Source organism: Hibiscus syriacus, unplaced genomic scaffold (assembly GCF_006381635.1).
Source record: "Hibiscus syriacus cultivar Baekdansim isolate YM2019G1 unplaced genomic scaffold, ASM638163v2 tig00110174_pilon, whole genome shotgun sequence".
Classification (NCBI taxonomy): domain Eukaryota; kingdom Viridiplantae; phylum Streptophyta; class Magnoliopsida; order Malvales; family Malvaceae; genus Hibiscus; species Hibiscus syriacus.
This window is the reverse complement of record NW_024062612.1, coordinates 1,139,282-1,283,460: the sequence shown is the minus strand read 5'-3', so window position 1 is coordinate 1,283,460 and position 144,179 is coordinate 1,139,282. Positions and strand designations below refer to the sequence as shown.

Genomic DNA, 144,179 nt, shown 5'->3' with positions numbered 1-144,179 from the left:
TGCCTATGATGAATTGTATTTGGAATTTGAGACCATGAATTCCAAATATAAGAAATTAATTTCAAAATTTATAAGTTGAAATTGATTTTCTTCTGAAAGGAAAAAATAGATTTTTTGAAAAATTATTTTAAGATTACAAAATTCAAAATCAATGATTTAGAAAAAGAAAATCTTGATTTAAAAGTTAAGATTGAATACTTAACAAAAGAAAAAGAAATAATTTCTCAAACAATTCATCATGTTTGAAAATGGGAAAATGCTCACATTGTCATTTTCAAGGTCACATGGAACATACTTATCCTATAAAGAAAAGAAAACATTTTAAAATTAGACAAGTATGAGTTCCTAAGGGAACAAGGGGCATTGAAACTAACATTCAAGGACCCAAAGAAATTTGGGTACCAAAAACAAAGTAAATGTCTCTTGTAGGTGTGGGAGCAATAGTGTCACAAGTGAAGAAATTCAAACGCTCTAGCCACACAAAATGAGGAATGGGTAACCTCTAAGATTAATGCTTTTGTATATTGGTTGCCTATTTTGTTTTATGCATATATGAGTTTTGAGCATAAATGATTATATGTTGTTTTTCATCTCATGTATGTTAAAATGTGTCATGGTGATATTTTAAAGTTTCTACGGTTTTTATCAATTTTTAGTTCATCATAATGTTTTTGGTCAAATTTGCTTTTAATGTTTTTTTTTCTTACAAAATTTTATTTTTGACCTTAAATTTAAATGTTTATGCATGTGGTTTTATTGCAAATAATGTATCTCTAATAATTGATATCAATTTTTCAAATGCATAACATTTTTTGATAGCTTTATGCATATGAACTTTAAATGTCTAATATTAATATTGCATAAAGTAGTATAGAGTTGGATTTATTGAATTTCATGTGTTATTAACAAGTTTTTCTCATCTTCGTTGAAATTCAATATTTTTTTAAGTGTTAAGCTTTTAAAGTCAAATATATATTTTTTGGAATGCATTTGTTGAGGGGGAGCTTTTGATTTTTTTTAAATGGTCTTTATGTTAAAATATTTACTTACTCTCCATTTGTTTTTGGACTTAAATATTTGAATTGTTTTTTATATAACATAAGGGGAAGAAGTATATATTTGAAAAATTCAATTTCAAGAATGGAAAGGAGAAGCTTTAATATCTTTCCAATATATTACTCTTTTTCATTAAATGTTTTATTAAGGGAGAGTTTTGCCAAAACCATCTTTCAAATGTTTTGTTATATATAAAAAAAGGGAGATTGTTGAACCTATTTTGATATAACACAAAAATGTTTTTGGTCTAAATTGAATTTATTCAAAGTTTTCAAAAGTAACTCAAAGTTCATAAAACTTGAATTTGAACACAAAAATGATTTTCTAGAAAAGAAATATTAATATTGTTCTTACAGTATCGATACCACATAAACATTATCATATTGTTCTAGTAATATCGATACCCAAGGTAAGGGAAGTATCAATACTCTCATGGTAGTATCGATACTAACTATTTGTTAAAAATGTGTTCAAATTCCAATAGGCATTTTTGGTACTAATACTCAAAGGAGTATTGATACTACTTGTATAGTAGTATCGATAACATGACCTCAGTACCGATACTCCCAACCCAATGGTTGAAAAACGACTAGTTTTTATTAGTGTAGTATTGACACTCCCTGGTATGGGCATTTTATTTTGCAGCAATTAAATCCTAAACGACTAGAAACGGTCACAAACACATTCCAACATATAAAATGAAGTTCAATACACTTGAAGAAGGTGACACAACACCTATCCAAGCATTGATCATCAAGAGAAAAGTTTTCATTCGTTATTATTCATTTTCGCTTGTAAATAATGTATTTTTAGTGAGTTTAATTTGTAAACACATTATTGTTTACATTCTTTTTATTCTTTTGAAAAAGGGGTTGGTTTCTAGATTAGTGTGGAGTTAAGGTTGTAGGTGTAAACTTCATTGAGGAAGTTGAACCACTCTAAATACTTGTGCAAATTTTTTATCTTTTCTCTCCATACTCCCAAAAAAATTATTTAGCCAGTTTCCCTCATCTTGGCACTTTTTTGGTTGATCGATAGAACATTATAAATCTCAACAGCTTTTTCTAAGTTCAAAAGTTGAAATTAAGAACTAAATTATAAGAATTCTAAAATCTAAAGAACCTAAAAGTCAAGTTCTAAAAAGTGACTAAATATAAATGTCTAAAAAATTGAGGGCTTCATTAGCTAATTTTAATAGTAACTAATCTAAAAGAAATTTAAACTTAAAGGAACTATTTAAAGATTTAATCAGTGACTAAAAAATAAATAATCTAAAATTAACAACCATATATAATAATTAAACACATTTAATAAAATTAAAACAAATGGTATTCAAAACAGGATTGAATCGCATTAATTGAAAATTCAGAGAAATAATCAATATACATGAAGTGACCAAATTGAAAGAAAAAAAGATGAGGACCATATATGAAAATACATAACTCTTAGATGACCTGAGTGCTAATTAGACTAAAACCTTTCCAAAGGTACTAAAATCCTTAATTCTCGCGTTTTTCATCTTCCTCGCTTTTGTTTCTTCTTCAGGAGTGCTCTCACTTTCTTTCTCTTTTTTTTTATTAATCCAAAAAACTCTAAACCCATGAAATCCTTCTGCCATTCGAACTAAAATTGTTTTTTTCTAATATTCTTCATTTGCTTTTTCTTGAACTCCATTACTAGATCCAAAAACGTTCACATCTTAATCTTGTTTTTAAAACTTGTATTCGATAAAAAAACACACACAAACAAAGAGCTCCAAAAAAAACTAAACCTAAACATAGACTCACCTTCAATCCGAGATTTAAAAAAGACGACGGTATTCCTAATGGTGAACAACAATTTTCACGGCGGTCGATGAAAACTTTAATGGCGTAGGATGACGATTTTACTGAGAAGGATGTCGTTAATACCAAAATGGTAAAGACTTTCCCTTTATTTATATTTTTTTTCCGATCTTGATGCATGTAATGTATTTTCGAGTTTTTATCATTCTCCTCCCTTTTTTTGACTGAGGATACTCTTATCTATATCAAAAAGTATCTAGATTTGCTTTGTTTCCTGCTTACAAATCCGTTATAACTGATTCTGTTAAAACAAACCTTATCTGGAACCTTCATTTTTATAGGGTAAACTACACGGGAGACCGCCAAATTATAGTCAAAAGTCAATGTGACTACCGAACTATTTTTTGTCTCAATCCGACCACCAAATTATTTAATTGATTTAATCAAACCATCATCCGTTAATTTTTAACAGAGTTGGTGACATGTTCGTTGATAAAATTGGTATAATTATATATTTGGTCCTTAATATTTACATATTCTATCAATTTAGTCACTATTTTAATTCAATTAAATAAATTTAAATATTCAATTAGAACATGACACGTGTCAATATATGATTGAAAGATTTTATTTATTAATTTCAAATTATTTAATTAAATAATTTTCTATCCAGTCAGGTGGTGACACGTGTTACCACCTAATGGATGTGAAAATTAAAAGGAACAACATACTATCCAAGGGATTTGAACCAAGATCTAGGGGGAGGGATAGATAAGACATCAACCATTGGGATAAAGGTTTCCATTGGTTTAAAGTTACAACAATTTGTATTTGTATTTTAAAGGTTTGTTAAGGATAAAAAATGAAACACATTATTTGTTTAAATAAATTATTAAAAAAAATAATTGTAAAATGTTTTTAATTAAAAATATTTATTTTTTATATAAATTAGAATTTTTTAAAAAAAATTCTAATTTAAAAATTAATTGAAATTTTTTCGGTTTGCTTAATAATTTTCAAATAAATTTCGGTTCGATTAATGGTTAAAAAAATTTAGTTAATTCGATTCGGTTAATAATTTTCAAATTAATTCGGTTCAGTTAATAATTTTCAAATAAATTTTAGTTCGATTAACCAAACTGAATTAACCAAATTTTTGCTTCGATTAATTTGATTAATAATTTAAAAAATTAGTTAATTCGGTTCAGTTAATAATTTTTAAATTAATTTGGTTCGGTTAATATTTTCAAATACTTTTTTCTATTAACCGAACTGAATTAAACCGAATTTTGCTTCGATTAATTCAATTAAATTTTTTAAAAAAAAATCGGTTAATTCAGTTGGTTAATAATTTTCAATCGTATTAACCGAATTTTTTTTAAACCGTTAATTGAACCAAAATTTATTTGAAAATGATTAGTCGTGAATAATTTATTTAATTTTTTAATAATTTATTTAAACAAATAATGTGTTTCATTTTTTATCCTTAACAAATCTTTAAAATATAAATACAAATTGTTGTAACTTTAAACCATTGGAGATTTTTGTCCCAATGGTTTGGGCGCCTTATCTATCCCTCCCCCAAGACCTCGGTTCGAATCCCTTGGAGAGCATGTTAATTCCCTTTAATTTTCACATCCATTGGGTGTTGACATGTGTCACCACTTGACTGTATATAAAATTATTTAATTAAATAATTTGAAATTAATAAATAAAATCTTTCAATCATATATTGACACATGTCATGTTCTAATTGGATAGTTAAATTTATTTAATTGAATTAAAATAGTGACTAAATTGATATAATATGTAAATATTAAGAACCAAATATATAATTATACCAATTTTATTAACAGACATATCACCAACTCTGTTAAAAATTAACGGCCGGTGGTTTGATTGAATCAATTAAATAGTTTGGTGGTCAGATTGAGACAAAAAATAGTTCGGTGGTCACATTGACTTTTGACCATAGTTTGGTGGTCTCCCGTGTAGTTTATCCTTTTTTAAAACTGATTTTTTTATATTTTTTATATTTTTACATGCTAAAATGACAATCGACGAGAGAGGAAAACAATTGTGGAATAATCGGCTGTTGATTGTAAATGGCTTATGGACTCAAGCACTGTTGTCGCCGCCGACACACCAATCACGCGCCAGCAATACTCCGACGATGATGACTACCTCCGGTGATGACACGACACTCCCTTAGTCATTGGATGAAATCTTCATCAATGGTTCATATGCAAACTTTCTTCTTCACTTGGATTGATGAGTTGGTATCATTACTACCTTCGTCAAAGTCGTGCCTTATTAATGCATTGTCCCTTCAAAATTCAAAAGTCAAATCCCTTCCCTCTAGGAACCAAAAGTGGAATCGGTGTTTTTATCGAAATATCACTCGTATACTTAATAATTATTTGTCAGATATCATTTCTCCTAATATTATTGATTTAACATCTTTCTGACAAAGTACAGATTACCTTTACGGTGTTCTGTCCGAGCTGACGCCACGTCAAGAAAGCGTGGATCGTCATTCGTGCCGTCGCGAGATTTCTAACATGTACGTAAGGCATGGATACTGATCTGCGCCTTAATTATTGGTAGCACCAGAGCAACTCAGCTTTTAAACCCTCCTCCCCCTCATCCCCCTCCCCTATAAATAGGAAACCTCTCTATGCAAACATCACCACATCAAAATTCCTTGCTTATTTTTGTTTTATTAATTCCTTCTATTTTTATTGTAGGTAAAATTATTTATTATATATATTTATTTTATATGATATTTGAATAATTTTGTTGTAATAGTTTTTTGTATTCTTTTTTACGGTTGTAAAATTTGAAAGTGGGATCATACCTCAAGACATTTTTTTCGATACGATAACAATATAAAATTATGTTATTTAAATTATTATGAAATTTTTTTAAATTTTTTATTAGTTTATATTTTAATTCATATATTATTTATTTTAATCAGGGCATAATTCATTTATTTTTTTGCAGATATAAGACTCTCAATTTTTCAAACTCTCAAATGACTCATATTTCAGCTATTATTTACTGATGGAGAAATTTGGGAAGAAATCGATGTCATCAAATCATTTTGTCAGAATATCTTTCAAGAGATACATCACTCTTAAGGAGCTGATAACGAAAATTTCAAGGAATGTTCATGTTGGAACTACTAGAAGACTATCCTCACTTCAGTACAAATTTCCAACCGTAATATTTCCGTTAACTTATACAGCGTTCAAACTATCCAACGAGACGATGTTGCTATGATGGTGATTCCCAAAATATTCAGACGTCGATATATAGACGTATGCGAAATTTGTTGAAGTGTGTGTTTTTCGTGGTATACCATTATGCTCAAACTATGGGTTGGCTCAACAAGCTGATCAATTTGATAGCTCAACTCAAGAAATGTGTAATGATTTTAACGCTTTAATAGGAAACCCACATCATGGTGTCATCCCATCAAGTTCAATGGGGAGACATTCATCAGCAACTTCTTAAGATCTATATCGAGGTGGCTCATCAAACAATATGTATGGCAACATCACATCTAGTTCAAGGGGAAGGCATTCATCTACAAATTTCTTTGAACTAATATAGAGATGCCCTCGACGCAACAATCTGTGCATAACCCATTTAATATGATGCCTTCAAGTTCCAGGGGGAGACATTTAACTACGTGCTTCTTCGACCTCAATTTCGAGATACCTTCAAGTTCAAAGGGAAGATATGCAACTAACATCTTATTTGACCTAAATGTGGACATCGTGGAGGAACCCTCATCTCTACTAGAAGAACCTCTTCGTGAGCCAGCTACAGATGTTGCTGAGACTGGACTATTTGTTCAGCCAAAATCACCGCAGTTCAACATGGACTCCGATGATGATGATGTAGATGAAGTACCACAAATACGATACACACCGAAGCTCCAACACATATGTATGAAGTTGATTATGGTGTAATGTACGGGCCAAAATTTATAGACATGCCTAATGTCGGTGACTACGAATTTAATGCATCAGTCAATGATGGTGAGTTATATAAAGAAATGAAGTTTTCATGCAAAGAAGAAGTGATGATGGTAATTAAGAATTACAACATTCGTAATTTTGTTCAATCCAAAGTCGACCACTCTACCATTGAAAAGTATGTATGCCATTGTGTCCAACGTGATAATGGATGCAATTGGATTATTCGAGTATTGAAGAGGAAGAAGAAAAACAATAAATGGGAAGTAACGGTATACAACGGTCTTCACATATGTATTAGAGGGATTAACCAGGATCATCCTAACTTGGACTCCGACATTATCTGCCAAGTCATCATGCCCATAGTACCATATAGCTATTGCGATGCTGATTTTATCTATACAATCGCAGTATAGGTATACCATCTCCTACAAAAAAGCATGGAAGGCAAAACAGAATGCCATTAAAAACTTCATGGCAAATGAGATGCATCTTACAATGAACTACCAAATTGGTTTAGGGTAGTGCACAGATTGAATCTTGGACAATTGTCGACTTAAAAACATGTCATGCATACCACAATGATCGAGTGCTTCGCGATTGATTCCAATTCTACGAGCTTTTTTGGACTTACCCATAGTGCATTAATGTTGTGAAATACTGTAAGCCCATGGTCCAAATCAATTGGACATTCTTGTATGGAAAATACAGCAAGTTTTACTATTAGAATTTGTCCAAAATGATAATTGCAAACATTTTTTCTAATTGCTTTTGCCCTTGTTGAAGGAGAAAATACAGATTCTTAGGCTTTTTTTCTCAAAAACTTACATTTACATGTTGTCACGAGGGAAAAAATATGTGTCATTTCAAATCGCGAAGCTGGGATCAAAACAACAATGGGTTATTTGGGTCCAATGTGGCAACCACCCTATGTCCAACATCAGTAATGCATTCAATACATTGCTACGAACTATCATGGAAGATTTAAGAAAAATGATGAACGTCAATTATTTGGGCGCATGGGTAGGTCAAAATGCTATTTTTTATTTCTCAATCATTTTCATTTTTTATGGAAACTTAACATTAAGTTCTACATTTGATGCTCAGGTTACGAACTATTACATGAAACATTTGAGTCCATGCTTCAAGATTTGCAAGGAAAGAACGAGGAATGATACAATTACATCAGCCTCATCAAAAAGGAAATGTGAAAAAATGTATATGATGGTTGATACTGATATGGACACATGACGACCAACTTGGTTGAGGCTATCAATTCAACCTTAAAGGTGGAACGCCATTTACCAGTAACGACTTTGGTTAAAATAACATATTTTCGTTTGGGAGCACTTTTTTCCAAGCTCGGGGAAAAAGTTCAAACTTGGATGCAAAACAGTCATGTTTATAACCCAAGATAAGTTACAGATATACAAAAAAGAATTGATGCATCAAATGGAATATCTATAACTATCTTCTCTAGAACCCATGAATTATTTCATGTCATAGAGATGTTGTGACCTCTTCAAGGGATTCAATCTAACTCGTTTAGTGTTAATCTATGAGACATATGGTATAACTGTGGGTTTTTTCAAGCTCTGAAGTATACATGCTCTCATGTCGTAGCAGCTTGCTCTCGTACCCATCAAGACTTAAACCCTTTTGTAGATCTTGTATGCCGAGTTTCAAAAGTGTTTAAGGTATATGAATTTGAGTTCCCCCATAGGTAATGAGAAATACACTGATGAGGTTTAGAATTGGCTTCCGATTGTACAAGATCTGTTCTTATTAAGGGAGCCCGGTCGTCCAAAATCCACTCAAATTTATTTTGATATGGATATTCAAGATACATCTAGTGAAAACAAAAGATGTGAGCATTGTAAAAACCTAGAACACAATAGAAAAATATCCATATATTTTGTCATCAAGTAACCATTAATGTTGTAATTGATGTAGTTGTTGTTTATGAAATCTAAGTTTCTATTATTTAATTTCATTTACTTTCAGTTAATGTCATTTGAGCTTCACCAATTAATTAGCAACTTAAGAATTAAATAAAAACAATTCGAACAACTAAAAAAATAAAACGATACAACTAAAATAATAAAAACAACTAAATAATAAAAACAAGTCGAACAATTAAATAATAAAAAAATTAAGAAACAAGATAAATAAAAAGTCCATAATTAAATAAAAATTTTACAATTACCGATAAACAAACAAAATTAAATAAAAACTCTATCGATATCAGCGTCTTGAATGTGTTCCACAGGGTGGTGGTTGTCTGTGTCGATGAGGATTTCTTTATATAACTTGTTCTGCCTCCTCACTCTCATCATCATCATCATCACCAAGAGCATATACATTTTTTGATGAGGGACGAATGAAGATGTAGCACCTCAATAGAATAAGGACCTGGAGGTGTATGACTGACTATCCCACCGCTCACAGAAAACTGTGAAAACTACGAAAACACCGACATCGATGAGTACGAAAACTGCACCAGAGGTGTCTGTGCATGTGGTGAAGCTTCACCCACAAAATAACCAGCATATAAACCACAAGTTAGATCTACAAGCATAGATGTATAATACCCGCTATAGGGGTCATAAAACTCTATGGCAGTGGTGGCATTTGGTATGGAAGCGGTGGCGTCTGACCAGGTTACAGTAGCATATGAAATGGTTGTGGTGCTATCTGATACGACTGCGATGCCATCTAAAACGACTGCAAAATGTACAGCGGTGTAGACAGTGATTGTTGTGATGGTTACGATACTGTAGCTGAGGACAAGCCGAAAGTGTCTGTGTCGTAACTGTTTTTCGCACGGAGGGAAAAAACCGATACCGACTCAAGGTTTTTTCTTTGAATTTTTTTTCGAAATATGAGGAGTCGCCACCAATCATTTAAGGTGAGATTGGAACACCATAAAACTAGATGCTTTTAATAAAACATTTTTATTTTTATCAAAATATCGGGTTTTGAAGGTCTGCGAAAATCCAGAAATCAGGTTCGGGAGTCGTTACGCGTTGGGAAGGATTAGCACCCCCACAAGCGCCCAAAAATTGGTACCCAGTTGATTACCGTATTTAAATCAGAAATTTAGAGTTCGATATTTATTTAATTTAAAATCATTAGGATGAAAGTTAAAAGGGTATTCGTTTGAGACCGATAGCATTCACCCGAGCGTAAATGCGGGAGATCAACTATTGTGCCTAATAACCGAATATTGCCTCATTTTTAGAAAACATGATGTGGTTTTGAAAAGGATGTCGACTTATTCAAGGAATTACCAGTATTCACCCCCTAAGCACGATCACGGGAGATATACTATTAATTCCTTAATAAGTGAACAGTGCCTTAGATTTGTAAAAACAATGCAATCAAACAAATTTTTTTTGTCTTAATTAAACTAAAAGTAAATTAAGGCATTTCCTAACTTAAAGTGTCAAATTATGAAAATTAAGGATCCTAGGAGCTCAAATTTAAAATGTAAGTTCTAGTATTAATACTTAATGCTATATTTTAAAATGAATTAAATATTCATGTATTAAAAAGTTTCTTTCGATAATTTTAAAATGCTCGAATATCTAAATATGTGTTGGTCAAGTTATGCATATGAGATTAACATACAAATTAAAAGATATCTTTTACCTAATTTATATATCCAAATGAATGCAACTATATATGTAATTTATAAACATTGTCAAAAACTAATAATAACTAAATATGGTTAAAGAATACATACACATTTTAATAAGACATATAAAAAGAAACACTAAATATATATATGCATACGTAGAATATAATATATATATACACGTGAGGGAATATATAATAAATATAAGTAATGCGTATATATATATAGTATAACACATGCTAAATAAAATAACATATATAATCTAATCCTTAATAAAGTGCTCAAAATAGTTGCACTACATGTCAAAATAATTTAAAATTCAAAATGCAACACAATCCTCCTAAAACTAAGTTGAAAACAACGGGTCCATTAAATGGGCACTAATAGACGAAAACAATAAATAGTAAATTAATTTCCACACAATCAATCGAGATTTAAGAATAAATTAACCAAATATGAATCATAAAATGTATGAATATAAAAGGACACATACACAAAGTGGTAATTACCTAATAATCACTACAAGTAATTAATATACAAAAAAAAATTAAAGGAAGGGGGACTAGAATGAACTCTTGCAGACATGCAAAGGGCTGCAATAATGAATGTACCAAACCCTTGAAATCACGTGTGGATCTGTGGGCTATTTTAATGAAAGTATAAAACATGTTTGTTATATTTATTAGAGACAGAAGAATAACCACAGCAAAGAGGGGCCCATACCCAAGCTAAAAATGATGGAACTTAAAGGTGTTTTAATGAAACCGTGTTTCAGGTTTTAACCTAAAACTAAAACATTTAAATCGCTCCCCCTTTTTCACACAGCCGTTCTCTTCTCTAAAGCACCCCATCTCTTCTTTCACTTTCAAAGCCTCTCCTTCATTCACGGTCGCTCTCACCAACCTACAACCAAACATCGTCGGCCGCCACTCCTATGGTGACGCCCAACCACTCGGCCAGTACTAGAACGAATGGTGAGCACAACCCAAAGATTTAAAGAACCTATAGATGCCTCTATCCCCTTCGATGGAGAGCCCAAGACCGACTGAAACCACCGTGAATGACCCTCGACCCTTCGTCTTTCTCTATCTCCGGTGAGCTAACACGACAGGACTCATCTCTAAGGTAAACACTTGCTTATCTCTCTTAAACCCGTAAAACCAAATACTAATTGAGATAGTTTTTACCCATAAACAGACCTCAAACACTCGACCTACCAACTCCGACGAAGGCTACTACTTCCCGACGATAATAACCCCGGTGATGGCTTATCACAAATAAGGTGGACGACTACCCCTTTTCTCTGTTTAATTCGAATGGATGAAAGATGTTTTTTAAAATAAAAATAAAAATAAAAATAAATACCTATTGCTTTGTGTTGATTGTGTTACTGAAAATGAATGAGCCAAGAAAAAGAGAGCTTATTTATTTCTTTTGGAACTCGCTTACAAGAACGAATGGGAAACCCCCTTTTTTTCTCTCTCTATTCTTGATTTTTTTCCCCTCCACTCCGTTCGTTAACTGCCCCCAGTTGTTTTTTCTCCCTTCGAATGACTGAGCTCCCCCTCCATCATAATTGCATCTTCATTTTATCATTGAATGTCATTTTGTTTTTTTCCTTCTTTTTTTTTTCATTCGTTGCATCATTAGATAGGAATTGAGGGTAGGTAATGGATTATGTATTTTGCTTTTGACTTGGAAAATTGCTTAAACTTTCGGTGGATTTGTTACAGATTTCACGTGGGTAGCTCGGTTGTGGTGTTGTAGCCGGGCTTGGATCTGGATCTTGGGCTTGAACCAACATCATGTAATTGTAATTGGATTGATATTTGTAACTGGGTCTTGTGCATGTAAAATATAACATGTAACATTAATAATAATAATAATAATAAAAACAAGACGAAAAACGAGTGTAACAGTCTGCTCTTCGTCCACTAGTCGGTGGAGGATGATGTTGTGACAGTGAACATCTGTTTCGACGTCAATGAATACTCCCGCCTCGTGCTTCCTTGAAAAGTATGAACGATTTCTCGTTCATGTTGAACTAATTATAATAATCATCCGCAACTGAGTAATGATCTACATAAATAGGTTATGTACGGGGAATGCGTTTATGTCGATCCTCTCATATTATTACGTACTCAATGTGCTTCAGCAGCTAATTGACTTTTTTTTTGCCCTATCTATCGATGATATACAAATCGTCGAGATTCTTAGGTGCTTTCGAAATAGATTGTACAAAATCAAATTGGTAGAGCATGGGATCAGTAGGATGTCACTCGACAATAGCATAACATATTAGAGAGATCACTGTCATTTAGACATCTAATGTGCCTCTTAAGTGATGTGGGATGCAAATCCTTATTTCAGTCCATTAAAACTAAAATATATATATACAATTCTTATCAAATAATATTCTAATTATATAAAGATAATTAAAAGTAGATAATAATATTTAAATACGTACCTCTGTATCAGTCTTCTGATCAATGAGTAGCCTAATTTCTTCCAATTCATTAGATAAATCTCGATGATCTTTTCTTGCACTTGACCAACTATTCAATGAATAATTTTCATTATATACTCAACAAAATTATTTATATACAAAATCAGTATTGAAATTACCTCAATAATAGTGGGAAGACCAACGCGTTTTTTACCATCGAACATAAAAAAGGCATGTGATACCACGTCCAAGACTGGTTAAGAATGAGATATTCGCCAATAGCATTTTTTTTAAAGTTAGTAGCCTGATACATTTCTCTATATAGAAATGCCAAAACTGTGAAGCCCTAACTGAGTGTGCCAGTATGATGAAAATCTGCGAGGTGACACAACCATATACAATGAACTTGGTTACGCGATTTGTCGGGCGTCATGATCCCTCCTATGAGCTGTAATATGCAAGCCCGTGCATACATTTTAACCTTCTCCTCAGAGGTGTCACGACTCAAATGTTGGAAAATTGTATCCAACCAATTTAACGTTATTCGACCGCCGTTGAAATTAGGCGGGACACCTCCAAGATACTCCTCGCACAAGGAATGTCAGTCAAAATGTGCCACCCCAGAAATCACATCCCCATATACTGAAATCCTCGAATGCATGGAAACATCCTCCAGCGTTATTGTGCACTCTCCACACGAAAGATGGAATGTGTGTGTCTCTGGTATCTACTTCTCAACCAATGCTGAAATAAGGTTGGGTTCAAGGTTACAGTTCCCTTCATATTTTTCTACGTAATTGAATCCAGCCTCGACTAAATACGGCGATACACGAGTAGATATCTCTAACTTAAGGTTAAGAATTAATATATATCTAATATACAATCTATCTCCTGATTTAATAAATATTATAGAAATGAAAATATAAACTAATACTAAACAAATTAAATAAATAAAACATTAACAATAATTAAAATTACAAAATAATTTAAAATTGTTACCGTATTGACAAAATACATCGAGATATGATTTCCAACTAAATGTAACAAACCACCTTCTATTTTATAACTGTAAAAATTAATAAAAAGTTAGTATAATAAAATTTAATAAAATAATTTAAAATTGTTACCGTATTGACAAAATACATCGAGATATGATTTCCAACTAAAAGTTAGTATAACAAACCACCAACTCGAAAAAATGAGAGAATTTGAGATTTTAGTGTGATTTGGAAGTTGTGTTTGAGGGAAAAGGGGAAGGGTATTTATAGGAAAATAGGAGGGGGTAGACGGGTTTCATAAATGTGGGGGGTAGACGGATGGGGTATTAAAGGAAAGACACATATCATTATCTGCGCCTTACACACGCATCATAAATCCCGCGAAGGCGTATATAGCCATCCGTGCCTTTCTTGACGTGGCGTCAGCTCAGATAGAATCCAACGAAGGCGTGGATGGCGATCCACGTTTTGTTAGAAAGAGGGTTAGATCGATAATATTAAGAGAAATGGTATCTGACAGATAATTATTAAATGTACATGTGATATTACGATAAAAACACCGGCGGCACCAGTTTATATTGGAGCTATAATTTCCATTAAAAAAACAAATGGGTTTGTATTAATTTGGGCCTAATTTTATTTGTAAAATTGATGTATATTTTGTAATAAGGACTATTATTTATTAATGGATATGTACTCTATTTATTTTTAATATTTGATTTATTTTTATAAAATGAAATGAACATAAGAGATTTTATTATATTAACATACTATATTCTAATATGAAAATTATATTGTAATTTATATGAATACTACATGCACAACAAACCAATACGAAAATATATAACTAATAAAATATGCATCAATTCTAATATTGGTAATATACAACTAATAATATAGACATCAATTCTATGTAAAATGAAAACCTTATATCTAGGGATTTAAATAGCTTTTGCGGTCACTTTTTCGGTCGCATCGCGTTTATCACGGTCGCGGACATAACGGATGTCATTGTGGTCATTGCGAGTATCGCGGTCGTGAATTTTTTTAAATGTCGCACAACTTACCCTAAAATGATTAAATTAAATATAATTAAAATAAAATTGTAAAATTTAAATTGCATAAATTTAGATTATTGAAATTAAGACTAAATTAAATAAAAAATTAAAGTTTACATTTTAAACTAGGGATTAAATTATAAATTTTAAAAATGGGAGGGATGTCAAATTAATATATCCTTTAAAATTATATTTAAAAAAATAAAAGAAATAAACCAATTTTGTTCCCCCTTCCCCGACTTTTCATTGTCTGAAACAAAAAAAAAAATCTGCTTTCACTCTCAACTCTCCCCTCCCCTTTCCTCCTCCCCCACCCCCAATGAAGTTCGTCACCACCAAAATGCACTGATCCTCCGAAGGGGTTCGTGTTCAGTCCGATCGAGAAGGTATGAAATAAACCTCGACCAATGGGAGAGGAACGATGGTCTCGAGCAAAAGTGAGAGGATATGAAACGCCTAGGTCTTCAAGAGGTTCTTTGAAACCAGGGTCTGTTAGGAGGGGAGTGTAGGCTCAAGGATGTAGCTCGTGTGAACAAAAGGCATCGAAGATGTTTTATAACGCCAACGTCCGACGTTATGTAATATCTTGAGCGAAACCGAGAGGGGTTGGAATCAACAATTCGCGTTCAATAAACAATAGTAGTTATCCCTCCCCGTTCATCTGGAAGGAAGAGGAATCAACAATAGAAGGTGAATCTCAAGTCCCCTCCCCTTCCTCCTCCCCTGACCTTTCATTTTTTGAAACAAAGAAAAAATTGTGGTTGGAATAACGCTTATAGCGTCCCGTGATCGACGCAATCCACCGTTACCTGTTAAATTGCGAGCGCGACATACCGCTATTGGTGTGAATCCGTTGCCCACTGCAAAAATCATGAAAATCGGTTTTGGATAGCGGCGCTATAGCAATATCACGGGCGCTATCACTTTTTCGGTCCGCAATTTGAAACTCTGCTTATATCATATGTATTTAACATGTAACACTAATGAAACAAACTATACATTTAACAAAAGCTATATCACTATTTTTTTAAAAAAATTACATACTAATACTAATATTATATTTAAAAACTAAGAACTATATTTATTCCACAACTTATATTTACTATATTTAACCAAAAAAACAATATTTGAAATTATATAATGTATATTTATTTATAAAACCCTAAGGCCCATTTTAAAAATTGCCACCACCACTTGGATAAAATGGGTGATCTTTTGAGTTGAATACTAACAGTCCTTGGGTACTTGATGGTGACTTCAATACCATCGTTAGCTGTCACGAAGGTCATGGTGGCTCTCAAAGAAGATTAGAGATTTGTTCGAAGTTCTCAGAGTTCTTATTCCATATTGGTTATTGGATATGGGTTTCAATGGACCTCGGTTTACTTGGCAGCGAGGTAATCTTATGCAACGATTGATCGTTGCCTGTGTAATGGTTCTTGGTATAATTCCTTTGCTCTTTCAGAAATTCTTCATTTGCAGAAATTGGGATCTGACCATATACCTATCCTTCTTAGAACCGAAGAACCAAATTCAATGGGTAGTAACCGACCTTTTCGGTTTGTGAATGCCTGGTACGAGCACCCGGATTTTGAGGGATTCTTACTTAACTTGTGGAATAATGAGGGCTTTAGTGGAGAATCTCGTGGAATTCCAAGTTAAGGTGAACAAGTGGATAAGGAGATATTCGGTCACATGGGAGACACAAAACACTTCTGCTAGCTCGCATCCAGGTTATTGAGAAAGCTCTTGAGCATTCGTAGTCTCCGTTTCTTACGGACCTAGAAGTTGCCCTTAAAATTAATTAGATACGGTGCTTCAACAGGAGGAATCCTTATGGTACCAAAAGTCGAGAAGCCGATGGATCATGAAAGGAGATCAGAATACGCGTTATTTCCACACAGCTACTATAATCGAAGAAAAATGAAATACCATCCGTTACTTCGATTGGAGGATGACGCCAGGTTTGAGGAGCCGAAAAGACTACAAAAGCATGCGGTAGTTTTTTTCGCAAGTGTTTTTCTTTTGGAAACTCGTCTAAGCACGGAATTGGAATTTATGGGCGGCTTCAAACAAATTGAAGTCTTTCTATTAAGAATTTTAATCAGATCTGCGAGTATGGAGAAAGTGATACAAACTTTATTAATGATGAACCCTTCAAAGGCACCAGACATTTATGGTTACCAAGCAACTTTCTTTCAAGAAAAATGGAATAGCGGGGAAGACTGTTAGTAGTGCAGGACTTTTTTGAAAAGGGTTGCTGATGGAATGGATGAATAAAAATTCTGATGGTGCTGATTCCTAAAGTTGATCCCTGGAGGTAATCAATCAATTCCGACCGATTAGTCTTTGTACGGAGTCATACAAGATTATTACAAAGCTGCTAGTTAATCGACTTAAACCATTCTTGCCTGACTAAGTCGAGTTTTGTGTCAGGCCGGAATATAAAAGATAACATCATACTTGCCAAGAAGATATTCATTCTATGCACACTAAAACAGGTAAGAAAGTGTGATGGCGATTAAAAATTGATCTTGAAAAGCTTACGATCGTCTTGAATGGGATTTCATCAAAAGAAACTTTAAATGAGATGGGTCTCCCTCAAAGGTTTATTCAATGGATCAGGATGTGTTACTTTCGTTTCTACCCAAGTCTTGTGGAATGGGGATGTTTCTGATATCTTACTCCTTCTAGAGGTATTCGACAAGGGGATCCACTTTCCCTTTATTTATTCGTGCTATGTGTGTTCTCTCATGCAATCGAGCGACTAGTACTAAGGAACTTGGAAGCTCATTCACCTCTCAAGGAACGAACCCGATATCGCATTTATTCTTTGCTGATAATTTGGTTCTGTGTCGAAGCTTCTACAACAAGTCTCAGTTATTAAGGAGGTTATGAAGACTTTTTAGTTGCTCAACAACTTGGTTTTGAGGAAGTCAAGAACTTGGGCAATTATCTTGGAGTTACTTTACTTCATGGAAGGGTAACTAATGCTACATCTGTTGGAATTCCGGAAAAGGCTGTGCAATGTGCTCTTTCAGGCTGATTATGTGGATAAGGAGGATATAGTTGTACAGAGTCTAAGATTGAAGAATGAAGTTGTTGGAAGTATAAATAATAGTTTGCAGATGCTACCCTTAATTCTCGTACTACAATACGATGGAAGGGTCCGACTATGGGATGGGTCAAAGTTAATATAGATGGTGCTGTTGGCGGTCTGGATAATGAAGCAGCTGCAAGAGGAGTTCTTCGTAATAATATTGGCCAATGGCTTTTTGGTTTTGGTCGTAGTTTGGGAAACTGTTCGGTGTTGAACGCTGGATAATGGGCTATCCATGATATACTTCCCTATGCTTGGGGACTTGATTTTAGGAAGATCGGACTAGAAACTGATTGCTTGAAGGCGGTGAGAATTCTCAATGAGAAGGCTAATATCACCGATGATAGCGTGATTATCATCTTGATCCGTTAGTTGTTAAATAGAGATTGGGAAACGAAGATTAGCCAAGTTTATCGCGAGGTTAATATGATTACGGATAAGATGACTAAGCTGGCTCGAGGTTGTCCGATAGGGGTGAGACTTCACCACGTTCCTCCTCCTAGAGTGGCTGAGCTAGTGGAACAAGATCAAGCTTCTCTACACTGACCTTACGTACTTTCTGTATTACCAAAAAAAAAATGCCTATATTATTGCTTCCATGCAGCTTTTGCAGTTCCCCTTAATGCATGGTTGCATGCATGCAACGTATGAATTTTTTGCATGTTCACGGGTACACCGTCTGCTCCCTTGCTCAGTTTGGTTGGGATCATGGAGGTGGGAGACACACTGAGCTTTTGAACTCTCTCCATTTCGAAACAGAGAGACTCATTACCTTTATCGCCTGAACCCATTACGACACCAATTCAAACTATAATATTTACTCTATTGGAAAAAAATAATCCCCTGCATGCATTATAATAGCCAATTAAAATTTCCAACACATTATTTAAAAAATTTTGCCGTATTACATTTGTTACGGTAAAAAGTGAAATTGGAACAATTAAAAATTCACTTCGTTGTTCATTTTTTTTTAAATAAAAAAATCAAATAATGAAATTGGTCAAATTACATATCGACTTCAATTCACTTATATTCCATATAAACATGGTGTAACCGTAATTTGTAGACTGAGGCTGACCATAACCTATATTCTATAAGAATAAATAGAAGATTATTTATTTCTTGGGACCGTAACATATATGAACAGTGAACCCTATATGTAATTTGAGCGGTTTTACTGTTTTGATTTATAAATAATATGAAATCAGTTTGTAATCCGATCAACTTCATTTCTGCTATAGTAACTACAATAAATTGAAAACAAAATTAAATGTATAACATTTTAAAAATAAAAAAATCCAAATATAATAATAAATAATTTCACTGACGAATCGTTTAGTATAATTATCTAGGAAAAAATTTACTTGAATAATAATCAACTAGAATTATTTTTAAAATAGGATGATTGGTACATGACAACCCCCATGCGTTTCCACCGAAAATTTCGCCTAAACTTAATTTTTTCTGGAGAAAGATATTGAAAGCAAAGCAAAAGGGATGAATATTTACAGCTATGGATGTGGGTTATATTTAAAGGGTATTTACAGAATACATAAGCCATTTATTTCTACTTTTCTATCCCAATGATTCTTCACAAATTGTTTTCACTTTCACACAATCTTCTTATCCTAGTCAATCTCGCATCAAGTTTCGTATTCAAAATAAATCAGTTTTGGTTGCTACCATATTCAATTGAATGAATAACACAAACACTTCAAAACTGATATTCAAACCTAGGGGAGACGCATTGCAATCAGCGTGTTTCATCAAAAATTTGGTGGAAAACGCATGGTAATCCATGCGACTTAGGGGTTATACACATTATAGCGTCGTTGATCATTATTTGAGTAATTTTTTTTAATTGTTTTCTCCATATCATTATCTTAAAAATTTCGTCAAATTCACTTAGTATCACGATAGATCTAATCAAAATATATATAAAAAAATTAAACACTGGTTAATACGACGAAGTTATCTTTAAATGAATATAAAAAATACGATATAAGATAAAAAAATATTATTTTTGTAAAAAAATTATTATTAGCTTTAAAATAAAATTAAAAATTTTAAGATTAAATTATATAATTGGTCATCCAGCAGACATTAAAAATCAATTTCCTTTTAGTTTACCACGTTAAACTGAGTATCTTTTGTTTTCAATTTTTTCACTCATATTAGATCTTATATTTGTTTTAATGTAATTTTGTAGTCATTTTAGTCACTAGCATTTTTACATAAATCTTCAATTTGGATGAGATATACAGTTAAACATATTTGCATATTAAATTATAATCTCACTTTTTTTTATTATCAAACTATCTTTTTAAACTTGTGTTTAACATTAAGTTAAAAAAATAACTAAATAATCAAAATAAAAAATACAAAAAAAAATGGGATGAAATATAAGTTGGGGTATTACTTTGTAAGATATTCTCGTTTTTCTGGGTACCGAGTTGGCTGCAGCAGGTTTCCTGCTTTTCTAGGATGAATACACACAAGAAAACTTATCCAATAAATAAATGGGATGAACAAGAAAAACAAAACAACTTCATTTAATTCTTCGAATGGAAGAGATTGCATGGGGAAACGATTTTCATAATCGATGCATTGCACCTCCCCATTAACATTAATTAGTAGTTAATTAATCCAATCCAAATGCCTAGGCAACGCAAAACCCTCCACCTTCCTTTTGCATGAAATTATAAAATCTGGAAGAAAATGTCAATTATCAAGTGCTTTCTGTTCTCATCGTCTCTATCGAAGTGGGGGTAAAAATGGTGAAAATAGAAGAGTATTGGAATGGTGATATCATTCACTTTGTCGATGATCTCTATTTCTCAGCCCTTTATGACACTGAAGAAATATTTCCAATCTCTGATGAGAAGTATGCACTCGAGTTACACTTGCAAGAGGCTTTAATGTCATCCGCAATCTCCTCTAGAACTGGGTCTGGATCCATACATCATATGGAGACATATAGTCGTGTCAACTCAATGACAACTCGTAAAGGAAAAGAGAAACAAATCGGCGAGTCGTCCAACTCTCAAGCTGATAATGGCAGTTTATGCCTCATTTGCATGGATGTCAATCCAGTTGAGGAGATGTTTAGAAGAAACACTTGCTCCCATTTGTTCTGCAAAGATTGCGTTGGCAAATATTTAGCCGCCAAAATCCAGGAAAACATGGCAATGGTTAAATGCCCTGATATGGACTGCAATGCCGCTTTGGAGCCTCAGTTTTGTCGTTCGATTGTTCCCGGACAAGTGTTTGATCGATGGGAAAATGCTCTTTGTGAATCGATGGTTATGGCGTCCCAGAAATTTTATTGCCCTTTCAAGGATTGCTCTGCCATGTTGGTGGATGATGGAGGGTGCAATGTGGTGGAATCGGAGTGTCCGGTTTGTCATAGGCTGTTCTGTGCGCAGTGCAAGGTCCCGTGGCACGCCGGAATTTCGTGTGGTGAGTTTCGAAATCTGGGTAAAGACGAAAGATTGGGGGATGATATTAAGGTAATGGAGTTGGCTAAGAACAAGAAGTGGAGAAGATGTCCGAGTTGCAAGATTTATGTGGAAAAGGTTGATGGCTGTTTGCACATTTCATGCAGGTTTTATTATTTTTACCTCCCTTTCCGCTTTTAAAAACAGTGCTTTTTGGATCTTTGAATTGATCATTGTATGTAATATACTATAAATCTATATTACTTGTTTTTGCTTTGCAGATGCGGATATCACTTTTGCTATGGTTGTGGTTTGCGTTGGAATCAATCTCATACCTGCAATCCTTCTTGAGCTGTCCTTAATATCCCTTTACTCCTTGAACTAATGAAGCAAACTGGAAATTTCAACAAAATCTAATAATATTATCATTTTGTTTTGAATTTTTATCCTACATTCTGTATTGTGAATTAAATAGATTGGGTTATGAAGTTTATCTCTATAAATTGATCTTTTCCATTCTTGATATGAATTAATCGATTAATAAATTATATACTAATGATAAAGTACTATCAAGTAACTTTATCTAGGCTTGAGAGTGAGCTAAAAGGTGACATTATTAAAAATTCAAACAATTATCCTATATATTATTACTTATTAAAACTCTCAGATTTTTTTTAACCGGACCCTAAAGATCAAATAATATAAAATATAGCTGCAAAAAGACATGACCACAAATCATGTTAAGAACAAAGTATAAAATAAAATGAAGGTAGCTAAGATAAGTCGGCCTTTTAAATAGTCATACATCTATACTTTAGGCACAGCTCTCTAAAAAACAGAATTATATATATAAAACAAAATGAGAGTGAAACTTAATCTTTCAATTAAGCAATGCATTGTATTCATCTCCTACTTGTCTATCCATAGGTCTACCCTTTTGTCATAAAATTAGCAGCTACTTGGCAAACTTGGTTATGGAATATGGATGGGGAGATGCTCGCCGATTCCTGTTCCATAACCATCTAACTTTCACACTTTAAAAAACACACACACACACACACAATGGCCGATGCCATCTTTTCATTTTGTCTGTGCCCCCTAAAATAAAGTCACAGGCGCACTATGCATATATCTGCGGCCTTTTGCCAGAGCAATATGCGGGCTTTTGTACATACTTTACAGCATTTTCATTCCTCAATCATCAAAATTCAAAGCCAACACTGCTGTCCTTTTTCATGTTGTCTGCATTCCGCAGCTCTCTCTTGTCTCAATACTTTGTAGCTTTGAAATACGTATTATATATGCGTGTAGTTAAGTGGTAGTTGAGTTTCTTCTTACACACGAAGAAGGGTAGATAAAACAGTGAGCCACATACAATCTCCTCCATCTCCCTTTCTGATTATATATAGCCATTACTGGATCGAAAGAAATTCGAAGATATCGGACCCATAAAAATGGAAGAAAATGTACCGGCCCCTAAGAGATCAGAATTCAACAAGGGAGCTTGGACGGCTGAAGAAGATAGAAAGTTGGCCGAGGTTATTGCAGTTCATGGTGCTAGAAGGTGGAGGACAATTGCAAACATAGCAGGTAGCCCGTAGTCACCAAGTAAATTAATCATATAGGCATATGATATAAGTGTTTTGTATTTTAATCTTTTTTTTATTTTTTATTTTTACGTTTGTTGTAGGTTTAAATAGGTGTGGCAAAAGTTGCAGGCTGAGATGGATGAATTATCTTAGGCCTAACATCAAGAGAGGAAATATAACAGACCAAGAAGAGGACTTGATACTTAGGCTACATAAACTCCTTGGAAACAGGTCAATTGGTTTGGATGAGTCTTGCAAATTGCAATATCTTCCAAAGTTGAGATTATTAATGATGAGTTTTCCATTATGCAGGTGGTCTTTGATTGCAGGGAGATTACCGGGAAGAACAGATAATGAGATCAAGAACTATTGGAATTCTCATTTGAGCAAGAAAGTGAATCAGAACGAGAAACAAAGTGGAGGGTCGGCAAGACAAGGTTGCAAAACTCAAAAGAGATTAGCGGAGAATGCCAACGAAGAAGCGAGAGAAGAGAATACATGTGCCGGATGCGAGGACCCGAATATCGGCTTCGATGTGGATGAGTTCTTCGATTTCTCCAACGAGGACACCCGCAACTTGGAGTGGGTGAGCAGATTCCTCCAAGTTGATGAGGGCTTTAACTGAAACCTTTTATGGAACGGAAACAACTTTTGTTTTTATCCGCAATGATTATGATTCTTGAATTTGATGCAATCCTTGTTAATCAGTCATTGAATTTAGCAATGCCAGGACTCAGGTATTTTTGTCAGCTACATATCCTAGTTGCTGAAACTACAGCCCAAACTCTCGTGATTGTGTTAATCAACATTATCAAAAAGTAAAAGAAACTGACAAGTAGATTAGTATGGCATGCATATTGTAGTCTTTGGACACTAGTTCCTGGAGGCCTATATAAAAAACATAATCTTTCTTAAAAATCTGTGGGAAAGATAGGGAAAAAGTGAATATAAAAGTGAAAGGACCTGTCGATTAATCTGATGATACAAAAGGGTTACTGCAAGTCATATTCTCCCACTTTTATTGGGGGGAGATTTGGTGCAAGATCAGTACATATATAGCTTTAAAATGTCTGGAAAGAAGCAGTCCCCTGCGGAGACTTAATCCCTTCTGTAGGGGAAAATCATTGTCCTATCGATCAGTTCCATTCCAATATTCTGAAAGCTACTCAACCCCCTTTCTTCACCTTTTCCACCTTGTCGCTTCTCGATAGGATTTTAGGTTAGAAGATAAAATTTTAAGAGGAAATTAATATAAACCAAATGATAGTTAAGCCAGTTGGAACTAGAAAACAGCGGATTGTATTGTTGCAAATGTTCCTCACTTTCACGCATAAAAAGCCATGAAGACGGCATGCCCATATCTGTCGGTAGCTAGCTCGGTCGGTGTTCGCATTAGATGCTTCATGGGCTCTTTACAGACCCTTAGTTTTGATAGCTAAAAACCATATCTGTTACTACTGTAAAACTTCTTTTTTTTTCACCACTTTAAAAATAGGGTAAACTTCCAAAACGGTTACTCCACTTTTTTACTGCTAATGTTTTGGTCATCCGAAAAATTATTGTTATTATTATTTTTGATTGAAAAGAGAAAGATCTAGCTAAGTCTAATGTCTACCTCCATCGCCGTCTTGCTTCTCCTCTTGGATGATCTGCTTATTTTAATCATTCTATTTTGAGTACATTAATATTTACTCACCCAACTGCAAACCCCTAACGGCGGTTAATGATAATTGCCCAAATATTTTTCTAATATTTTAACCATTAAATTATTATTTCCTTAATATGTATCAGTAATACATGTCTTCGTAATAAAAAATATCTATTTTATTAATATAAAATTTATATTAAGAATTTTGTGTATTATTCTAGATAATTACAAATGGTAGTATATGTTAGAGACTTTCACCTATTTAACAAAGAACTTTCAAATACTCTACATTCGTTGGTGCTCAAACTTAAAATTTCTAAGAATAACACTAATTTCTTTAATCAGTAAAGTAAATTGTTTCATGCATTCATAAAAGAACTTGCATTATAGAAATAATTTAGTTTAAAATTAATAATATACAAATAAAAAAAATTTATTATTATAACTTTTTGAATTTATACTTTTTTTATATTTTGATTTCTATACTTTTTTTTCTAATTAAGTTAAATGGCACTAAATTAAGTTGGACATTATAAAGTATAAAATTTTGTCTCAATCAATCTGTGAGTGAAAATATTAACTAATAAAAATTATTAAAAATAGTTACATTACAGAAATAATTTTATTAAATTTTAGAATATAGTTATTTATTTGTAAAATAAATACTAAACTGAAACAGACATTTTAAAATATACATTATTATAAATTATACCAGAAAGATATATTCAATTTTAATTATTTATTTAATTTTAATTTATTATTAAAATATTATTTAATTTTTATTTAACTAGATTAATTTCTTTCTCACTCTATTCTAATAAAAATACTTGAATATTATCGTAAAAAAATTAACCCAAGAATTGATCAGAATCTTATGTAACAATGCAGTCTAGATACATGACTCATGATAGATCATAAAACCCAACACAGTGTCGTTGAATCTTTTTTTTTTCTTTGAACAAGGGATTGGTCGGCCCCGCCTGGGTGTTTTGGAGATTATGGTTCGTTAGCTTTCGTCCCTAAACTTGCTACTCGATTGATTGGATGTTCTCTTCTAGCTTGGTGAGATCGTTTTTTTTCTCTACCAGCTATGATTTTATTCTTGTTTCTAATTGATTGATGTTTTGTGCTTGAGATTTGGTTTATGTATAAATTAGTTTCATAGTTTTGAGTTACTGCGTGAGTTTCTAGTTAGCTTCTGGAGTCAGATTGCGATAGTTAAATATGCATGCAAGCTGTTTATGTAAAAGCCATAGTCAACCAATCTATTGCTCACTTGAAATAATATAGCACGTGGGAGAGTGTTTCAGGTCTTTCGTCAGAATCTGTTTCTTTGTTTGTGGATATTTTATCAAACACTCTTCATTGGTAAGGTTTATGGCAGATAGTGGGTCGCTATGGTGAGGTTATGAGTGTGTATATTAAATAGAAGAGGAGTCGAGTAGGCTCAAGGTTTGGGTCCATAAATGATGTTGGTTCTGAATGTGATGTTCTCAAGGATTTAGCGTCTCCAGAATTGTTTGAGTTTGGTGCGTGACTGTCAGGGGTTGTGGAGGTTTAAGGCTTTGGTCTTGAGGTTTTTGTCGTGGGTTTTAAGAGGAGCTGGAGTAGTTTTACAAATAGTATTTTAGTGTAAGAATTTTAGTATGTTGTTTTTATTGTTAGTCTGATTTGTTGTGGCTAAAATATTATTGGTTGACAAGCTGTTTTCTGGTGGATTACTTCATTTCACCATTTACTGTTTGGTGGGTGTGGTTGTCCAGTGGCCTGTTCTTTGGTGGGTGGTGTCGTTCTTGTGCTTTGGTGATCTGCCGCATTTGATTGTGTGTTGTTGCTGCAGTTGTCTTGTGTTTGCTTTGGCTAGTTATATGTTCTTTGGTGTTGCTTATAGATGTTGTCTATTGTCCGCTCCTGTGTTTGTGTAATGCATTGTGTGTTCATTGATGGCACTCCGGTCGGTGGTGGAGCTGCGAATACAACAGTAATCGGTGATGAGATATTTCCTAAGTTGCATGAGGGTTCTGCTGCATATGTTGGTTTTGAGGTAAACTTTATTGAAGAAAGTTTTAATGAAACACTAAAAAAGAAAAGTGAAGATGGTGCTCTGAAAAGATGGTATCCGCATGCAGTTCCTGTTGTGGGAAATGAGGTGGCTGTCGGTAATAGTTTATTCGATGTGTTCATAGTGTCGAATGATGGGCCGTTTAATCTGTTGGTGGATGATAGCATTGGTTTAGTTGATATTAATAGAGAGCCATCCCATATTGAAATGACCCAATCCATCTCAAATAATTCTAGATTTTTAGTAGTTCCAATAGTTGAAGTTTCAGTTATTCAAGGCAGAGTGGAAGGAAATCGGGTGTGAAACATCTACAGTTAACATAGTGAAAATTCCTTCCAATTTAGAAGGAATTATTAATTCTGTCGTGGGCATGTTAGAGACCGGTGGTGCAGTTTGGAGCTTCAAGGAAAAGGGTGCTCGAGAGATTGGAGTTCATTGTTCAATCGGTGTTTGATGTTAGTCGCTAATCTTGTCGAGTGATCCATCTAACCTCGGGAAGATTCAATATCTGCAAGTTATGTTTCTCTATGGGAATCAATTTTCTTCTAACCAGATAAGTTGGGCTAGCTGGTAAGCCTTGAGAAGTTTTCGATCCCTGGATGTTTGTTGTTGTCCTGGTATGAGATTACTGGCTATTTCTGCAATTTGGGAGTTGTTTCCTTTGGAAGTTCAGCAAGTGAGTTTCAATTTCTTAGTGCTCTAGTTTAGGGTGTTGTTGCTGTATCGTTTTGTTGTTAAGTTTCATTCCACTAGTTTTGCTATATGCGTTTGGTTCCCAATTAGGCTTCTATTCAATTTGTCTGTTAGTCTGTGTTGGTTTCATTTTGTGTTGGATTGGGGATTGTGGTAGGACGGGGGTATGGTTTGAATGTTGTTAAAGTTTTATGTGTATAAGTTTCTTACCACCTCATTGTATACTTTTTTTCCTCTATTTAGGGTTAAGAGGTTTTTTAATGAGGTCCTTGAAGTGGTGTACTTTGTTTATCATTAATACAAAGTACCCTCTTTAAAAAAATCAAATTTATAATATACCTTGTATAAACAAATTTTTACTATATTACTAAAGTAATTTTGCCCTATATTATATTTGAGGAATTTAAATTTAAAAAAACAAAAACAAAACTCGTCTATTTGACAAACTCAATCTAATGATGTGCTCTTCTGATTCAATTCGATGAAACATAACCGACCCCTACTTATTTCTTCATCAGTGTTTTAGACTTTTAGTAAATATTTTGTTGTATCTGGCAACCCAAACCAAATATATACTACTGAAGTACTGCAACAGCCGGCAGGCGAAGCAAACGAGGTGAGGATAATGAAAACCAGAAAGAAAAAAAAATCTCTGCCTGACTGCCTGCCTTAGGTTTTCCCGACTCTCTTCAAAAGTCTAGAGAAAGAGACAAAACATATATAGAGGAACCAACAAACAACGTTAATAGTCGTGTCTCATAGAGTATGCCAATCAAATTATCACACCTTTCATTCTCCGTATGCCCTCTCTCTCTCTTTCTTTCTTTTTTCTGGTTTCATGATTTCAGGGCCTCCGTGTTGACTTGATTCTAATCTCTCCCAACCATCCCCATAAGCTTTAGAATTTTCCCTTACATTATTTTCTTTATTTCCTGTCAGAAGAAGATATAAATCCGAATCCCATATTTTGCTGGAAAGAGATTCCAATTCTGCTGTTACCCCGTCTCTCGCTCGACCTGTCTTGTGGCTTCAAGGTAAGAAATGGAAAATGCATATCAACCCAGATTTTGTTTATACCATACTTGTATTGTATTAATGGCTTTTTTCTCTTTCCGTTTGTGTTGATATAATAACTATACATTTACCTGCTTTTTGAGCTTTTTCCCCCTTTCTATTGTTTTTGAGGGAGATGTGTATCTCTTTGCAAATCTATTTTTGGAACAACAAACTGAAGAAATTGTTTCCTTGTGCCTTACTATTCCCCTTTTTTACACCAAAATTTGCTTTTCTTTCGTGTCTCTATTTTTCTTTTTAATGATGTTTTTTTAGATTTGGATATATGATTTTGTGGGGGTCTCTCAAAATAAGAACTTTGGGTTTAAAAGTTGCTTTTTATGGGAAAAGCAGTGATTTTTCCTCTTTCAAACACAAAAACAAAACCAAATTTCTTTGTTTTTTTTTTTTTTTTGTGTGTGCTTAATACATTGTCTCTTATCATGCACACACACCCTTAATCTCTGCTTGGTTGCTAGGAAATGTGGAGAAAGGCAAAGGAAAACCTTTTAGCAGTAATTTTATCCAATTCCAGACTGTTAAAACTCTTTGACGTAGCGTCCTTTGGTGAATGTTGAGCCTCCTATATAATACAAATTAGAAATTTATGGTCTTAAAACTTAAGTTTATCTTTCTTTTGCATTCATTTTCTTCTCAACCAAATAGAGACTATATTGTTCCATTCCGTGTTGCATTTTTATTCTTTTCTTACAATAATGAGTAATGACTGTCACTTTTATCCTTTTATCTTCCTAATTGGATGTGTTGTTATGCAGGAATAACAGTGGTTTGATTGAAGTGAACTGTGGAATGGAAGGTAATATATATCCAGGGTTTGGTAATGGAGATCAAGTGGATGGCAAGGTTTTGCAGACTTTTCAGAAGAATTCTGTGCAAGTTCAAGACATCCTAGACCAAAACAGGCTGCTAATCAACGAGATTAACCAAAACCATGAGTCAAAGATCCCCCATAACTTGAGCAGGAATGTCAGGTTGATTAAAGAGTTGAACAACAACATTAGAAGAGTGGCCGATCTCTACGCCGATCTCTCGAGCTCTTTCACCAGGTCGATGGAGCCTTCATCGGAAGGCGATTCGGCCGGGACATACGAACCTGATGGAAACGCTAGTCAAAAGAGAATTAGATCTGGGTAAATTTGATCAAAGCTAAGCCTTTTTGTTATAAATTATAGTATTATCTTTCACTGTAGAATATTGAACTGACATCCTATGAAATCAACTATGTTATCTTGTTTGAAATCAAAGCATTACTTGTTTAACATCTGCAAATCGTGGCCTGGAATCGGTGGATTTTCTTCACTTTTTCTGTTTGTTTAATAAATGAGATAGGGTTATCTTATCTGTACTTGGTCTGCATTTTTAATTGTTTATTTATCGAGGCTAGTCGCTAATGTGATTGCTTAACTGTCACTAAATGCATTTTCTAGTTTTATTTTCATTTGTTAAGAGAGTTGATCTGCCTTTGATGGGAACTTCCAACAACCACACTTTATTCTTCTCCCATGTTTGTCAAAAAACAGATTCTTGATCGCTCCTTTAAGATTGCAAGTAAAGGGCTGGTATATACTGTTTTTATAACCCTTTTTTTTAAGCTTCTTTTGAGTCTAGAAGCTCCAGACATGTGAACATGGTACATACTATGATATTTGATGATGGGAAGAATAGAGTTATGGATATTAGGGTAGTTTTTGATAATTTATCTATTTTGATTTAGATGAAAAGTGCAAATAATTATTCGATGAAATGGAGAACAAATAAACGAAGAAAATGAGATATCGTCGAGAAAGAGAGGGTGTCATCCCTCTTTCCAACCTGGTGTCAAATCTAAATGATAATTGTTATTTTTAGGTTAGCAAATAAATTTGATTATTAAGTGATAAATTTAATTGGTAAATCGTGTGGTTTTGTTAGTGGTCATGTTAAGAAACTACAAAAGGATGAAATATATGAAATTTCAACGATAGAGAGATGATAACTTAGACATGATTTACATAAAAAATTCATAGGTGGTATATAACAATTTTCTAAATAAATTAAAGAAATTCGAGTAGAAGATCCTTTTTGGGTTGAAGTCTTGAAGATGCTGTAGGCAAATGTGAAAACTCCTGGCATCTCCAATGGCTCATAAGCTAAAAGCATAATTTTTTTATAGTTATGGACATTAAGAAGGTGGAGATCAATTATGGCCTTTGTGACAGCAAGGACAAAAGCAGACCGAAACTGTCTGAAACATGTGATGATAATTGAAAGAAAAGTTAGGCTGATTAGCACTGTCAGCCTGGTAATTCTTTGGGGTATTTATTCTCAACTTTTGTGGCTGCCGTTTCTGATTCAACTCAACAATTTTTCAATCATTGCCGCAAGCGTGAATCATGTTGTGAGGTCAACGATATTATCTAAAGTGTAAGTCTAAAGAATATTGCTTTTATGGTTCACGGAATATAAGATTATTAATGAGATTGTAAGATTATTTGTGAATAGGATTATTAGGAAGGTTGTATTTTGTGTTTGGTTGGTTTAGCAAGAATGTAATATTACTGTATTTGGTTAGAGGAATAAAAGATTATTGGAATGTATATTTGACAAAATTATCCTTATTATATATTTATTTTTTTAACAAGTTTGAAAATATTTATATATTTTCTTTAAAAAATTTAAATTCATAAAATTTATATAATTTTTTACAAGATTGAAAATATAAAAAGGTTTAATGAAACGGTAAAATTTTATTTTAACCTTTGAACTTCATATAAAATTTTACTTATAGACTTTTTTTTATAAATCTAAAATAGTTTAAGGATAAATTTGTAATTTAACCTTCGTAGAATTCTTATTATTCAATGACAGAATAAGGATATTTTTGGAAAAAAAAATTAAGGGCATTTTAGTCCAAAATACTGATAATCTAACAATACCTAAGGAAATGAAAGTAATGATATTCCCAGTAATATACAAAAAAAATCTACTATTGGTAATAAAACATTACTGTGAATGAGATTCATAATCAACCAAACATAAAAATGTGGATTCTATTTCTATGAAAATCTCATATTCCTTGATCCAAACACACATTTGATCCAAACACACCTTTAAGGTGGCATGAAATGAGGACATTAGTCTTTTGTGGACTTCAGACTTCAATCAATGGATCAAAGTGATGACTCAATAAATTATATTCCAAAGATAACATAGTTTTTTGCTTTGTGAAAGAGAACACGTGGAATCTAAAGGGCTTTTCGAAAAGGACAGGAAAAAAGTTTTAATTTATTTTATTTATATTAAGCACGGGGTTCAAGTTTTTAGTTTTGAAAGCGTTGGTCATGTTATGTGTGTAATATATTAATATAAATCGGTTTTCAGGATTAAGCTGGGTTTGTTATTCAAAGAAAAAAAAATAAAAGCTATATTTGTTTTAAATAAATGCAACTAAACTTTTTTATAATCAAATAACAATAAAAATGCATCGAGTACGGACAAAGTCAACCCTCCACATGAAACGGAGGAATCAGACAATTAAGTGTCCGTACTCCATTTTATCCTTTATTTGTATATGTTCTCTTTCATTTTTATTTATTGATATATTGCACTAAAAGAAGATGTCATATTTGTTAAATGTTTGGCATCACATTGTTGAAATTTTAATATTTTAAGCAGATATGATCATATATATATTTATTTAACTAACTATCAACTTTATAACACTCCCCCTCAAGTTGGTGAATGATATACATCTCTCATTCCTAACTTGGCCACTAAATAATCATGTTGACTTGCTGTCAAGCCTTTGTTAACAAATTTGCCTGCTGCTCATTGGTCGAAATGTGGAATGTTTGAACAATCCCCTTTTGAATCTTCTCCCGCACAAGATGGCAGTCGGTTCTATGTGTTTCGTCCTCTCGTGGAACATCGGATTGGCGATAATTTGTAACGATGCTTGACTGTCACAAAACAAAGCTGCAGGCATGTCATGTTTAATGCCTAGTTCTTCAATTAACCCTTTTAACCAAATTATCTATGTAATTGCATTTGCCATGCACCTATATTTCGCTTCAGCATACGAGCGTGATACAATGCTTTGTTTTTTTTTACTTCCAACATATCAACGAATCTCCGAAATGACCATTCAACTCAATTGGTAGAGCACAAGGCTCTTAACCTTGGGGTCGTAGGATCGAGTCCCACGGAGGGCATTTCATAATTCGGAGGTTTCCTACGGAAGCTGCTCTCAACCTGACGTTGGGGGCAGCCTACTATCCTACCTCCCCTTTACCCCATTACATATGGGAATAAGGGTCAGCTAATTTATATCAACGAATCTCCCAATTTCACACAATAACTCGTTATCGATCTTAGTGTCATAAGACGACTCGCCTACTCAAAATCACATTACGCTTTCAACTTAGGTTTATTATTGACTGCAAGCAAATATCCCTTGGCTTGGATGCTTGCAAACATACCTAACAATCTATAAAATAGCTTCATAATGACTCTTTTTTGGAGCATGCATGAACTGACTCAAATGCTGGATAACATACGTAATATCCATACGTGTGTGTGTCAAATAAAGCAATCTACCAACCAATCTTTAGTACACCGTTACATCCTCCAACATCTCTTCTGTTAGTTTGCTGCGGTGAGCTTCATGTTTTTGTCACGGACTAAACTTTTGGGTCCATGGACATTGGCGCAAAGGTTCACAGAAGGGGTTCTATTGCGCAAAATTTGGGCTTGTTGGGCATGGCGAGTTGGCATGGTTCTTGGAGAATGCTTACGAGTCCGTAAAGGCTCGAGTTCGTGAATGATGAAGTCTGAGGCGTCCAAGAGAAACGACGAGGGTGTTACATGTTCGATGGGGGTAATTTTGTTGAGGCTCATGGATTCGGACCGAGACATGTGTGCACATATTTCTGTAGAAGAATAATACAGAGTGTTGGGCTTGCCTAGAACCATCAGACCTGGCCCGTTCCTTGGAATATTCCAGAAAGAATAATATTATCCACTAATTAAGGAATTAATTATGGATAATGTTTTATTTGAATTCAAATACCTTAGAGATAGAGTTCTGGTTAAATTAGGATTCAATGTAAGCCGTCGATGTACTTTGATCTAGACCGTTGGATCTTGAGGGCCTCAACTATAAATAGAGAGCTCATCCCCTCATTTGTAATCATTCACTTCATTCATTCTCTTCAGAGTAATAAAACTCAGGCATTTACTCTTACTCTCTCTGAGTTCATTCTTTCTAGCTTGATAGCCTTGTCGGCTTGTTCTCCTTTGTGTTTAAGCCTTTGTGGCTTGTGTTGCTGATCGTGAGGGCTGAGATAACCTCGAGAGTATTTTTTTCCCGAGTTCTTTCAAAGTGCCAAAGTGATTCAAGTTTTGGTGACTTAGAAAGTTCTCACAGTGCTCATGCTTCAGAGATCCGCTTCAACCCAGGTGGCTTGGATTAGCCCCGATTAAGTGTTGTTTCTGCATTGTTGTTTAACCCTTGAGGGTTTGTTCATCGCTTAGTGAGCCAGAGACTCACAAGGACGTGGATAAGGCTGACTTAGGTACCATTTTTACCTGAAAATCATCTAAGTACCGCACGAAATTACTAGCAGAAGTCTAGCCCCGTGATAGGTGGTATCGGAGCGTGTTACATTACCGGATAATGTAGCCCCGCTACTAGAAGTGACCGAGTGAATCGTTGGAGGTAGACAACGATCATTGTGTATGTGGTTGGTGAAAGTGAGTCAAAGTAAGTCAGAGTGTAGGTGTTGTGGATTCAACGAGTGTTTCAGACAGGTTGTGGAAAGGAAATGAGATGGTATAACAAAAAGGAGTTGTTCCCACAGAGAATGGTGCTGAGAGCCGCGATGTTGGGATTGAGCTAGAGGAACAAAGTGTGTGAGTTACCCCAGGATCGTTGGAGGTGAGGATCAAGAACCTTGAGAGCTTCGCAAAAGAAGCCAATGAGGTCCAAGGAGTTATGGAGTCCCGTCTTGAACAGTTAGAATCCATAAGGGATGGGTTCAAGGATGTGGCGCAACAGAGTGTCCATATTTGGACGTTAATAGAGAAGAGTAATGGCTCAGGGTCAAGTTGATGGCCTTGAGGGAAGAGATGGATGGGATCAAGAGTGAGATACTCATGTGCAAAATAGCAATGAGTGATGGTGGTGCGTGCAATACCTTCGTCGAAGGACTTAGACCAGGGGTGATTCTTGCTAGTGAGCAAGGTGATACCCAAAGTTGTTCGTAAGCCGAAGCTGTAGCCGAGTTAAGGTGCGAGCTTGCAGGAGCCAAGCCAACCAAAGATGAGTCATCCAGACCCATGCCTGAAGATAGTGGTGAAAATGGGGGAGACCATGACAAGGGACAATGGATAGATGGCAGAGAAAACTCTTCGAGTAGCCAAGAAGTGACATCGATTGATCGTGGTCGGATAAAGCCATCGGGGAATCATGGCAAGGCCAAGTCTGTGTCAAAGAAGAATGTGAGTAGCAAGCCTCTTAAATGCTACTTTTGTGATGGTCCTCACATGATAAAAGGATGTCCCGAGAAGAATCGTCTTGCTGACATTGTCAGAGGAGAAGATAAGTCAGAAGGGGAAGTAGCCAAAGATGGTACGATTGCAGGAGTCAAAGCAGTCAAGCCAAGAGCAAGGCTCGGTGCAAATGCTAGTGGTGCAGGAAAGCCGAGGGTAAACAAGCGAGATCCACTAAAGTGTTTCCTATGTCAAGAGCACATAGGTCCAGGTATTACCCAAATGCAGAAAAGCTCAGTGCCAATGCAAGTGGCGAAGCTGGGAAGCTGAGGGTAAAGAAGCGAGAGCCATTGAAGTGTTTCCAGTGTGGAGGAAAACACAAGGTGGGAGATTGCACCAATGGAGTAAAGCTCGGTACTAGAGCCAAGGGTCAAGCAAGAAAGCCGAGGCTAAAGAAATAAGAGCAACTGGAGTTAGGGATGGCAACGGGCCGGGTTCGGGCCGGGTATTGGTCCCCCCGTTCTCGTCCCCTTTAAAAAACTCGTACCCGTCCCTACATAAAAAAACCACAAGGATTTAAACGGGTATCCCCATCGGGTAATCGGGGAAAATCGCAGGGAAACGGGTATCCCCGTTTAGCATAAACGGTTATTTAAACGGGTATCGGGCCGGGTATATATATATATATTTAAATTAAATATATAAATATTATATATATATATATATATTAATTTAAATTAAATTTATTAATATTTATATATATATATATAATAATTATTTTTAATATTTATCGAGACGGGTAATCGGGGCTGGGATAACCAAACCCGTCCCCGTCCCTTTTAACATAAACAATTTTCCCCGTCACTATCCCCGTTTAGCATAAACGATTTTTCCCCGTCCCCATTTAATTTGATTTTCGATTTTCCCCATCGGGTTCGGATTTTTTTACCATCCCTAACTGGAGTATTTCCGGTGCAAAGGTCCACACATAGTGCGGGAATGCCCAAATCGAATCAAGCAGTCCAAGGGAAAGGAAAAGGCCGAGAGTAGCGAGCCTGTCAAGCTTGGTTCAATGGTGTTTACTTCTGTCAAGGTTAGTCGGAACTAGAAGCAGAACGGGTTGCCCAAACCCAATGTTTCCAAGGAGCTTGCCAAGGATGCCGAGGAGGTAGCCGTTGTTATGGAAGCTGGAGTTGGCAAAGAACCAAAAGAGTCCAAGACATTGCAAGAGCAGTCGTGCTCAGTGTATACCGAGAGTGAGGCATGGTCTAAGTTGATGAATCTTAGACATGATGGGACGTTGAAGGAGTATGCAAGAGAGTTCGAGGAACTCATGCTCAAAGTCCCCGAGTTGGCTGAAGAAGATACATTCTTCACCTTCATAGATTGATTGTGTAACAACCCGAATATTTACAAAATAATATTTAATTGAAATTGGAGGTTAATTGTGAAAATTGGTAAATTATTGGTGACTAAATCAAAATTTATGAGAGTTTATAGGCCATTTTAGAAGTGAAGGAAATCCAAGGACCAAGCATTGAATTTACCCTAAAACTATCGGCAACTTTGATTATAAGCGTGCATTTGGTTCTGATTTTCAGAACCAAAATGCTCCCAATTTTCCTTTCCCATACGCAGTTTCCAACTCCGATTCCGACGCCGTCCAAATTCCGATCGTCTTTTTAAAACCACCGTTGTGTTCATCATTGAGCGTGGAACAAATCCTTCAATTTAATTGAAGCGAAACACTGCCAAACGTCGGGAATTTACAGTCAAAGTCCCGACGTTTTTGTTAGCTCTATCACCGGGAAAATCTTAAATTCACCGCCGATCGTTGCTCCGTTTACGATACCTCCTGCACCATCATGTTCCTTGTGTCGTTTCGAGTCCGCCAGTGTCAACCTTGTTCGCCGTCTACGGCGGCTCGTGAGGAGGTGGAGCAGTCAAAGATTTGGCCGAGTTGAAATCAAGCTCTCCGCCGTTCAAAAATTTGAACCGATCTTTGTAAGTATCTCGAAATCGCTTAAAATATTTTTTAGAAATTCTTCCGGAATTTTTAGACCCCCGGAGGAGGCCTCATGCGCCGCACGCGCCGCCGCAAGGAGAGTGGAGGGCTGGAAACCGGTTTGACCGGTGTTCAACCGGTTATGACCGGTTTGATTGGTTCGAACCGGTTTGACCGGTCTGACCCGATCCGACTGACCCGACCCGACCCGATCGTTGACCGTTAACCGTTGACCGTTGACTTCCTTTGACCAAAACTTAAAATGGCTTTGACCGACTCTTAAACGACCGTAAATCTTTTCCAAGTATACCTATTCTGATAGTTTTCGACGTCCCGAATCCGTTTCATCAAATTCGAACCCGAAGGCCTCCAAATTGACGGTCAAAGTGGTTGACTTTGACTTTGACCAAGAATTTGAATTTTTGAAAAGTCATACTTTATGTTTTTCGACGTCCTGATTCCGATTCCGCAATCCGTTTGGCTAAATTCAGACACGAAATACCCCAAAATGATAGTCAAACCCAAAAAATGCTTATATACTTTAGAATTTTAGCTTTGAACAATTAAGTAAGATTTGGGGTTGATTAATTATTATTGTTTGAAGGTACAAGAGACTCTCCGAATCGTTCGACAGCTCGACCCAGCTCTTCTAGATCAGTTAAACCACGTATACCAGTATTCACCCGTTCAAAAACTGTAACAGAGCGTGTTGAAACCAGCAATCAGTAGATCTACTATCTGAACCCATTATCGAGGTGTGTTCCTGTTTACTACATAATGGTTTTATATGTTTTGAAATATGGTACATTAAAATCTATGGATTATTATTGTTGGTACACCGATTTATTGTTGATGATTTATGGACTTTGATGACTGGTATATGGATATTGATTTTGGGATGGATTGAACTACAATTGTATAGCTCTGATCAAGCTAATAAATGGGCCTAATGTGACTCTTGAGGGCCCCAAGATGTTTCATTAGGTCGGCTTTCCTTTGTTGTGTGCTTAGGGTAAGCTATATGGACTTATTGACTTGGGATTAAGGATACAAGCATCATAGCCTATCCTTAAGTCGACTTTCTTTTTGCTATGTGCATAAAGTAAGCTATATGGAAAAAAAATTTGGGAACTACTGATGGTGTACTAGAAAAGGGTTTAAACTATGATTTTCAAAAGTTAAACTCTTTTACGAATTTGTGAGATTTACTGGACTATGATTTGTTTAATGTACCTATTGTGATTTTATGGTAATGTTGGGACACACTGAGCCTAGCTCACCTTTCGAAAATGTTTTTCCCCTTTCAGATACTGTTGGTTAGATACCTCGGTTCGAGCACTTGGAGGATCAACATATCTCTTGAAGTATATCTGATTGTAATATTTTAAACTTGCAAGTTGACTTTATTCTGGTGACATGGATCTATTTTAAAGTATTGGATTTTATAATGATGATACTTTTGCTATTACTATTCAGTTTATCGTGGTATTGATTTTTAAGATATGTTTAAAATTAATTTATTACTGATTGGTTTTATATTTAAGAGTTGAGTTTTAATAGTATAATTTAATATAATTTCATGTCATGAATAATGTGGTTTTATATTGATTGGATAACGGTTTCAGAAAATGTCTTTAAGAATCATGTATGTGATCCACTAGACTTAGTCGAAACGCATAGGCCGGGTCTAGGGGGTTACATTTATTGGTATCAGAGCTTTTGGTTTTTAACCTCGGACCGTGTATGAGTCCATATTGAAAATACGGTTTTGAAATATTTTACAAAACAAGTTACAAAGGCCATGTCACAAAATTATTAAGATTTTTAAATTGTTTTCGAGACTCCAAGTGCTTATCTAACCCTAAGTTTTACCTTCTGTAGTAAACTTGAGATCCATCAAAATGAGTGCTAGACGTGGTCGTCGAACTAGCCGTGGACGAGGTCGAGTGGCTAGATTTGCAGATCCGATTGATTAGATACGGGTAGATCCCCCACCTCCGATAGGTGATCCTGCTCCTACGACCCCAATGAATCTGCCTCCTGCCGCTGGTATTGGCATGACTACACCGATCATAGGAGCGACCGATATTGAGTCAGAGTCTACCGGAGTTGCTTTGGATGAGAATTTTGGTAGGCAATTTCTGCAGTTGATACAGGGAGCAGTCAGAGCTACTGGTGTTGTATCAGAGGTTCATATTTCGCAGACTTTGATTGCCAATGGAGTTAGAACTTTTGGGGGACAGATTGGTGGAGCTCCTATTGAAGCTGAGGATTGGCTCCAGGATACAGAGAGACGCATAGATCACTTGGGTTTAGACTCAACTAAGAGATATCAGGGTGCTGTGGCGATGTTAGATGGCAATGCCTACACTTGGTAGGAGTCAGTGACCAGTAGTGTTCCTACCGATCGTTTGACCTGGAATTTCTTTAAGAATCGCTTTCGGAGTCGTTTTCTGGGAGAGCGCTACTTAGCTCAGAGACGTCAGCAGTTTCAAGACTTAGTTCAGGGAGACATGACTGTTTCTGAGTATGAGATCGAGTTCTTGAAGTTGCTGAAGTATGGATTCAGTATGATACCTACTGAGAGAGATCGATGTCGTAAATTTGCCCTTGGACTCAGATACGAGCTGCGTAGGCAAGTTGTAACCCATCAGGATGAGATATTTGATGTGTTGGTGGGTAGAGCCAAAGATGCTGAAGAGGTGGAGGTTTTAGCTTCTGGTAGAGAGCGTGTTGAACAGGAACGATCTAAGAAATTTTCAGGCTCGATGGAGTCATCAGCACAGTCCGGGAAAAGGACTCGTACTTCAGTCCCTCAAAGAAGCAATACAAGTTTCAGGCCTGCAGCATCCTCACCGTTAGTTGGTAGTCGAGGTGGTTCCTCGTCGTATTATCATGGGTTCCTCTGTGAGTTTTGTGGTAAACAACACACATGAGAGTGTCGTAATAAGATGGGTCTTTGCTATCAGTGTGGATCTAGTGGTCATTTTCGGAGGGATTGTCCTCAGCTAGCTTCGTTTGAGCAGACCGCTACTCAGACTCCTGTGCGTTCTCAGACTACAGTACAGACTCCAATTAGAGATCGTAGCCAAGTAAAGGCTCGTGGTTGAGCATCCAGGACTGACAGTAGAGCCCGACCTCAGCAAAATAGAGGGCCAACAGTTTCTGAGGCTAGACAACCAGCTTTGGTTTATGCCACTAGACGTCGGGATGACAGAGATGAGCCTGAGGTTATTGCAGGTACATTTACTATTTATTCTATCCCATACTTTGCATTACTGGACAATGGCTCCACTCACTCCTATGTATCGAGCTCGGTATCTCGAAACCTTCAGATTCCGATCGAGAACACTGAAAATACGATTACAGTTACGAGTCCAGTAGGACAAGCGGTATTAGTGAATAAAGTATTTTGGCGTTGTCCTCTCGAGGTTCAGGGATAAATTTTTCTCGCTGATCTTATGGAACTTCCTTTAGAGGAGTTCGATCTAATTCTTGGGATGGATTGGTTGAATAAACACAAGGTAAATCTGGATTGCGAATACAAGCGGGCTACTCTAAAGACTTCAGATGGTCGGACCGTTGTGTTAATTGGTGAACGGCGTGGCTATCTCTCCAATATAGTTTCAGCGATGGAAATTGATCGTATGATACGGAAGGGGTATGAGACTTTCATTGCTTGTATTTTGAACACTAAAGGTTCATTGTCCACAATCGAAGAGATCCGTACAGTTAGTGAGTTTCCTGATGTATTTCCAGAGGAGTTGCCTGGTTTACCTCCTGATAGAGAGGTAGAGTTCGAGATAGAGACTTATCCGGGATCTGCACCTATTTCTATGGCACCTTATCGCATGGCTCCAAAAGAACTTAAGGAGTTGAAGGTCCAATTGCAAGAATTATTCAATCGAGGATTTATTCGGCATAGTACTTCACCATGGGGAGCTCCAGTTCTGTTTGTGAAAAAGAATGATGGGTCGCTAAGATTATGTATTGACTATAGGAAGTTGAATCAGATGACGGTCAAGAATAAATATCCACTACCCAGGATTGATGACTTATTTGATCAGTTGCGAGGAGCTACTGTATTCTCTAAGATTGATCTTCGTTCGGGTTATTATCAATTGAAAGTTAAAGGATCTGATGTTGCCAAGACGGCCATTCGCACTAGATATGGTCATTATGAATTCTTAGTGATGCCTTTTGGTTTGATGAATGCTCCTGCAGCTTTCATGGATTTGATGAATCGGGTGTTCCGACCATATTTGGATCAATTTGTGGTGGTCTTTATTGATGATATTCTGATCTATTCTCGTACTGAGGCAGAGCATGACGAGCATTTGAAAATCATTCTGCGGACTTTGAGAGAGCATCGTCTATATGCCAAACTAAGCAAGTGTGAATTTTGGCTTCAAGAAGTGTCGTTTCTGGGGCATATTATTTCTGCGCGAGGTATTCAGGTCGATCCAAGCAAGATTGAGGCTATTGTGAATTGGAAACGACCCAAGAATATCTCTGAAATCCGCAGTTTCTTGGGCTTGGCTGGTTATTATCGACGTTTTGTTGAAGGCTTCTCGATCATTGCTTCTCCTTTGACAAAGTTGTTAAGGAAGAATGTGCCGTTTGACTGGGGTGAGGCACAACAGGAGAGCTTTGAGAAATTAAAGGCAGTATTGACTCAAGCACCAGTGTTGATGCAACCAGAGTCCGGGAAGGATTTTACAGTGTATAGTGATGCGTCACACTCAGGACTCGGTTGTGTTCTAATGCAGGAAGGTAAGGTAGTGGCTTATGCATCCCGTCAGCTGCGACCACATGAGTGTAATTATCCTACTCATGATTTGGAGTTAGCAGCAGTGATTTTTGCCTTGAAGATTTGGAGACACTATCTTTATGGAGAGAAGTGTTACATTTTCACGGATCATAAGAGTTTAAAGTATCTTCTGACCCAGAAGGAGCTTAATTTGAGACAGCGACGCTGGCTAGAGCTTCTAAAGGATTATGATTGCGTGATTGGTTATCACCCTGGTAAAGCTAATATTGTAGCGGATGCTTTGAGTCGAAAGACGGTAACAGAGTTGAGATCTTTAAAGACCATGATGAATTTATATGATGATGGCACTCTGTTAGCAGAATTACAAGTAAAGCCAACCTTGGTTGATGAGATCAAAGCTAAGCAGCCCCTTGATAGCTCCTTGCTTTCCATCTTTGAGCAAGTAGAGCAAGGGACAAGCTCATATTACGCCCTTGATCAGGATGAAGTTTTATGCTTCAAAGGTCGGTATTGTGTGCCGGATGATGCTGAGTTGAGGCAGACTATCCTCACGGAGGCTCATAGTAGTCTATATGCTATGTACCCCGGTGGAGATAAGATGTATCGGAATTTGAGAGAGAGGTATCATTGGGTCGGCTTGAAGAAGGACATCTCAAATTTTGTGGCGAGGTGTTTGACTTGTCAGCAAGTTAAGGCGGAACATCAACATCCATCAGGTTTGTTACAACCTATCAAGATTCTTGAATGGAAATGGGAACGTATTACTATGGATTTTGTTACTGGTTTACCTATAACTCCTTCGAAAAAGGACTCAATTTGGGTGATTGTAGACAGACTTACAAAGTCAGCTCACTTCATTCCTGTACGGGTAAATTATACGTTGGACAAGTTGGCGAGGTTGTATATTTCTGAGATTGTTAGATTGCATGGTGTTCCGTTTCTATCATTTCAGATCGAGATCCGAGATTTACTTCGAGATTTTGGAAAGCGCTACATACGGCTTTGGGTACGAGATTGGATTATAGTACCTCCTTCCACCCACAAACTGATGATCAATCTGAGAGAGTAATTCAGATTCTGGAGGATATGTTACGGGGTTGTGTAATTGATTTTCATGGTAGCTGGGAGAACTTTTTGCCTTTGGCTAAATTCGCTTATAATAACAGTTACCAGACCAGCATTCGTATGGTACCCTATGAAGCACTCTATGAGCGTAGGTGTCGCACCCCAATTTGTTGGACTGAGTTGCGTGATAGGAAGACTTTGGGACCTGAGTTAGTGAGGGAGACAGAGGACACGGTCAGATTGATCCTTGACCGTCTGAAAGAGGCATTTGATAGGCAGAAATCTTATGTAGATCAAAGGAGGAAGGATATACAGTTTGACATTCAAGATCAGGTTTTTCTCAAGGTATCTCCATGGAAGAAAGTATTGAGATTTGGACGTAAGGGTAAACTGAGTCCGCGATTTATTGGGCCGTATCGTATTTTGAAGAAAGTTGGACCTGTTGCTTATCAGCTTGAGTTGCCTTCCCATCTTAGTTATATTCATGATGTTTTTCATGTGTATATGTTAAGGCGATACCGTCCAGATCCAGATCACATCATTCAAGTTGATGAGATATAGCTGAGACCTGATTTGTCATATGAGGAGGAGCCCATCCAGATCTTAGAAAGAGATGAGCGAGTTCTTCGGAATAGGTCTATTCCAATGGTCAAAGTTCAATGGAGTAACTGAGGCCTCTCAGAAGCTACTTGGGAGACATTGGAGTCAATGGATGCTCAGTTTCCTCAACTGTTCTCATAAGGTAAATTTCGAGGACGAAATTTCTTGTAGAGGGGGAGAATTGTAACAACCCGAATATTTACAAAATAATATTTAATTGAAATTGGAGGTTAATTGTGAAAATTGGTAAATTATTGGTGACTAAATCAAAATTTATGAGAGTTTATAGGCCATTTTAGAAGTGAAGGAAATCCAAGGACCAAGCCTTGAATTTACCCTAAAACTGTCGACAGCTTTGATTATAAGCGTGCATTTGGTTCTGATTTTCAGAACCAAAATGCTCCCAATTCTCCTTTCCCATATGCAGTTTCCAACTCCGATTCCGACGCCGTCCAAATTCTGATCGTCGTTTTAAAACCATCGTTGTCTTCATCATCGAGCGTGGAACAAATCCTTTAATTTAATTGAAGCGAAACGCTGCCAAACGTCGGGAATTTACAGTCAAAGTCTCGACGTTTTTGTTAGCTCTATCGCCGGGAAAATCTTAAATTTACCGCCGATCGTTGCTCCGTTTACGACACCTCCTGCACTATCATGTTCCTTGTGTCGTTTCGAGTCCGCCGGTGTCAACCTTGTTCGCCGTCGATGGCGGCGCGTGAGGAGGTGGAGCAGTCAAAGATTCGGCCGAGTTGAAATCGAGCTCTCCGCCGTTCAAAAATTTGAACCGATCTTTGTAAGTATCTCGAAATCGCTTAAAATAATTTTTAGAAATTTTTCCAGAATTTTTAGACCCTCGGAGGAGGCCTCACGCGCCGCACGCGCTGTCGTAGGGAGAGTGGAGGGCTGGAAACCGGTTTGACCGGTTTCGACTGGTTATGACCGGTTTCGACCGGTTCGAACTGGTTTGACCGGTCCGAACCGGTTTGAGCGGTCTAACCCGATCCGACTGACCCGACCCGATCGTTGACCGTTGACTTCTTTTGACCAAAACTTAAAATGGCTTTGACCGACCCTTAAACGACCGTAAATCTTTTCTGAGTATACCTATTCTGATAGTTTTCGATGTCCCAAATCCGTTTCCGAAGTCCGTTTCATCAAATTCGAATTCGAATGTCTCCAAATTGACGGTCAAAGTGGTTGACTTTGACTTTGACCAAGAATTTGAATTTTTGAAAAGTCATACTTAATGTTTTTCGACGTCCTGATTCCGATTCCGCAATCCGTTTGGGCAAATTCAGACTCGAAATACCCCAAAATGATAGTCAAACCTGAAAAATGCTTATATACTTTAGAATTTTAGCTTTGAACAATTAAGTAAGATTTGGGGTTGATTAATTATTATTGTTTGAAGGTACAAGAGACTCTCCGGATCGTTCGACAGCTCGACCCAGCTCTTCTAGATCAGTTAAACCACGTATACCAGTATTCACCCATTCAAAAACTGTAACAGAGCGTGGTGAAACCAGCAATCAGTAGATCTACTATCTGAACCCATTATCGAGGTGTGTTCCTATTTACTACATAATGGTTTTATATGTTTTGAAATATGGTACATTGAAATCTATGGATTATTATTGTTGGTACACCGATTTATTGTTGATGATTTATGGACTTTTGATGACTGGTATATGGATATTGATTTTGGGATGGATTGAACTACAATTGTATAGCTCTGATCAAGCTAATAAACGGGCCTAAAGTGACTCTTGAGGGCCCCAAGATGTTTCATTAGGTCGGCTTTCCTTTGCTGTGTGCTTAGGGTAAGCTATATGGACTTATTGACTTGGGCTTAAGGATACAAGCATCGTAGCCTATCCTTAAGTCGGCTTTCTTTTTGCTATGTGCATAAAGTAAGCTATATGGAAAAAAAAATTTGGGAACTACTGATGGTGTACCAGAAAAGGGTTTAAACTATGATTTTCAAAAGTTAAACTCTTTTACGAATTTGTGAGATTTACTGGACTATGATTTGTTTAATGTACCTATTGTGATTTTATGGTAATGTTGGGACACACTGAGCCTAGCTCACCTTTCGAAAATGTTTTTCCCCTTTCAGATACTGTTGGTTAGATACCTCGGTTCGAGCACTTGGAGGATCAACATATCTCTTGAAGTATATCTGATTGTAATATTTTAAACTTGCAAGTTGACTTTATTCTGGTGACATGGATCTATTTTAAAGTATTGGATTTTATAATGATGATACTTTTGCTATTACTATTCAGTTTATCGTGGTATTGATTTTTAAGATATGTTTTAAATTAATTTATTACTGATTGGTTTTATATTTAAGAGTTGAGTTTTAATAGTATAATTTAATATAATTTCATGTCATGAATAATGTGGTTTTACATTGATTGGATAATGGTTTCAGAAAATGTCTTTAAGAATCATGTATGTGATCCACTAGACTTAGTCGAAACGCATAGGCCGGGTCTAGGGGGTTACATATTGAAGCCATGGGCAAAGGTGACGATGGAGAGAATGGGAATCAAGGAGTTGTCTAAAGCCTTGATAGCCGTTGAGTCCATCATAGAACTTGGAGTCAAGAGGACGTCCAAGCCAAAGTTGAAAGCCGTGGATAGTGGCTAAAGTATCTGAGATGAGGGTCAATCCAACGACGAGGAGCGAGGCTCTTCGAGTAGTGCTTGTTCGAGTAGAGTTTGTTCGAATGATGAACATTTGAGCACTGATCGTTCAAGTGGTGAACACAAGTCTAGAGAAGACATGTGGGATATTGGCACAAGTAAAGCTGACAAGTGCCTTAAGCCGAGGGCAAGAAAGGAGCAGACGAAAGGTCACCAAAGTAAGGGGCCAAAAGAGTCGCAAGCTTGCCTGGATAAAGTCGAGTGGTCCGAGAAGATGGAGAAGCCCATGATCGAGTTACCCAAGGATATGGGTGAAGACAAGGTCAGTGAGGCTACGAGACTTGGCTCAATGAACTTGAGTTCTACCAAGGCAAGTAGAGGTCGAAAGCAGAATGGGTTGATCTGTGTGAACATCAACGTTGCCAAACCATCGGGAGTTGCCTTAGTAGATACGGGGGCAACTAATTTATTCATGTCAAAGAAGGATGCCGACAATCTTGGTTTGAAAGATGAACTATCGAAGGGGGTGAGCAAGACTGTCAATTCCGAAGAGGTTCCAAGTGAGAGGAATATTATTTTGGGGACTACCATCGAAGAGATAACCGAGAAGAGGTTGATGGAGTCCAAGCTTTCCAGAGACATGATGAGCGAGAGCTTGCCACCCATGTAAGAGGGTGGAAGTCGTACCGGACTTCAAGGGAGAAAGTGTCAATGCGAGTAGAAATACCAGACTTCCGGATATAAGTGTTGGTGTGTGGAGTGCCAGACTTCGTGGAGTAAGAAGGGCTGACACATAGAGTAAATGTGCTGAGGGAAATCGAGGGACATCTCAAACACATTCCAAGTATTAAGTTTGATTCACCATCATTGATGAGTATAGGTCGAGGACCTAACCATCTTTTTAAGGAGTTATCAAAGGTTGGAAGGGACATCTGAGACTTTCAGAGTTCTTAGGGACAAGCGAGTGCTGTCGATGAATCTGAGTTGTCGTATTGTATGTTGCCGGAGTATCCAATTCTTTGCCGTTGGATCAAAAGTATCCTTGTTTGGGGTGAATACAAACGGGTAGGATGGATTTCCTACGTTCGAGATGAATGCCACGGTGTGCTAGTTGGTGATAAGACATGACGGTGTTAACCAAGGCGAGGAAGCCAAGGTGTTTTGATAAAGCGTCCAAGGTGATGAAGACCAAGTGTTCTCACCTAGCGATGAGGGCGTCGCTAGATCAAGTGGGGGAGATTGTCACGGACTAAACTTTTGGGTCTATGGACATTGGCGCAAAGGTTCACATAAGGGGTTCTATTGCGCAGACTTTGGGCTTGTTGGGCATGGCGAGTTGGTCTGGTTCTTGGAGAATGCTTACGAGTCCGTAAAGGCTCGAGTTCGTGAAGGATAAAGTCCGAGGCATCCGAGAGAAGCGACGAGGGTGTTACATGTTCGATGGGGGTAATTTTTTTTAGGCTCGTGGATTCAGACCGAGACATGTGTGCGCAGATTTCTGTAGAAGAATAATACAAAGTGTTGGGCTTGCCCAGAACCATCAGACCTGGCCTGTTCCTTGGAAGATTCCAGAAAGAATAATATTATCCACTAATTAAGGAATTAATTATGGATAATGTTTTATTTGAATTCAAATACCTTAGAGATAGAGTTCTGGTTAAGGTAGGATTCAATGTAAGCCGCCGATGTACTTTGATATAGACCGTTGGATCTTGGGGGCCTCAACTATAAATAGAGAGCTCCTTCCCTCATTTGTAATCATTCACTTCATTCATTCTCTTCAGAGTAATAAAACTCAGGCATTTACTCTTACTCTCTCTGAGTTCATTCTTTCTAGCTTGATAGCTTGATAGCTTTCTAGCCTTGTCGGCTTGTTCTCCTTTGTGTTTAAGCCTTTGTGGCTTGTGTTACCGATCGTGAGGGCTGAGATAGCCTCGAGAGTGTTCTTTTCCGAGTTCTTTCAAAGTGCCAAAGTGATTCAAGTTTTGGTGACTTAGAAAGTTCCCACAGTGCTCGTGCTTCAGAGATCCGCTTCAACCCAGGTGGCTTGGATTAGCCCGATTAAGTGTTGTTTTTGCATTGTTGTTTAACCCTTGAGGGTTTGTTTGTCGCTTAGTGAGCCAGAGACTCACAAGGACGTGGATAAGGCTGACTTAGGCGCCATTTCGACCTGGAAACCGTCTAAGTCTCGCACGAAACGACTAGCAGAAGTCTAGCCCCGTGACATTTTGCTCAATTGGTGTAGAGGCACAACGAGTTCATCCCAAGCCTGAATCCACTATGAGTTCTAGAGCGTGCTTCCGCTGATGCAACACAATGCCTTCTTTTGATCGAACTACTTCAATGCCGAGAAAATACTTGAGATTTCCGAGATCCTTCATCTTAAAGTTTTTATGTAATATCCCCTTAAGCTCATCCACAAGCTCTTTATCATTTTCGGTAATCAAAAGATCGTCAACGTATATCAACATTATCACAATTCTTTCCCATTTTGTTTTAGTAAACAGAGAATAATCTTGTAAGCCTACAACATAACCACCATTAACAAGAGCTTCAATCAACTTTTGATTCCATTGTCGAAAAGCTTGCTTCAAGCCATATAATGACTTGAGTAGCCTGCAAACACGAGTTTGAGACTTCTCTGGTTGCGAAAACCATCAGGAAGCATCATATAGACCTCCTCATGCAAATCACCTTGATGAAATGCATTAAACACGTCCATTTGATACAACAACCATTTATTCATAGCTGTCAAAGAAATCATGATACAAAATGTAACTTGCTTCTCCACAAGAGAAAGAGTACCATAGAAGCCAATACCTTAACGCTGGTTAGCCCTTAACGACCAATCGCGCTTTAAACCTCTCAACCGATCCATCAGAAATATATTTAATTTTGTACACCCATTTGCATTCAATATGTGTCTTTCCAGGGGCAAATCAATAACTTCCCACATGTCATTTACTTCAGGAGCCCGAATCTCCTGTTGTATAGCTTCAACCCATTGTTCATCAACAATTTCCATTTGGTACGTCTCAGGTTCAATAATAGAAGATAATGAGGCAGCAAAAGCTTGAGAATAAATGGGTCAGTGGTCATATGAAATACAATCAGAAATGGGATACAAACCTATAAGAAATGAGGTAGATGAAGAAGGATTAGAGGAACAAATAAAATCTGACAGCCACAAAGATTGTTTAGAAATCCTAGACGATTTTCTCAAATGTGGGGGATCATGTGAAGGTTGTGACCCTGGTGACATGAGTTCAACAGCAGGTGATTCAGGTAAAAAAAATCATCGGATGATCTAGGTAATGAGACGTCAGGAGGTGACTCAGGTAAAGGAGAAACACCATTTTGTGGAGTAAAAGGTTCTTCAAGGTTTTCATGCACATGAATAACAAGTATATTAAAAAAATGTGATCTAAACTATGGGTTAAGGTTGTAATAGGAAACAAAGGAGAAGTTTTATCAAGGTTCTTGAAGGGAAAAATGTCTTCATGGAAGATAACATCCCGACTTACAAAAAAAAATTAAAATGAATATGTAACAACACATATCCTTTTTGTATAGTGGAGTATCTCATAAAAACGGAAGAAATGGATTTCGAGGATAGCTTATCATGATATGCAACATTGTGGCATAGCAAAGACACCCGAACACCTTGTGGTGAGATAAATTTGGAACCTTATTATAAAGAATTTCAAAATGAGACTTCCACCCTAGAATTGAAGTAGGAAACCATATTATTTTGTAACAAGCTATCAAGACACACTCTCCCAAAATTAGTTAGACACATAAGATTGAAACTTAAGGGCACGTATAGCTACCCCATTTTGTTGAGGGGTGCGAACGGATGAGTTTTGATGGACAATACTCTTGAAAGAAAAAAACTCACTTTCCTCATCATTAAAGAATTCTGTATCGTTATCACTCCTAATCGTTTTAACATGGACTGAAAAATGATTTTGAACATAAACAATAAATTATTTTAGTACCACCATGGCATCATTCTTAAGTCGAAGAAGGTAGACCCATGTCATCCTACTATGATAATCAACTATAGTTAAAAAATATTTGTGCCCACTATGCGTCAAAATACGATATGCCCCCCACAAGTCAATATGTATAAGTGAAAAAGGTTTATCTTCACATGAATTACTAACGGGAAATGACAAACGAGACTGTTTGGCAAGATGACAAACACCACAGTGCTTAACATGATCAAAATGAACAAGACTATAATCTAATTGAGCCATTTTATTCATGGTATTTAAAGAAGAATGACCAAGTCTAGCATGCCATAAGATACAAGAGTTTGCAAATTTATGAGTACATGAAACAGTAGAAGACAAACAAGAATCTGAATTGGCTAACAAAGGTAATGACATCTTTGATGAAGATACAACATTCGGTTGAAGAGTATATAAGCTGATTTGGACTAAATCAATCCCCTTCGTCTGCCCATTGTAAAGGTCCTGTAGGAGACAAAAATGTAGATAAAAAATGATACAACAGTAAAGTTCCTTGGTAAGCTGAGAACCCGATAACAAGTTATAGTGAAAATCAGGGACATGTAAAACTTTAGTCAAAGTTTGGGTAGGTGAAAAGGGATAGTTTCAACGTGAGCAATTTTGGTTGTTTTACCATTTGGCAATTGAATGAACGATGCAGAATCACATGCTATAGAAGAACTCAAAAACTCGAGATTAAATGTCATGTGGTTCATGGCTCCTGTGTCAAGAATCCAAATTTGATTCAAAGTGGAATTAACATCAATACCTGCCATATATGTTGCAGCTTGTACAGCAGATTCTTTTCCCAATAAATTCAGAATCTACTGATACTGTTCTAGTGTGAACAAGGGTGCTTGTAAATCATTCAAGTGTATATTATCATCAGAAGATGTTTTTTCACTCAGATCCACTGTCACTACACTATTTGCAGAATTTGCTCTTTTCTTGGTAAACTTAAAATCTGCTAGATAGCCAATTAGTTTGTAGCATGTCTCCTTCTTGTGTCCTTTGATATGGCATTGATCACACACACTGTTAAATTTTCTTCTTGACTGTGCGTTAAAAGAATTCAAATATAAAATAGTTGGTTCAAAAATCATCAACGCTTTTCCTGAATTTTGTCGTTGCTTTCTTCTTGAATAAGCATAGAATATGCTTGATTTACGGGTTGTAACGGATTCATCAAAAGAATTTGACTGCGAACCACTGAATAAGATTCACTTAATCCCATAAGAAACTGAAACTATATTTATTGCTTCACTAGTTTAGTGTTCTTTCTCGCTGCTTCACAGCCACACAACGCCAAAGGAGCAATGACGTCATATTCATCCAAAAAAGTTGAAGCTTGGTATGATAAGCTGAAATGGTCGTTGTACCCTGAACATACATAACGATGTCCCGATACAAGAAATATATCCTCGAGCCATCATCTTATCAAAACGCTCTTTAAGATCTATCCACACCAGAAAATCACTTTGTAACATCTCAAAGTTCGGGTCAGTAGTCAAGTGATTTTCCAGAGTTTTCAATAAAAATAATATTTTGGTTTTCAAAATTATAATTATTGATACAAAATTTTAAACGATTTTTGTAATATTAAATACGATTTATAGTAATAATAAAATAAATGTTTAATAAATGACAAAATTGAAAAATTGGATTTTAGTGACTAAAATGTAAAAGGATCATAAATCAAAATCTATCAAGCTAGTTTTACCAAGGCTTGTGTGGATGGTTCCCCCCCAAACTTAATCGTATCTTTCATCTCATTTTTTCCAATTTTCTATCTAGATTCATTTTCTTAATTCTTTCTCATTTTCATTCCTAATTTTCATTAACCGTTATTTTCATTCTCTCATCCAAACACTTTTGTAATTCTCTCTTAAATTCTACCAAAAGCTCTCATCACCAAAAATTCTTCTTCTTCTTCTTCATTTCCTATTCATTTTCTGATTGATTCTTATTCCTTTCATCTTGATTTTCTTTAGTTAGTCAAGGTTGATCTAATTTCATTTCTCTTGCTATTTTCTCCTTTGTTTCTTGGAGTTACCATTGTTGATCTCTTCATATTTACATATTCTTTTCCAACAAGGTATTTATCTTTTCCTTTTTGTGCTTCAACGATTAATGATTCAATGATTTGATGATTGCAATTAATCAATTTTTAAAAAAAAGATGTTTGTGAATTAAACTTGATTTTTTGAGGTATTTAATGTGCTATTTTTATTGATCAATTTCCAAGATTTTATTTTGTTGATTAAGGTGTTTATGATGATATTATTACCATATTAAAATAATTTTCAATTGCATTTGATTTGATTTGGATAAGAAATTCTTTAAAACAAGCTTGATTTTGATGTTTCTCGAAAATCTAGGAATTAGAGTTAATTGATGTCAATTGTAAGGTTTCTAGATGAGTTTTTTATATTAGTTGTTCTTGATGTGTTGATTGGATTGAAGGCTTGGAGAGTCGTTCCAGTAAGATTTCTGATAATTTCGGTCTTTTTCTCTATTTTGGAATTTGAAAATTCTGCTATGTTTTGGATAGGATTTTGATGTGTCATTTTGTTTTCTAAGGTGCCTAATATGCGCATGATTGAGGGAAAATGGTGCATTAATTTTTTGATAATCGTTTGGTTAGTGTTTGAGGTTGAATTGCTTGGTTGCGCCACCGAGGTGAGTTGTTGTCCTTTCACTTGTGATGAATGTGTTCAATGCTGAATGAAGGTTTAATTATATGCGAACTCTGAATCTTAGGTTCTAAAATAAGTATACTTGTTGTTGGTAATTGATCATATGGATTTGTGGTGTGTATATAAAAGCACGTGATCAAAGTGAGCATATAAGTTATGACATGATTTATGAAACATTGGAAGTAAATTATCATTAGGAGCATGTGTATAAAAGTATGTTGACTATGAGATAAAAACATATTGAAAGAATATGATTGAGATAATCATGTGAATTGTGATATGTTAATTATTATTTGTGATGCATTGGAAACGAATGGTGTTAGCAAGCATGAGTATTAAGGTATGTTGGATATGAGTTATGATGTAATGAAAGTATGTGATCAATGTTAGTGTATATATATGACATGACATGATGGTTATGAATTATGGTGCATTGGAAGAATATGATTTATGGAATGTGAATTGGAAATGTGCAATTGATGTGGAAAGTGATATAAAATGTAGATATGTTATGTGAATCGTGTTTGTGTTGCAATTGATGCATAGTGGTTTTAAAAGTGTTTTTGAAAGTGTATATATAAGTGAAATTGTACATGGATGAGTGAGCATTTCATTGTCCATTTAAGATTGATCATGAAAATCATTTCCGATAAATGTTTCAAAGTGTATTTTGAAAGTGATTATGTGTATAAGCTATGCATCATTTGATAACCACTCTTGATGAACTTAGATCAATTGACTATTTGTTCTTAATGGGACCTTTGGATATGAAACACATGCCTAGGAAAGAGTGCTATATGGTTTTCTATGTGTGTGAACAAAGGGTTATACGGGGTAAGGTTGGTGCGTTGAGCTTTGCTCCGAAATACATGGTTTTTGGACCTAAGCAAATCCAAAAATAAAGGGGAGTTGTATGGATTCAGTTTATCTAATGAGTTAGTTGTGTTATGAACAAAAGGCCATTGATCTTAAATGGAAACAATGCATGTATTGTATGTGACTTTACCGAAAAGGTAATTGTGCATGTGTGCATATGATTTGGTGTAAGGTATATGATGATATAAAACATGTTTATAATTTGGATTTTGTGTGGATTTATGATGCATTAAGTGAACATTGTTGATCATTGAGGTAAAAACAAGTAAGGTTTCATGGCATTTAGGTATGCTTTCATTTAGCCTTGGCATGTACATCATATTTGAATGTTAAGTCATTCACCAAGCTTTATAGCTAGCACTCACTGTTTAATATTTTTCAGATATCTACTTGTCGATTTGAGAGCTTGAGGGGTAAGACACTTGGTGTTAATCAAAGCAAGCAAGCTTTTGTAAAGTTATTTTGAACCTTGGTTTTATTTTGAGGCAATATGGGATTCTTAATTGAGCTTTAAGTTGATTTGTTCTTGTGACTCTTGCTAGTGCATAAGTGACCAATAATAACCTATGTTGTACTTCGATTCTTGAGTAAATAGTGAAATGATGATTATTGATGTTAAAATACATGTTCTGCGATATGTTCAAGTATTCCATAAGTTATCAAATGTTGTTATATGCCTTAAATAAGTGATTTGACCATTTAGACAAGTGACATTAAGTGAATATAACATGTTAGGCTCGCCCTTAGGATGCATGAAATGACCAATAATGCACAAAATGGTTAGATAATTTGTGTTTAAGATGACTTTCTATGCAAAATTTGACTTTGGATGCTAAATACTTTTATGTTATGTTAAATGATGTTATGAAGTAGGCTATATATGTATTATAACATGTTCTAAGTAGTTTAAGGGTGTTCAAGCATGTTTGTAGACCCTAGGATCGATTGCATGACCAATTGGACGCATGTTCATGCATAATAGTATGATTTTATGCATTTTATAGAAAAAGAATTGATCCATTGCTAAAAAGGATTGACCCTTTTATGCAAATGATTGATCCCTCCCCTAAAGGATTAATCCCAAACCCACTGTTTTGCAAAGGATCGATCCTTTCATTGTTTGCTCGATGAAAATTTGTAATATTGCTTTCATTAAAGATCTAAAGTGTTCCTAAGTCTTTGGATTGTCCCTGAACTTTAAAATGTATTCAATTTGATCAAGAAACATGATTTTGCAATTAAAATTTGGTTTTAACTCGTATTTTGTTGAAATTTGTTCTATGAATCTATAATGATAATAATTTTATAATGAAACATTCAATTTCATATTTTTGGTTTATTTTCATGTTTTGAAAAATTTTACGTTTTAGTCTGTAGAAAAACATGTTCAATTAGGTCCATGTTTGATGTTCGATTAATCTGGAATTTTGCATGTCACTAATTAAGGATTAATAATTAATATTGGTAACTTAATTCAATATTACTAGGTTGAATTACACGATGATGTGAAATTACCGATTTGCCGTACTTAGCTAATAATTGAGTTGTGAATACATTTAGTTAGTTTGTATAGTTGTTAAGAATCTTAGCTAGGTAAAACTCTAGTCTATAAAAGGCTAACTTTGTATGCTGCAATCAATGAGAAAAAAAATACTGAAAAAACAAATCTCTTTTCAGTTTTCACATGGTATCAGCTTAGGTTCCGGTTTCTAAAGACCTAGCGATGACCAATTCTTTTTTAAATAATGTCCACTCTATCATAAAACCAACTTTTGGTTCTGATGATGTTTCAGAATCCCTGAATTCGACAGTCATATACCACAAATTACTGGGCCATATTTATTTTCAATGGTCACAGTCAATAAAGTTATTCATTACTGGAAAAAGGGAAGATTAGATTTAATTCTTGTGAGATTCAACAACTCACCACTCTTGAACCAGACTTGACAAATAGGTGATCAATTCTACGGCACCTGCTGTTAGGGAGAATTTTCTCCTTTATGCTACTGGCCATGACATTTGGTGTGCAGTCCGTGAAACTTATTCTAGTTCAAATAACGTTTCTAAATTTTTTGGGATTGAAATTATGGATGCGATTCTCAAACAAGAACCGATGACTGTCGCAATTTATTACAATACTCTCACTCATCTTTGGCAGCAACTTGATCTCTATGCTACTAATAATAGGGAAACTCCGAATGATGTAGTCCTTTACAAAACGATCTCTACTCAACAAAGGATTTTTCAATTTCTGAGTGGATTAAGTAACGACTTGGATGCTGTTCGTGGCAGGATTCTTTCCACAAAGACTATTTCTTCTATTCGTGAAGTGTTCTCTAAGGTTTGACGAGAAGAAAGTAGGCGGACATTGATGCTTGATACTGTTGTTGCTGCTATTGATGGATTGGTATTGCTCACTCATTCATCCTCTCCAAATCAAAACCATAAAGGAAAACCATGGTGTGATTACTGCAAGCGCACAGGAAATGTTCGAGACCAATGCTGGAAGCTTCATGGAAAACCAATAGATTGGAAATCTTCTTCTAGAAGATTTTACAAAGAGACTCACTCTCATATGGCCAAGAGTGGCATGTCCAGTAGCTTTACCAAACAGTAAATTGATGATCTGCAGTGGCTGTTTGGGCAATTTCTTGTTCCTTTGAATACAAATCTAGCTACTTGAGATTCTCCAAATAATACCACCTCTTCTTCTGCTCTTCACTGCAAAGAATGCGCCAAATTGGAGAGTTGACTTTGGGGCTTCTGATCACATGACTGGAAATTGCAATCTTTTTTGTGAGTTTCGGGTTCCTCATAATCGATCAACTATTCGAATAATAGAAGGTTCCTTGTCTGAAATTGCAGGAAGTGGATTTATTTTTATAAATAAGGACATAATTTTGCAGAATGTTCTTTATGTTCCTAACTTATCATGCAATTTACTCTCTATCAGTAAATTATTTAAAGATTCAAATTGTATTGCTATGTTTACTGATCATATTTGTACTTTACAGACAATAGACTCGAGGAAGACGATTGGCAATGCTAGACTGTCAAATGGGCTCTATGTCATCCTCCTTCGGCAGCCTTCACCTACTTTAAGTGGTTTTTTTTCTTCCATTTGTTCTTTTTCCTTAGAAAAAAAAATGATGATGTGATGCTATGGCATTATCGATTAGGACATCCTAGCTTTCACTATTTGGCAAGATTGTTTCCCCACTTATTCATGAATAAAAAGCCTAATTCATTTTAATGTTCCATTCGTAAATTGGCTAAACACACTAAAAGCTCGTATCCACCAGTTTTGTATCAACCTTCGAAACCTTTTGCATTAATCCACAGTGATATTTGGGCCCCCTCTATGGTCAAAATTATTAATGGCTGCCGTTGGTTTTTCATTTTCATTAATGATCATAATAGGATTACCTGGACTTATTTAATGAAAAACAAATATGAAACTGTCCATCTTTTTAAGAATTTTTTTGCTATGGCTGAAACTCAATTTCAAACTCCTATAATCCGATAATGGGCGACAGTATTTTGCAAACACCTTAGGTGATTTTTTTTCGAGAGAAGGGCATAGTACAACTTACTTATTGTGTTGATACTCCTCATCAAAACGGGGTTCCCGAGAGAAAAACATGCATTTGTTAGAGGTAACTCATGCATTACTTTTTTCTACGAATGTTCATAAACAATTTTGGGGTGAAGCTCTTTTGACTGCCACATATCTAATTAATCGAATGCCTAGTAAGGTATTAAATTTTCAAACTCCTCGGGATGTTTTATTAGCTAATTATCCTTCTTTTAAACCTATGTCCTCTACTATTCCTTTATGAGTATTTAGTTGTACTGTCTTTGTTCAAAACACAAATCTTACTCGTTTTAAGCTGGATCCATGGTCACACAAATGTATTTTCTGGGGGTATTCTTCTCTTAAGAGGGGTTACAAATGTTATTCTCCAATTACTCACAAAACCTTTGTTTCTATAGATATTTTTTTTGGATAAGTAAATTATATTCCATCCAAAAACAACCGCAGCTTAGCTGCTACAAAATGAACTGTCACAAACTAAAACAGTTCCCAGTTTATGTACAAGAATCTATTACCATCATCTACTCTATGTAAACTAAGGCTATACAATTTTGCTTTCACTGCCTCCTTAATTCTTTTTACAATTACCTCACTTGAGCTTGAGATGCCTCTAAAATGCCTATAGTTACGCTCTTCCAAAATATAGTACAAAAACCAGTCCAAGCAAGTTTTAGAATCCGTACCCGAAAAGTTTTGCCCTTCAGGTTTCCAACCATCCAACTAAGGCGCTGATCCCAGGTAAGAGTAGCACAACGAGTACCACAAAGGCTTAGAATAGTGTTCCAAACATCCATAGCAAAAGGACAAGCAGCAAATAAGTGATCCCTTGATTTAGAGTCCGAACCACATACCAAACAAGAAGCATCAACAGCTAAACCAAAACAGGAAAGCCTGTCTTTAGTTGACAGCCGATCGAGGATGGCCATCCACGAGATTAAGGAGAATTTGGGAATATGGGACGGGAACCAGATAAGCTTATGCCAACTCACCTTCTCCCTTCTAACTCTAATACAGTCCTATACCCATTTGCCTTTAATAAGGCACAAATTAGTACCAGGAGGAAACAGATTACTCGCAAGATCTCGCAGCCTCAAAAGTTTAGCCAAAATCCAGCTGAAACCTGTGTCAACTTCTGTCTCAAACAATTTTTCAAGTCACATTTCTATCCCTACTCATATTGCTATGTCCCCCATTAGTCCTTCACATACTTCAGCTCCACCAAATACTCATATTGAGACCTTGCGAGTTTATACACAATGCCTGAAACCTATTCTAAAGGTTATTTTACAGTCTAGTGCTTGTCGAGAGTTGGCACTCAGCCCGGTTGCTTCACAAAGTAATGAAGGTAATGAAGTTCCTTTTAATGAATATAATTTTGATTTTAGCAGGGTGTTAGACAATGTGCTAAACATCCGATACAAAGATTTATTACCTATGAAAGATTAATGCCTTCTTTTAAAGCTTTTACAGCCAACTTAGATATGCTGCAAATACCAACATTTATAGAGGAGGCTTTACAGGATTCGAAATGGAAAAGGGAAGTTGAAGATGAACTTGGAGTTCTTGAGAAAAATGGCACATGGATCATGTTAATCTACCAAAAGGGAAGAAACTTGTTGGCTGTAAAAGGGTATTTGTTATGAAGTACCACTCGAAGAGAGGTATAAAGCTAGGCTTGTGGCCAAGTGTTTTACTCATACCCATGGAATTGACTATAAAAATATGTTTGCGCCAGTAGCTAAACTTAATACCGTGCGGGTTTTGCTTAGTCTAGCTGTTAATAAGGATTGGGAGCTTCATCAACTGGATATAAAAAATGCCTTTCTAAATGGGAGACTAGATGAAGATGTGTATATGAGGTTTCTTTCTGGTTTGAAAACAGACTCAAAGACTCAGAAGTTTGCAAACTTCAAAAGGCTCTCTATGGCCTTAAACAGTCCCCATGTGCTTGGTTTGAATGATTTAAAAAGGTAATTCTTAGTGATAGTTACAAGCAATGTCAGGCTAATCATACACTCTTTGTGTAGATAACACCTAGTAATAAATATGTTATATTGATTGTGTACGTAGATGATATTGTTATTATTGGTGATGATGTGTGTGAGATTGACAGGTTGAAAAGATTGTTGAATACTGAGTTTGAAATAAAGGACTTGGGTAAATTACGATATTTCGTAGGAATGGAAGTAGCTCGATCAAATTCAGGAATTGTCATTAATAAAAAAAAAGTATGTTCTTGATCTCTTGATTGAAACTGGGATGTTAGGTTGCAAGCCTGTGGCAACTCCAATGGATACAAGTTTGAAGATGAATAAGGGAGACATGGGAGATTCCATGGATAAGGAGCAATACCAAAGGTTGGTTGCAAAACTTATTTATTTTTCCTTAACTCGGCCTGATATAGCATTTCCTGTTAATATTATTAGCTAACATATGTATGATCCTAGAAAAGAGCATCTTACTGCTGCCCATAGAATACTACGGTACTTAAAGTCTACCCTGGTCATGGTTTAATCTTTCGATAATCTGAAGATAGAACAATAAAGAATTATGCGGATGCGAGCTGGGCTGGAGAGTTGACAGAGAGAAGATCAAATGCTGGTTATTGTACTTTTGTGTAGAGGAATTTAGTGACATGGTGAAGCAAGAAACAATCAGTTGTTTCACGGAGCATTGTTGAGGTAGAATATAGAGCTATAGCTTTTGGAATTTGTGAAGGGATGTGGTTGTTAAGGCTACTTAAGGAATTGCAGCTGAATCAAGATGACAAGTTCTGAATTTTTAGTGAAATCAATTTGCCATCATGATTGTTAGAAACCCTGTTCATCATGATCGTACTATGCATGTTCATGATTGATATGTACTTTATTTTTGAGAAGGTTAATGGTGGAGCAGCTAAGTTATCCTATATTTCTTCTAATCATAGTTAGCTAATGTGCTTACCAAAGCACTACCAAAATCAAGTTTTGATAATTTTGTGTGCAAGCTGGGATTATACAATGTATATTCGCCAACTTGAGGAGGAGTGTGAGTTGTGAATACATTTAGTTAGTTTGTTATTTTGTTATTTGTTAGTTTAGATTAGATTGACTTTATCTATACTTTAAATTTCAAATATTTGTGTAGTTGTTAAGCACCCTAGCTAGTAAAACTCTAGTCTATAAAAGGCTAACTTTGTATGCTGCAATCAATGAGAAAAAATACTGAAAAACAAATCTTTTTTCAGTTTCCACAATAACATATATCTTGCAATGCCTCGATTATTTAGGTGATATTAAAATGTTGTTTGTTTATCTGTTGTCATATGTTGCATGATATATGATTTAAATTTGTATGCTTTCACATAGTACGCATGATTAGGGTTTCTTTTCTATCCAACAAGGTTTGGGTTCTAATGTGTACTCAGGTACCCGGGTGGTTCTACGTGACCGGGTATAGGGTGTTACACACTTGACGTAAAAACAATGCATGCTGAAAGTTCTTGGCTCACTGTATTCAAGATCCAAGATAGCACAAGAGTATTACATCGATCCCACTATGGTTGCAGCTCGAGTATCGTATAATCATTAGAGCAAGAACCATCAACAAAACCAATTTTATTCTTGACAAGCAAAACTATTCTCATTGATCTGCTCCAAAGATTGTAGTTCTCTATTCCTGTAATTTGATGTGAAACTAACAACTTTTTTGGAGTATCTGAGGGATACAAATATAATTGATGAGAAGGATCAACTTGGATTTCTTGAAGATTTACCATGATCAAGAAAAGTGAAAAACACAACAGAAAAAATGTGAAACGAAGAAGAAGAGGGAACAAGTAACCAAACAGATCATGCTTAGCTTACAATCAGGCTCTTAGAAGATCGGAACAACCAGCTGGATAGAATCAAGTCGTCATTCCTAACTCTAATACCATGTCAAAGACAAAAATGCGATCATCGAAGGCATATGATGAAGCGATAGTTGCATAACTAATGTTAGGTCAATAAGGAATGAATAAGAAACTCAATGTGTTTGAGAAATTTTCTTTATGCAATATATTTTGAAGCTTTACAATCATGATATATATACAATCATAATTACCCTCTAATTAATTAGTTGCAACTATTTACTTATCTAACTAACTAACTAACTATTAACCTCACAACAGATTCCATGTCTTTTACAAGTATACGATGGTAAAATTATTTTAATCCGACCAGTTTTGATTCATATGATTAATTTTTTATTTTAAAATAAAATTTCATATTTACTTAAATTTATTTAGAAAAAGAATAAGATTTATTGGTGATCGAATTTAAAAATATCTCATCCTGTTACACTTTAAGATGTTTGTAAAATATCACTATATTATAATGTTTATGAGACATCATTCCTTTATTGTAAATATTGCTATAAGATGATATATTCATAAATATCATTCTTCACTTCAGTCTTCATTATATTTTTAGAATCATATCTTTTTTTTTGTTACTTCACTCTGTTTTTTTCAATATCCTCTTCGTTTCTTTATTTGTTTTGTGAATTAAAACATTACGAGTCAGAGTTTGACTTCGATTAAATCTCGGTTCAAGAAAATTTTTGAACTTAACCGGGTTGATTTTTTATTATTATTTAGCTCTTTAAATTGAATTGGGTTCGAGATAGGCAAAAATCCATCGCCCTCACCAACTCCTCACGTTAGTACTAGATCTACCATTGCAGCATCCCATGAGAATTCTATGAATAGTTTCTGAAGGATATAATAACAAAAATACAGCTGAAACTTGAGAGGATTCTAAATGAAAAATGTAATATAAAAATATTTTTAGAAAAAGAAGTATATTTCATTTAAAATCTTAAATTTCAAGCTTGAACTTGTAGGAGAAAATAAAAAATGAAAAGCATGATGTTGAACAAAATTCATCATAGCTGCTGTAGTTGAAATCTTATAGTTTGCTCTCAAAGTCGAGCATTTATATATATAGTAGCATGAAAACTATAAATATAAAATTACAGAAGACCAGACTTCACTAGAAACTATTGCAGTTCCATTACAGACATATATAGATGTGATAATGTGATGGTTGGAGGAGATGAGCATGGAGATGTAGTAGAAATTGGGGAAAATGGAAATCAAAGGTTAGGGATTATGGCAGGAAAGGGGATTGAAAATGGGGAATTAGGGATTGAAGATTGAGAAGGGGAAATGATGTACTTACCCTTGGAAGCAGATCAAATTGTATACCCTGTGCAAGTTGAAGTGGAGCAGTCGGAGTCTTCAGCCCAGAACAAGTAGAGCAGACCAAGTACCTGCAGAGAAATGAAGAGAAAATTAGTCAGTTATAATTTGTTACAAGGACAACTAGTTGGCACCCTTTATATTTACGTTTTTAGCCCTGTAACTAAATAAGACTGGATGGAATGTAATTGAATTCTCAGATTATGAATGAAGTATCTTTTCTATTCTCTAAAATTCTCTCTTTTCTATTACCTCATTCTTGCGTTCTTCTCTAAATCTCTCAAACTACAACAAATTGGTATCGAGAGCCTCGGTTTCTGGAAAAATCAACGAGCATGATAAAGAAGAATCAGAGTATGGAAGCTGAATTGTCTGGGTTGCAAAAGCAAATGGAGGAACTAACAACTTTGGAGAAACAAGGAAAAGATGAGTCTAATCTAACTAAATGGTGGGAGACTCAAGAAAATAGGATTAACACATTGGAGTCTAAAATGACTACAAATCATGAATATGTGGAGGAAATCTTGAGGATTTTGACTAGGAGGAAGGAAGACCAAAATCAATCTGCTGATGACCAGGTACAAGCTCCTAATGCTTCTAAATATGGAGAGCAAAGTCATGTTTTGGTGACTGTGGTAAAAGACAAATACAGATTTACTTATAAAACAGATGAGCCTAGGATATTACAAGTTAAACTTGATGATTATGCGGTCCTTAAAAATGGAAATCAGATAGGTGAAAATAGTGAATCTAGACCTGTCTTATTGGGGTCTGAAATAGAAAGAAGAGGTCCAGGAAGTTCTTTAATCAGTTCAAGGTCTATGTGGCATAGGCCTAAAATTAATTTGTCATTCTTTGAAGGGGTCAATCCTAGGGGTGGCTTCAAAAATGTCTTAAATACTTTTCTCTGTGTAATGTTCCTACAGAGCAGAGGGTAGAAATAGCCACTATGTACTTAACTGGGAAAGCAGAGGTTTGGTTTGATGGGTATATTATGTAGAAACACCATATTACATGGCACGAATTTGAAGCAGATCTTTGTCATAGATTTAGTGACAAGTCTTTTTCTGATATAGTAGAAGAATTTACTAAGCTGACTCAGAGGAGGACTGTTGAGGCTTACCAAGAAAATTTTGAGGAGTTACAACCTTATATGTTATTACAAAATCCTACACTAAATGAGGATTTCTTTGTGTCACTCTTTATCAGTGGACTCAAGAAGGATATTAAACACAGGTTGAAGGCTTTAAATCCTAAAAATTTGCCTGAAGCATGCAAAGAAGCTAAACTTTATGAATTAGTTGTTGACTTTGAAAACAAAAGATGGAGACCTTCTTTTAAAAACCCACCCTACCCAAACCCCAGTACTAATTCTAAACCAGCTTCACTGCCAGTAATTACCAAGAGCACAGCAGTTTCAAACCCTAAACAAAACTTATTGGATTACAAGAGACAAAACAATCTTTGTTTCAAATATGGATAGAGTTTCTTCCAGGGTATCAGTGTAAGACAAGGAATTTAAATATGATGATTGAAGATGATTCTATTGTTCTTACAGACACTGCTCCAATGGAATCAGATAATCAAATGATGCAGGAAGAGGAGAATCTGGAAATCTCTATGAATGCTATTACTGGCTGCATTAGCCATAATACATTAAGGATTCAAGGAACAATTCAAGGCAGACCACTCAGTATTTTGATTGACAGTGGGAGTACTCACAGTTTCCTTACTCCACAGTGGGCTGATGCTGGTATACATATACTTACATCTTATCCTTTGGCCATTACAATAGCCAATGGATAACTTTATAGTTCAGCAAGGTGTAATAAGGTGGAGTGGCAAATGCAAGGGCATTCTTTTGTACATGATTTCAGACTCCTGAAGCTAGGTGACAGTGATATGGTGTTGGGGGTGGACTGGATGAAATTATTCAGTCCTATTTTGATGTATTTTAATCAAATGACACTGAGTTTTCAACATCAAGGGGAAAATATTACTATACAGGGACAACAACCATCTATTTTTTACAGCAAATTTCAGGGGCTACTCTATTGAAAATGACAGCTTCAGACTCATCTATTTTGGGACAAATGGTTTTGTTGACTATGTCTGAAGAAGAAAACCTATTCCAGCAGCTCTTCAACTGCTTTTAGAGAGGTATCAATCTATTTTTGCTGAGCCTATTGGTTTACCACCTCCAAGGACTCATGACCATATTGTTAGTATGCTTTCAAACTCTATTATTTAGCCTAGCAGGAGTCCATTTGCTTCTCCATGCCTTCTTATCAAAAAGAATGATGGTACTTGGAGATTCTGTGTGGATTATAGGAAATTGAATAGTATGACTGTCAAGGATAAATTTCCTATACCTGTGGTTGAAGATCTATTAGATGAATTACATGGAGCAGTTTATTTCTCAAAGATTGATCTCAGATCTAGGTATTGGAAAATCAGAATTAAGTCTGAGGATATATACAAAACAACATTCAGAACTCATCAAGGCCATTATGAATTTAAGGTAATGCCTTTTGGGCTTACTAATGCCCCTGCTATATTTCAAGCCTTAATGAATGAATTATTTAGTTCATTCCTTATAAAATTTGTCTTGGTGTTTTTTGATGATATATTAGTCTATAGTACTTCTATGAATGATCATGTTACTAATTTACAACTGGTTTTAGCAGTACTGCAAAAGAATTAGCTATTTGCCAAGCTGTCCAAATGCTTCTTTGGACAGACTCAAGTTGAATACTTGGGTCATATTATTTCAGCTGTTGGAGTATCTACAGATCCTAAGAAGGTAGAAGCTATGAGGAATTGGCCAGTACCTAAATCATTAAAGTCCTTGCGTGGATTTCTGGGACTAACAGGCTATTACAGAAGATTTATAAAAGATTATGGGTCAATCAGCAAGCATCTGACTCAGATGCTCAAAAAAGACAGTTTTAAATGGACTAATGCAACTTTGAATACTTTTGAAGAATTGAAGAAGGCTATGTGTGTTGCTCCTGTTTTAGCCTTACCAGATTTTGGTAAGAGCTTTTATTTAGAAACAGATGCAATTCAGGGGGCATTGGTGCAGTTTTATCTCAAGAGGGTAGACCTATTGCCTATTTAAGTAAAGCTCTAAGTCCTAGACATGCAACACTCTCTATTTATGAAAGAGAGTATCTTGTTATACTTTTGGCAGTCTCTAAGTGGAGGCATTACTTGGAGAGTAAATCTTTTGTAATTAAAATAGATCATAAACCACTAAAGTAATTATTGGAACAGAAACTGACTACTGCCATTCAAAAGAAAGGATTGACTAAGTTAATGGGGCTGGACTACAGTATTCAGAACAAGAAGGGCAAGTCAAATGTTGTTGCTGATGCCTTATCTAGGCAGTGGGAAGATCAAGGTCAGTGTTTTGCTATGGGCACTACCATAATCATTCCTAGTTGGGTTCAGGATGTGGAAGGAAGTTATAAGGAAGATTCTGTAGCTATGCAATGGATTTCAGTCTTATCTGTTAATCCTAATGTTGATATTAAGTGGAAGTATTCGAGAGGTATCCTTAGATTTAAGGATAGAGTTTATATTAGGACTGATGGGTCTCTTGGACTACAAATACTTCAGACACTACATGATTCACCTTATGGTGGTCATTATGGAAGTCAGGATACCTATAAAAGGATTAGGTCTTACTTCTATTGGCCTAGGTTGAAGGCCATGGTAGTTACTTATGTAAGAACATGTACAGTTTGTCAACATACTAAGGTAGAGCATGTGGCTAAAACTGGACTATTACAGCCCTTACCTATTCCTCATCAGGCTTGGGAAGTAATTACTATGGACTTCATTGAGGGTTTGCCTACATCATTGAGAAAGAATTGAATTTTTGTAGTGGTTGACAAATTTACTAAATATATCCATTTTTTGGCACTAGCACACCCTTATACAACTGTTGATGTGGCTAAATTATACCTATATCAGATCTATAAGCTTCATGGCCAGCGTAAGATGGCCATTTCAGACAGGGATAAGACTTTCACTATCCTCTTTTGAAGAGAGCTAATGAAGCAGTTAGGGACTCAGACCTTATTTAGCACTGCTTACCATCCTGAAACTGATGGACAGACAGAAAGGGTAAACCAGTGCTTAGAACAAAATCTAAGGGGTCTGTGTTTTTTCCAACCTAAGCAGTGGGCTAAGTGGTTGCCTCATGCTGAATGGTGGTATAATACTACCTACCATACTGCTCTTAAACTGAAACCTTTTGAAGTTCTATATGGCTATAAGCCTCCTACAATGGTATGGCAGATAGACAGTCCAGTGCAAGCAATATCAGAATTAATGTAGAGCAAAGAAGATATCAGGCAATTAGTAAAGTTTCAGTTAGAACAGGCTCGCAATAGAATGAAGCAACATGCAGATAAAAACATAACAGAAAGAACTTTTCAAGTGGGAGATTCAGTTTACCTGAAATTACAGCCGTACAAACAAACTTCTATTACCCTGCGAAGGAATTTAAAGTTAGCAACACGATTTTATGGACCTTACAAAATTGTTGAAAGAATTGGAGATGTGGCTTACAAACTGGATTTACCTCAGAACTCCCATCTACACCCAGTTTTTCATATGAGTTTCCTGAAGAAACACATGGGTAACTCAGTCGTTTCTTCGACGGAGCCTCCTTCCATAGACGAAGAAGGTCAAATACGAATAGATCCTTATAAGATTATGGGCAAACGAATAATAAATCGACAAAACAAACTTGTCTCATAGTTGTTGGTGCGATGGAAAAACCTTGATGAAACCAATGATACGTGGGAGGATTACACTATTCTCATAAGTCAATTTCCAGGCTTTGATCCTTGGGGACAAGGATCGTTTCCAGCGGTGGGTACTATGATGGTTGGAGGAGATGAGCGTGGAGATGTAGTAGAAATTGGGGAAAATGGAAATCAAAGGTTAGGGATTACGGCATGAGAGGGGATTGAAAATGGGGAATTAGGGATTAAAGAAAATTGTTACAAGGACAACCAGCTGGCACCCTTTATATTTACGTTTTTAGCCCTGTAACTAAATAAGACTGGATGGAATGTAATTGAATTCTCAGATTATGAATGAAGCATCTTTTCTATTCTCTAAAATTCTCTCTTTTCTATTACCTCATTCTTGTGTTCTTCTCTAAATCTCTCAAACTACAACAGATAATGACCAACAAACTGAAGACATCATAGGAAAACAAACAAACAAATGGGTGCATTTTGTGTTTGTTTTTTTTGCTCGGATATGGTGCCACTGTCATGGCAGCTGCTTCTCTGTTTTCTCCATCAATCTGGTCAAACACTCTTTCTAATCTGAAACCTTCTCTCCTTTTGCATAAATAATCTACTTATTATTCCATTGCTTTTCTTGCATTGCCTTCTGAACTCACCTTGTACAGATATTCTTTGTTCCCATGTTAATTCGGAGGACACCATGCTGGCATTTGGAAGAGCGGCTTATAGATAAATGACAGCACTAATTGCTATAGTATACCAAGTAGTCTAGATAGCTTCAAACTTCTTATCTTAATCCAGATAATATATATTGACACTGAATTGGCTTGATTTCAAGCATCGTCAAGTTTCACGATCTAGTTACTAAACAAACGGGCCTGCATTTCATCCACTGACTACTGATGTATAGTTGCTCAGATTTCTAGTTAACTGCAACAAGACTAACGAGGATACCGTAATGCAAGTAGCATGCATGCTTGGTCTATTAAAAGGCTAAAGATAACCCTTCAAAGCTGAAACTTGTGCTCCACCCGGAGTGTTTTGCAACTTTCCTGTTTTGGAAATCCTAAAACCATCAGTAATGAATCATCTTTCCCAGCTAAATTTCTTTGATTGTTTGTCATCAACTCATGATAGCTTGAATGACACGGCTAGCTCTGTAAATAGATAACTTTTGTAAACCTTTGCATGTGAGATCAGGGAAGAGCGACAGCGAGACAAGAAAACTGTGTTCAACACCTTTAAAGCTCTCACCACTTGATAAGAAACCTTCCTGCAACACAAAATTTTAATGGCAGCCGGAGCAAAACCAGCAATTCCAATGCATGAGATATAATGATGCTATCAACAATTTGTTTCCGTTAAGTCCTGCTCAGTTTTTTTTTTATATGTTTTTTATTTACTCATTCAGTCTTTCGTTTATGGATCTAACAAGACAGCCTAAAAAAGGATCACTAGTGTAGTTAACCCTTTTATATTGACCTGTCGTTAGATAGACAAGCGGTAACATTGATCTTTCGGTAACTGAAATTCCATGTATATCTCTGAAGTCAAAACTCCAATCAGAACCGTTGGATTCTCAAATTTGAGATCTTTGCCGTCCAATATTCCTATAAATGTACATATAACTGGTTCATTTCTAGGTTATATTATTCCAGGATTCTCTGCCTTTGTTTGAGCCACTATCGTGGTCAATTGGAGACCTAAATGAAAGTTTTTGAATCCAAGCCATGCTTTATTTCATGCTTGACTAGATCCGGCTGTAACCGGAGTATAGATGTCTAGTAGTTTCATTTTAGCGCAATTTTTTAGCATCGGCTATTATTTCACTCTTGCCCAGTTATGGTGGGTAAAGAGGATCTGAATGATGCTTATATTAAAGTTCGGAGTTTTTAGTTCTCTCTGAATCTTCATTCATGGTTCTGGAGTTCGGGAACTCCTAAATTTCTTGAATATAGATATAGTTGTTTTATTTGACCGCATTTTTTTAGCATCGGTATTACTTCACTCTTGCCCAATTATGGTGGGTAAAGAGAATCTGAGTGATGCTTATATTAAAAATGGGAGTTTTTTTAGTTCTCTCTGAACTATCCATTCATAGTTCTTGGAGTTCGGAACTCCTAAATATTCATCTGGCTTGAATCATATGTATGTTGTGTTCTCGGGAATTATTTGAAAAGAAAAACTGATACAATTGCATTAAAGAGAATGATTGCATCTGGGCGTTTAATCACAAGGGCCAATTTTTCTTTTCACCGAGGAATGTTTTCATTTTTTTATTACTTGTTGTTTCTTACATTTTGGGTAATCTCGAGACAAATCAATTTTGGCACTAGGATATATCTTATACTTACCGTGTTCACACACTGTGATTATTGATACAGTGGATCTCATGGATAACTGTTCTGAAACTGCTGTCGACCAAAGTCCCACGAGGTGAAAGAGTCGATGATATCAGTTAACATGAGCTACGTAAACATTTTACGACTGTATTTTCTTATTCTGACATTTAGCTAATGTTTAACTGAGACTGTTTCAAGTGGATCAATCTCCAAATGCTTCGAATGGCAATGACTAGAAAATCTCCAGATACTTCAAATGGCAATGACTAGAACAAGGGCGACGCTATGAAGCTCTACTTGCATAACCAAGGTCCCCTTGCTCGAGTTTCGGAATCTTCTATGATGCTTTAGTCAAGGGGTGGATGTATCAGCTACAATAATAAAAGAAATGAAAAAAAAAATTCATATTCTTAAAAGAATCAACTACCTACTTTATTTTGGAAATTTATTACTTTAATTTAATATATTAAAAGAAATGAAAAAAATGAAGAAATTTTATATTCTTAAGAAGCATATTAAAACTTTGGCTTGCGTTGCCACAATATAAAGGCTTGGAATTAGGGTTGAGCAACGAAATCGAGAAAATCGAAAAATCGACACGAATCGAATAAAATGGTTCAGTTTGATATATATGATTCGATTTTCTATTCGGTTTAAATCTTAATTATTTTGATTCAGTTCGGTTTGGGTTTTCCTGGAACCCATTTGTTCCATATTGAACCGAATAGGCAAATTTTTTTTTAAAAAAAATTATAGTTTCACGTGATTTTTTCATTGAAAAATCGAAAAACTGAACCGAACCAAAAAATCTGAACTGTTTAAAAAATCGAACCGAACCGAACCGAAAAAATTGAAATCGATTTTTTCGATTTTTAACCATTCGGTTTCGATTTAAATTTTGAAAAACTGTTTATTTCGGTTCGATTCAATTTTTGATAAAAAACCGAACCGAACCGAATACACCCCTACTTGGAATAAGTTAAGATGTGAGTTGTTCTTTGCTTGCCTTTCCGCCTACAGGCACATATTTGATGGTTTGAGTTTCGATTCACTATTTGATTTCTCTTTTCATATATAAAAATATATAATGTCAAATAAATTCATTAAATTACAGCAAGGCTTGGAATTAGTTTCAATTTTTACTTTGAAAATAAATTTATTTTATGTTTTTTATATTGGATAAATTTCAAAATTTTTTAAAATATTTAAAAATAATAATTTTGAAACAATAAAAATGATTACTTTTTTTTATGTAATAAAATAAATTCATTTTATGTTTTTTTTTATTGGATAAATTTCAAATTTTTTAAAATATTTAAAAATAATAATTTTGAAAAAAATAAAATGATTACTTTTTTTATCTAATAAAATAAATTAGTGTTATATTTGAAATATAACATTTTATATAAAAAATTAAATTAATTTAGTTTAGTGTAGATAATCGCAGTTTTTATTCTATAAGCTATCTAAACACGCAATCAATACTGGGAATGGTAACTTGTAAATCGGCAAAAACCCACAAGTCCGGATATTATGGCCCAGAAAGCAAATGTGCTTTCCTTCAATATTGATTGGCTGTCAAATCAAGTCCTCTATCTTTTAATCTTTTGAAACTTAAAAGCCCTATTATTGTCTGCTTCTACTTGATATTCTTCTTCTTCCTCTCTCCTTTCTTCCTCTTTCAGCTGTTGAGTGGAGATCGCTTTCACACAGTTCCGGTGAGTCATCATTTAAAATCTCTTCTCAGAAAGTTCTTCCACTACTTTCAATGTTTCTACTTTCTATACCAACTAATTTTAATCGGGTATGATAGACAATCACCCCTCATTATTTAATATGATTTACTTATCGAGTGAGATCGGGAAAAAGAATATAGAGGAATTGTATTACTTTCAACGTTATCAAGTTTCACTTTTCTCTTTTCCCATCATTTTCTCACCAACCAATCACGGTGGTTTTCGTTCCAAAGTGTTCTGCTTTCGTCTCGTGGTGTAGTTGGGTTCTTTCCAATGATTGCCTTTTCTTTCAACGTGCACTGGTTTTGCAGGATTATTTTTGTTAGAGTTTACCCAATTTCACTTATTCGTAGTCTTAGGAATCTATAATTACAATTTCGGAAGCTAAATCCGTGCCCTTGAAATCAGGAAAAAGATGGGGATTGTTGAGAGGATTAAGAAATTGAAGCCTAGATGGCTCGAACCCAGAAAATAAGGCCACAGGCAGTGTTCATATCTCTTTACATGCGTAAGTGCTTGTATATATTAACTTTTTATTTTTTACCTCATTCCAAAACCTTTTTATTTTATTTTGATAATATTTTATCTTGTGGAGAAAAACGGAATCTGGTAAATATTATTTCGTTAATATTTACTGAATACGCAGAGTACCATCTTGGTCAGCTCAAGGCAAAGATTGCAAAGCTAAGGACACAATTACTAGAGCACAAAGTATGAATATTCATATCTAAACATGAATAGATTGTAACCGTTTAAATATGCATATGGTTAACTCATATTTGGATTCCTTCAATTCTTCTTCCCTCCTTTTAATGTTTGTGCATACAAATAGTGTTACAATCAATCTTTATGTTTTTTAAACAATTCCGAAGTGTTAAATGAAATAACAGCTTCCTGTCATTTTAACAATTAATTGTTTAAGCTTGTAGCTTTGGTTTTCCACTTTCTAGGGGGTTGATCTCTTTTTACATTAACCCATATCTAACATGCTCAAACGAGTTTTCCCTTTTCTTGTTGGGGTGGCTAGATATTGAATATTATATTCTGAGTGATCCAAGTGATTGTGTTGTTCATTTCTTGGCTTGTAACCTGATAATTGCAATACTTTTTCTTTACACTTGTCATGCAGCATTCTTTATCTCCCCTCCTAAAGCTGCTTTTTTAATCTATTATCAAGGTTCTAGTGGAGGTGGAGATGGTTTTGAAGTTACAAAATTTGGTCATGGACGTGTTGCACTAATAGAATTTCCAAGGTATGCACCTTTATCGTTTGAGTGAACGTGTCCTAATTTTTTAAATAAGTTATTAAAAACTATTGGTAGCTCATGTGTTTGCAAAAGAAGAAGCCTGGTCTTAGTAAGATGATTTTGATTTATCTCACTTAGGATAATATATAGTGATGATATCAATCTACTTGCACAATTGTGTAGGAAAATATATGTACTTACAGACATACTTACATACATGATTTATACTCTATGTTGACATTGTTCTTTGAAAAGGGTTAACTATTGTGTTGTAATGGAATGCAGTGTGGGGAAATCAACTCTTTTAACCATGTTAACTGGAACACATTCAGAAGCTGCATCTTATGAGTTCACAACACTTACATGCATTCCTGGTATCATACATTACAATGATACTAAGATTCAACTACTGGATCTTCCTGGAATTATTGAAGGTGCTTCTGAAGGCAAAGGGCGTGGGAGGCAGGTATAATTTGCAGCTTCTAGTTACCCTGTGATATGTGTTTCCATTCTTGGTAAAACTATCGTTGCCAAATGAGGTAACTGATAAAAGTTAGCTGAATGTGTTTGATTAAATGCTTAATGTGTTTCTTGGTGTATATACGTGGAAAGATAATATAACGTCTCTTTTTTTTCTTTTTGTTTGTACCTATGATGATATGTTCTAGCCATTCTTATGCTTAGTTTAGTTGAATAGTTTCTTGAGTTTAGGATTACTTATGATACTCTTCATTTACCAGGTTATTGCTGTTGCTAAGTCATCGGATCTTGTACTTATGGTTCTTGATGCCTCTAAAGTAAGTATCTATGTCAAAGTAGTAGTTTTTGAATTCAAGATTTTTTAGGAGACTTCTCTCACCTTATGCCTGTGTAATATGATATGAAAACTCCAAAGTGAGGGTCATCGCCAAATATTAACCAAGGAACTGGAAGTGGGGTTTGCGTTTAAACAAGAGACCACCTCAAGTAAGTTCATTGCTAATGTTGTCTATGTGGATCATTATTATTCATTAGGCATCTCCATGTTTTAAAATATCTTAAAGAAAATGCATAATTTTCATATCACAACAGTTTAACATGACTAGTTCAAATTTGTAGAAATAAGAGTAATTCTATGTATTTCTTATTTAATTCAATAGGACATATTGCATCTTTATAAATACAAATATATCTAAATTAGGAAACTCAAGTTAGAAAAGATACTAATCCTAAGAGATATGATTCCTTAAAATAAGGGATTGTAAAAAAACATAATATTTGAAGAATTCATTAACTGAAGGGATGGTAACATCTCATATATTTCTATAATTATTACCCCTCAAGCTGGAGAATATACATTGTACAATCCCAGATTGAATAGGAATTTATTGAAAACAGACTTTGGCAAAGCCTTAGTAAGAATGTCTACAATATGTCCTTCTGAAGGAATGTATGAAAGGGTGGTTGTCTTTTTGTTGACTTGATCAGCAATAAAATACCAATCAATCTCAACATGTTTTGTTCGGCCATACTGAACTAGGTTCTTAGCAATTTGAATGGCATATTGATTATCACACAAAACTTCAAAGTGATCCCCCTGATTAGAGACAATTTATTTTAGTACTTTAAGTAGCCAAATTCTTTTGCATATTCCCAATGCTAGTGCTCTACATTTAGCTTCATCACTACTTCTTGAAACGATAAATTGTTTCTTACTTCTCCAAATTGTAAGGTTACCCCAAACAAAAGTGAAGTAGCCACTAGTGGATATTTTTTCAGTGAGATCTCTGGCCCAACTAGAGTCTGTAAAAATCTTAACAACTCTGTCTTGTGTCTTCCTAAACATTAAGCCATGTCCTGGAGTTTTCTTCAAGTACGTGAGAATTCTATTGTTGCTGCATATGCTCTTCAGTAGGATTAGTCATGTTTTGACTTATCACATTTACGGGAAATTCTATATCTGGCATTGTCAAGGATAAGTAAATTAGTTCCCAACTAATCTTTGAAATTTCTCTCTTTCTACCAAGGACCCACCCATCTTCTTTGTTGAATCTCAAGCTTGCCTCCATTGGTGTATCAGCCGGCTTACAACCAAGAAAACTAGTTTCTTTGAGTAAATCAAGTTCATACTTTCTTTGGTTGATCACAAATCCTTTTGATCTTGCCACCTCCATTCTTAAGAAATACCTTAGCTTTCCCAAGTCCTTGGGTTCAAATTCCCTATTTAACAACTTCAAATTGCTAATCTCTTCCTCATCATCTCTAGTAAAAATTATGTCATCCACGTACACAATTAGGATAACTTTCCTATTGGTAGAAGTTACCTTGATGAAAAGAGTATGATCGGCAAGGGACTGCTTGTAGTCGTTTTTAAGAATGACTTTAGTGAACCTCTTGAACCAATCTCTGGGTTATTGTTTTAACCCGTATAGAGACTTGTTGAGCTTGCAAACCTTGTTGCTACCTTCAACAGACTTTAGGCCCGGTGGCAATTTCATATAGACTTCTTCCTCTAGCTTGTCATTACAAAGTGCGTTTGGTGTAATTGCCAATCGCAAGTGCAAAAGTTTATGTGAAATCTATCTTATATGTTTGCGTAAAGCCTCTGACCACTAGTATAGCTTTGTATCATTGGATACTACCATTGGAGTTATACTTTACAGCAAAGATCCATTTACAGCCAACAACCTTTTTTCCTTGAGGAAGGTCTGTAACGGTCCAAGTAGCAATTTTCTCTAGTGCACAAATTTCCTCTTCAACAACCCTTCTCCATTTTGGATCCTTTAGAGCTTCATCTATACTTGTGGAATCTGTTCTTTATCCAAGGTGGTTGTAAATGCTTGAAAAGAAGGCATCAATGAATTATAACTAGCAAATTTTTCAATAGGGTGGTTTGTGCACTATCTAACCCATTTCTAATAGCAATAGGGAAGTCATCTAGAGTAGGAGAAGTGGACTTATTGATTTCTTCTTCCATTTCAGTAGCTGGACCCATATCCAATTCACGGCAAGAATCAGATTGCAAAACGACCTTAGGGATATGTTTTCTTCCCTTGTGTAGACACGAAGTTGTTTGGGTGGTGTTATTTTTGGAAGACTTTCAATGGGAGTAGGTGTATTTTCAAGAAGGGTGTTTAAAGTACGTGTGGGTGAATTAGTGATAGGTATTACAGGAGAATCAATGGGACTAGTCACGGGTGACAAATCAGGTAAAGGCAAAAATGGTGGTAATTCTGAAGGTTGAGAATGAAGATTAGGAGGAGATACTTGATGTGGCTGAAAATCCCTCCATGTCTCCCCCTGAATTTCTGCATGAGTGAATTAGGAATCCTGCTCATAAAATGTGATATCCATAGTGGTAAAAAATCGATTAGGATGATGATAGCATTTATAACCCTTCTTAAGTGAAGAATACCCAACTAGTACATATTTTAAAGATTTAGAATCTAACTTGGATTTAATAGGAGCAATGTTTTGGTTAAAAACAATACAATCAAATATTTTAAGTGGCATAATAGAGTAGACGTGTTGTGGGGTTCCAACACAAGAACTAAGTTGAGCAATGCCCTTTTCCCTGAAAAAATCACCCAAAGACCTAGCAAAAAATTCATTGCCATTATCAGATTTAAAGAGTTGGATTTTAGACCCAAATTGAGTGAGAACAATGTTATAAAATTGAGCAAAAATTCCAGCAATTTCAGATTTATCTTTCAGCAAATAAGTCCAAGTTATCCTCTTGTGATCATCAATTAAAGTGATAAATCACTTACAATTATCAACATTCTTCGCCTGAGAAAGCCCCTAAATATCACTGTAGATCAAAGCAAAAGGGTGCAAAGGCTTGTATATAGAAGGAAAATAAGATGATTTAGTATGTTTGGCAAGAGTGCAAACTTTGCAAGAAAAAAAATTTGGCCTTTTATTAATGAATAGAGCAGGAAACAATTTTGCAAGGTATTGGAAACTAGGATAGCCTAAACGAAAGTGCCATAACATAACAATATCAACTTTTCCTAAAGCGGTGAAAGATTTTGAGATATCGGTCTTAGGACAGGAAGGGAGGATGTAGAGACCATTCTGCAAGTTGGCCTTACCAATCATCTTATTCGAGTTCAATGCCTGCAAAGTACAATCAATATCTTTAAAAATTGCGGAGCAGTGAACGTCTGTGGAAAGTTTACTAACATAAACGAGATTGCAAGCTAGATTTGGTACAAAAAGAACATTTTTAAGTGCAATTTGTTCATTGAGAACTGCAGTGCCATGTCCTATTTTTGCATAAGGAACCATCAGCCGTTTTGACAGCTTTACCAAAGGTTGGGAAAAAATTGCAAAACAAAGCCTTGTTACCAGTCATATGACCCGTAGCACCAGAATCGAGGATACATTTGGTGGGCAACAACAAATGTGACCTGCACAACACTCGACCAACCAGAAGACCATTGCAACTAACCATCAACTTAAGAATATATCATCAGGCATTTTCAAATATGGCGAGTAAGGTGAGAAGTTAGTTTTCGAGAAACTGTGTTTCGGTGATCATTTTAAGTATCCCAGAGTTTCTTCATCATCAAGGTCTCTGGCTATTTTTCGATAAATATGGCGAGGTGGTCGATTCTTTTATCCCTAATAAGAGAAGCAAGGGAGGAAGTAGGTTTGGCTTTGTTCGCTTCACCAGATTGGAGGATGCGAGGAAGGCTATCATCTGCGCTGATGGATCTAGGATTCATGGTAATAAAGTTAGAGTGTTCATGGCGAGATTTCAACCCCGTGAAGCTTTCTAGAGGAAAAAATGTTCTGTTCCAAAACCAGATGTGGCCAAGAGTAGAGTGGAGTTTGCTAATGTGGCTGTGGCCAAGAGTAGAGAGGAGGTTGCTAATGTGGCTCCCATTGTTGGCGTTATTGATGAGGATAAGTTTTGTACTCTGAAAGATAGTTTGGTAGGATGGTGCAAAAAAAAATTTTAAATTGAAGGAGTTGGCTGACATTATGCATAAAGCAGGCATCTTGTGTTCGAGAATTATGAGATTAAGTGGATTAGCTATTCTAATCATTTTTGAAGATGAAGATAGTATGAATTTTACGCTCAACAATCAGATCGAGGCGTTGCAAACCTGTTTTGTCAAAGTGGAAGTGTGGTCAAAAAATTTGAGGTGCTGCAGTAGACGGGAATGGTTATCTTGTAAAGGGATCCCACCATCTGTGTGGAGTCCTCAAACTTTCAGAAACATTGCTATAAAATGGGGTGAGCTCATTTGCATAGAGGAAGGAACTTTAAATCCTGGCTCGTTTGATAGGGCTTTATTTCAGGTCATTACGAATCGACAAGCTTGAGTGGAGGATTCCGTTGATTTGCAAGTCGGGAAGAGGATTTTTACAATCTTTGTTTCTGAGTGAGTTCGAACCCTGTTTCAACCCAGATTCTATCTGAAAAGATTCGATCTTGTTGGAAGAGGCAGTTGCTTACCCGGTTACTATGATAGGTGAGCTTGAGGTTGTCTCGCTAGATAAATCTCCTGAGCTAGAGATATGTGTAGGAGTGAGTTCCCTTGTTAATCTTGACTCCACGCATATGGAGGATGTTCATCATGAGATCAGAGAGCTCAAGGATGGTGTGTGTGCTGATGTAGGTTCGTGGATTTCAGTAGCTGAGATAGCAATGGTGGAGTCTTGTTTCACAGAGTTATGGGTTGAGGACTCAGATCTCCAGGCAGCTCGTCATAGGGCAACTGCGTATTTTAAAATGTGCCAGAGGAGTGGCACCTCTAATGCGGTGGAGGTGATTTTTTCGAAGAACGTGGATCCTTTAGTGGAGTCTAGAGCTGGATTAGAGGGTTTTAATTTAGAATTGGCGTCGTCCCATAATTTTGAATGCTCGAACAAGGTGGCGCTGTCAGATTATTGTCAGAGGAGCGGCTTTTCATTCGTAGTGGAGGATTTTAATAATTTGAATGAGGGTTCAGTTGTGGCTTTGAATGATGGGCTAGAGGTGAATGCTTTCGATGTAGTGGAGGATTTTAATACAGCGAATGAGGCAGTTCGGCATGGGGCAGCTGATTTTGCTCATGAGGTGGAGGTAATTTTATCGATGAACGTGGACCCTTAAGTGGAGTCTAGAGCTGGAACAGATGGTTTTAATTTAGAAACGGCTTTGTCCCATATTGATGAGTGCTCCAACAAGGTGGCGCATGCAGGAGATGGTCAAAATTCAAACCTTGTGGAGGATTCTAATATTTTGTATGAGGATCCACTAGTGGCATTGGATGTTATGCATAAGGTGAATGTTTTTGTTGCAGTGGAGGTTCTTGACATTTTCATAAGGGTTCGTTTGGGGCTCTGGATGATGGGCACGTGGATAATGTTTTTGACGGCCCTTGCACACCTTTGGTTAGGTCGTTTAACTTGGGTTTTGTCGATAGCCCGAACGTAGAGTTAGTGTCCTCCCGAAAAGCGGATGAGGGGACTTTTTCTAAGTCTCCTGTTGGGTGTAACTCTGAGGAGACGTTGGTATTGCCGTATCGGTCTTTTACAAAAAATTTGAAGTTGAAGAAATTTGGTTCTTTGCTGGACATTCAGGGCAAAGTTCTATCAAAAGCTGAAAAAAGAAGAAGAGATCGAGCGCTGAAGAAATTTAATTTGAAGAAATCGGATCTTCTATTATCTGAATTGTCAGGTACTTCTATTTCAGATTCTGTTTTAAAACAGAGGTGGGTTGAAGCTTTTCTTGAAGCACAGGAGGTAGCATCCGTAGGCAGGCATCTTGGTTTTTTGGGTGGTAGTCCTGATTCTGTGGTTCTATAAAAGCTTCTGATTGGACCTTGGTGTCGTAATTTTGGCTCTGAGGTGTTTTGGTGGTTTTTTCTTTTACAAGGGTAGGGTGTTTTTCTTGTGGACTTCTGAGATTGTTGTTGTGGTCAGACAGTTTTGTTTTGCTAATGTTCATGAGGCTTCGGGGGTGAGTTGGCTGTTATTGATATTTGATTTCTGGGATTGGAGCCTTGGTCGATCTTTTTGTGGCCAGTGCATATCTCTTGATGTACGGAGTGCATGTGGATAGCTGCTTGCTACTTGTCGTTTGTGTCCGTCAAGGCTGGTTTCTGTCTTCGTTTTGTAGTTGTTTTCTTAACAGATGGCTAGATGTATATTTGAGGTCTCCTGTTTCTCAGGCTGTGTTGTTTCTCAGGAGCTAGTTTCTGGCTTCCTTTTCTTTTCGCCTCATGGTTCACTCTTTTTACCTCCAAATAGGTTTAGGGAGATTTTTTAATGAGGTCCATGGGGTGGTGTACCTTGTATCCTAATCAATACAAAGTACCCATCTTTCAAAAAAAAAAAGTGTTACCTTATGTTTCTTACATGACTAGATTACCCTCACAAGGTCCCTGAAACTTTGCAAACAGTTTTTGAAGTTTAACAATCTGTTATTTGCTGAAGCTAGTGACAGATGTGGCAGCGACTAGGCTTGATTTATTTTCGCGATAGTTGTTGGACTTCCAGTGTTGAGGCTTACCATGAAGCTTCCAACACTTCTCCTTGGAGTGATTGGACTTTTTGCAATGACCACACCAAGGTCTCCCTAGTTTGGAAGTGGGAGATGATTGATGGGTGAGTAAGGCAGATCCTTCAGGAGGGGAATATGGTTCATCAGGCAGCATCACACACCTTCGGCTTTCTTCCTTCTTGACAATAGAGAAAGCCTCTCGAAGGGAGGGAAGAGGAGAAATAGCCAGGACCCTGCTGCGAATCTCATCCAGGTTCTTGTTTAAGCCTTGGAGAAATTGAAAAACCTTCGCTGAGTGACAATTTGCTGGTAAAGGGTAGCATCTCGTGGATTTGCTCAATCATGTTGTGCATACAAATCTAATTGCTGCCAAAGGGCTGTAAGAGTATTGTAATAGAGAGTGACAGGCATGGTTCCCTGCTTAAGGGTGGCTCCCTGATCTTCAATATGATATAATTTGGCAATGTTGTCAGTGCTAGAGTAGGTTTCTCGGTCTGCACTCTAGATTTCAGCGGCTGTGGTGTACAGAAGAAAGTTTCAGCTTATACTCGGGGTCATGGAATAATGGAGCCAAGTCATAACCTGACCATTGTCACACATCCACTTAGCAAAAACAATGTCAGTCGCAGCAAGCTTCTTGATTTCACCAGTAACGTAGCCCAATCTTTCTCTACCCAAGAGAAAAATCTTAACTGATTGGGACCATTCAAGAAAGTTGTTGCCATTCAATTGATGGCATGTGATAGTCAGAACAGATGGATCTGATTGAGCATCAGAACCAGAAAAAATTTCTGGATTTGAAGTGATCTCCGTAGTAGGAGAAGATGTAGGAGAAGAATTCGCAGGCATGGTCTAGGTTGGAAAGAAACCTTAACCTAATCCGATACCATGTAAAAATCAGAGTAATTCTCTGTATTTTCTTATTTAATTCAAAAAGACATGTTGCATCTTTATATATACAAATTATATCTCTAAATTAAGAAACTCTAAGTTAGGAAATATACTAATCCTAGGAGATATGATCCCTTAAAATAAGGGATTGTAATAAAAAAACAGAATATTTACATAATACCTTAACTGAAGGGATGGTAACAACTCATATATTTTTATAATTCCTACAAAATTGTATTAAAATTCTGATTTATTATTATTATTAGTATTACAAATTTTCAATTTTGAATTATTGATGTGTCCTTCATGTTGGGTTTCTTGCAGATATATTTCAAAAAGAAAAAAACGGGGGAATCGCTTTCAACAGTACATTACCTTTAACTCATGTGGACGAGAAACTATGTTATCAAATTTTACATGAATACAAAATTCACAATGCAGAGGTATGGGGTCTCATAACGATTAAACTTCTCATTTGATTTATTAATTCTTCCAAATGGTGTTTTCTTATTTTGAGGTATTCCTGGTGGACGATTTTCAGGTTCTATTTCGTGAGGATGCCACAGTGTATGATCTTATAGATGTCATTGAAGGAAACCGTAAATACATTAAGTGTGTTTATGTTTACAACAAGATAGATGTCATTGGTATTGATGATGTGGATAAGTTAGCTCGGCAACCTAGTTCTGTTGTAATAAGCTGCAATCTGAAGGCATGTTCTATCTTTTTAAAAATTGTTAATGGCTTTTGGCAATAGTATATAATATGGAATGGAAGTTAAGGAGTATGCTAATAGTTTTAAAATGCGTGAATCTTCAGTGACTTGATTAGAACATAATGACATTTGATTTGATATGATCTGATACTTCATTTTTGTCTTCATGTTTTTATGAAGTTACATGTTCGTACCCTGTTAAAATGAAAGTAAAATGGTGTCTAGTATACATCAAGAACACAATGCTGAGCAGGAATTAGTTGCAGACATATTTACTTGTCAGTTTCGTACTTGATGCATGTAATTTGAGAAAAAATGACCTATATGCATGTCGCTTGTGCAGCTGAATTTAGATAGATTACTTTCAAAGATGTGGGAAGAGATGGGGCACAAGTGCAAGGCACTACCCTCAACATTGTGGCCTTAGCCATGCTCTGCAAGATGAAGATGTTCAGATTGTCAAGAAAAAGGTAATATAAACTGTAAACTCATGTTCGTAGTAATCTGATTGTTCTGCATGGCTTTGCAATATTTCATTCCAACAATTTAAGAACTTGCTTGGCTGGGGGCATTGGCCAGTGTATTTTTAATGAAAAACGAAATTGAAACAACGATATGGATCCAGGAAAAAGATGAAGGAGGGAGAGGCTGCTTCAAATCACATTCGACAGCCCCTGCACGGATATCTGATAGAGAGAAAAAGGCTCCATTGAAGACCTAACATGAGAAAAGCTGTCAGTATTCTGTTGTATTTTAAGTAATATCATCTATTTCCATTTAAGTAGCTGTATTTAGATATGCACTTGGATGCAAATTTTGGTCTTTTACACTACAATCCAGTTCTCTGAAAGAAAATCGACTGTTTCCTCCAGCTATTGAACTCATCAATAACACTAAACGCCTTCCCGCTTCCTTCTCCCTTCCCACCAATCGGGGCAGCTCTCCCATCACTTCCCAGCGAATCACCGTAGTCTGTATGGCGACCTACAGCCTCCTGGGCCTGAGCAAGCCAATCGCTCGTAACAACAGCGTGGTGGGCATGGTAATAGACAGTAACGTTAGATTTAGGGTTTATGGCAGAATCAGCCATAGAAGGAGAAGACAGGACGGATTCGGAATTTGGTGCAACACCGTCGTTTTGATGTTGCTGTCTGTCGAGAATGAAAGAAGCCGATCTCCACCACATTGAATAAATTTTATCAAATTTAAATAGGATAATTGGAAGAATATTATGATAAGTGATTATCAATATTTTAATAAAAGTGAGCAGTGATTTGTATTAAATGATAAAAGAGTAACATGTTCATGAATAAGAATCACAGATTTGTGTAGATTATTTGTATTACAACTTCACATTAAACCATTGATGAGACCATAAGCTACAACGAGGCCCATGATGAGAGAGTGATCAATGTGAGGTTCCACCACCATCGTCAACACATCTTCTCCGAAGCTAATCCCACATTTTGATTGCTTTCTCTTCACCTGTGCATCATCATCACATCAAAAACTTGTGCTTTATCAAACACAAATATAGTGGGTCGGAATTAGTTTACCTCCGTAATAAACCTGCCGAGCTTGTCGACAATCTTGAACGTCGACTTGTCCCGACAGCTTTCAATCTGATAATGTTGACAAGGTTGGTCTTTTTCAAACCAGACAACAACTTCACAGATGGAATCACCCCTTAAAATCCTGCAACTTGTTCTTACTTCAAAACCTGGGTTTTTGTCTTCATCGTTAACTCTTCCATTGAATGATCTTAATCCTTCCCAGAACCTAATCAGCCTAAATTTCTGCAAATGAGGGGAACAAACACCTTAATTAATTTGCATATTATACAACGTATTTTCAAGGTGATTCTGAGAAGAAATGATTGAAATGCTTACCTTTCTTCGAATGGTGAACAGAACCTTGCCGGTAATATCCATCAGGTAAGCTTCGTTGCTGCTTTTGCAGTGGTAGTTATCAACACGGTAAACAATCTGGCCGTTTGAATCGAACACAGTACAGCCTTTGCCTCTAAGAATCAAAGATTTCATCCAAATAGTGAACGATTCCTGCTTTGATGTGGTGAAAGTGTGAGATAAGGGAGAAACATGTGCAACTTGGGGATGGATCTTTGACATCTAAAATCAAGTTACTATTGATATTCTATCTTAAAACCTCTCTACGTTTTATATTACTATTTTTGTGGGGGTAGGAACACACACATGCATGCTTCTATATAAAATAGTCATACCTATAAAAGAACAATTTATAATTAAAATTTAATAAAACCATTATTCTTATCTAAAAGTCTCAATTAAATATATATTTTGAATTATTTTTTTACTTTTCAATCAGAATTTATTGACCTTAAGATTATAATGATCACAATTTGAGTTTTGTTTTTTCTTCTGACTTATACTCTTAGAGAAAAGCTTTTTTTTAAAAAAAAAAAAGAAGGTGAGTAATCAATAGTGTATCATTATCAACCCATAATTTGTTTATTCTTTCAACCTTATCGTTTCAGCGACTAGAGCAGCTGCATCGTATGCCTCAATGCAGGGCTTCACTGTTTCACCTTGAAGATTAAGTCATGCAGCTCCTAAAGATCCCTCTAATCTGGTCTTCTTATGAACAGTTTGAAATATACTGGTTGAATTTTTTAAGTTGATTATAAATTTACTACAACATCCAATTTTCTAATTTTGAATTCAAATAATTAATATTCACTTACTCCATGTTTAGTTGTCTACTGAATCAAATTAGAACTCTAATTATTTTTCGTATTTAATAATTCATTGGATTAAAATAATAAAAAGAACAAGTTAAAAATTGAATATAGCAACCAAACAGTTTCCTAATCACACACTTATCGACAAAGACTAAAACCAGATGTGCGTTACACCTCACTCAGTCGTGTCCTGTATTTATGATCTGATACTGCCAGAAAAAAAAATATAGTAGAATTCCTTCCTGCTATGTGCTTTTAACTGAAAACTATGGGTTGTTGGCTTTTTTGTTTATGTGAGATCACGCAGCATCAACTTGTTAATTGATTTAGTTAATTAAACCGTAAGCACGCGGTTAAGATGATTAGAGACTGCAACTTCCAGGGGCAGGGGCACCATTAAGTAGGTCGGAGTTCGAAGATAATGAAGTTAAATAAACACATACGTATGGAATCTTGGTTCATACATCCAATTCAGATAAGTTTAGGTTAAACACAGTTGATAGAAATCTGCTAATCTTGTACCCACCTCATGTGGGTGTGTTAATTAATTGTTTTTCAACGTTTATGAACAAATAACGTTCGCGCTTATCTCAATAATAAGGCAAATGTCTCGAAACTTCCACTTTTACCATAGATTATATGCTCTGAAAGCATAATTAGACCTTTCAAAGCATTTGTGCACAGAAATGACTGAAGCGAAATAAAGATTTATTGATTGTAGTGTATGTTTTAGAAGTATGATGACTAAAGTGAAAACATCCTAAAAGTGCAGTGACTACCAGTGTATTTTACCATAAGATTAAGTTGAGATTTATCATTTTTGAGGACTAAAAGATAGTTATATAATTATTCTAACTTTAAAGGACCAAAAAAGCCATTTTATCATTGGGAGTTACCCAGACCCTGTCTCTGCTTATTACTTGTGAAAGGTTCAATGTTTATTGGGATCTAAATTACCAATTCATGATAAATCATGCGACATGCTTGTTTTCACAGGAAGTGTAGCTATGAATCCCCCGCAAACCCTCTTTTGGGTAATATTTAATTAGGACATTCAGTTATATCTAACAAACGATTAATTCCCCATAATCTATACTTAAGGTTTCCGTTAAATTTTTCAAAAAAAAAAAAAAACAAAAGGTTTCCATTAGAAGAATGAAAGAAAAAAACTTTCGCCTACAAAATCTCTCATTTTGTACGTTTCTCTTTTTCCCTCCCCTTGCCTACCAATTTGTTAATTCGGTTCATCAACTCCAAGCCTCTTAATCATATAACACAGTTGTTAATAAATAGCCTTGATGCTGGTAAAGTAAGCTTTGAGGGTTTTGGTGTCAGTTCAATCTCATATCAGAGGTGCCAATGTTAGACTGTTAAAACGATTTAGATACGTCGTTTCCTTTTTTCATTCTTATTTTCCATCTAAAATCGAGTTCAAGTACAGTATCTATGGTATTGATCACAATGTACCAACAACAGTTCCATGGTAGAGCTGGCCAACCATGTTGGTGTATTTTTCCATAACAGAAAAGGAGATAAAAAGAAAAGGGAAAGCTGTGTCTATTTATTCTGAATGAAAAAGGGAAGGGCACCTCATATTTATGCTGTATTTCGTCCAAGACTCGGCCTCTGAATTCATCCATGAAACTTTTATGGAAATCTGTTAGATGGGTGACAACTGCTGGAATCTTTTCTTCTTGAGGGCGTATTGTGCACCTAAAATGCCAAGTACCAGGACCCTATGCCAAAATACCACATATCAATTATTGGAAAATAGCCTTCAATTGTTTAAGTTGATCCCATCAACCAATCATTTTCCAAACCCAGATTCCTTTTGATCTTTAATAGTTTTTTATAGTTGCTAGCCTATGAAATAAGAAAACCGCTGCAATATGCATCGGGTGCCTTTTTCGCAGCTTTGACTGCCTTCTCAAGCAGCTCAACTCTGGGAAAGAGATACATTGCACCTTCTTCCTTGTTGCATGTTGCACCTTCTAACTTGTTGAATGCATCTTCAAGTGTCTGCATCAGGAATAAAAAATGCATCATATTGAAATGAATGGATGTAACTGAAGGACCAGTAAAAAGGGTCAATGAATAGAAACAAGACAAGTGTTTCATTTGTGTACGACTTTGTTGGAATTCCTAAAATTAATGATAGATTACTTACCTTATTCCTAGGAGTTTCCTTATGCAGTAGGATCTAATCTTAATCTCTAATTCTTAGGGAGTTATTGATTTTTAGGGATTGTTACCTTATTTACACTTAGATTACTCTATAAAGACTGTAAACTATTTAGTAAATGATAACAACCTTCTTTTTAAGTTTGTTCATGGCATCAAACCTTTAAGGACTTTTGATAATGTCATCTCTAATCTCTCGTCCCAAACGTCCCTCATCTTTAATCTCTCTTGCCTCATATTTTATTTCTTCCCATGGGTGACACAGTCGAAACTTCATATGAGACTGAAACCTCACAAATGATTCCAAATATCAATCAAGGAACCCCTCAAGGGGACCTTAATTCCTCTCTTATGATCACTAACCACCGACTAGATGGGAAAAATTTCCTGCAGTGGTCCCAATCGGTTATTATGGTGATTCGTGGTCATGGCAAACTAGGATATATCAATGGAGACATCCCACGACCAGCCACAACAGACCCAACTTATGGCACTTGGGAACTCAACAACTCAATTGTAAAGGCTTGGTTAATTAATTCAATGGAAGGCCATATTAGTCGCACTTACCTCTTCTTCAAAACTGCAAAAGATATGTGGGATGCAATCAAAGAAAACTACCCGGATTTTGGAAATGCCTCCCAAGTATTTGAGATCAAACTGAAGTTGAAGGACATCCGAAAAGAAACACTTGAAGTAACTCACTACTACAATAATCTGAAAATTTTGTGGCAGGAACTGGACATGTACTATGAGGCAGCTGGGGAGTAATAGAGAATTAAATTAATATATTTAATTGTACTTATCTCATTCTCTTAAAATATAGGATATTCGGTTCATATCTAACAATATTGATATATTCTTATTATTCTTTAGTTATTAGTTTAGTATAGAAATCTTTTGTTGTAACAAACTGATTCTCGTGTAAGCTTATTTATATCTCCTAACATCAATGAAAATATTATGACATTATTCATTCACTCTTACGTTTCTATATGGTATCACGCTGAAGTCGGTCCTCAACCTTGCTCACCACTCTTCCGCCAATCCTACCAACAACATCACCATGGCCACTGAACCTCAGCTTATTACCATCCCCAACCCAGAAAATCCTACCCAAACTCTTCAACTTATAAACATCTCCCATCCATCCATCATCAAATTAACCTCCTCAAATTATCTTGCCTGGAAACTCCAGATTGAAGCCATTCTCATCGGCTATGACCTCTACAAATACATCGACAACACTCATCCATATTTTCCTCGCACCATCACCACCAACAATGTTGAAGCTCCCAACCCGGCTTTCCTCCCATGGATTCGACGAGATAAATTGTTGTTTGGCGCACTTGTCGGTTCTATCTCCTCCTCTCTCGTTCCACTCATCCAACAATCGACCACCTCCCGCGAAGCATGGCAAATTCTAGCCAACACTTATGCTCGCCTGACTCGTGGTCACATAAAGCAAATCAAGGACCAGATCAAGAAAACCACGAAGGGATCTCAGTCCATCTAGGACTACATGCAGTATATCAAGTGTCGAATTGATATACTTGCTGCACTCGGTAAACCGATGGACCATGAAGACATCATTGAGAAGATCGTAGAAGGTCTCGATGATGACTATCATCACATTGCAGATATAGTGGAAGGTGGAGACACTCCCATCTCATTTGATGAGCTTCATGAGAAACTCATCAACAGGGAACTAACTATTCAGCAGTCGCAATCTACTTCCTTCCCTCATCCCGTCACGGTAAATATTACCTCGACCAGGTCCAATCGTTCACGCCGCTTCTCGTCGAACCGGATGCAACCTCCACACTCTACTCCTCGACAACAGCCATCTCAGCCTCCGCAGGCCACGACTCGCCAGCAAAGGCCATATATCGGCAAGTGTCAAGGATGTCGCCAACAGGGCCATACTATTGCTCAGTGTTCCCTCTTTCAGCTAGTACCCGCCCCCTCGTACAGTGCTACTCGCTCCTCGCCCACTGAATCTCAGTGGTACCCAAAGACGCATGTCGCCACAACCTCAGGTGTCGCAATCCCGACATGACTTCTCGATAGTGGTTCCTCTCACCATGTCACGGCTAACCTCGTCTCGCTTCATGCTCTATACGACGGGCCTGATGACATCGAAATCGGTGATGGCACTGGGTTACACATTTCCAAAACTGGTTCTACTTCTATTAAAACACCCTCTCACACTTTTCAATTACATGATATTTTATTTGTTCCTGCCATGAAAAGAAACCTGATCTCCATATCTCAATTTTGCAAAACCAATAATATTCGATTGAGTTCTTACCATCTTCTTTTCGTGTGAAGGATCTACTGACAGGGGTCATATTACTGGAAGGACAACATAAAGGTGGTGTGTGTAAATTACCGATTTTGCACCTAACTTTTCGTCCTTCAGTCATCAACAGTATCAAAGTGTCCTCGTGTTCCTGGCATCATTGTCTTGGTTACTCATCCAAGTCAATCCAACATCATATCGTCTCTAGGTTTGGTTTACCTTCCGATTTCTCTAGCTCTAAGTATTTCCATTGTAAAGACTATTTCTGCAATAAAAGTCACAAATTACCTTTTTCTCAGTCATCTATTGTGTCTACTTCTCCTCTCCAACATATTTATTCTGATGTATGGACCTTGCCTATTTATTCTGTTGATGGTTACAAATACTATGTCATTTTTTTGGATCACTTCACGCATTACATATGGCTTTACCCCCTCAAACGTAAATCTGATGTTGCCACTATTTTCCCTCATTTTAAAGCACTTGTTGAAAACTTATTCCAAAAGAAAATAGTCACATTTTACTCTGACAATGGGGGAATACATGGGTCTTGCCACATACTTATCCACATATGGCATTTTGCACCTCACCTCGCCACCTCACACTCTATAACATAATGGTTTCTCGAAACGTAGACATCGTCATATTGTTGAAACAAGTCTTTCTCTTCTCTCTCAAGCTTCCTTACCTCTAACCTTCTGGTCATATGCCTTCTCCACCGCCGTCTATCTCATAAATTGCCTTCCAACACCCACTCTTTATATGATCTCTCTCTATCATAAACTCTTTTAGTCGCCACTTAACTATTCCAAGCTTTGAGCATTTGGTTGTCTGTACTATCCTTGGCTTCGTCCTTACTCTCCCCACAAACTTGCCAGTCGATCTGCGCCTTGTGTCTTTCTTGGTTATTCCCTCACTCAGAGTGATTATCTATGTCTTGATCCAAGTACTCAAAAGGTCTACATCTCACGTCATGTTCGATTTGTTGAATCTGAGTTTTCCATGTCTAAAGTTGATCCGCATCTTCCTCGTCCTGATGACTTGACATGTGACACATGGCTTTCTCGACATATTATTCTCTCGGTTTCATACACATCATCCGAAGTTAGTTCCAGTGGCTCTTTGCCAGTCAACTCCAACACACAAACGGATATGGTAAATCAACAAGACTTGCCTCTACCCCTCTCTCTTTTCTTTCCAGACCCACCTCACACTTCGCCTACTTCTCCAAACATCGTACCACCCCTACTACCCACCCCAATACCTGCACCTGCTCCTAGCAGGTCTCCACCTGTCCCTTTGGCTTTACCCCCACTTGTTCCTAATCAAGTCTTAGAAATCTCATTACTCCCACCCTTCGTCCGCACCTCACTTATCGTCACCCGTTCTCGAAATAATATCCACAAACCAATCACCAAACTCAGCCTCTCAGCCCAACTTGCCTTCGAAATTGAACCCACATGTGCAACTCAGGCTTTCAAAGATGGTCGATGGCGACAGGTGATGTCCGAGGAATTTGATGCCTTGGTTCGAAATGGCACTTGGGAACTGGTTCCTCTCAATGGTGTGCAAAATATTGTGGGGTGCAAATGGATTTTTAGACTTAAACTTTTACCCGATGGTTCTATTGCTAGGTACAAGGCTCGCCTAGTGGCAAAGGGGTTTCACGAACGACCCGGAGTGGATTACCGTGACACGTTTAGTCTAGTTGTAAAACCAACCACAATTTGTGTTGTCCTCTCACTTGCTGTCAGCCAAGGTTGGGTTCTTCGACAACTCGATGTCAACAATGCCTTTCTCCAATGCACACTCACTGAAGATGTCTTCATGAACCAGCCTCAAGGTTTTGTTGATGCTGACCATCCAAACCATGTCTGCAAATTGAGAAAGGTAATATATGGTCTCAAACAAGCTCCTAGAGCTTGGTACAATGAACTTCGCCAGTTTCTACTTGCATCTCACTTCTTGAACTCAGTTGCCGACACCTCTTTGTTCATTCTTAATGACAAAGGTATAACTATCATATTACTTGTTTATGTTGACGACATCATCATCACAGGTAACAATGCAGCATCAGTCTAGGACTTCATCTCGGTTCTTGCTCGTCGCTTCTCGCTTAAAGACCTCGGCACTCTTCATTACTTTATTGGTGTTGAAGTTGTTCCTCGCCCTCACGGTATTCTCCTCTCACAACAAAGATGACTTCACCTCCACCAGTGCTTATATTGTCTACATAGGATGCAACCCGATATCCTAGAGTTCGAAGAAGCAACGAACTGTAGCTCGCTCCTTGACTGAAGCCGAGTATCGATCTGTTGCATCAACAGCTGCTGAGGTGAGATGGATAACATCTCTTCTTAGTGAACTTGGATTTGCATCCTCACAACAACCGATAATCTATTGTGATAATGTGGGTGCAACAAACCTCTCTTCCAATCCGGTCTTCCATTCTCGTATGAAACATGTGGCTCTTGACTTTCACTTCATTCGCGAACAAATTCAAGATGGCATCTTACGAGTCACTCATGTCTCTTTAATGGATCAACTTGCCGATGCACTCACCAAACCATTACCCCGCACGCATTTTCATGATTTATTGAACAAGATTGGTCTCACCTCAAGGTGCTCCAACTTGCGGGGGCATAATAGAGAATTAAATTAATATATTTAATTGTACTTATCTCACTCTCCTAAAATATAGGATATTCAGTTCATATCTAACAATATTGATATATTCTTATTATTCTTTAGTTATTAGTTTAGTATAGAAATCTTTTTGTTATAACAAATTGATTCTCGTGTAAGCTTATTTTTATCTCCTAACATCAATGAAAATATTATGCCATTATTCATTCACTCTTACGTTTCTATGGGGAGAAGGCGTGGAACACACCAAGTTTATGACTCATCTCGACAATGAATGTCTCTATAAGTTTCTAGCAGGACTGAACTGAGAGCTAGATGAGGTTTATGGCCGAATTCTGGGTAGAACCCCTTGTCAACTATTGGTGAAGCATTTGCAGAAGTTAGAAGAGAAGAGAAACATCAACTTGTCATGATAGGTAATTCAAAGGAACCTAAACCTGTGACAACTGTTGGTTATCGTTCTACTAAAAACTCAGCCATTATCTCTAGAGGCCCACAACCACAAAGGTCCCATGCTGAAAATGATTTGAGCTCAACCAGACCATGGTGTAGCTACTGCAACCTTGTAGGACATACTAAGGAAAATGCTTCAAAATCCATGGCTATCCTGGAAAAAACCAGAAAGAGCATAAGACTGCAATGTTGTCCACTCATACCTCCACTACTGCAGATGATGCTCTCGACGTTCACCTAATCAAAATCCAACTTGAGACACTCCATAAGTTTCTTGATACTTCTACGGTTAGTGGTTCTCTAGCAACCCAAGGTATTGCCTTCAACATTGTCCTTGAACCTAACAAATCCTCTTGTATACTCGATTTGGGTGTTTCTGATCACATGACAGGCAACCCCACTTTATTTCACACTTATACACCTTGTCATGACCAATCCCGAATCTGCATAGCTGATGGATCCTTTTACTGGTGGATGGAATTGGAAGAGTAAAATTAGCAAAAAATTTCTCCACTGATAAAGTCCTACAAGTCCCAAAATTATCCTATAATTTTCCGCATAGCTGATGGATCTTACTCACTGGTGATGGAATTGGAAGAGTTAAATTAGTAGAAAATTTCTCCTTTGATAAAGTCCTACATGTCCCAAAATTGTCCTATAATTTACTTTCAATCAGTAAACTTACCAATGATGAAAATTTTCTTGCTGAATTTTCTGTAATTGGTTGTGTAGTACAGGAACAGAAATCGTGAAGGATAATTGACACTGCTAAAGTTGATGATGGACTTTATGTTTGGAATAAAGACAGTACACAAGAAGGATTGGCTCTATCTACTTCAAAAGAGGACACAATTATGTTATGGCACCGTAGACTAGGACATCCAAACTTCTTGTATTTGAAGAAACATCTTCCTTTGTTAATTCACAATAAAAGTAATAAAAGTGTGAGCTTTTTGAAATGTGAAATTTGCCAATTATCCAAACATTCCCGTGTACCATACCTGTTAAAGCCTTATATCCAATATCAACATTTTTCGTTAACAGTGATCTATGAGGAGCTAACCGTGTAAAGAATGTTACGGGACTAAATGGTTTATAACTTTCATTGATAACCACACTAGGATTTGCTGGGTATAGATCTTCAAAGAAAAATCCGAAATACCCAAAATCTTTCAAAACTTTTACTCAATGGTTCGAACCCAATTTAATTATACCATACATACACTCAAACTGAAAATGGTAGAGAATTTCAACTCTGTCCTAAGCCCTGCATCATACGTTATTGTCTCGACACACCTCAACAAAACAAGATTGCCTTGTCTCGATCTAAGAAGAAGCCATCAAAGAAGGAAACACTGTTGCATGGTAGGCCGCCTAAGTTCATCAAATATAGCCAAAACTCTCACAAACTGCTGATTTAAGATCCAAATAAAGTGGGGTTTTAACCCATTTCAGAGTCTTTTGGAAAAAGAAAGCAAGGAAGAAAAGAGAAAATTCCTCCAGGGCGCTACGTTAATCCTGCAGATAGGACAAGTGGGACAAACTTTGAGCCATGCATCAATGCAATGAACATGAAAACCATGGTGGTACCGGCAAGGACCGGAGCTTTTCCCCTTTACAGACCTTGCTAAGGCAAATCATGCATTCAACTTCACGGCCGCTTCTCGTGTCTCCAAACCACCATTTTTTGTAAACACGGAGGCAGTCGACGACTAGGAAATCCATGAAAGTGAAGAGCACTGGGAGCATATCTTGGGTGAGCATAGTGACGGAATTGGATTTTTATCAGAGTATGTCTGCAAAGCTTCAAATTCAAGCAAGATTGTTTCATTTTCAATAGGAGTCGGAAAGAAAATGGTTTTTGTGGTGGGTTGGAGTCAGATTAGGGATTCTGTCTCATGGAAGACCAAAAAATGGTTGTCTGCCTGCTGCAGTCAATGTGGTCAATCGTTAAAGGAAACTTGTTGGAAAGGGAAACTCACCTGGAAAATTCAAAATTGTGTCCGTAAGAGTTGGATATTAATGCCAAGTGGCGACAGTGGTTAGTTGAAACTTATCTACTGACCACAGGCGGCGACCAAGTGTTCACCCACAGCCAGTAAGTAGAATCCTATCAAAGTAGGTGCGTAGAGAATATGACCAACTTTGTAAGGAAACTTCTTTACTCGGAAGTTGCCCATGACTGCTAATGCACCAACACACCTACTTTGACAGGATTCCACTTACTGGCGTCCGGCTGTGCTTTTTGACTGATTTTTTTTAATTATAATTTGAGTTTTTTCAAAATACGTATTCTAGTTTTAATGTCATTTTCATTTATATCTTCAAACTATTTGATGTTTTCTATGGTTAAATAATAGATTGATATATGAATTATGTATACTTTTAATATTATAATTTTTTAATAAATTGATCGATCTTAATGATTAAAAGGGTATTATTTCTTTTAGAGATTCGATACTCAAACAGTTATGTGTGAAGATTATATGTAAGGTTTTAGTAATTAAAAATTCAAAATAAATATTATCTTATAATCATTTTATTATTCAAAAGTATAAATATTAATTTCAATTTCATATATGAAATTTTATATGATTTAATATATTTAACATTCAATTTCCTCTAGCTTATAATGCATTCAATCATTTATATTCTTTAGGTTGAGTTATAAATTCACTAGAAGTATTTTTTCTTTTTTCATAAAATTCTTTTTCTTCTTATTCTTTAAGTAAAGATTAGGATTATATTTATAATTTGTCAAAATAAATATTTTTTTAAAGAAACTTCACTGTTAAATTTGGTGTTTTACTTTCTGTTTTGCCATCATAAAATAGACGGACCATAGCCATTGTAGCTAATGGGGTAGGCATGGGGCTTTCTAAGACACAAAATCATTAGGCCATTTAATACAGATACTGGGTTTTCAGAAAGGCTGAACCAGGACACGTTATCCAAACCAACCGACTGCAAATCGTCGTAGCAGTACAAGTATCTCGTCTCTCTGCTTCTCATTGTTTCAACTTTTTCCTCTGCACCTAAATTCCTAGACCTATCTGACCCAGGCTCTTTACGCTTGTGTTAATCTGATATCATCACCATTGAAAGATAAGGCAACAAAATATATTTTTGGGTTGCTGAAATGTGGCATCTCAAGTACGTTATTTGCTAAGAGTATAAGCCCCGAGTTTGATTCTTTGGTCTGAATGAGCATTCATGCCTTTACTTGGTACACTTTTTCTTACTGGTTTGACTTTCTTTCCGTTGTGTTGCTCTGCTTCCGGAGATTTTTGTGAATTGCTTCACCGGATTCTAATGAGAATTAAGTGTGAACACCCTTACTGTGCTTGACTGCGTGAACAGATATTGCCAGCGCTCAACCTTCATTGCACAGCCCCCTGGTTCCAGTGAGGGTTCAAATCCTTATTCATGGTCAACTCGCATCTAATCCATGGAAATTGCCTAAAAGAGTAAATTTTCATGTGGTGAAACTGGAGAATCCAAGTGGAAGACCGCAGATTAGGCTGTTGCTACCCTTGAACCCAAGTGCTCAGTTCTAAAAGAAGATCAACACAAGAAGTCAAAGCATGGTTGTGGTTCGACTCCTTCGTCAACTCAGCTTGAACCCTTCATTCCCCGTGACTCAGATGAAGAAGTGGATGAGAGAGAAAAGTTAAGACGGAGGAGAATTTCTAAAGCAAATAAAGGAAACACACCATGGAACAAAGGCAGGAAGCACAGTGCCGGTAATCTCTATTGGTTCCATAATCATCCTGTTTCTGTCTTAATTAGTGCATTCTTGGATGGTAACACAAATGTATGTTTTTTTTATCTGCAGAGACACTTCAGCTGATAAGGGAGAGAACAAGGCTTGCTATGCAGAACCCTAAGGGGATGTCATGTAAGAATTTTTTATGTTATCAAAGGGATTGAACTTTGTATGTTTTAGGTGAATATAGTGAAACCAATCATCTGTAAACCATTTTTTTCCCAGCAATTAAGTTATTATCTGGTATATATTTGAATTAATATAACTGGTCCAAGCAGTTCTTTTTACCAACATAATCCCATTATGGATGGATTATAGACTAATGACCATTTAGTTTATGGATACTAGTTAAGCAAATAACCAAAAATAAACAATTAATGGTGCTATCATATCATCATATATAGTTGCTTCAGTGTTCTTTAATGAAAATTTCAAAATGCAGGTTAGAATGAAGTTAGCCTTGGACATGCTCAGAGGTGGGTATTTTATGGTCAGGGTTTCGGTTTTTCGATAGTACTAATATTCTTGTGATTCCTAGTCATTTAGCATCTTATATATGTCCTAAATCTTGTGTTTATGTTTTCGTTTACCATATGTCAAACTTCCGAAAGTTATTTATGGTTTTCTCTACCTAGTTAATATCTACATTGACTCCCTTAATCATGATTATCCTACAACCAGGAGACGAGAAAAAATTGCAACCTGAGTACGAAAGGGATGGGAAAGGCGCCGTGAGAAGTTAATGGTGCAGGAAACTTGCCACTTTGAGCGAATGAACTTGATTGCTGAAGCTTCCGGAGAAGGCTATATTGGTGAGGAAGTTCTACAGTGGGATTCGTAAAGATGCTAGATGAGCAGTTGACTAAGGAATGGCTGGAAAGCGTTGAACAAAGGAAAACGATACCTAGACCAAAAGGTAGCAAGAGAGCACCAAAATCACCCGAACAAAGAAGGAAAATTGCCGAAGCCATTGCAGCCAAATGGGCTGATCCTGTAAGTGCTTTAATTGTTATGGACTGTGGGAGTACCTAACATCGAATTAATAGAACTGATGTGACTTCATTTTGATTTTAATGCTTATAAGATATCCTTGCAGGCTGTAGCTTTGCATCTGAATGTGGGTTTTAATCTCCTAAATAGGAATATCGTGAGAGAGTTTGCTCTGGCTTGATGTAATTTCATGGCATATCAGAAGGGGCTCAAAGAAAACCAAAGAGGAAGCCGACAGCTAGCACACAGTCTAAGCAGAGCCCTTCCAAAAGGAAAGCTAATGAAACAAGCTGTTCTTCTATTAGTGAAACTAACCCCAATCGAGCGGTTGAGGTTACGAAGAAAATATAAACCACTTTATAAGGATGTCATGGTGAGTTCCAAGCTTGAGATGTTGTAGAACATCTGAGCACAAAGAGCAGCTGAAGAATCGAAGAGAACTGAGGCTGTTGAACGAGCAAGGTTAGACTTTGCTTACATTCTCCCATCATATAACACGATCTCCCCTTAATCATTCCCATTCATCATCTTTGTGCATTTTGGGTACCAATGAGAAAAAATAGTTTGCCAGTTCACTGGATAAGTCAATGATTACATATATCACTGCAGACTTTTAATTACCAATGCTGAGAAGGCTGCAAAAGCCCTTGAACTTCCTGCAGTGAAGAGCCCTGTTGCTCGAGCCTCACTCATCGAAACCAGAAAGCTTATAGCAGAAGCAATTCAATCAATTGAATCGATAAAGGGAGGATGGGTTACATCCAATGAGAATGGTGGATATGTTTCTGTTGACTCAGCTGAACCAGTTATTCCGATTGAGAAAACAATGCAGTCGAAAAACAGTAGTTTGAGCCAAGCAGACAAGAAAGAAGTGAATGGGAACCACTTCCTTTCATTAAGTGAGAAAAACGACTTAAGTTTCCCCAACTTTATGCTCCCAAGGATACTGAATGGTGACAGTGATGAAGAACCTACTCCGAGCTCGAGTAATTATAGCCTATGTCTATCGACTCTCAAGTTGGATGATTTGATTAAGAAGTCTGATTGAACGAAGCAACTCAACCCGTTGGAAACAAATTGGATTATCAATGGAACCAAAGCTCTGGTGAAAGACAAGACAAGGCTTCTAAAGCAGTTGCTGTTACTAAGAAGTGGGTCCATGGTAGGCTTGTTGAAGTTGCTGAAGGAGCTTCACAAATGTCATAAACTAAGTCACAGATCATCTGAGCTTCCTGAATATAAAGAGCTATGTATTACGTGCGAGAGTCCAACCTTTGAATCGGCTTAGGTACTGCCCCTGCGTTGTGGAGTCTATACACTATTATCAGCTATATTTAACGTTTGCAATTTACGCTAACATTTGCAATTGGCAAAAACTTGTTTTCATAACTGGCACTTGAAGCACAGATGTGTCTTTCTGTACTTGTCTTCATTTTTAGCTCTATTGATCTGCCTTGTAATCCTCCAACCATGGGACTGGGAACTTGAATTTACAGGCGATACAGTTATTGAAAGTGACGTACTAAAATCTTGGTTTGGAGTCTCCATGGCAAACTACAGTGCTCGTAAATGTCTGTATACGTTTGTCAAGACGGCCTGATATGCAGGGTTGATTGCTCGACTGCAGTCACTAGGTGAAACGAAATTATAACATATAAAGCTGTAATTTTTTTTATCTTTCCTAATTTCAATCATGGGACGAGGAGGATGAAGAAATTATTTGATGATCTTAACTCACCACATCATCTATGATCTCAATTAATAATATTTGTGTATATCATTATTTTTCAAAGTAAATCTTCACATCTTTATTACATGTAAATAAAAAATTAGTAATTATTTTAAAATTTAACTCTCATTCATTAGGATCACAAATAACATTGTGAGTAGTCCATAAAATGGAGAATAAATAATTTCTCCATGGGATGGGAGTCTTTTTAAGCAAAAACACAGCTTTACTTGTCGCTGTCTTGGTGGGTTGTGACTTGGGAATTAATCTCTCCCCACCCCCATTTTTTTCATTTTTTCTCACGAGAAAGAAACGCAGCACGAAAGAGGCACATGCGAAATCCCCATTGAAACAAAATCATGTAAAAACAGCACCAAAAATCTATTCCAGTACGTTGGAAAAAAAAGTACACATCATTTGGTTTGAAAGCGGGAACAGCTAAAACATAGTTCATTAATTGTAAACCATGTATTTGGGCGTTGCACTGAACTTTTGATAACCTTTGATAACTTTGTTGACAGCATCAAGGAAGTCTTTTTCCGTCACTGTTTTCCTTCGAGCCCGAATGGCATACATTCCAGCCTCCGTGCACACGCTTCTTATGTCAGCTCCTGCCAATTAAACCCATGAGATCACTCCCAAGTAAAACAGAGACAAGTAAAACAAATAAAACAAGAAGCTTAACAGAAAAAACTTGCCAGTGGAATTAGGACAAAGGCGGGCCAAAAGCTCAAATCTAATATCACGCTCACAGTTCATTGTTCTTGTGTGGATTTTGAATATCTGTGTCCGACTCTCCAAATCAGGAAGACCAAACTCAATCTTACGATCCAGTCGTCCAGGGCGTAATAATGCAGGATCTAATGTGTCTGGCCTGAAAATTGCCAAAAAAGAAAGACAAATGGCAAAATCATATTCCTGCACATTCAAATACTTGCATAACTAATCAAATAAAACCTTCTCTGAAGGTTATTGGATTATGCCCTAGTAGCAATGGTGTAAAGATTAAAAAAAAGTGCTGGATTGCTTCACAAAATGAAAACATAGGTTGCAACTTTAACCTGTTTGTTGCCATCAAGACTTTAATGTTTCCACGAGCATCAAAGCCATCAAGCTGGTTCACAATCTCAAGCATAGTACGCTGAACCTCATTGTCTCCCCCCACACCATCATCAAAGCGTGCACCCCCGATAGCATCAACTTCATCAAAGAACACAATGCAAGCTTTCTTTGAGCGTGCCATCTGCAGCAGATAACATTTTGCTTAATAAAGGCAAAGGAAAGTAATCTATAGCAACTTCAAAACTTAAACTAACAAACTTTTATAGGTTATAACCTGAAACAGTTCTCGAACCATTCTAGCTCCTTCACCAACATACTTCTGAACAAGCTCACTTCCGATAACACGAATGAAGCAAGCATCAGTTCTATTCGCAACAGCTCTTGCGAGAAGTGTCTTGCCAGTTCCAGGAGAACCATAGCAAAGAACACCCTTAGGAGGATCAATTCCAAGCTTGACAAATTTCTCTGGATGGAGCATAGGTAACTCAACGACCTAAAAACCAAACTTGTCGATCAATACATGTTACACTTTAATCCTAACTTACTATAGAAGAACAAATAATAGCTTTCTATGTGTTTGCTTGTACATATTAACATAAAAAAGATCACACATACTTCTCGCATCTTTTCAATCTGTTCCTTGCATCCTCCAACATCATTATATGTCACATCAGGCTTCTCTTCCACTGTCATCATGGTTACACTTGGGTCAATTTTAGGAGGCAAAGGAATCTGTATCTGATATTTATTGCGATCAACCCTGCAAAAGGCATAAGAACAGTCGACCACCGAGAAGTTTATACACAACCAAAGATAAGAACATACAAGGACGTAAAAGCAAAGTTTGCTTCCAAAAAGAAAAATAAAGGTAAAAGTGAAATATCATAAAAGCATGACAATTAATTGTTACTGCGATTTTTTTAGTAAAAAAGAAACTCACCAGCACCACAATGAAGTGAATGTGTGTAAAAAAAACTTGGTGGCAATTGACTATATGATTAAGGTTAAATCTTTGTTTAAATGAGAAAAAAGGTTACAAACAAAGCAAACAGTGGTTCAAAATGAATAAAATCCATGATTAGCATTGTCTTGCGGTTTTCTATGTGCTCCCTAGTAGTGGAAACAAACAAATAATCCAAAAATTGCAAATATACATCTACCTTGAAAGCTATAAAGGCTACAAAAAGATGCAACGAAAAAACTGCAGAGAGCGAAATAAATTATTTACAGGATATAGAACTTTAGGTAAATTGTAAACTGTGATACCCTTTGCACAGTAACAAGAATTCATGCCTGAAGCCTAACAGAGAACTTACCCAACACGCATGCCTTCTTCTATATCAGTGGGGGACACTTTGTCACCCAGCCCAACAACAAACTGCAGTCAGAACGCAAATGCATATCAGACAGAAAAATCAATGCCCATCTTCTGAAAATGAAGTAATTTAACTCGGAGGTTTAAGTTAAATCACCCAAATTGGTAAACATGGAACTCAGGGTCTTAAATTACGTACCTTGGCAATTTGCTTCACATTGATAACATATTTGGCATCTTCTGTGTTCGGATTAATTATCTTTGTGCATCTTGCCACCTAGATGAAAAATATAGGCAAAATGATTCAGAACAAATAACATACATACATTCTTAAAATTGCTTTTAGTAAAAATAAAAAACCTGAAGTGGTTGCTCTTCCTGCATCATTTGCTTATCGGAGACAAGGTCCCATTGGCTGGGTGCAGCTAATCCAGTATCCGACTCCTTAATGCCTTATTTTAAAATTATACCAGCATATTAAACAGTCAATAACAGTATAACACATTAAGAACAAACCTTCGTTTCAACAAACTGTGGAAAGAGGCAAATAAATAGTACTTTTAAGTTTAAATATTGGCCACATAACTCAATAGTTTATTGTGACAATAATAGTTGCTAAACGAAGTCATGTGATACAATGTTTGCAGCTGGCAATCAAGAAGAACAGACAAGTAGAAGAGAGACTGTATAAACTAGCTAATGCTATAATGAAAGTTTTTCCTGGTAAATATTGGCCAGATACGGCAAACTATGAAATGTAGGCACAAGCAGGTATATCCCCCAAGCATCTAGCTTATGCTCGATCTACCATAACCCATTAGGCAGATATTTCCATGGCAACATAAATTAATACGCCATATGAATTGAGTCCCCCCACCCCATTTTTTTCTTGTGTTAAAGATGAATATTATACACATACGCATATCTGAAAGTATTCAACATGATGTAAAAAGCACCAGAAAAACCATGCCAAAACATATACCTAAACAAAACATCATGTTTAGATCCAAAAAAATAAGGCCAGCAAAGTGCTTCGTAAACATAAGAACGGGAAATAGGTGAATCCCATACCGCATAAATCGTTTACTTTCTTTGCCATCTCCTTAATCTCCTTTTCAACTTTCTTTATGCTGGTTGAATAAGGCCCTAACCCCTGTCAGGGAAAAAATAGTATTACTGCTGCTCCAGAAGTAAATACAGACGAGAAAAGTGCATTAAATATATATTTAAATTTATAAACCCTAGAAATTCCGCTTGATGTTAGGATAACATATCAAACAACAAATAAAATACTAAACTAAATAATCAAGAGCAATTAGGCAAACTTCCACAGATGAAATAGATCGGATGGGTGAAAAAATAAGAAAGAAAGAAAAACAATCGAATATTCATAGGATAAAAGGGGAGAAAGGAAATAGAGATGTACATAGGTTTTGAGAAGCGCAATATCATCTTCGTCGAGAGGTCGTGGGTTTTTCTCGTCCTTGATCTCATCTTCTGTTTCTGGTGCCATCTTTGGCCTTTGGGTCTCTTCCTTTCTTCTACCTCTTCGCTTCAATAAAGAAATCAGTAACCGAGGACAGAGGAATATATCGATGTAATTATTGTGACAAATTATTATATTAGTTCTTGTACTATGATATATTCTTTATTTAGTCTATATCATTTATTTTGTTCATTTTCAATCATGTAATTTTAAAATTTTAAATTTTCGATTCCGTCTAGTGTTAAGTTCTATGATTAGTAGTATGTATATCATTTTGCAAGTTATAAATTTATTTTTTATTTTATAATTTAATCATATTGTTTATTTATTATTTGAATCAGTATTGAAATTTAAAATTTTGATAAGTATTTAGATTAAAATTAATTATAGAAACTAATAAAAAGAGGTTGATAGAAAAAATGATTTGATTTTAGAAAGATGGTCAAAAAAGTTCATTTATCTGTTAATTCAATCTAATTAAGTAGAATTAATTAAATATTCCAAATATATAACATAATAGCTTAAATATTTTAATTATTGAAGTTTTTGACTAATGATGGATAAAATTTTATTCACATTTGACGATTATGCTTATTTTAATAATAAAAATTGTAATTGTCGGATTAATTCAGGTAGTAATTATTAATCGAATGAACACTGACTTTAAATTTCATCATTTACAACTTTCCCCTCTTACCAATTACCAGCCTCCTTTGGTAACACAAGGAAACTGTGCCCCTAGAGAATAATGAGCATTATTATTGTAAAGAGAACTAGAGAAACACCAATGAAGTGCAACGCGTTCACAAAGGATTAAACAACTTCAGTGGATGCCACAGGTCGGACTACATTGCAACATTTTAGAAAGTGCAGGGTTGACTTGAAACGAAAGCTAAAGTTAGGGGGTTGTATATATAACATTAATAATATTGTAATCAAACAGAAAGACAGCTCGATTACAATCGCAGAGTCCTCGTCTCCAACACAGAAAGGCAAGCCTATATAGTGCAGCAATTTAGGACACAGAGTCGTGTGATTCGTCGGTGCTGTTGGTTCGTCGAGAACCATATTGGTCTGTCCCTATTGTCCTCTTACTCATGTTAGCTTGTTGCACCAATCGAACCAATGCTTGAACCACTTCCGACATTGGAGGCCGAAACTCAGGTTCAGGCTGCCCCAAGGAAATCATTAAAAGGATTAGTTCGGTACTACGGTTGTGCATTTGTTTTACAAGTTATTTTCCATTTCCCATCGGATTAGAATCCAGACAGGCAAGTAAAAATTCATGTTTTACAGTATGTCCATTCTCTTTCTATATGTCAAGAAAATTGACTGTTGCATCAACACCAAACTTATGCACAACTCATTGCAGATCCAACATGGTGAAACAAGAAAAAAGGGAGCTAGTCTGGCTTTTTTCAATCAAGGCATTACCTGGACACAAAGTGCAATAACATCGGCAAAACGAGAGAGATTTAACAGGGTAAAAACCCTTCAAGTGCTGGATCAACCATATTAGATAGAGCATTGATATCATGGATCTGAGGCGTTGCCCATCGGAACAAAGATTGCTCTAATCTTGGCCTTGTGCTGTTAAGAACGCTCGCATGTTAAGTTAGAATTGTGGTGACAAGATGTTATCACGTTTAATGATGGAATACCCAGTTCTCGATAGAGGATTCCTTACCTATCAAATGGCCTACGCCCTGTGAGAAGTTCTAACATAACCACCCCGAAACAGTAAACATCACTCTTCAGGGAGTACTGCCCATTTCATCAACATTCAGTACTGCATTGAGAATAAAGGTTGCCGATTTTGAGTCTACGAAGGAAACAGAGAATGCATATCGAACAAAAAGAGACTCGATAATTCAACGAATAAATGCTGCACATAGTTGGGATCTAGTGCGAAACTCAACAACTATGAAGGAAATGATGAGTTCATGCAATAACAGTGAATTCTACGATACACGATATTCACCTGATCTGCATTAGGAATAAAGGTTGGCAATCCTGAGTCTGAAAGGTGAGGATTGAGCTCAGCATCAAGTAAGATGTTGGCTGACTTGATATTTTATGAACAACAGATGGTGAGCAAACTTCATGAAGGTACCTAGAAAAAAAGATTTCCTTTTGTGAATTCAAAGTAACCATTGGACACAAGATAATAAGCACTGCAGGTACGAAGGTCCCTTGCGCTATAAACAGATAACTGAAAACTACACATCTGATCTTGACAAAAAAAATTAGAGATTCTTAAAATTCAACAGATACTCTACTAGCGTCTTACAAATGATTACTTCTCAAACACAGTATCTCTAATTTAAGACATGACAACAGTGTTACCCTATCATTGAACTACCACGACTTTGTTAAGGTTTTATGGATTGCCTGGAATTCCATGCATGAGTTGGAAAAAGTTGAACAAGACACTCTACGAATTAGTAAACTGTTTCAAGTAGACAGTGCAAAAGCCAAATTAACACTACATGCAGAAGAAGACTATAGAGGAAAGTAAAATATATTGCAGGTTAAGATGAGCTGAATTAGCTGTCCTGAAGGAAATGAAAAGGATATTACTTGCAAATCCTTCCCTTTTCTGATGATCTAAATTGAGATAAGCTATAGTTATTGTTCTCCGTTATTGAATTATCAACTTACTCTAATGCACGTGCAGTCCCCAGAGCAATTTTGACACTGCAGTTCCAAATCAATGGCTTGCTGTACTCATTTGATAGATGCAAGAAGTCATGAAGTGAGCCATTTTTGTGGAGCTCATAGACAAGCAGGTGCCCGTGCACGGAACAATAGCCGATCAGCTCTGTTACATTTGTGTGATGCAGCTGGGATATATTTGAAACCATCTCTATAAATTCATCAGACATTTCACTGGGAAGAGCTGTTGAATCTATTTTCTTCACAGCAAGAACCTAAAGCAGTATAAACAAAAGTTGGCATATATATGAGTATCGAGTAGATCATTTTGATAGCAGTTGAGACAAGTAAAATTTCAAACTCTGAAGGGGGAAAAACTAGGGAGAACAGAAAAATTGGCATAAGTAGTATTAATTGCATTAAGGGTTATTTTCACCGACAATAATCATGCTGCATTTATGCTGACATAACCATGGGTTTTCTCGGAAGCAAGAGTCTTCCTTGCCATCATCCAATTGAGCTCGATATACGCGTCCAAAAATTCCTTCACCAAGAAGATTTTCAACACTGAAACTACTTGTAGCCATCTGGAGGTCTGCAATTGAATATGATGTAACATCTGTAGGAGCTGTGACAGCTTTCTTATCAACAAAAGGCTTATTAGAAAAGTCTTCTTCATCAAATGATTTGAAACAGTCAACCGGTGGGGGTCGAAGGTTTACTAAAGCGAGTTTATCAAACATCTTGGTGTCAGGTGAAGTGGAAGACTGAATGGATTTCCTTCCTGCAATACAATTTTAAGCATAAGAAATAGATTAAAAGAACTAATCAAGTATCTAGCTACATGAAGTAGCATTTCAATGTGATAAAATAAGAACATTTTGCCAACATCATGGAGTCAAGATGGGACTTCTCATTGGAACACATATTCTTATAACCAACTGAAATTTTTAGGGTATCAGTTCCCCACATTTATATTATATTGAGCACACACACTGCATATTTCGTGCTTCAAATGAAGTCTAAAGTCACAACTCACAACGCCAAGGAGATTCGTTCTGAATCAAAATCCTTATATGTTCTTAAGAGATTTAATAACTACAAGAAATAGGTTATAGCAGTTTGCAGCTGAAATTGAAACACACTCAGAATTTGTTATTTAAAAGGAACAGCATTACAAGCAACATGGAGAAAACAATAAAGATAGATATACGGTGACACTCAACTAGCCACTACACGGAATTGCAGATAATGTATGAGAGTTACCTTGCACTTCCTTAGAACCTAGAGCAGCAAAAGATTGATTATCAAGCTTTTCAATAACTGACGATGATCTCCTGGATCTTCTCTTCACCAGAAAGAATGCTAGTATAGCGCCAACAATAAGGATAGATATCACAATTCCTGCTATGCCTCCACCTCCAATCCCTGATTTGCTGGTACTGCCACTACTGGAACCACTGTCCGGGGGGAAGTATGGCTAACAGATTTGTGCATTCTGTTGTTTCTAGGGGCAGGAGGGGTACCAGGTGGAGGAGGGGGTGCAAGCCCTGAGCTCCATGAATTGCCATGCCTAGAAGATTTTTCAAATTAAGCTTGTGAAGAACTTTCTTTGACACAAAATAGAAATGGAGCACTTGATAATGAAGTCAAATGCTTACTGCAAATTGATACTTTTCAATTGATCAGGTATCCAGCCGGTAAAATGGTTATTGGAAATATACCTGACGGACATAAAAACAACCATCATAAGGGCAGTACTACAGTTTCAATTACATGATAAGAAAACAAGAGACTACAAAATGTTAGAATATTTAAACTGATATACTGGTCACCCACAGATTATCAAGGGGAAGGTTGGCAAGGACATCAATTGTGCCTGTAAACTGATTATTTTGCAAGTACCTGCAAAAAGGTAAATGAAATATATTCAAGAAAATCAGCCATATATACTTGTTCCATAAAAGATATTGCCTCTAATACTTAGACCTCATACTTATAAGATTCTTAAAAACTCTCAGGGAGAGCATCAGTTATATTGTTGAAAGAGAGATCCTTGAAGCAAAAAGTAAAAATAATTGCAAACTTATTCTTTCATAAATTAGCTTAAAGGACAAGCGTACATGAAAATCTATATAATCTAATTGGAGGTAAGAAGAATATCTTACATTGTGGAGAGAGAAGAAAGTGGTCCAAACATGTCATTTAATTGGTACTGTAACTGGTTATGAGTAAGATTTCTGCATTTCCAGAAGTAGAAAAGGAGGGGGGGAAACGGACAAGTGCTTAAAAGTCTTTGGACTTTGTGTGGTGAAATAAATAATTGGAACATTACTTACAGGTATTGAAGAGAATGCATCTGATTAATGGAATAAGGGACGCTTCCAGTAAATTGATTATATGCAAGATTTTTGCATAGAAATGAATACATTATATAAAGTTCACTAGAAAATCAGAATGAAGTAGTGGTAACAGGAAACGAAATAAACGTTCATATGAAACGTGCAGCCGTGTCAAGTTCTGAGGAATATTATATGGTATATTGCCTGCAAGATTGTTTTGGCTCAAGTCCCTGCAGATTTTTTCAAATCAGTATGAAGATCATACACAAGCATTCATAGTATACACACAAATACACACACCGTTGAAGATTAGGTTTCTTACAGTTCCTTCAATGATGTCAAACTTTCAAGGTTGTAACCCACAGACCCAGAAAGTCCAAGATTTGACAGATGACTAATAAACAGGGACAATCGAAGAATGTAAAATTTAGGAACATCATGAAGGGCAAAACATCTCAGAGGAAAACAGGGAATACAGAAGATCACGTTTCCGTAACACGTTGGCCTGAGCAAATAACACCATTCCAGGGCTGCCCACATGGATCACCGTTGTTAGCTGTCCATCCAGTAAGCTGCTGCGGAGAATTTAAACTGGTGAACATAACTCCTAGGGCCGTAGCTGCATGTCAAAGATCACAAAAGCAGGATGAGTAAATCAACGAGAGAATTTCTAATTACAAATCTTAAATTCTTAGACATCACTGTTGCAAAAGTTCAGTGAAAAAAAAACATATAACATAATCAATCGTATGTTAATGTGTGCTTTCATGCACGTATGTGTGGTTTAACAATTTTTTCCCTCCAGCAAGTGAGTAGTACCTAGCTGTTTCACAGGGAACAAGGTATTAATGAGAAATAATTAGTCCGAACAACATTTGGCCAGAAATAATGGAACCAAAAGAAAACGTCGAAATCTGAAAACTAAAGTGATCTCAGTTTCAATGAATAACCTTTTAAGTGGAGAACTGATATTTGTTTGCAGTATATAGAGAGAGGGAAAGAAAGGACAAGTAACATGGCCAGACCCGATTTTTCTGTATATACAAATTTGTTCAAAAATCCATATCATATCAAGTTATGAACTGAAATGACAAATGAAAAACCAAACATTTCTCATCTCTTATCTCCATAATATACAAGAACCCAGCTTAGAAAAGCAATGTCAAAATTTTTAAACAACACTAACAAAGTTTAAAAGGCGATGCAATGAAGTCGGCCCATTTGAAGCCGCAAGCAGCTCAAAACAGATAACAGAAAGGCAACAAAAGCAAAAGCCACATAGAAGAAGAAGAAGAAAGCACAGATTTACCACGAAACTTAAACATATGCAAAATCTATAAAAATGAGCAGAATAAGGCATAAAAGCAAAGCGAAATAACACCAACCATCGCCTTGATCTGTTGCACCATCGGAACACCTGGGCTTGAACCCCAAAATGCAGACTGCAAACAGCACCAAAACCAAACCTGTTCTCCACTTCTCACCATTTCTCCCTAAACTGGTCACTTCCCAGATACCAGAAATGGTTTTGGAATGAGACCCCCTTCTTATTCTTCCAACTTTATAAAAAAAATGATCATTTTTTACGCTGCGAATTTTATACTTATTTAGCCATACCCAAGAAAAAGTTTTGCAAGCACGATTTTCAAGAAGAATCCCAAACCACGGAGAAGCTTATATGCTTACGCTGCCTATGCCTGTATCATTATCATCAACATTAATACTTAAATAAATATGCACAACACGGATTTCCGTTCTTTGTAATTTGGGTTTTTGTATTTTGTTCCTTTCTTACGTGACTGACACTGTTAAAAACGAAAAGGTAAAGAGATGCTTACGCTTTGGTAGGCGTATATGGCTTAACTAAATACTCACTTCATTCATTATCTAATGATAAAACAGCACTAGTAGCTTTCACAATGCCAACACGTTTCTTTAGGCTTCGGGATTTATTTAATTTTTGTAGCCATACTTATATAGTAGTTGGATGTTGGAATCAAAGAGATGACCACATCACAGAAATAAAGAAGAAGAAAAAGATAATAATAAATCGCTTTATTGATGGAATGATTGATAAATAAATTAAATAATCACATTTGCTTTTAAAAGCAGTTGAAAGCGGTAAGCATACTGCATGATTTGTCTCTGTCATTGCCACCCATTTTAAGAAAAGTATATTACCTGTTCACAAATTTCTCCCTGTTTTGAGCTTTGGGTTTGGTTTGTTGTAATAGAATTTTCAAGTTGTTTAGGCGGAGATTCTTGAATGATTAAAGTTGGTTTTAGGACGAAAGAATCGAACAGTGACAGCCACTGTCAGATGATGTAAGAAGGTAGCAGATTATGATCAAGACTCTCCGCATTTTCAAATCCTTTTAATTGTTTTCTTCAATAAATGGCAATGTATTGATGTTGATGATAACTCTCAAACTAAAAACAATTCATTTGGAGTTAGTTTACTTCTGTTTATCAGCGTAGTTGAACTCAACTGGACTGGCACAAAATTATATTACCCCATTTTTATTGATTTGAATACTATACTTATCATTTATATACTGTAAGTTTCTAGTATCTAAGTTCATTTTAATTCTGATCATATCGGATATGTAAAATCTAGAAGATCAAATAATGACAATTTTACTAAGCATTTGAATGGACATAAAATCCCAACCCCAAATACGCACTACCAAGGTAAAAGCAATTTCCTCCTCTACATTTGCCTTGGTTTTTATCTAAAAATTAATCATGAATTTTAGGGTTGATATGGAATTGTCGACTAACAAATAACAACACTATAAAAGAAAGTTTTGGGGGTTGCTACTTTGTCATTAATCTCAACCGTTTTATTGTTGCATTTTAACTTGCCTAATTTACACTAATGCTTTAATGAGTGTTATTTTATCAACCTTTATATTTGGTGGCAACTTTTTTTTTTAAAAAAAAGTTTGCACCGTTACCCTAATTTGGTCACATGAATTTTAATTGGGTAATTAATTTGTGGGGACTTGTGCTTTTAAAGATCTTTAAATGTCAAATATAGTTTTTTTCCCTCTATACCCAGCAATAGGCCTGTAAATGAACTGAACGTTCAGTGAACCCTTCATGAACCGTGCGGCGGGAAGTTCGTTTATTTATTAAATGAATAAACATGAACAATATTTTACGTTCATTTAATTAAATGAACGAACATGAACAGATGGCTCGTTCGTTCATTTACGTTCGTGAACGTTCGACTATATGTTCGTTCATTTATGTTAATTTATGTTCGTTCGGTTAAGTTCGTTTATGTTCGAACATAGGTCAAGTTAAATATGTTATGAAGATTATTGAAGTTGTTTGGATTTCAAGAAGATTGTTTTGTTGAACAAATTAACTTTAAGACTTTACTATGTTCATATAGCTTATTTATGATTTATGTATGTTTTTGTCGTATTCGAATAAATTAACTCTAAAGTTGCAGGTTATAATAATGAATTTTAAGTTGTTATTCTTGTTGTTTACTTTTTTTATATTCATTTGTTGTGTTCGAATAAGTTTGTTTTTGTGTTTGTGTTGTTCGTTTATTGTGTTCGTTTATTATATTTGTTTACGTTCGTTTATGTTCGTTTATCGTTTAAATGAACGAACATGAACAAGCTATATTCCTTAATGAACGAACATGAACAAAAAAAATTGTTCGTTTATGTTCGTGTTCGTTTATTTGTTTGGTTAAAGTTAAATGAACGAACATGAACATACCTCCGTTAGTGTGCGTTTGGTTCGTTTACAGGCCTACCCAAAATAAAATACTAGGAATATGTACACCTATTTTATCTAGTCATATACCGGGAACGAGATTTTTAGTACTCGATCAGCTTATTTAGCTCTCCTTCGAGAAAGTGGGGATGAGTTTGGCTTGATTTAAAGACCCCTTGATTATTGCATTATGTTCACTTTTAGTAGTGGAGACTTGATTGGATTCCAAGCATATGATAATATCTTGGTTAGTTTCGGTTTGAGCGATTTCATTTTAACCTAAACACTTTGAACGGATATATGTGAATCTTTATGAGGTATTGAGTCATGTTTCATTGAAGTTGGTAAATAATTGGGATATCTTGCTTGCTTTAAAATTCTTCTTAGGTGTGTATTTGCTTGATTGTATCTTGAATTCGGCAATTGTTATGGACTTAGTTCGATTGGAAGTTTGAGGAATAAAGTGAAATTCAAGATGACAACTTGCTATTTTGATGTGTTAATTGAAGAATGCTTGAGGAAAAACATTGAATAAGTGAAGGGAATTTGATAGGTGGTTTATTTAGTTATTATTTTGCCTTTAAATTGCTCCTTAGTTATTGGTTTTTGTGGTTGATTTATTCGTTTTGATTTATTTTCTGTACATGACACTAGATTCTAAAAATTGCACTTAAAGGACATAATTCTACATTTTTTATTTTCGGAATCAAGGCTGGATTAATGGGCATGACTCTGGGCATGACGCATCTGACGTGGCGTTAAGTCAACATCTTCCAGAAGTTCCAATTAGCGCTTATAGAAAACGAATGGGTCTTCCGCGTTTTTGAAATTCGAATTCAAGTTAATCTCATGTTTTTAGGATTTTTATTTAAATATTTTAATAATTATCTTTAGGAATTATCTCTTATTTTTATGAATTATCTTTTCATTATTTTTAGAGATTTTGAAGTCTATAAATACATAATTGTCATACTTAGCTAATTTCTCCATAAGCCAAGGGCTAAAGCGATGACTCAATTCCTATTGTGAGGATTGAAAAACACTTAAAATACTTTCGGGTTATTTTCTCAATTTTCTGGAGAAATATGATAGGTAATCGACTTATTCTTTGAAATCAAAAATTCGACATTGGTTTGGATGTTGTTCTAGTTTAAAGTTGGGAGGAAGAATCGGCTAGTAGCAAGTTCGACTTCCTATGAACACATTTAGCGGTGATCCGCTAAAGGAAATTGAGATCGGACTCGATTCTCATTGAGACAACATAGTCTGAGTCGGGTTTTTCGAAAGCTTTTAAAACTGAGTTAGTGCTAACGACGATAGTCGTAGTTAGTCCACATAAGGACTGGAATTCAAATATAGCTTTTGGATTTTTGGTTTACAAGAGAGAAAAACAAGTTACAGGGGTTGGACCCTGTAGATTGTAACCGATAGATATTCGAAATGAAAAATCTATTCAAATGATCAATTTGAATCGAGGCAAAAACTGAAGTCTGAGGTTATTTTCACCATAAGTTTTCCTTATCTCAATTTATTTTTCAATTTATTTATTTATCTTATCTTTATTTCAAATTATTATTTTTTAAACAATTTAAAACTCCCTTTTTCTTTCATCCCTATCTTTTCTCAGCTTTATCCAAATTCATGTCTTTTCTCAACCAAAAAGTCTCTGTGAATCAACTCTACTTATCTTTACTACTCTTTCCTTTATTTTTTTTTTTAGAAGAATGAATTATTTGACATTAATACGACACCTGTCGCACACCGTTTTTCTCCAAGGCATGTGGGAAAGACAAATGATGATGAATTCCTATGGACTTCAATAATGTCGAGATGGGCCTATATTCACCACCCAATCTGTTTGCAACTCTTTTACCACTATGTCAAACTAATTTTTAACCATGTTATGGAACATCTATCAAGCTTGAATTGCCTGGTCTTTTGATTTCAACAAATATAACCAAATGTGTCTAGTACAACCATTTACAAAAGAGATAATACCTATATCCATTTGAAGCAAAATGTGATGGACCCATAAATCAGAGAACACAAGATGAAAGGGCCTGTCATAAACTGTATTTGATTCATTGAAGGGAGCTTTGTGGTTTTTCCCCATCTTACAACCTACACACACATCTACATTATCACCTTTATTACTTTGTAAAGGAAAAACAACTCCTAACTGTTTACAAACATTCACGAGTGGGACACTGGTAGGATGCCCAAGTCTCTTGTGCCAAAGATTGTACAAATCATGACTACTACTAGCCATATTAACCTCCATCCTACTGCACCCTGCACTAGTATTGCGATCTTCAATTGCAAATCGATACAAGCCATCAACTCTTGTCCTTGCAACAAAACCTCTCATCTGCCTTCATCTCTAACCAAGCACATTGTCGCATGGAACTCAAAGTAAACTGCATTATCTCTAGCAAACTTCGAGACAGAAAAATATATTTACGGTATGCGTACCAGAAAATTGAGTTCAGAAGTCGATTACGCGTGGAGGAGGATTAGCATCCCCACAACGTAAAAAAACGACGAGTATATAAGTAAATAATCTTAAATTTTGATGAGAAAAGAACAGAAATGTAGAACAAGATGAATAAAGAATTCTTAATAGAAATACGTAAATGATTTAATCAAATTTATCAATTTTGTCGCTCTAAATACTGGCAACAGATGTCTAGTTGTTAACTTCCAAGGTGAAGAATGGACCATAAAAGAAAAGCCTAGGGCACAGGAAACTAGTGTGGAAGAGTGTAGAGACAATGAACTCAGCAGCAGCAGGAAGTCCATACTTTCTCAACACAGTAGTCCGTTTCCCTTCATGGTCCATACTTTATCAACATAATTTCATTAAGGAGAACGTTAATAAAGCAATAAACATAAATTAGAAATAAAAAAGATAGGAAAAGGGATAAGCCTGCTTATGAACATCGCCACTAATTGCTGACTCGCATGTTAGTGCATCAGTGAACCGCTCTTTATTCTTCAGGTTATCCAAATAATGCAGTGTCTGTAGTCCTACTCTCATTTCAATGAATAAAGAACATTAATGATTATAATTAGAGATTTCATCAAGGATGCCCACCGGAGAATCTCACATTGCCCAGAAAAAAGAAGCGGAAAAAAAGTTTACTAAATGGAGCATAATTAGAGAAGAAGCTTTGCAGGCGGCATAACTATAATTATAATGTTAAACTAGTCTAAAGTAACATCATCCAAGGAGAATCAGAATGTGGTGACTTGGCCAACATCGAGCACTTATCTCACCATCACTACACCTTTCCCCCTGGAAATTCCCAAAACCCTGCATTGCGTTGAAAAAAGGTTAGCCAGCCGTGGAGGCTTCAACTTTATGCTGCGTACAGTTAACAAACACGTTAAAATTCCCCTCTTCCACTCTGTCCTGTCCTTGACGGAATCTGAACCCTCTGTTCACTTTAAGAGCACAAAAGAACTCCTTATAAATATATTCCATCTCCTCTTTTCCAAGAGAAATCACTGGGAAAAGATTGAGAGCAAAGATGGGTTTGGTTGTAGTCATCTCTATGCCACTGCTTCTCTTATGCATATTACTCGGTCTGGGATTTTACTTCTATAGAAGAGCTAAAGCCAGACAAGGCAACAACCCTCAGATTTATGGCGCACCAGCTCCGCCCCCCGGTGCAGCTCCTCCTCCTCCTCCACACACCAAGCCTGACAACTTGGCAAGTGTTTGATAGTTTAAATCATGGGTTTTAAATCTGGGATACTTTAAAAATTACTTCCAGTTCCTGATCTGTATACAAAAAGCTGATTGTCGGTTATAATTGTGTGGAATTTAGAAAAACTATATTTGCATATCGGTGTTAAAATGTTATGTATCCCATCAAGGTTATTTGATTTTGGATTGGATTTGTCAGTGACTCCTGCCTTTTACTCTTAGTCGCATGATAAAGGTCGTTAAAATGGTGTATTCTTGTATCCATTCAGTCTTCAATTTATGATGGTTTTATATTCAAAATTGAGCTGTTTCACCTATTATCGATGTCGATCATTTAAAGATGGGTTTTAACAGGTATAAAATCTATAAGTCTATTTTCTGGTGCATAATTTATTCTGAATTTTCGATGTAAACAGTTCTTTTCTTAACGATGCCTGCAAATGATTAAGCACATATGTTGGCCATAGTAATGGTTCCTCATGTTACTCAGTACAAACCCATAAAACTAAAGAAACATTGAGAAAAAGGCAACCTATCTCAAAGAGCTAAACAAAGACAACATCTCCAAGAGTTATTTGTTTCTGCCACATTTTATGATTGATGTAATATCTTTCCATGACATTTTTAAGAAAATATTATTAATTTTTAGTATATGCTTTATATTAAAATATTTTTAAAAAAAATATGATAGGAAATATTTCAATGGCCTTTAAAAGAAATGGTGATGTTGTAATAATGACATTAACGAAAATGATATTAGTAATGATATTTGTTTTGGAAAAGTTCTGAGCAAAGATTTTACAACAGTAGTGAGTAGGGTGGAGCTCATGTACAACACACGAACTAAGCACGGTACTTGAATTTTATCCAAAAATTGAGAAGATAGAAGAGAGGATCTGAAACTGACAACCAAGTCATCAGTTAACCAATGACGACCATCCACCTCAGATTCGTTATCCATGTTCCCACCACTACATCCTCCCTCACCTGAATCTAAATCCCATCCCACACTTTCTTCATCCTCAACGAAGAAAAGGAAAAGGGAAAACACAGACGAGATGTCTCTTACGATCCCAACTAATCTCTCAAAATCTATTTTGAAGCCAAAGCTGAACTCCCGAGTTACTCCCAAGGTTTCAACAAGATCATTGATCGTATGCTCCTCTTCCGACAAATCTGCTTCACCACTCCAAGCCTTCTCGGCGGCACTTGCTCTTTCTTCCATCCTTCTTTCAGCTCCGCTTCCCGCTGTTGCTGACATTTCGGGTCTCACTCCATGCAAAGAGTCCAAGCAATTCGCCAAGCGCGAGAAGCAGCAGATCAAGAAGCTGGAGTCTTCGTTAAAGCTGTACGGCCCCGACAGCGCACCGGCTCTCGCCATCAAAGCGACCATTGAGAAAACCAAGAGGCGCTTCGACAACTACGGCAAGTACGGCCTGCTCTGCGGCTCCGATGGGTTGCCTCATTTGATAGTGAGCGGCGACCAGAGGCACTGGGGTGAGTTCATCACTCCCGGGCTGCTGTTCTTGTACATCGCCGGATGGATCGGGTGGGTTGGAAGGAGCTATCTCATTGCTATAAGCGATGAAAAGAAGCCAGCCATGAAGGAGATCATCATCGATGTGCCTTTGGCTACCAGTCTCATCTTCAGAGGCTTTATTTGGCCTGTTGCTGCCTACAGAGAGTTCGTCAATGGTGACCTTGTTGTCAAGGACGTCTAATCTCCTCAGGTCTGCATCTCTTCTCTTCCTATCTTCAAATTCTTTATTAATGATTTTAAAGCAATAATATCATTATCTTTTTGGGCAAAATATTGTATTGTATGTTAACATGAACTATGAAGGATGTCTTATTATCTTGTGAAAATCATGAAATAAAACGAAAGGATATTGTATCAACAGAAATTTTATATGTTTCCTGTGATTGAATGCATACACAAAGCATTAACTGTATGACTGTTTGATTTGGTTTCATCTGATTTCTTCTGGGTATACAGAGCTTTGAATGGGACGACGACTAGGATGGGAGCGCTTTAGACTGAATATTTATGGAAAAGAGGCGTGTTGTGAATTTCTTGTACTTCATGTAAAGTTTTCTGTAATCGTTATGTAACGCTTGCTAGTGTTAAACATATGGATCTGGTTTTTCTTTCCATTTCAGTCCAAATTTCATGTTACGAACAGGAATCTTTGAACACCCTGAAATGTTTAACTGACAGTTTGGATGTTTAATAACCAATGGGTAAGAAAACATAAAGAAAAGATGGTGTTAAATCCAACGCAATAGTTGGTCTAATGCAACAGATTAAGGTAACATTAACGGGCCCTTCAGCAATTGGCACAAACCAAAAATCAAATAGGCTGATGGGGAGAGCCAAGAGCTCGGCCTGCCACAAAATAAATCGTCAATATCTTCTTATTTGTTAGAGTGCAGGCATTGTTGGTTACCGTCTGTTAGAGTGCCTTTTCTGAAGCAACGAAGTGAATGTGGAAATAAGTTGTCTTTTGGTTAATGTTGCCAAACTTGTTAGCCCATGCCTGCCCGTCTCTTTTAGCCCTGATCTAGGTAGTAGACCTACAATTTTTCCCCCTTTCGCCTCTGAATAATCCACATTGGTATTGGATCACTACATAAAACCAATTGGGCCTTGATCATTCTTACTTTCCATTTCTTGGTTCGCCCACCCTTTATACGTCGTCGAGAGAGTAATTTAAACTGCACCTTAGGCATGAAAAATGTCCCTTTCCTAGGCTTCACTCGATGACATAGGATAAAGATGGAATATCTCTTTAAATTCAAAATCATAGTCATATAGAATTTATAGTCCAGATATAAATTGGGTTTAAGAGTTAATTAGCCTGTCTAAGTCATAGCAAAGGGCCATAATGAGAGAGTAATTTGAATTATAGAACACCATGGTGAGTGCATTCCACCAACCAACCCCAATGTTTCTTTCTCTGAGAGAAGAGGGGTGGAACAATCCTTCATTATTTCCCCGTTTCAAACTCACTATTGGGGAGCAAAAAGGAAACTGGTAAAGGTGTGATTTGATTTTTGCAACTGCGTCAACATTTAAAAAAGAAATACTTCATAGTAATTTGACTTAAGGTTAATTGATTCGTTAAAACATTTGACAAATTTACCGCACTCTTGGCAAGCTGCTGCTTCAAAATTTTGATTCCACTGTTCCAGGGCCAATCACCTCTCTCGCTTTTGCAATTCAACATTAACAATTATGACCACTGAATCAATCATGATATAACCATAGCAATTTTAGTCTCATCCAAAGATTTAAAAAAAAAAAAAGTAAAGCAAAGAAAACAATAGTGTTAATTAGGTCTGCCTAAGACCTTGTAATAAAAATGAATGATGTCTTCGTTGAATAATGAAAAAAGATGATCAATTTAAACACAAACATTAACACCACTGCTGCAGATTACTACTGGATATGGAAATGACTGGTTTAGGGGTTTGACTTTCAGTGGAATCCCATGTTGCATTATTTGACACCACCCACATATCTAACTCTTTATTCCTTTTCTTTTTTTCCCCCGAGTATACATTTTTAATTGATTGAAAGGGAAATAAATTATTAGCAGGTTGGTAACAAGTCTACATAAGAGAGTGCATATATGTATTAGCCTCGTTAACCACTCCAAACTTTCTGTCCTTTTGGTTGATGCAGCAGCTCCCATGGATCATGATTAATGTTAATGTCGGGAAACCCAAAGAATTAATGTCAAAAAGGGATTCTTGCTTGATGCAATTATACTGTCTTGGACCAACTCAATTATGTTAAATCACATGCTTGACAAATGACATTTTTTTTCCTTTAACGAAAGGGGTTGTAATATGAAAATAATAAAAGAGCTTTTACATGTGATCTGAATCCAAGAACCAGAATGGATTTATATATGACAATTATTGCCCGACTTTTCCTAATTACCACCAAATATACTTTCCTAAGTCATTGGCTTTGCATTGAAATTTTGAACTTGAAATGAATTTCTATCAACCAATCCAATGGGATGCTCCCACTTTTCCTTCCTTGTGAGTTGAAAATGTTGAGTGTTTTTAAGTAAGATCATGAGTTCAGCCAATGAAAAGCTTCCCAAATATCAATAGATTAAAAGGTTCTCATATAATGGTGTTGACATGCTATATATGGTAGGTAAACTAACACCACAAAAGTATTAACCCGGCGCTGAAAATATAAAAGTCATCAACATCAATTAGATACGAGTGGAGAATTTCATGCACCATTATACCACTCTTCTAAAACAAAAGTTATTACTATATTTTAAAGATAAAATGAGGGGTAAGTAGTATAGATAATTCAACTGAGCTCGAATTTTAAACTTAACCGATATTTTTTTCAGACAATCGGTGTTATCTTTTAAAATAAATAACATGAAAAAAATAATTAAAACCATATCCGCATATATAAGAATAAAATTATACATGTGCAATATATATAGTTAATGACAAAGACCCTTTTGAATCAAAAGCTAAGTGACCCTAACAACCATCACAGTCGCCACGGCGCCACCGCTATCGCTGCCACCTCTCTTTTTGTCTACTCAAATTGTTGAATATAAAATGATTTAGGGATATAATAAGAGGGAAACTAAGCATAGGGTGACAAAAATGTAGCATGCATATGTATATGTAATATAGTTAAGCTAGCATGACCACATGGACTCTCCCAAGCTACCCTGGTTAACCATCATATCCACGTCAAAAGTGGTCTTATCTTGTGAACGCATGAGCTTGGATGAGGGTGACCCGCTGTTACTTGGGCTTGCAGGGCCGAACCCATGATGTGAAAAGGATGCGGTCTGTCTCACCTGCAGGTGCACAACCTCTGCCTGAGCCAGGGCCAATTGGGTTTGAAGGGTGTCTATTTGTTGTTGTAGCAATGATATGGCTCCGACGCACCCGTAAACCGGGTCACGTACCCTGGCATTAGCCTCATACACCATACTGCTAACCGCGTCGCCCCTTTGATGCACTGGTAGTTCCTGCAAGTTCGATAGCTAAAATCGGTCAGCTTGCAGGGACCAATAGGGATGGAAAGCAACAATGATCGGGGCGAAGTAATGGCCCATGGGTAATAAACACATGGTGATATAATGGTGACATCGCCTTTTTATTGCATCATTTTCTGTGGTAGTGAATTTGGCAAATGTCCAAAGTATATTACTTTAACGTTTAAAGTAAGCTCGTCTTTATATACCTTATTTTGTAAATAATGTTAAAATAATTAAAGTATAACTAATATAATTGATACGATATATTTATTCTAGGTTTGATCTTGGTGGCTCAAGCTTTCATTAATTATTATTTTAATCTGAATGGAACTCTTCCGTGAAAAAGACAACTTAGCTATTTGGAGGTATAGCCCTATATACCTAGTTTCAAGCCGTAAAGAGAAATGGTCAAAAAGCAATTATATGTAATTTCACTGAAAAAAGCACCTACAAAACATCTTCACGTGATCTGTGAACAGCCCTTAGAAATTTAAGCAGAAAGAAGGGAAAAAAAAAGCAAACACAAAGTACTATTCATATATATTTTAACAAATAAACTTGTTTCTCAAATGTTCTTCATTCAATGTATGAGGAGTTTGAGTTTCTAGCTGGGACCTCATAAATCTAGTGAACTTGAAAAAGAAAATAAGGGAATTTGTTGTAATGATTACCCTAGGAAACTGCAGATATAAGGACCAGAACTGTTATTAATCTAATTAAACTGATGAAAAGAAAGCATCAAAACCCTTTTTATGAAAGAACACGGTTTAAATGAGAGTTGTTGTCATAAGTTAAAACATGGGGTAGGAATATTCATTAAGGAGCTCCGAAAGGCATATTAATAAGGTAATATTATATATAAATGGTGGGTAATGGAACCTGGAGCATCTTGTTGACATTGCTAGCACCAAACACCCTGTGCACATTAGCGAACTTTTGGGGCTCATCTGCAGGAAAATAAGGAGCAAATACACAGTCTTGGGCACACCTTCTCCTTAGAAGCTTGCATGCTGCGCATGGTGATGCTGCGCCCTGCTTCCTACCACTCTCCTTCATCTCTCTCTCTCTTTATATATATGTATATATATATATATATATATACACTGAAGGACTGCCCTCTCTCACTAGATTTTAACAGTTGCACTTTCAAAACCAAAAAAGCCCACCCCTACTTTAACTTTTGTATGCTTCCCCTTGGAGATGATGATACAATTAGAAGGATAAGTGAAGAAGTACAAGTATAAGAAGAAGATGAAGAATAACAAAAGAGATCGAATTGTGAGTGAAATCTGCAAGGAGAGTAGGGAGAGATGTGTTTAGCAGGGGAGAAGTGGGGGTGGTATTAAATAAGGAAATGGGAAACACGTATATTCAAGGTGGACCCTATTTTTTTTTATTTTATAAAATATGATAGGATAAAACAAACATACGGACATGATAAACTATATATATATATGTTAAGCATATGCAAGATCATATAATACTTGCGTTGTGAGATAATGAATCTTAATTTAATTATTATTATTGTAGTATATAAATAGATGTGTTTAAAAATGATTAAATATAAAAATATTTATAAATGACAGATGACTTAGATATTGATTTCTTATAAAATATTTTATAATACAAATTATTCTTTTAAATTTTTACTTTTTTTCAACTTTCAATGTCCGATTGATTTATTATACTAAATAATTTATACCTCAAAATACTATAAAATAAAAAAAAAATTACATAAGTTGTTTGGATTATGAAAATAATAATTTTGTTTTGTTTTTTGTTTTTCATGTGTAGGTCGATTTTCTTAGACCGAGTCTAACTTAGTGCGGTGCCTAATATTTCATTGTGATACTTGCATGTTAGCACTCCCTTAAGTAGTGTGAAAATGATGCATGTGCATGCTTGGGAGCATAAAATAACATGCTGATTAATAATAATTTCAAAATTAATAATTATAAGAATAGGGTTTCGCCAACAATATTAATATATATTCATATTTGTGGATCCAGTTGCATGTCTAGCGACTTCTCATTTCTCACCTTCTTTAATATTTTTGTGATAGTGTGATTGAGGTGTGAATTTGTGGATGATTTAGTCAACTCAGATAAATTTAAAGTTTGCATACATTATAATATTTTATTTTATCATATTCCTTTTTCCACAAGATCAAACGAACAACATGATTTTTCATGCTTTTTTTTTTATATTTTTAAAAGATTTTATGATGTGAGCTTTATCTATATAAATTAATATAATGTTATTACTATTACAAATTAATTTAAATTTTAATTGATAATATTTGATTAAAATTATTTAATTATTAAGTATATTTAATATAATAAATATTAATTAATAAAATGAAATCTTAATAAAAAATATACTAATGATTAAATTTATTCATAATCAAATAATATGTCCTATGAATATATAGTAGGATTTTAGCTCTTTAGGAGATGTAGTGTCATCATGATTCTATATGGAAAGTTTTGCAAGTTTTTCGTGTAAAAATTACATGTTTTTATGAAGATTTTTTTGTACAAAATTATAGTTTGTTATAAGGGTTATAATCTAATATAATAAAATTTCATTATTTTAATATTACAAAGATAAATTATAAAAAAATTGTGCTACTTTAAATATTATTTTTTTGAGATACGAATAACTTTTATTTTATCATATCTTCATTTGATGGTTATTTTTACTTTGAAATTCTCATGACTAAAAAATAATTTAATTTTTAAAAGTAAATAATACTAATGCTTACCACATAAAAAAAGAAAATTTGTCATGCGTGGTTTTTTATTAAAAAATTCAAATGAAGATAATAAAGAGAGACGTAAGGTTGATGATGGCGTGCCGCAAAATGATTAAACCTTTTTTTGTTCACATCGGAAGTTTTGTTAGTTATACAACCAATTACCTTTTGATTTATAATTATAAAAATATTAATGATGATTTTGTTTACAAGATTACGATGAGATTAATTTAGTTAAAGCAACCAATCAGGCGTTTCAGTAGGAAAATATGTTTTTGTTTTTTTGTTTAAATAAAAACCCCTCTAAAATTGTGATAAGACATGATATTATTTAACAATGATGAAGCGTGGATTATAAGATTGAGCTAATTGCAGCATATGTCCTTAAACTATGACTCTCATTTTAATTTGGTCTTTAAACTTCTTAATATTTCAAATTCATCTCTAAACTATGGCTAACCTTCTAAATGAGTCCTTATACTTTTGAAAAAATCAATTTCACCCTCAAACTATGATCCTCTTTCTAAATTAGTCCCCAAACTTTTTGAGTATTCCGATTTCATCCCAAACTATACATATATACTAATCACATTCTTGTTAATACAAAAGAAAAACAAAATTTAGGTTAAATTATTATGAAACTAGTTGCATATTTGGACGGATTTGGGAATAAAATTAGAATATTAAAAAGTTTAGGGATAAAAATAGAATGTTCAAAAAATTTAAGGATTAATTTAGAATGAGAGTCATAGTTTAGGGATTAATTTGAAATATCTAGAAAATTTAGGTATCAATTTAAAATGAGAGTCATAGTTGGGGACATATGATGCAATTAACTCTTTAAGATTTTGTTTGATAAAAGAGAACTAGAAAAATGAAATTTGAGAGGATTAAAAAAATAGAAGGACGAATTTTTTTTTTCTCTTTCTATCAATATGTTGAGAGTATGGAAAATTAAAAGGAAAATATGTTTATTTAATTTTTCATTGTTTGGTACAATAAGAAAGCGACAATAAACAATTATGCTCTTATTTTTTTTTACAGTTAATTCGAATCAATTCAGGTCACATATCTAATTTTGGTGGATGAGTCTTCCGAAAGATTTTTTTGCATACACAAGGACTCGAATTCGAGACTTAATTAAATGGTATCACTATCAAATTGCTTACCACTTGAACCAACCCTCATTGATTATAAAAATTATATTTTTATTGAAACATTATTTATTTAGAAAAATTGAAATATTTTGAATTTTTAAATATTAATACAAGAAAATAATAAAAATAAAAATATTTAATATGTTCAGTTTATATCGAAAAATTAATTGTTAATGTGGTTAACATTAAAGTGTATTTTCCGTATTGTTCCGGTTTTAAAGCTTATATGTGTGCCTGTGTGGGCTGCATTCAGCAACGTTGGGTATGAATATATTGACCGTTCCCTGTTTTCTTTCCCGTATACAGCATCCTGAGACTCGAGAGTTGAAATCTAATGTTCGTATTCTTTCTCTCTCTCTCTCTCTCTTATTTAGAATGTCAAAGTCTCGGAACTGTGCGATGGCGGAATTTTCTATTTCAGAGAAAATTTTTCTTCGTATTTATCTTTTAAGAATTACAGTACAAAAAGGAAAATAAAAAAGGCTTTGTTTTGATGCATAACAACAATAATTGCAGATATGTTTGTGGTATGGATGCATGACATGCCCAAATCATTTATGCCCCAAAAAGACAAGGTGGTTTTAATTTATAAGGAAAATACCAACAACAAAAAAACAATCTATGGGAAAGACAGCTGGGTCCAATGACAAGAATAACTCATAAAGAGGTGCTCAATGCCTCATTGCCGCAAATTTAAAAGTTAATGGATCCGGTTTAGGTGGCAATCGGTTGAGGAAAAATCGAAAATCGTGAATTCGAATCGATGAGATGAGAAATAATCAAAATCTTTACTCATAGGAATGAGGATGGAGACATAGATTGTTATATCTGAACGCATGGATAATCAAATCGTACTATGTGAATAACCGTGGGGATCTCCAAAAAATATCCGTAGGGATCCCTGATATTTTGTAAAATTTTAAAAATAGAGTTATAATCATTTACATATATACCCTTAACATATATATTAATAAAAAATTATATATGGTAATACTGTGAGATTATGTGTTGTCACTGTTACATCTCAAATGAACTAAAATTGAAGTTTATATTTTTTTCATTTAATATATATTGATTTGTTGAGATTGAAAATGATAATATTGTACATATACATTGGGTGTTAGATGAATATTGACGTTTGAAAATTTCATATTATAAATAGAGACCAATTTGAGACAATCTGATATATCTTACAAGTTTTAGGTGTTGCATTGATTTCAAAAATGTTTGTTTATTTTTTTGGATGAGATTAATAGAAACCCGTAGAGATCCATAAGGATGGGTATGAGGACTAAAAAATCCCCGAAACATATAATTAAGACTCCCCAAAACCATAGCTGCAAGTGTTGGGGATGGGTTGGATAATGCAAAATCGTCCCCCCCGACCCGTTGTCACCCCTAGATCTGGTAATTACACGTGGATTATATATTATTTAATATTTATTTATAAATATGGGGTAAATACTATGTGGTATATATTAAAAAACTCTCAATTATTTAATATTGAAAGCTTATATCTATAACATTTACGACACTCGAACCTAAAATTTCAAGAGATAACAACTTTAATTTAAATAAAATATATTCATTCATATTTTATTATAAATTGAAATTTCATTTTTATGTTAATATTAATAATATTTATATTTTCTAATTAATAAATATAATGAAATTTATTTTAAAAGATCGTTTATTTTTTAAACAACGACAACTGAATTTCATTAATAAAAATGAATGAATCAAAATTACAACGCATCCAAAGAGAAAATTGGAGACAATAGTTACCAAAAACTCATACATAAAATAAAAATATTAAACCCACATATACTTGAAACCTTCCAAACATCAAAACAATCCAGTAACCTTCATAAAACTCATTGTCTCTGTCGAACAAGACACTTTACGATGTGATAAAGGAGTGGTGAGCGAACCAAACAATTTGACTTACTGTTTCACTACACAATTCTGATTATATTAGCAAACGACCATTTACAATTGAGGCGATCTAATAATATGTGACTACCGACAAACTAATTAGAAAACAAATGTTGTGAGGATCTTTGTGCAACACTAACACGACCACAAAAGTATGCAAACAACTTAGCGAAAACCATAATGAATTTGCCACAAGAACATAGAAAAATGTGTCATAAAGACAAAAATTATTATTTAAAAGTCAAAAACTCAAAAAAACTCAAAAAAACAAAGGCATAATACGAAAAAGGAAAGGAAAAATAATCATCATCAACGGTCGGCAACCAATTCTAAAATTGGTGTCGCCTCCGGCTAAACAAAAAACAAAAGAAAAGAAAAAGAAGACACAAGAATATTGAGAGAAAAATTAGGTTAAAGAAACCTTACCCTTTAAATAATTTTAACTGTTTAAAATTTTTAAAATTCTTCTAAGGTGACAATTTATAAACCAATGTTTTTTTATATATATAATCTTATAATTAATCTTCGTCAAATTTATTTCTCAAATTAAAAACCACTATCCTCAAATTCATGTTTCATAATTTTAAGGGTAGACTATACATTTAGTATCTAAACTATCAATTTTGTTTCATTTTAATACTTAAACTTTCATTATCAAAATTATACTTAATATTTATTTTTCGTTTCGTTTTATTATCTTACCGTTAAAACTTAATGGAGTGCATTTTATATGGGTAAATTACATGATTCATCACTCAACTATCTTTGTAATACCCAAATATCAGGTCAGTGACTTCATTGAAAATATTTAAAATTAGAGGATTAATTGAATAAATGATAAAGGATAAGAAATGATTTAGAAATATTGTTTAAGACCAATTAGTAACAATGGATGAATAAAGAGGGTATTTTGATCTTTAAGGGGAAATAAATTTAAAATTCATTTTATTAGGGATTTAAGAAGGGAAAAAGGGGAAAATTAAAACTAAACTAAGTAATCTCTTTTTCTTATTCTTCACGCGTTCACGTGCTCTCTTCCATAGCCAAAGGTAAGGCTTCATTTAACTAGTTTTTCCTTTCATTTTTGGTTTGTTCTTGAAACTTTGAGTGTTATAGAGGCTTAAGGAAGGGTTAAAGAAGATTAGAACTAAGAGATAGATGTTTTATTTGAGATTGAAGGAAATGGGTTTTTGAATGATATGTTGTAATATAAGTTTTTATTGATGTGTACTAGTATATTTGACTTATCAAAGAAGTAAATAAGAGGTTGGAAGCCTTGGATGAGATTAAAAACATGTTAGAAAAAGTGGTATGATTCTTGGTTTAAGATGTTCTTTGGAGATTTTAGATGTTATAAGAAGCTAAATGAATGAAAGTTAGTTTGGATAAGTAAAGAAGGATTTAATAGTATTGTGGAGGTAAAAGTAATGGAATTTGACCAAATTTGGGTAAAATCGAGCTGAAAAATGGAAAATCTGGGTAAGGGTATCAGTACTGGAAGAATAGTATCGATATTATAGGTTTAAATTTGGGGATATCATATGAACATTATCAATATTGATGCAATTAGTATCGATACTGATGTGGGTAACGGTACTATGAGGAAGGTATCGATACATGGATTCCAAAATGCAGAAATGATATCGATATTGAAGGGAGTATCGGTACCATAGTATAGAAGTATCGATACCATGGTAGGGGTACTGATACTATTGAGTTTGGAAAATTAAAATACGATGAATTTTGATAGAAATTGAATATAAATTGTACTTTTAAGTATTATTAAAAGTATAAATGTTAGAGAGTATACTAACGTTGTTATGTTATGTGTACTTAATGGATGCTTGTGTAGATCATAACCAAGCTTTCGAGTCAAGCAAGAAAAAGGGCAAAGATAAAGATGCTGAATAGCTGGATATTCTTAAAGCATACTAACGAGGCATACCAGGTGAGTGCATTTATTATGTATATTAAGAGTTATAGATGCATGTTGTTAAAGGCATATATTGTATTTGTATATCATTACTATGTTTTCTATCGGCACTAAGTGTGTAACCTACGAAATTCATCATATGTTGATGACCGACTGTATTGACACTAAGTGTGTAACTCACGGAATTCATCATATGTTGATGAACGACCATATCGGCACTAAGTGTGTAACCCACAGAAATCATAATGTGTTTATGAACGACCGTATCGACACTAAGTGTGCAACCCATGGAATTCATCATATGTTGATGAACGAACGTATCGACACTAAGTGTGCAACCCACGGAATTCATCATATGTTTATGAACGACCATATCAACACTAAGTGTGCAACCCATGAAATTCATAATGTATTTATGAACGACCGTATCACACTAAGTGTGCAACCCACGGAATTCATAATATATTGATAAACGACTGTATCGACACTAAGTGTGCAGCCCACGAAATTCATAATATGTTTATAAAGGACCGTATCGGCACTACGTGTGCACCTCAAAAGAAATTATAATGATTTGAAAACAATAAATTTGTATTTGATAGATATGATATAATGATGTATTGATCTCACCTCATTAGTATTCTTGCCTCACTAAGTAAATACTTAACGTGTGTTTATTTCACGCGTAGGTTTTATCAAGCTGAGTAAGGAGTGCATCTGACATCGCAAATCAAGAGTCACCTCATCAGTAACTGTACGACAGCTATGTCTATTTTTGATATTATTAGTTGACATGTAATAGGATTATGATAACGTTTTGAAAAGTATTTGACTTATAAGGATGTAAAAAAGGATAAAATGTTTGAACAGTAAATTTTTTTTTTAATATACTAAAGTTTAATGAACATTTTATTAGTATTTCATAAAATGTTTTATGAAAATAAACAAAATTTATGGGTTTTCAAATGAGGAAATGCTTTAAAAGTGATGTGACATCTGTATGTGTATGGAAAGGTATATGGAAATGGGTGTTACAATCTTGTCACTCCTATTTTAGCCACTAAAGTTTAAAAATATTCAATTTAGCTACTCAACTTCTGAATTGCTCCTATTTTAATTACTCTAATTTATTTTATTAATATGTTTTGTGACATGACATTATTATTATTTTATTAATATATAATTAAATTAAAAATAAATAAATTTGTAATTTATAATGGTTAAATTAAGATTAATTTGAAAATTGACTAATTAAATTAAAAATAAACTTTATTGACCAAAATAGGAGTGAGAAGATAGTTGAGTGATGAATGATGCAATTTACCCATAAAAAAGAAGCCACATACAACTCACTCTTTAAGTTTTTAACGACGATGTACTAAAACGAAACAATAAGTAATCGTTAAGTATGATTTTTAAACAGTTGAAAGTTTAAGTATTAGAATAAATCAAAACTCATAGTTTAGATACTAAGTATGTATAACAACAACAACAAAACCCTATTCCCATATGCAATGGGGTAAGGGGAGGTAGGTAGTAGGTTGCCCCCAATGCCATGTTGAGAGCAACTTTCGTGATAGACCTCGGCAGTCAGAAACTTAAAAATAAAGATAAATGCAATGCATATATAAATAATTAAAAAATACATAGTTGTACAGTCTTGATATGCAGTCTTTATATGCGCGTATGAAATGGAAGTAATCATTGCAAATAAATCCCTGCGTAAAATTCTCTGCATACAGACAGAAACGTAAGACCCGGCTAAATTTAAAAAGAGGAAACATGAAGAGAATGATACATAGAAGTCAACGATAGCAGGCAACGAGAAGGAATAAAGTCAAATGGTTTAAAACCTAAACTAAGACAATATTGTTTCGCTACCCTAATTCTAAGCCTTCATAGATTCTAAGGACAAAAACATATAATCTTCTTTGATATAATCTTCTTTGAACTCAATTTGCATTTATGAATCATTGGGGTCAACGAATATCATTTAAAGTTCTTGATTAAGGATCTACAAACCTAAAAAACAAAGGGTTTTTTGGCCCAATACCCCAACGGGTTAATTATTTAGGGTATTGGGCCAACATTGACTTTATTACGACATTCTCTACAGTGAAATAACTCGTCACCTGAAGATATTATTTTTAGATAGTCCCTATGAAGTGGGCCCCATGTAGTCTATTATTTTATTATCATTAAAATGACTCGTCACATTGACATGACAAGTTCGTTTAAAATATTTTTTAAAATTAAAAAATAAAATAAAATAAAAAAATATAAATAATAAAAAAATTAAGTGAAGCTCGTCACCTCGATGTGATGAGTTTCTTCAAATTCAAAAAAGTAGCCGTAGGTCAACGGCTATATGGGCAACGGTCATGGCCAATGGTTACTTGGAACTCTCACCTTGAGGTGACGAGTTCGACCGGGTATTTTCCCTACTACTCGTTTATATCCGTTGGATGTAAGGTTATAAATAGATGTTTTGGGTTTTGGTTTCTCACCAAACTCTGAATCTAAAAAAAATTACAAAAAATATACCTTATGTCAAAATCTCAAAAAATGACAACCCGAGAATATATGTTGCACTTGGATAACGTCTATTTTCGGTCTATTTCCGGCCATATTTGTATGTGGCTTCAAGCTTTACCCGGCGTTGATTGAGCCTTTGGTCGAATGTTGCAGCCCGAGATGCACACATTACACTTCCCGAGTGGTGAAGCGACGATTAATTTGGAAGACGCCGCTTACCAACTAGGTGTTCCTGTTAATGGAGCCCTCGTGGTGAGTCAGAACATGTACGACTCCACATCGTTGGTCCACCAAGTTTTGGAAAAATAGCCACCATATGACGTCATCGATGGCTTTCGGGTACGTATAACATGGTTGGAATCAGAATTTCATGTGATGAATGAGTCTATCAAGGAGGAGGTTATTTTCGTGTCTCGAGCATATCTTCTTCAACTGATTGGAGGGGGTATTATTACCAGATAAATATGGTAATTTGGTGCACACTTAGTATTTGTGATATTTGGAAGACTTTTCTATGTGTCGTAATACCAGTTGGGGCTCGGTGATTTTGGCATTTATGTACCGGGAGCTTTACAAGGCTGCAATTGTCCAGCCGGGTTGAAAAGATGATGTTGTTGACTGTCTGATGTTGCTACAGTCGCGGGCTTGATATCGATTCCCGTTTATGATGCCAATTACAACAGCCCCTATCGAGTTTCCTCTGGCCGCAATGTAATTATTTTTAAATTTTTTAATTTCATAAATTTAATTTTTTATAATATTTTTTTTTAATTTTAAAAATTTTAGATGGCGTCATAAAATATCCTAGACGAAGTTGGCGGGTGCTACTACACGAGATATACAGATGAAGATCGACATCGCCGGTTGATATGCGGTATGACATACTTTTTTTTTGAATATTTAACTTTATATATACTGATTTTGATATTTAATATTTACAGTTCTCTTGGCTTCCATATGTTGACGAGGAGATCAACCAATTATTGCCAAGGGGATTTTTTGAGGGTCCTACATCGTGACACTGTTATTGCATTATGTGTTTGTTGAGTGGCACGTTGTTGATAGAGTGATGCGATAGTTTGCGTTGTATCAGTCGATTCCTACGCAGATGGTTCATATAGACGTGCTCTATAGAATTGATACGCATGGGAAACATACTGAAAATTGGCCGGTAAAACACACTATATATGACGCATGGAATCAACATGAACAATCGCTCCCCGCGTCTCGACATTACACTGCTGGACCTAGATTTTGCTTATTCTCCCTATCTCCGAAATTACGAAGAAAATGAGAAACCATATCTCACGACACTGAAAGAGATGGGAGAATGGGAACATCATCACGCCACATGCGCCAAGTCCTAATTAACTTCAAGTTGTAGTTTCATAAACCCGACTTGACTCAAAAAAATTTCAAGTTCAAACCGAGTTGTAAAATACAACTCAAATAACTCGAATAACTCAAAAATTTTAGTAATTAGTGAATTGATTTTCAAGTTTAATTTGAGTCTCTCGACTTTATATCATAAATGTATATCACATATGAAAAAATATGAAGAAATACACATGTATTGTATATGGTTATAAAAGATCATTTAAATTGGAATAAAATAATATCATAATATTATAAATATATATAATTGAATTTAAACAGTAACTCGAAAATTTGACTCGACTCGACTCGAAAAAAGCCTTAGTCAACTTCGAGTTGTAAAATAGGATTAAATTTATTTTAATTTATTAAAAGTGGGACTAAATTGGGAGAATATGTAAACAACAGGGACCAAATGTGTGATTATATCAAAATATTTAACTGTTGTTAACGACAGTTAACTCGGGGTGACCACATCTTAATTAAAATAAAAACGAAAGTGACCATGTCTTAAGTTTTTTGAAATCATCGACCAAAAGTGGACAAAACATAAAAGCAATGATTTTCCATGTAGTTAAGCCCTTAATTTTAAAAAAGATGTTTTCATTTAAATTGAAAAACATATTTAGGAAATAAAATAAAACCATTTATACTTCTTAATTTTCACATATTCTCTTTTCAAATTTAAGAACGCTATAAAAGTTTCAACAGAAAGACGGTTTTATTAATTGAAAAATGAAAATAAGTTTGATTTCCTAGCATCAAAAGGAAAGCAATGAAAATGGCATGCAACCGAACTTTTGGTGAACCTTTTTCTAGTTCCCCAAATAACTTCCACTGTAACACATGGATGTGTAAATGCAAATCTCAATTATTGTGAAAAAACACGTTAAAGGAGGGTGTGTTACCAGAATGTCAAAGTCTAAGGTTGCTAAAAGTCATACACACACAACACAACTAGGTTTAATTATGATGGTAATATCGGATTAGCTGGACCATCCACATTTTTGCTTACCTTAGACTCTAAATTTTCCTGTATCCGGTCCCAATGGGTGATTTGATACCCGTATTGTGTTTGCCGAAGAATGTTTTTTCCCTAGCAGAAGATGGATGCATGTTTGAGGTTAACTGCTAGGCTGTCATTACCTCCCAGTATCTATAATATTTTCTGTTGGAATCTATCCATATCCATGTGAAACCCAAGCATTCATTGAACCCACAGCTCATTGTAAAGAAAAACATACATCAAGTTAAACTGTGGATTTGAAAGAAGATATTGTGTTTGATGTTTGCATGATTACACAACACCTAACACCCTGCATTTTCAACCTTTAAATTGTTCATATTAAGTCTTTGGTTTTTCCACCTCCATTGGATGTTTTAAACTCCATTTATCGTCCTTCAAAATAAATGTAATTAAAAGTACAAATTTATTATTTGATACATCGATAATTGACAAAAAAAAATTAATTTATAAATAATTTTAATATATGATTACATGTCTTTAATTATCTATTAAAGATCCATAATAATAAACTAAATATTTTTAGAAAAAGTATTAAAGAGTATCCTTTTTAAGATCAGCGGGACACTCTAATAGCAATATTAGTTCAAATTATTGTTGTTTTAGCATCCATCCAATGCCCCGGCTTGAGTGAGGTCAAAGCTACAATTTTTGCAATGAATTATATTGATCTCACAATAAAACTTTTGAAAAATCACTTTTTGGCTTTTCAAATTTCGTGTAGTATAAAATAATAAATTTAATTAATAAAAAATCTATTTCAATATTATTACAATTTTATCTAATTAAAATATTTTATTATTATATACAATTTTAATAATACATTTAAAATAAAATATTATTTTTCTAATGTTAGTTCAATAATATAATGAATTATAAAAAAACATTCTGATTAGTTTAAAATTTCTCAAAGTTTATATTTTAGATATATTATAGGCATGTGAAGGCTTTTATTAACATTTAAACTCATAAGCTAATGTATTGGATGTGGTAATTAAGATTATTTTATCAAAGTCCAAAATTTGATTGGAGTGGGAGGGAATAATTATTTGTTGGGACATAACATGATTGAGAAAGAAAGGTTGCCTTGATTCTTAAGCAAAATCTTATTTCCATTTATCCACTAATTACAAGTGATTAAGGAGCCTCAGTTCTCAGTGTTTTTTTCCCGACATCATGTTTATAATTTTAAGGCAAAATTATGATACGATAAGATTCCTCTGCATGCCTTGTACCACTACTTTTTGAACTCAGTCTTGACTCATCACTGTCCTACATATTCTTTGAATTATATGCCAATTTAGATTAGATTTTTCCCCAGTTTATCTTTTTTATAGGAACTGGATCCTTGTTAAAAAAAACCCTTCATACCTGATCCGAATGATCAGGAAGTGGAAGGGAAAAAAAGAGTGTCCAACATTTATTTATTAGAAAAGTTGAAAAACAAAGTACCACCCAGTTCATACAACCTACTCTTATCGAAATCATATAAACCAGAGATGGACACATTCTGACAAAAAACAAAAAAACAAAAAACCCACTATAATCGAATCAAAGCGCTAATTACCATATCCCTCTTTTGGCGATACGGTCAGCATGCCTTGTACAATGACTTTTTAACCCTAGACTCAATCTACGTGTTACTATTAGATCTAGCGGATTAAATTTAAATCTCTCAAAACTTTCTTTGATACTTTAGAATCATAATATATCCAAATGATATATCCAAAATGATAACAAAACATGAAAATCATAGTAAAACAAAATATCCCATATTGATGCAAAAGAAGTAATGTCAAGATCCATATAAATCCATACATCATGAGTAAACCAAAAAAATGTCATAAAATTAGAATATCAAAATATAGGCACATGTTATCAAAATAAAATCAGTTTGAAAGATGTAAACATTACAACAAAAGTACGGTACAGAATGTGTCGATCCTCTAAGTACGAAGTCTGAGGAGCCTAATCAACGGTATCTGAAAAGAAAAAAGTTTGGGGAATAAACTAGGGAGCTTAGTGTGTTCCAAGAGTACAAAAAAAGAGTAAAATGTACTGATAAATTCTAGAATTGATTTCAAAATGCATTATAAAAGTGGCATTAGGGTTTTTATTAAAACTCAGAGTTGCCCTCCAACCAAACACTTCATGTGTAGTTCCTCAAAACTGTCATACTACCTAAGGGGATACCTTGAGGCTTATATGACTACCTAAGGGTCACCTTAGGTCCATAAGAAAATACCAGCTTGATAAAAGCAGAGCCTCAAAACTCCAGAATCCTACCAAGATAGTACCCTAATAAAACAATTCAGATAGCAGATAATAATTACAGGATTAATAAATCATACATGGTTATATTTATATTTGTCAGTAAAAATAGGTAACTGGAGATCATACATCGGTAAACATAGTTCATAAATAGTAAATCAGGAAATCATAGTTCTGATCAGATAAAAATATTCATGAATCAATTCAGATATCAAATCATATTTCAAAACATATAAATCATATTTCAAAATAGATAAATCAGTCATATAACACACAAGGAACACACCTCAAAAGGATCAGTCAGGAGTTTACTAAGCATCAACCTCGGGAGTCTCTAGTACCTTTAATAATTACTAACATAAATTAGTCATTGACCTTAATTTAAATGCACTTAAATAAAATAATTAAATACATATACATGTTCGAGGTTCAATATTCAATTTGGAAGTTTTGGGTTGGAATTTAACAAAACATGCTTCAAATTCATATTGAGGAAGTAGAAAAATATAAAATAGGAATTTTTCGAAATATTTTAACTTTTTTATCAAAGTCAACGTTAATCAAAGTCAACTCTGATCAAAGTCAATAATTTGAGTCAAAGTCAATGATTCGGTCAAAATTAATGAGTCAGACCGGTTTGAGTTAACTTAGATCGTTCAGGTTGACTCGGTTCTGTTCGAGTTGACTCGATCCGAATTGACTTAGTTTCTAGAATATGACGACGTGTGAGGTGACGGAAATGACGGTTGTGACCATCCAATTGCTTCCAATGCTCTAATCTTCCTTAATCGGCCCAAAACAACTCGTAAACCAGCCGAAAACCAAGTAAAATAAACGAGAAAAGGGCGAAGGTCTTACCCAACGATGATAGAGAAAATGGAAACAATGGAGAGAAACACCGGTGGAGTTTTGTTTGGAATGGGATGATGAGTCTAACGGTGGTGGCGGTAATTTTATTGGACAACGGAATCGGCATGAAAACATGAAAAACAACGACGACTAGGGTTTCCGACAAAGCTTCACGAAGCTTTTCACGACTAAAGATGACAATCCATGAAAAACGATTAGAAAAGTTTTGATCACGGGTGAATGATGGTCAGGATGGTGGTGACGGTGCACGACACGATGTCCCAAGACGACATCGATGGGTATTGGAAATTTGGGGGTTTTAATTTTCTAGCATTTGGTTTTCAGATGGGGAAGCAGGATCTGCAGAATTAATAAAAAGTAAATTTTACTTTTTTAAGACCAACAATGCCCTAGCCTAGATGGTAAGACATAGGGATTATGCCTATAGGTCGGGAGTGCAACTCCCCTCAACCACATCTTTTTAAATATCTCACATTTTCCTTCTTTTTTCTTTGCAGACCAACGATTGTCAAATCAGGGAACGAGTCCCTGAACTTTCGGGGACTTCAATTCGGTCCTAAAATCATAAATAATTTACAAAATGGTCCCTTAAAATAAGTAAAATAAAATCAGATTACAAACAATTAAATTGGGGGTGTTACATTTTTTGTTTTGGACCAAAGATACAATTTCTTTAACCAACGACCTGTACATTGGAGGACTTATACTTGGATTATAGATCCAATCAACCGCTCTTTTGTAGTCACTGTCTAAAATAAGTTGCAATGAATGAAACCAGGAAGACTTGAGGAACATCAGTAGACCCGCTTTGATAGCTTGCAATTCAACAAGAATTGGAGTTCTTTTCCCAATCGATTCTGAAAACGAGGCCAAGACATTACCATCAAAATTCCTCAGAACACCTCCCAGACCACCTGACATACCATCACTCGCAACCGCTCACCATCTATGTTAAGTTTTAAGGAATTAATGGGAGGAGGCTGCCAAATTGAAGAAGTAATCACTTTGTTGATCTGCTTCTTCACTCATCGGCTAAGGATGGGTCACAAATTAAATCATCCCGGTAAATAGCCAAAGATGAGAACTTAGACTTAAACCATACAGCAAGACGAAACCTTGTCAAGAAGAAAACTGCGTCTCATCTAGTATTTTATTGCTAAATAGAATCTCATTCATGCTCAACCATACCGTCCACATTATCACAAACATGATGATATGCCAGATCAAATCCGAAGGTCCGGATGGATTTGCCGCATGCCACAAAATAAGAACAGAGAAGGGAGTTCCGGGTGAACCAAAGATAATCCCCAAAAATACATAAATTTCATCCAAATGCACTACACTATTGGGCAAGAAAATAGAAATGTGCTACTGTTTCCAGGAACTTACCACACATAGTGCAAACATTGTCCATCAAAGAAGAAATACCCCTTTATCAATTCATTTTTAACGGGAATACAATTTTGGATCACCAACCATGTGAAAATTTCAACTTTCGGAGCAACCACTCCTCTCCATACTAATCTAGACCAACCCCCTCGATCTTCCTATTGATGGAGCACTTTTTTTTTTTTTTGCAAAAAGAGCTTACAGAATATTTTACATCGCTCGAACCAGCCCAACAAATCTAGTCTTTGTTCAAGCTAGAGGATTGAACACATTGTAGGACATTCATTAAGTTTTTCCATTGGGATACCTCCCAATCAAATAGTTTCCTACGTAAACGAATCCTCTAAGACCACCCCTTCATTCTTAGACCCAAAATCTGCAATGACTCCCGCTGTATTACTAGATAATCCAAACATACGAGGGAGAATAATTTTAAATAGACTGTCACCAATCCATACATCAGACCAGAACGATAAAGATTTTTCGTCCCCCACTTGGATCATGAAACTATTCCTTGAACCAGTCCTAATTTCATCTTCGTTGAAAAAGGATTTAAGTGCCCCACTCTAGGTCATCGAAGCTTGATTATGGGTCGACAGCTTCTGTAAAAGGCTTTGTTCAGCATAATTGTATCTGTCTCTAATTACTTGCTGCTATAAATTATCTTTATCATTGGAAAATTTTCATATCCTTTATCCCAATAAGACACAGTTTTCAATTCGAAGGTCAACTATCTCAAACCCTTCAAGGATATGAGGTTTGCAAACATCTGACCATTTCACCCTATGTATTTTATGTTTATCCGAATAACCACCCCACAAAAATTTGACATGAGACTCGAAATCTTTTTGTAAACTACAACTGACATGTTAAACATTGACATATAATATATAGGTAAGGCGGAGAGAACGGATTTTAAAAGTGTTATCCTCCCTCCATAGGATAGATTTTTTGACTTCCAACTTGCTAGTCTTAAGGTGCATTTGTCCACAACAGGATCCCACATGGCTGCCGAATTTCTCCAAGGACCCAACGGGAGTACCAAATACTCGGTAGGAAATTTACCTATCTCGCACTCCACAACATTAGTCCACACTGAAATGTCCGAATCAGTCGCATTTATACCAAACAATTTACATTTTTTCAAGTTCAGTTGCAGATCAGAAGCTAACTCAAAAACACGTAGCACTCTCTTGACATTCTGAATTTGTTCTAAAGAAGCGCCGTAGAAAATCATTAAGTCATTCGTGAATTGTAGATGAGTCACAGATACTGAATTTTTATTCTGACGAACAAGGAAACTCGAAAAGAGGCCCTCAAGAGTAGCCTTGGAAAGCATTTTATTTGGACATTCTCCCACAATATTGAAAAGCATGAAAGAAAGAGAGCATCCTTGCCTAAGCCCGCGCGCAATCTTGAAGCACTCGGTTGGAACTCCATTCGCAAGTACCAATATTGAAATTGTTGAGATGGATTTGAGGATCCAATCACACCATTCATTGCCAAAGTTTATTTCTTTCATAATCCGAATGAGGAAATACCAATCAATCATATCATAGGCTCACTTGAAATCAATTTTAAACACTGCCTTTTCCTCCTCTTTTAACCAAGTCATCAATACTTTCATTTGCTATGAAAGAGTAGTCCAAGATTTGTCGTCCGAGAATGAAAGTGAACTGAGTCTTGCTGACATCGTATCCGCACAACACCTCAATCTGCTCGCCAGTACCTTCAATAAGGTTTTATAAATCCCTCCCACCAGACTAATAGGCTTGTAGTCTTCTAATGATTCCGGATTTGACTTTTTTGGAATTAAAGTGAAGAAGTAGTGATTTGCCCCACTCTCCCAACGCCTCCAATTATAGAAATCCATAAAAAAAATCATAACCGAATCTTTCAAATAAAGCCAGAAGTTCTTGAAGAAACTATATTGAAATCATCCGGTCCAGGCGCTTTGTTGCTATCTGCCCCACACACTACTCTCCAAACTTCCTCTTCAAAAAATGCTGATTCTAGTCCAATGTTCTGCTCCAAAGATAATTTGTTGAATTCTAGATTGGTACCTGCTACTTCAATATATAGCAGTCTGTTCATTATAAGCTTTAAAAAAGAATTCATGAATACCCATCCTCTTGTTTAAGGTGTTTGTCCTCCTCTTGTTTGACGTTGTTAGATGGAAAAATGTGTGTTCCGATCTCCATCCTTGAACCATCTAAGTCTAGATTTTTGAAGCCAAGCCCTCTTTTCCTTTCTCAATTCCTGCCATAATTGGGATCTTAACGAAGCCAGTTGATGCGTAAGACTGAAATCCCTGTTGCCTTGTTGAGTTTTCAGCTTAATACCATTAATCTTTTCTTCCAGCATCGCAATGGAGCTCGAAAAATCATTCTTGTTACCACCATACTGTTTTTTAATAGTTGTTTTCGACTCCTTTAGCAAGGAAATGATACCTAATTTTTTCCTATTCTTCTTCAGTGACTGAAATTTTAATATCATCATGTCTTTGAAGTTATCTTCCTCCAGAAGGTAATTAAAAAATTTAAAGGTTCTAGGACCCCAATTTTCGGACTCACTTCTAAGAATGATGACATTATGATTGGATATGGACTTCTCTGGCAGCGGCGATTTTCCCGATATATCACTGTCCATCACTTTTTTCCTGTCAAGCACCGTTCAGACTATATTTCCCGATCTAACACCCTTTGCAGTAAGGTGCGCCCCCTGCAACGCGCTTTACGCTGATTTGACACCACGTGGGGTAAGGCGCCCCCCCTGAAGCGCGCCTTAGGCTGACGTGAGATACAATTGGCTAAAGAGCGGTCCCTGGGGCGCGCCTTACGCCACGTAGGGATATAGCGCGGGGTAGGGGTCGCGCCTTACCTTTAATTCTGACAAAATTATGTAAGGCGCGGTGCAGGTACCGCGCCTTGTATAATTACTATAACTTTTCTCGACTATAAATACCCCTCTCTCCCGTAAACTATCTCACACCTTCCTCTCTCACATCTTCCTCTCTCACATATTTCTCTCAATGAGTAAATAATTTCGGAAATCCTCTCATATTTGATTCAGAAGTTTGTTCGATTTTTCGTTATAAAGTAATTTGTTATAATTTTTTTATTATACTTATTATTTATTATGATTATTTGAAAAAGTATTATACTAATTGTTTTCAATTAATTTCTGTGTTTGTAAAATTGGAAAGCGGGAGTATACGTCGAAATATTTTTGCGGTGCAGGTAATAAAACCAGGTGAAGGCAGCGGCGGCATCTGGTAAGGGAAAGGCAGTGGTGACATAGGATATGACTGCGTCATGTAAGTCGCTGGAGACGGTAGTTGATGTAAAGGTCCTGGTGGTTGCTGTAAAGGTCCTGCTGGTGCAGCTGAAGATGAACCGGAAGCACCTGCTCTTCGTCCACGAGTCGGGGGACGATGGTGTTGTGTCGGTGAACGTCTCTGTCGACGTCGTTGAAAGGTCCGCCCTCGTGCATCCTCGGAAAGCAGAAACGGTTTCCCGTTACTGTTGAACCACTCATAATAATCATCACCAACCGTCAATAGTCATCATAAATGGGCTCTCTATGGGGAAGTCAGCGATGTAGATCCTCCCACAGCACGATCCACTTATGATGCCTCACCAGTCAATCTGTATCTAACTTGCCGCATCGATCTATGTTATGCAACTCGTCCATATTACGAGGTACTTCCGGAATTGGTTGAAAACAACCAAATTGTCGGAGCACGCGATCAGTGGAGTGCCACTCGACGATCGCATAACAGATCAAAGGGACCATCGCCATCCAAACATCTGATGAGCCCCTAAACTCAGGTGGGATCGCCATCCTCACATCATCATTATAATATGACACCCATTCAAACTAAAACAAATATATAAAATTTTTATTAAAATAATAATCTAATTATATAACTATAATCTAAAATTGATTTATAAAAATTAAAATGCATACCTGTGTGCCAGCCTTCTGATCGATTAGCACCCTAATTTTTTTCTAAATCATCAGGTAGCTCCTGATGATTTTTCCTGTCAGTAGACCACCTATTCAAGGAAAAAAGTATTATACACTGTATAATAATTATTAATATACAAAATCAGTTTTATAATTACCTCAATAGTAGCGGAAATACGAATGAGTTCTTCACAACAGGACATAAAAAGGGCAATCGATACCATGCCCATGACTGCAGCAGAAGAAGACATCCGCCGATAGCATTTTTCCTGTAGTCATTCGCTCGACACATCTCCCTATACAGGAAAGAGAAAACTGTCGAGCCCCAACTGAGTGATCCAGCCAGATGAAAGTCGCCAAGATGTTGCAACCACATACAGTGAACTTGGTTGCGCGATTTGTCTGGCATCAACAACCCTCCTATCAGCTGCAGTATGCATGCCCGTGCATACATTTTAACTTCATCTTCAAAGCGTCTACGCTCAACTCCCGAAAATTGGCATCTAACCAATTTAACGGTATCCGACCACCGTTAAAATTTTTCGGGACACGTCTTAGATTATTCTGGTACAAAGTAGTCCAGGAACCGTGCGCTATCCCTGATATCACACCTCCATCCACCAGAAGCCCCAGGTGCATAGAAACATCCTCAAGTGTAATCGTGCACTCTCCGCACAGAAGATGGAATGTGTGGGTCTCCGGTCTCCACCGCTCCACTAAGGCAGAAATAAGGTTTGGTTCTATCTTACAATGACCTTCATATCTACCTATGTGACCGAATCTAGCCTCTGCTAAATACGGCCAGACACGGTAGGTATCGCTAACTTAAGGTTCCTAATAAAATGATATAATACACGGTCTCTCTCCTAAAATATAAATAATTACAAAAATAATTCTTAAACTAATAATCATGCATTAAATAAATCAACAAATTATTACTAATAATTTAAATTAAATTAAAACATTAAAATGTTACCGTATCAGCAAAATGTCGAGATATATGATTTCTATCCAAGCGAAGTAGACCTCCTTCCATTTTATATCTGTAAATAAATTATTAAATAAAATATTAAAAAATTAAATTTAAATAAATTACTAACAAAATACTAAATATAATAAAATATACCTTAAACAGTTATAAGAGAATATAAGAGTATTTGAGAGAAGTTGAGAGGATTTGGTGTGATGAAAGTGATTGAGAATGGGAGTATTTATAGGGAGGGATGGGGGTGTGAACGGCCGGCTAATTAAAGCTAAGGCGCGCCGCAGGGGGCGCACCTTTCTAACGCGTGTCATAATTAAAGGTAAGGTGCGGCCCCTGCCTCGCGCTATATCCTTACGTGGCGTAAGGCACCCCCAAGGGCCTCGCTTTAGCAAGGTGTAATCCACTTCAGCATAAGGCGCGCTTCAGGGGGCGCACCTTACCCCACGTGGCGCCAAATCAGTGTAAAACGCGCTGCAGGGGGCGCCTTACTTCAAAGGGTGTTAGATCAGGAAATATAGTCTGAACGGTGTCTGATAGGGAAAACAAGCGGTGGACGGTGATATATCAGGAAAATCGCCTCTGGCAGCACCCGACAAAAATTGATCATTCAACAGGAAACTATTTAGTCTTACCAACATTAGACGGTCTCGAAGATCGCTCCATGAAAAAGATCATCCTTTTAAAAGTAGATCGACAAACAGAGCCTCTTGAATAAACCACCTGAGTAACTCGATGTTATTCAAGTTCAAACTGCACCCATCCTTTTCGTCTGAATGAAGGAAGGTATTAAAATCCCCTCAACACACCATGGTACGTTGTGACTCTGATGAAAACAAGTAGTTCTTCAAAAAAAAATTTGGTTTCTCTGATTCGAATGAAAGACCGTAGACATTTATGAAACCACTACTAATTATTAGATTTTAGAGTTCCAATAATATCAACAAACTTGTTTGAAGTATATTGAGATTCAGCCTTGAAGAAATCTTCGTCCCACAGACTTAGAATACCACCAGTTGATCGTACAGAAAAAGAGAAGTAGTGTGCACAGTTGGTCTTGTACCAAATTTTCCTAATGATAGAAGGCCTAGATTCAGATAGCTTCATTTCTGAAGGAAAATGATTCTCGGTTTAAGCCGAGAAACTATTCTCTTAACTGCCCTTAACTTTTCACCTTTTCCTAAGCCCCCTACATTCCAAAAGAAACATGAGATTTTTGTCATAATTAAGGCTGTAAAATCATGTAATCCGACAGGTTTCAGTCGGATCTTGACAGGTCGGGTAAAATCGGGTACAGGTCAAGTCAGGTCAATTTGATGGTTTGATTTAGATCAGGTCGGGTACATGTCAAATAAGTTCGGGTCATTTTCATGTTGATTTGACACTAGATTCATATCGGGTTTAGGTCAGTTCATTTTCAGTTCGGATCGATGTCAATTCAGGTCCGAAGCAGATAAAGACCAGGTTAATTCAGGTTCAGGTGGACTTCAGTCGGATCTCGTTCAGATCGGGTCACATCATTGACAGATAAAATTCAGGTCGGATGTTTACCGGATACGGATTGAGTTCAGGTCGGGTCGTTTTTATTTTTGGATTAATTATTTTGTCATTTTTCGTGATTGTTGAATTGCAAGTTGTAATTATATATGATTTCGAGTAAATTACAAAAAAATCATGGATAAATTTTTTAAACAATATAAATTTAAGGACAAAATTGAAGAAATGTAAAACTACAAATAAAATTTTAATATATAAATTAAACAACACATATAGGTAAGGGACCAAATCGAAATAAATTTAAAATGTGAGGTTTAAATTAATATGAAAAAGGACTAAATTATGCCCATTTAAAAAGTTATGGGTCAGTTATAAAAATATAAATAACAACTAACAATTGGCCAAATGAAGATGCAAATATAAATTTAAGGACTAAATTGAATATGTATAAAAGTGAAAGACTTAAAATTGAAATAAATTAAAAAAACACAAAAGTGAGTGGTGGGAGAAAACTTTTTAAAAGAAAGATTTTTTTGGTGAAAATTTTGATTTTATTTGGGAATTTAGAGGAAAATTGAGAAAATTTGAGAATATAGGGAAATTGAGAATTTATAGGGAAATTGGGAATTTAGAGGGAAATTGAGAAATTTAGAAGGAATAGAAAATTTTGG

General features: G+C 35.7%; 8 protein-coding genes, 2 long non-coding RNA genes and 3 pseudogenes across 13 annotated transcripts; 9 read left to right on the top strand and 4 right to left on the bottom strand.

Moving 5' to 3' along the window:
• The first annotated feature begins 20,836 nt into the window (after positions 1–20,836).
• On the top strand, positions 20,837–21,850 carry LOC120216986 (probable E3 ubiquitin-protein ligase RNF217). Its single transcript, XM_039214239.1, has 2 exons — positions 20,837–21,666; positions 21,781–21,850. The coding sequence occupies exons 1-2, from the start codon at positions 20,837–20,839 to the stop codon at positions 21,848–21,850; spliced, it is 900 nt and encodes a 299-aa protein (XP_039070170.1).
• A 1,072-nt stretch (positions 21,851–22,922) lies between these two features.
• LOC120216885 (transcription factor MYB114-like) lies at positions 22,923–23,746 on the top strand. Its single transcript, XM_039214163.1, has 3 exons — positions 22,923–23,089; positions 23,190–23,319; positions 23,401–23,746. The coding sequence occupies exons 1-3, from the start codon at positions 22,954–22,956 to the stop codon at positions 23,711–23,713; spliced, it is 579 nt and encodes a 192-aa protein (XP_039070094.1). The 5' UTR covers positions 22,923–22,953; the 3' UTR covers positions 23,714–23,746.
• A 4,311-nt stretch (positions 23,747–28,057) lies between these two features.
• Positions 28,058–29,904, top strand: LOC120216886 (protein ELF4-LIKE 4-like). 2 transcript variants are annotated; one of them, XM_039214164.1, is made up of 3 exons: positions 28,502–28,524; positions 28,910–28,916; positions 29,309–29,904. In XM_039214164.1, the coding sequence occupies exon 3, from the start codon at positions 29,355–29,357 to the stop codon at positions 29,697–29,699; it is 345 nt and encodes a 114-aa protein (XP_039070095.1). In that variant the 5' UTR covers positions 28,502–28,524; positions 28,910–28,916; positions 29,309–29,354; the 3' UTR covers positions 29,700–29,904. The 2 variants fall into 2 exon arrangements, with proteins under 2 accessions (XP_039070096.1, XP_039070095.1); XM_039214165.1 differs by lacking the exon at positions 28,910–28,916 and having other exon boundaries at positions 28,058–28,525; positions 29,321–29,904.
• A 24,430-nt stretch (positions 29,905–54,334) lies between these two features.
• Positions 54,335–69,418, top strand: LOC120216964. Its single transcript, XR_005525113.1, has 3 exons — positions 54,335–54,345; positions 69,081–69,180; positions 69,360–69,418. It is a non-coding gene; the product is annotated as an uncharacterized LOC120216964 (long non-coding RNA).
• A 2,456-nt stretch (positions 69,419–71,874) lies between these two features.
• Positions 71,875–82,571, top strand: LOC120216985 (annotated as a pseudogene).
• A 432-nt stretch (positions 82,572–83,003) lies between these two features.
• Positions 83,004–83,846, bottom strand: LOC120216882 (protein LURP-one-related 11-like). Its single transcript, XM_039214162.1, has 3 exons — positions 83,590–83,846; positions 83,257–83,496; positions 83,004–83,185 (listed from the first exon to the last, which is right to left on the bottom strand). The coding sequence occupies exons 1-3, from the start codon at positions 83,827–83,829 to the stop codon at positions 83,051–83,053; spliced, it is 615 nt and encodes a 204-aa protein (XP_039070093.1). The 5' UTR covers positions 83,830–83,846; the 3' UTR covers positions 83,004–83,050.
• An 11,112-nt stretch (positions 83,847–94,958) lies between these two features.
• Positions 94,959–95,887, top strand: LOC120216884. The gene is made up of 3 exons (XR_005525102.1): positions 94,959–95,224; positions 95,359–95,741; positions 95,834–95,887. It is a non-coding gene; the product is annotated as an uncharacterized LOC120216884 (long non-coding RNA).
• Positions 95,888–96,470: 583 nt separating this feature from the next.
• LOC120216883 lies at positions 96,471–98,147 on the top strand (annotated as a pseudogene).
• A 749-nt stretch (positions 98,148–98,896) lies between these two features.
• LOC120216881 (26S proteasome regulatory subunit 7A-like) lies at positions 98,897–102,373 on the bottom strand. The gene is made up of 10 exons (XM_039214161.1): positions 102,287–102,373; positions 101,932–102,013; positions 101,221–101,312; positions 101,060–101,137; positions 100,862–100,923; positions 100,161–100,305; positions 99,820–100,038; positions 99,545–99,726; positions 99,182–99,357; positions 98,897–99,094 (listed from the first exon to the last, which is right to left on the bottom strand). Exons 1-10 carry the CDS (start codon positions 102,371–102,373, stop codon positions 98,937–98,939), a joined length of 1,281 nt encoding a protein of 426 aa, XP_039070092.1. The 3' UTR covers positions 98,897–98,936.
• Positions 102,374–102,992: 619 nt separating this feature from the next.
• On the bottom strand, positions 102,993–109,016 carry LOC120216880 (annotated as a pseudogene).
• Positions 109,017–114,431: 5,415 nt separating this feature from the next.
• On the top strand, positions 114,432–114,973 carry LOC120216819. Its single transcript, XM_039214128.1, has one exon. The coding sequence runs from the start codon at positions 114,609–114,611 to the stop codon at positions 114,801–114,803; it is 195 nt and encodes a 64-aa protein (XP_039070059.1). The 5' UTR covers positions 114,432–114,608; the 3' UTR covers positions 114,804–114,973.
• Positions 114,974–115,731: 758 nt separating this feature from the next.
• On the top strand, positions 115,732–116,944 carry LOC120216878 (photosystem I reaction center subunit III, chloroplastic-like). Of its 3 annotated transcripts, XM_039214159.1 has the most exons (3): positions 115,732–116,517; positions 116,708–116,715; positions 116,808–116,944. In XM_039214159.1, the coding sequence occupies exon 1, from the start codon at positions 115,747–115,749 to the stop codon at positions 116,506–116,508; it is 762 nt and encodes a 253-aa protein (XP_039070090.1). In that variant the 5' UTR covers positions 115,732–115,746; the 3' UTR covers positions 116,509–116,517; positions 116,708–116,715; positions 116,808–116,944. The 3 variants fall into 3 exon arrangements, 2 of the variants coding, with proteins under 2 accessions (XP_039070090.1, XP_039070091.1); XR_005525101.1 differs by lacking the exons at positions 116,708–116,715; positions 116,808–116,944 and adding an exon at positions 116,639–116,658 and having other exon boundaries at positions 115,732–116,607; XM_039214160.1 differs by lacking the exon at positions 116,708–116,715 and having other exon boundaries at positions 116,784–116,944.
• A 2,402-nt stretch (positions 116,945–119,346) lies between these two features.
• On the bottom strand, positions 119,347–121,116 carry LOC120216835 (LOB domain-containing protein 4-like). The gene is made up of 2 exons (XM_039214135.1): positions 120,697–121,116; positions 119,347–119,808 (listed from the first exon to the last, which is right to left on the bottom strand). The coding sequence occupies exons 1-2, from the start codon at positions 120,871–120,873 to the stop codon at positions 119,470–119,472; spliced, it is 516 nt and encodes a 171-aa protein (XP_039070066.1). The 5' UTR covers positions 120,874–121,116; the 3' UTR covers positions 119,347–119,469.
• Between the last annotated feature and the right edge of the window lie 23,063 nt (positions 121,117–144,179).

What these genes read in the sequence shown, in the direction of transcription:
- LOC120216819 (XM_039214128.1), top strand. Translation starts at nt 114,609, where the DNA reads ATGGGTTTGGTTGTAGTCATCTCTATGCCACTGCTTCTCTTATGCATA.
- LOC120216885 (XM_039214163.1), top strand. Translation starts at nt 22,954, where the DNA reads ATGGAAGAAAATGTACCGGCCCCTAAGAGATCAGAATTCAACAAGGGA. An exon ending in GACAATTGCAAACATAGCAG is followed by an intron (nt 23,090 to 23,189) that starts GTAGCCCGTAGT and finishes CGTTTGTTGTAG; the next exon opens with GTTTAAATAGGTGTGGCAAA. An exon ending in CATAAACTCCTTGGAAACAG is followed by an intron (nt 23,320 to 23,400) that starts GTCAATTGGTTT and finishes TCCATTATGCAG; the next exon opens with GTGGTCTTTGATTGCAGGGA.
- LOC120216835 (XM_039214135.1), bottom strand. Translation starts at nt 120,873, where the DNA reads ATGAAGGAGAGTGGTAGGAAGCAGGGCGCAGCATCACCATGCGCAGCA. An exon ending in ATGTCAACAAGATGCTCCAG is followed by an intron (nt 119,809 to 120,696) that starts GTTCCATTACCC and finishes TCGAACTTGCAG; the next exon opens with GAACTACCAGTGCATCAAAG.
- LOC120216886 (XM_039214165.1), top strand. Translation starts at nt 29,355, where the DNA reads ATGGAAGGTAATATATATCCAGGGTTTGGTAATGGAGATCAAGTGGAT.
- LOC120216878 (XM_039214160.1), top strand. Translation starts at nt 115,747, where the DNA reads ATGTTCCCACCACTACATCCTCCCTCACCTGAATCTAAATCCCATCCC.
- LOC120216881 (XM_039214161.1), bottom strand. Translation starts at nt 102,373, where the DNA reads ATGGCACCAGAAACAGAAGATGAGATCAAGGACGAGAAAAACCCACGA. An exon ending in AGGAAGAGCAACCACTTCAG is followed by an intron (nt 101,138 to 101,220) that starts GTTTTTTATTTT and finishes TTTTTCATCTAG; the next exon opens with GTGGCAAGATGCACAAAGAT. An exon ending in CCTTTGTCCTAATTCCACTG is followed by an intron (nt 99,095 to 99,181) that starts GCAAGTTTTTTC and finishes TTTAATTGGCAG; the next exon opens with GAGCTGACATAAGAAGCGTG.
- LOC120216882 (XM_039214162.1), bottom strand. Translation starts at nt 83,829, where the DNA reads ATGTCAAAGATCCATCCCCAAGTTGCACATGTTTCTCCCTTATCTCAC. An exon ending in TGTTCACCATTCGAAGAAAG is followed by an intron (nt 83,497 to 83,589) that starts GTAAGCATTTCA and finishes CCTCATTTGCAG; the next exon opens with AAATTTAGGCTGATTAGGTT. An exon ending in TCGGCAGGTTTATTACGGAG is followed by an intron (nt 83,186 to 83,256) that starts GTAAACTAATTC and finishes GATGATGCACAG; the next exon opens with GTGAAGAGAAAGCAATCAAA.
- LOC120216986 (XM_039214239.1), top strand. Translation starts at nt 20,837, where the DNA reads ATGGTGAAAATAGAAGAGTATTGGAATGGTGATATCATTCACTTTGTC. An exon ending in TGTTTGCACATTTCATGCAG is followed by an intron (nt 21,667 to 21,780) that starts GTTTTATTATTT and finishes TTTGCTTTGCAG; the next exon opens with ATGCGGATATCACTTTTGCT.